At 38.2% G+C, this 141,304-nt stretch overlaps 2 protein-coding genes across 2 annotated transcripts; both read left to right on the plus strand.

Moving 5' to 3' along the window:
- The first annotated feature begins 17,910 nt into the window (after positions 1-17,910).
- On the plus strand, positions 17,911-50,771 carry LOC140238864 (1-deoxyxylulose-5-phosphate synthase YajO-like). Its single transcript, XM_072318760.1, has 8 exons — positions 17,911-18,064; positions 21,609-21,754; positions 26,129-26,282; positions 29,283-29,456; positions 30,664-30,761; positions 32,244-32,419; positions 48,877-49,016; positions 50,540-50,771. Exons 1-8 carry the CDS (start codon positions 17,984-17,986, stop codon positions 50,639-50,641), a joined length of 1,071 nt encoding a protein of 356 aa, XP_072174861.1. The 5' UTR covers positions 17,911-17,983; the 3' UTR covers positions 50,642-50,771.
- Positions 50,772-56,498: 5,727 nt separating this feature from the next.
- LOC140239075 (uncharacterized) lies at positions 56,499-120,075 on the plus strand. Its single transcript, XM_072318972.1, has 18 exons — positions 56,499-56,599; positions 63,872-64,180; positions 65,589-65,659; positions 66,095-66,200; positions 67,209-67,305; positions 71,776-71,880; positions 87,157-87,333; positions 102,829-102,928; positions 104,159-104,257; positions 106,651-106,731; positions 107,246-107,387; positions 108,957-109,049; positions 109,548-109,744; positions 110,907-111,077; positions 112,568-112,873; positions 115,383-117,205; positions 117,646-117,847; positions 118,194-120,075. Exons 2-18 carry the CDS (start codon positions 63,949-63,951, stop codon positions 119,949-119,951), a joined length of 5,760 nt encoding a protein of 1,919 aa, XP_072175073.1. The 5' UTR covers positions 56,499-56,599; positions 63,872-63,948; the 3' UTR covers positions 119,952-120,075.
- The last annotated feature ends 21,229 nt before the right edge of the window (positions 120,076-141,304 follow it).

Here is a 141,304-nt window from a genome sequence, read left to right on the forward strand (position 1 = left end):
CACGTTGCTCACATTGGCGGAATGAGTGTCTCTCGAATGCAACGTTTTTCTTTGGCACAAAATAACCTGTCAAGGCTGACATAGCAGAGTTGTTGTAAGATGTTCCCCCATTCAGCGTGGCAAAAAGCTGCTGCACATCTGGTCCGACGCAGTGAAGAAGAATTGCCCGTTTTGCTGCATCTTCTGTGACTCCCGTAGCGGCAATGTAGTACTCGAATGCCATCTTCCACTTCGACCAAGCATGCGATGCTCTGGCCGAAATATCGAAGGGAGCAGGCGGAGTAAGCATCCTCGTTGCCATCTTTATGTTTTTATGTGTGTGAGGATGAAGTCGGACTCGAAGTCTCAGTGAGAGAATGAAGGAGGCATGACTGCTTTGCTTTGGAGTCAAAACGCAAGTGTGCTTTATTCATTGTTCTACAGTATATCAATCCAGCACATGTACATTTGATGTATCACCGTACACTATATTTACAAAACATGACCCGGTGACTTTCCGGTGTTGTTTACAATATATTGCTGATATGGTGTGATGAGGTGATGATGAATGACGGGGAGAGCGGAAAGGAAGTGGGAACAGAAAGTAGCTGTCGGTGTATCAAAGATCATGATGAGAGAAAGAAACCAGAGAACGATAAGAACTTGACAGTGGAAGGGTGGCGGTGAGATGGCTGACTATGGAATGAATGAAACATGCTGTTTGCTGCTACACCATAGATAGTCACAATATGTCTCGTGCAGACACAATAGTGAATTTTAGAATGATTTTCGAGGCATATTTTTGGTAATTTTGCTCGCCAGGTTTTCGCTAAGATTTCACATTTTATCATTGTCAAATCCTTTAATATGTTATATGTGCATATTTGGACATATTTTCAAATTCAAACTAACTCAATTTTAATCCGAAAATAGGTTTCCTTAAATTGTTATTAGCTTGAGAAGTTGTTTACTTTTTCTCAACTACGCGAGTACATGTTGTTTACTTTATGCAAATGAGGCTCGGCTGCCGATGGATTTCTGCGAGATGATTGGGGTGCTCCACCGCGCCTGGAAGGTGTATTATGATAAGACAAAGATGCCTATGGTTTTTGGCGATGGCGCCCTCGCTTATTCCGTCTTTATACATGAAAAGGTAAATCCAATAGGGTATGCTTCTTGATGCTGTGGGTTCGGGGGATACATGTGCTCGGCTGCGCGACCCGCCGAGCACGAAATTTCTAGTTTAGAATGGGTTTAGAGGTAATGTGAATGTTCCAAAAGTAATTTGAATGAAGAGATCATAAAATTGAAATACCGGACATGTCAGCTAGGCTAAATTTTGCTAAATTGAATGCATCAATAAGGAATTGGATTGAAAGAGGTGCGAAATTGGCCCGGAAAACATATATATTATGCTGTACAGGGCCCTTGACAGGTAGCCCCAAGGTATTCCCACCCCATAGAAATTAAGAATTTTTAGGTGAAAAGAGACATGTATTCCTAATTTCCTTGGCAGTGGAAGTAACAGCTGAGATACCCAAAACACCAAACCCGTGCAATTATCTTTATTCTTTAAGGGGCCCCAGCCAGTAGCTGCAAAGTGCTCCCATGGCTATTATTTCTTTTGCAATGGAATTAGTACTAAACGGGGTACCCAAAACACCAAAACCATTGCAGTTATAGCTGCAAGGGACCGCACACAGTATTCCTAAAGTGCCCCACATGTGATTTTATTTGGCTATTAAACTCCCGTTCCACAATCATGATCTGCACCCGATCTATTTAATCTGTCAGATCGGGAGAGAGCGGCAAATTAGTGTACGGGGATATACCTGGAGCAACCTATAGCAGCAGCGTTTGGGTGACGAGGTTGAATCGGGTAATTTTACAGATCGGGAAGAAATTTTGAGTTTGTTCAAAATTTCTTCCCGATCTTCCCATCAAGACTGACCTTTTTTAATCGTAGTTCAAACGGGGAGAGCGCAGTGACAGTGTAAATGCCTCGTAATTAGACTCAATTCGTCTTCCGCTCTCGCCGCTCTAAAATCGGACGTAGCCGATACGCTGGAAAAATGTCTGCCAGAAGATGATCAAAAATATTGAGAAGCAAAACTGATGATGAGGAGGAGGACATTGTCGTCGCGAAAATGAGACGAAGGAGGGCATAATATTAAAGAAGAAGAAGAAGAAGAGATGAAGACAAAGAAGAGAAGAAAAAGAAGAGAAAGTGACGTGTGACGCTCGTCCGAGTGACGATCGGTGACGAGACAAAATCTCGTTTTTGTGAAAATTTCCAGCACACTTCTGGTCATCTTTAGCCAGTTTACTATGTAAATACACCTTTGAGGAGAGCTACATGGTACTTGGATGGGATATACAGAACATTTTGATTGGAATTCTGAGCCAATGAAGTGTCGCCTGATGACCACCCTACTGACCAAGTCACTGGTTAGTCCCACATATACGTGCTGTGATTTCAAACGCTGCCCTTCAACATACAACAGTGTATGCTCCGAATTTTCCCGTAAGTGAACATTACCTGTCTTGTTCTGAAATGTTTCCTGCATTCATTATCATACAATGAGCAAGTAACTACGATTCTCATCTAATGGAACAGTTTTTGGAATGCATCGGTATCAGTATATCTATTGTGGATTCGACGCTCTCTATGCCTAGATGGCGGACATTGTGTTGTACGTCACCCGGCCTCTAAACCTGAAACATATGATATAGTATCGTCTTCATCACGGGAAATCTCATCAGGGTGGATGTTTACCCTCCGACTACCCTCATCTCTACCCGTGCTAACATACTGCCACCATTCTGATTGAAGATTTCTACTTGTTTCACCATAATCCAAAATGCAAAAATGCAAAAATGCAAAATCCACCAATCAGGATCTTCTCTGGGCGGCGAAACACCACGAAAAAGTCAAAGAAGCGTGGTCGATCGACGGCAGAATCTGTGTATTGCTGCCAGCGTCTGGCGGAAAAACGATCAAACGTATAATCAGAGGTAGAGATGAACTGAATAAACTGTGAACACTTACTGATGTTGCATTCCAATTTGCTGTATACTTTTTTCTGGAATATAAGAGACATATTGCGTTCCTTTTTTTTTTCTTTCTTCATACTTACCGTACTCAACTCAATGCTCATATATATCCTTATTGATATTGCACTTCTTTTGTGTATCAATGATTTTTTCCCCCTCGTGATTTCTAATTGCTTGTATTTCTTTTTATATTCGTGTCAACCCATTTTGTGTCTAACTGTTCGTGGTACTGATTTATGTCATCATACGAGAGATGTATTCTATGTGGAAGGCAAAATAGTTTTACATTAAATGTCAATAATTCTGAGTGCAATGATTGCAGATATGATAATATCGATAATGTGAGGAGTCTTCAGGGTGAATCTGTCAATGAAGCTACATATCTCTTGCCAGATGAATATAATAACATATCTTTCACCACTGGTAAATCATTTACATTGGTTCATTTTAATTGCAGAAGTCTTAAAAAGAATTTTCATAAGTTTGAAACAATAATTTTATCCGCGAAAAATAAATTCTCTGTTATGGCTCTTTCCGAAACGTGGTTAACAGAAGATGAAGTGATGCCTTTGGATGGGTACTCATACGTGGGTAGCGAGAGAAGGGAGAAACGAGGTGGTGGCGTTGGTTTTTATGTAAGTAATGAAGTAAAGTTTGTAATACGTAAAGATCTTGATGTATTTAATGACAGTATTGAATCAAGTTTTATAGAAATCCGTACAAAATATAAAAATGTTATACTTGCCGCTATTTATAGACCACCTTCTCAATCTATTGCTGAATTTTTACGATATCTGGAGAACTCATTAAGCAAAGTAATTGATGAGCAGAGAGAATGTCTTTTATCCGGTGATTTTAATATTGATTTACTGAATGTTACGTTATGCTCAGATGTTGATAAATATGTTGATGTTTTGAAGACGTACTCATTTAGTCCATTGATACTTAAACCAACTAGAGTAACTGAATATTCAAGTTCACTGATTGATAATATTTTTGTAAATAGACCTGAAATAGTCAAAAGGGCAGGGATTATAGTTACAGATGTAAGCGACCATCTGCCTGTATTTTGTCATTATGATTTCGGTAATATTGAAAGTTCTGAAGAGATTTATAAACGCAATATTTGTGATAATAGATGCAATTTTGTGAAAAGTTAAATGAGATTGATTGGAATAATGATGTAATGCAGGGGAATGTTGATGATCAATTTGATAAATTTATGAAAGTGGTAACTCAATTTTATAATCAGTGTTTTCCATATATTGAAAGTAAACGGAATTGTAATCAATATAAAAAACCATGGTTTGATAATACTCTTAGGAAAATGTGTATGTATTGTATTCGAAGTATTTAAAGAACCCAACAGAGTATCGAAAGGCTGTTTATATTGCATGTAGAAATAAAGTTAATGCTGAGTTACGTCAAAAGAAGCGAAATTATTATTATAATAAATTTAAGAATGTTCATAATGATATCAAAGGTACGTGGAAAATTATAAACAGGCTTCTTTGTAATGTGAGGAAAAAAGTGCAATATCGCATTTTGCAACCGAACGGGCAATTTCTGTGTGATCAATATGCCATTGCTGATACATTTAATGTAATTTTTAGTAATATAGGTTCAAAAATTGTAGATACAGTTCCATCTACCTCTTCACATTTTACGAAATTTTTATCAACAAGTAATAATCCTCACTCTATGTTTTTAAGGCCTATACAAGTATGTGATATTCTCGAAATTGTACAAAATTTAAAAACAGGTAAAAGTCCTGGATATGATGATATTGATAGTTATGTTATAAAGAAGAGTATTATTTTATTTGTAAATCCCCTGTGCAATATGTTTAATACATCTTTAAAGGATGGTGTGTTTCCAAAGTGTTTAAAGATAGCAAAACTTATTCCTGTCCACAAAGGAGGTAATAAAGATCTTTTAACAAATTATAGACCTATTTCTCTTGTATCTGTTTTCTCGAAGATATTTGAAAGGTTGATATATAATCAGCTGATGAAATTTTTACTTGAAAGAGATATTTTATATTCAAAACAATTTGGTTTCAGAAAAGGGTATTCTTCATACATGGCTTTAATGGAATTGAATAATATAATAGCACAGTCTTTTGAAAATAAGAAGTTTTTGATTGGATTATTTTTAGATTTGTCTAAAGCTTTTGATTGTATGGATCATAGTATTCTTATCAAAAAGATGGAAATATATGGTATCAGAGGTACTGCATTGAATTTATTTCGGAGTTATGTGATAGAGTACAATATGTGTCCATAAATGGTATATCGTCTACATATCGTTGTGTAAATATTGGTGTTCCTCAGGGATCTGTTTTAGGGCCTTTATTATTCCTTATATATGTTAATGATTTGCATTTTTCAAGTAAGTTACTTCACACTATTGCTTTTGCAGATGACACTAGTTTATTCATGTCTGGTAATGATATGAATGTTCTTTGTTCAACTTTTAATCATGAACTTTGTTTAGTTAATGATTGGTTTCAAGCAAATAGACTTAAATTAAACGTGGATAAAACATGTTGTATGCTTTTTAAGCCTAGAAACAAATATATTGTAAATGAAGTTGATATATGTATTGATAATTGTAAGATTTCTTTTGTTAAGTCAGTGAAATTCTTGGGTGTAGTAATTGATGAAAAATTAATGTGGAAGGAACATATTGATATGGTTTGTGTGAAGATAAGGAAAACAATCGGTGTTATGAATAGGCTAAAACATATTTTACCGTTCAACATACTTATTAGACTTTATCAAACCTTGATCTTGCCGCACCTTACCTACTGCAATATCATTTGGGGGAACAGTACAATATGCCATTTGAATCGAATTTTAGTTCTTCAGAAGCGTGCAATAAGAATCATAACGAACTCGAAACCATATTCGCATTCCAGTCATCTGTTTGAAAAATTAACTTTTCTGAAAATATTTGATATTAATAAGTCCCAAACTGTCTGTTTTATGTATCTGTTTAGAAATAATATGTTGCCATGTTTTTATGATTTTGATTTTGTGAAGAATAATGAAGTAAGTAGATATCGTACAAGACGGGGGGAAGATTATAGATTGCCCAATTTTAAGTATGAGTTCTCACGATCCACAATAATATATATTGGCCCTAAGATGTGGAACAGTCTCCCAAATAATATTAAGCAGTGTGTCTCTATATCTGCATTCAAGAGAAAATATAAAGAATATGTTGTAAATTCATATACGTGCAATAATGCCTTCCTGTAATAATTTCCTTTATGCTAATATATGTACATATCAGTATTTTTCGTTTTGTCTTGTTATGATTTGTTTTGATTTGTTTTGTTCTTTTTTTTTTTTTTTACTGTGTCATAATTGTTGCTGTTTACTAGGGAGAAGCCTTGACAGGTCAATGGCCTTTGCTTCTTCCTCCACACCCTGTATTGCATATTATGATTGACATGTTGTCCTGTATTGTTCATTTTTTTTTTTAAAACCAGTTGTGCAAGTTGTGGAAATAAATGAAATGAAAAATGAAATGAAATGAAAGCAGCAATTAAAGCAGCTACCCACAAGGCGAAGAAAGAGGGACTGCATATGATAGATGGTAACATGAGGAAAAAGAAGGGGGACATGCAAGAATTTTGAAGAATATGAAATCCTCTACAACAGGAAGAAGAGGGACCCAAAAAACAAGGACAGTAAAAAAAAGCCTTTTGGAAAGATCACTATACGTCTTTTATTTGCAGCAGAAGAACCACGAGGCCTGTACATCACGAAGACATAAATGAAATTCACTCCGATACACACAGTAAAATTTGTCTTTGCAGGAAATTGCACACAACTCACTTTGGAAAAAAAAATATTGCATTTAAAAGTTACTTTTCAGTCACATGTAATTCTTGGCCTACTTTCAAGAATCGCCTTCTTTCTACTCTATTCGGAACTCATTCTTAGTATTGTAAAACAAACAAACAAACTTGTTTGTGAATTGTAACTCAATGCTTCAGAAGCTTGACACACTGTATAAAATGTAACACCTCCAGGAACATAACTGCAATCTGTGAACAAATCCATGCCAACCTTGAAGATTGCATCAATTTAAAGTGCTTTGGGATATCCGAACCAGATTATACAATGCACAACCATGGGCGTATTGGTACTTATCACGGAGTGTAGATGATGCACTCCATCACAAACAAACCAAAAAAAAAAAAAAAAAAAAAAAAAATATATATATATATATATATATTTTCACAGCATTTAGCCAGCGGTGAACATCTTCGCTCCCTGATCAGTAATGGAACTTAAATACATGATTTTCGCGGATTGTTCTTTTCACTGCGACGATCACTGGAAGTACATGTTGTAGGCTAACAGTACTGTTTGGATTTTTCACTTTTTGCTATTTTGAGAGAAATAAGAATGTTAGTGGATTTCAAGGGGGTGAGTGAGAGAAAACTTCTACCGTGCTAGAACCTGGGAGAAGGAAATCAAACTCAGTGGGAATACATGAATAGTCTATTAGAGTCTAATCAGTCTCATGATACTCCACATAATCATGGTATATAATCAATGGAGGGCTAATTTCAATGTCGACACAGCTATAGATTTTTGGTAAAGACAAGAGGACATGAACAAAGAAAAAAACGTTCATTGCAACTGGAGGCGGGAGGGTATGCAAGGCTGTCGTGAATATGCAATGTGATCAGCAAGACTCCTCCTTTGTCAATTTGTCAATCAATTGCAAGACTCCTCCCTATTCTCCATACAATCATGTTGTACTACATTTCTGATACCTCTCTCCATGTGACCGACTTCAAGAATGTCTCAGAAAGAAAATAACTACCGAATGCTGCATTTCCTAGCAGGTCTACAAGAAAATTGCAAAGAATTCCAAACAAATACAACTACTGGCCTCTTATGGGCGTCCAATATCTGCTGAATGTATAGGAAGCACCTAAAAAAATGAAATGGCTGAGATTTTTATTTGATTTGCTTGATTTCTACATTCCTTTTTGTACAAGAATATAACAGAAAGCCAATCGAACAAAGTTCTTGAGTAATATTTCAACAGTGAATTACTAGTACATGGACATTGGTTGATAAATAAAATGAAGAGAATAAAACTGTTTTTCTCAATAGTGCAAAACGATTTCGAGCAATTCAGTGTCTTTACATATTACATGAAAATACGATTTTACGTATCAGTTGTTAAAAAGACACATTAAACAAAATCTATGAGCAATAAGAATGCAAGTGACCATTATCGATACGCACATGCTTGATGAGGACAATGGCCTGGCATATTATAAGTAAAATAAAGCGATCTTTGAAGAAAAAGTGGGTCAGACCTTATTAGAATCGCTTTGTTTTGGATATCTCTGTCATTTCAAAACCAATTTTCATCAAATAAGCATTGAATTCCTCTTTGAATTATACACTTTCATATTTCTTTAGAGGTTCGTCATTATGTCATACACGCACACACACATGGAAACCTGAAGCCCCATCGCATACAAAACTCTATCATCCCCAACATGATTTACTTTATTCTAGTATACATGTTTAGATGCACACTGTCAGTAAAGAAAAAAAAAATAGAAAGGTTGCTAAAACAGGTTGGATGCCTCCCAATAGGTCTATATAACCCTTTACAACATGAGAATGTGAGACAACATCACATGGCTAGCGGGAAAAGATTACATGTATTAGCATTCAAAATTATTACCCATCGTTCATTTCCTTCATATGGCATGTATAGCTAACTGTCAATATATATATATCTTGCGATGTCCTTGTAATCCTCAGATGTGTGCAATGTTAGACGGATTGTATAGTAAGCGCATGCATCTTTCATTCTAATCCAGACAGGTTTGGCGTGACCCCTGATCAATATTCTTCCATGACGTAGTACTGAATTTTGGCTGCGTTTCTTCTTTGCAAGGAGTTTCAACATCATTGTACTGGTAATGGTAAAAAGAAATCATTACACAAGAAGGAAAACAAATCAGTTGGCTTTGCAATACTTAACTGCTCCCATAGATGCTGAAAATGAATGAATAGCAAAGAAGTTGACTGAATCCATAAGCAATTTCAAATTATAAGTTGGGAGAAGTTCCTCCCCCCCTCAAAAACAAACAAACAAACCCCCCAACCCCCCCCCCAAAAAAAAAAAACCAGAAGAATTTAAAGCATCTAAAATCTTGCGTTTTATAGAAAATCATTTACATGCCCTGTAAGTGCACTGCTGATTGGACATTACAATTTAAAATTTATTGAGATGAAAAACAATGAATACATAAAAAGAGAACAATGTAGAACCTGCAAACAATCATAATTGCACTATATGCAAGCCTTCAAAGGTTGTGTTGGCCCTTTTTCCCTTCTTAAAAAGTCTACTCCATTTTCCTCGTTTTTATTGATTGCACGAAGTAGGAACTTGATCGCCTAAATATGAAAGTGAACGCTCCAAGCAAGCTCATTGGGACTATCACATGACTATCGCATGAATTTGAATGCACGAGCAGGAAAGTCGGTGCTTGCATTTTGAAATTGAATGCCCAATTGTGAATTTGATTTCACGAACATGAAATAGAAATCCCATAAATGAAATTGATCTCTCGGATTCTGAATTTGAATGCCCGAATATTTTCGCGTGCGTGCGCTGTGTGAATTTGAATGCATATTAATGAATTTGAATGACAAAAGTATGAAATTGACCGGAAAAACCTATATTATTCCACAAAAATATGCACTAAATCCAAATATAAATAACTACAAATGAAACTGAGCCATCACTTAATGTGACCGATACTCCCATCCAATTGTAATCCTGATGATGTTAGCTCCTTCAACAAAACTGGTGATTTAATATATACTTTCTGTAAAGGTGAACACTCTTAATAAAAATTATGTTACATCATTTTTAATTGAACATAATTATGACATTCACAAACTTGGTCTGAAATAGTTGCTTAATAAGACGACCTATGATCTAGAATTTTACAAATGAAAACCTGTAAGCACATGAAGAAATGTGAACTTCAAAATGATCATTGTAGAAGTGACAGCTCCGAACTGGACTAGATTGTTTTTTATATCATCTCAATAACCTTGAAGGTAAATAGGGAAATGGAGTTCTTATGCCCTGGAAAGACCATAAAAAGAAACATCGCGAGCATGAAAGTAATTCAATCTACAAAATTTATAAGCTGGATATTGTCTAAGAAATCAAGAAATTAATCATGACTCCATTTTAAAAACCATGGGGACACTTCTGGGCTACTGATTGGGACCCAGTGCAGGATGAAATAAATGGCTTTGGTGTTTTGGGTATCTTCGTTGTGTTCTACTTCAATTGCAAAAGAAATTAGCCATGACTCTTTGTACAATTCATCTCATGTACGGCAATTCTGGGCTACTGTCTGCGGCCAAATATTGGAAGAAATAACTGGCTTTCATGTTCTGCATATCTCAGTTGTGTACCACTTCCATCACAAAAGAAAATAGTCATGCCATTTTGCTAAAACCATTTGGGGCACTTCTGGGCTACTCTCTCGAGACCAGGACAGGATAAAATACATGTAACTGGCTCTGGTGTTTCGTGTATCTCAGCTGTTGTGTATACTACTTTCATTACAAAAGAAATTAGTCATGATGATGATAATGACGATGATGATGATGATTATTATTATTATAGGTAAATAAAACGAGAAGGAGGGGAACACTTCACTGAGTATGTTGGGGATAGGATTACATAACTGGCTTTGGTGTTCCGGGTATCCCTGTTGAGGACTATTTCCATTGCCAATGATTGCAATAGAATTAGCCTTTTACAGACCTCCCAAAATGCAGCAAAATATTAAATATGAACCTCAGGGGACTTGTTTAGGCCACTGCTTAGAAATTATCTACAATTTGAATAATGCACAAAACTCTTAAAGTTCTGTGTGTCAGCCACACTTAAGCCTTTTTGTTGCAGTCTTCTGTATTTTTGTTTAAATCTATAAACACAAATCTAAAAGTATAAGATCTGATGTAATAACATTTTGTGTGGCAAGGATGTATATAGAAAAATTTTTGATGAACTTTCTTCACAAAAATATGTACATGATGGGCACACATGCAGTGCATGGGTCTGCAAAGGTAGCCTAGTAATGTACTGGAATTTACGGTGAGCCACACCAAAATTAAATTCAAAATCTAACGGTCAATAAAAATGTACTAAATGTTACCTTCCACTTTCAATACTTTATGGGAGTTTCTAAAATGATTCTCTCTTCAACATACCACTGTATTTATACAACTCTTCAAAGGCATGTAAATGGGATTCCCTTTTATACCTTTAAAGATGAATACATACCAGTAAAACCATATGGGTTGAGTACCTTTGGGCAACTGTCTTTGGCCCCGTAGAACGTAAAAATACTGGCTTTAGTTTGTAGGGTATCACTCCTGTTTACAACTTCCATTGCAAAAGAAACTAGCCATGAATCTCCTTAAAAATCATATGGGGGGTACTTCTTGTCTACTGTCTGGGGCCCCGTATGCAGCATCGCACAGGATAAAATGGCTGACTTTGGTACTGTTATACACTGTAAAAACATCGGTGTTAGATTTAACACCATGGGTGTTAAATCTAACACCGATCAATCTTCAATAGAGGACCACACCCACAGGTGTAGAAAATGTATTGTGACGGTGTTAAAAAGTGTTCACCTGGCACTTCGTGGTGTTAATTTGACACTGTAGCTGGTGATTATTTTTGACACTGCGCTAGAGTTAATTCATTAATGACACCGCATGGTGTTGATTTGATATTGGTGGTGTTAATTTCAATGGTATAACACCCGTCCAGCTTCAATAGGAGACCACACCAACTGGTGTTACTGTGGTGTAAATTTGTTTACACATTTAAAAAAAATCAAGTACTTTATCGGAAAATTCTTCATCGTCTTGTTGAAGTTCAGAATTAACAAGAAATTCGGTAACTAAGAAACTATCAAAAAAACAATTTTATATTTTGAAATGACACCCGGAGGTGTTAATCTAACACCATGGATGAGCACCGGAAATTCAACACCAGCTCGGTGTTTCATATTTAACACCGGACTTTTTGCAGTGTAGGCATTTCTGTTGTGTACGTCCTACATAGGGCCCTGTACAGGATAAGATAATTTGCTTTGGTGTTTGGGATATCTCTGTTCAGGATAGGCAGTAATATTTCCATTGCAAAAGAATTTGTCAAGACCATTTTCAGCTGATTAACAGTACACTGTATATGGTGGGGCACTTTGGGGCTACTGTCTGGGGCCCCGCACAGGAAAAAATATCTGGCTTTGGTGTTTTGGATATCTCTGATGGGTACTACTTCCCGTGCAAAGGAAATTAGCCGTGACCCTTTTCAACTGAATAAAATCAATGTGTGTGTGTTTGGGGGGGGGGGGGGGGTCACTTTGGGGCTTCTGTCTGGGCCCCGTATACAGTATAAAATAACTGGCTTTGGTGTTTTGGATATCTCTTATTGGTACTACTTCCCGTGCAAAAGAAATTAGCCGTGACCCTTTTCAGCTGAATAAAATCAATATGTGTGTGTGTGTGTGTGTGTGTGGGGGGGGGGGAACACTTTGTGCATTACACCCACATTCCACAGAGATTTCATCTCATTGGTCACTCATCGGAACCAAAGATTGTTCCTTCCGGCCACCCACCGCACCATATCGGATCGCAGTCTGATGAATCCAACCTGGTTGCTCGACTATTAATAGGTCAATGTCAGACATGTCAGGCGGTGATCTGATTAGGTAAGACTGTGACCCGATGAGGATCACGAGCGACATGTCTTTGTGGCTACTGTCTGGGGCCCCGTACAGGATGAAATAGCTGGCACTGGCGTTTTGGATATCTCCGATAGGTACTACTTCCATTGCAAAAGAAATTAGCCGTGACCCTTTTCAGCTGAATAAAATCAATGTGGGGGGGGGGGGGGGGGGGAGGGGCACTTTGGGGCTACTGTCTGGGGCCCCGTACAGGATAAAATAGCTGGCATTGGTGTTTTGGATATCTCTGATGGGTACTGCATCCATTGCAAAAGAAATCAGCCGTGACCCTTTTCAGCTGAATAACACCATATGGGTGGGGCCCTTTGGGGCTACTGTCTGGGGCCCGTGCAGGATAAAATAGCTGGCATTGCTGTTTTCATGATAGGTAGACCCAAAGGAACAATATCCACCAACTTTTTTCCGTGACCTCCTTCGGCTGAATAAATCAATGCATTTTTCAGGGCCCCTTTTTGTGGCCCCTAGGCTTATGGTACGTACAGGATGTGACTTGCCAGCAATTCATTTTATTGACACTTGGCCACATCCTAATATGATGAGACCATCAAAAAGTATGACCCTTTTTAGCTGAATACTAGTAAATCTTCTGGGCCCCCGGTCTATAGTAATTTCCCAGACCAGGTTTGTGTATGTGTGTGTGTTTTGGGGGCAGTTGTTGTTGTTGTTGTGTTTGTTTGTGTTTGTTTTGTTTTTGTTTCTGTTTTTTATGCCTCCGCCACGAAGTGGTGCCGGAGGCATTATGTTTTCGGGTTGTCCGTCTGTCCGTCCGTCCGTCCGTCCTTCCGTCCGTCCGTCCTTCCGTCCGTCCGTAATGAATTTTGTGGACAAGGTAACTATCAAAACCTGTTGAGGTATCCTAATGAAACTTGGCATGTACAACGTATGTGTATTAGGGGGTGAAGTTGTGCCTATCAACTTTTGGGTGCACATGCTCAAGGTCAAAGGTCAAAAGGTCAAGGTCAAATACATAAAATTTCACTATTTCCACCATATCTATTGAATGCCTGAAGATATTTTCTTGAAACTTAGTGTATACATGTATTACCCAATTAAGATTCTCTGGTGAAAGTTTGCGTCATGAGGTCAAAGGTCAAAGGTCAAAAGGTCAGGGTCAAATACATGAAATTTCACTATTTTCGCCATATCTATTGAATGCCTGAAGATATTTTCTCGAAACTTAGTGTATACATGTATTACCCAATTAAGATTCTCTGGTGAAAGTTTGGGTCATGAGGTCAAAGGTCAAAGGTCAAAAGGTCAAGTAAAAATATCAAAACTTCTTTTTTTTCTCCGTGCCTTTGAAAATTGTTCAAGGTATCTTCATGGAACATAGTATATACATGTACTGACTGGAAGTGATTATCTAGAGAATGTAGGGTTCATGGGGTCAAAGGTCAGGGGTCAAAGGTCAAGTGCAACACTTCAAAATTTTACTATTTCCCTCATATTTATGCAGTGCCAGCAGGGTTATTATTTTTTTTTTACACTTGGTGTATGCATGTGTAACCTAATAGAAATTCTCTGGAAAGTTTTTTTTTCTTCTTTTTTTGCCTCAAAGGTCAAAAGGTCAAAGATCAAGTGAAAGTGCTGAACTAACTTTTTCCTCCATATCTCGAAGTGGCTCAAGTTATCTTGAAACTTAGTACATATTATGCATGTTCTACCTGAAAGTGATTATCTTATGAATTTTAGGGTCAAGGGCCAGATGAAACTGATTTAACTGATGTAACTGATTTTGTTAACACACTTTTTAGTAACTATTGTCTCCCTCTTATAACGAGGCCTACACGCATTACCAATGCCACTACTACTCTGTTGGACAATATTATTACCAATCAGTTCAATAAGCCTATTCAAAGTGGACTGTTGTATTGTGATATTACTGATCATTTACCTGTCTTCCAGCTAACTGATCTAAATCAAATAAAAAGTGACAGACCAAGAAGTGATATTTATGTGAGAACTGTAAACAAAGACAGTATTGACGCTTTCAGGACTGAACTTGGTTCACACTGTTGGGATAATTTGTATACTATGGAAAATGTTAACGAAGCTTATGATTATTTTGAGTCTGTTCTGTCAGGGTTATATAATAAACACTTTCCCCTAAAGAAAAAAAGTCGGTGTGCAAGAAAGCTTAATCCCTGGATGACTGACAGTATTTTACGTTCTATCAAATATAAAAATTTGTTATATAAGAAATATATGCGTAAACCAAGCAACTTTAATGAATTAAAGTATAAACGTTTTAGGAATACTCTGAATGCTACAATAAGAAATGTGAAGAAACAATATTTTGAAAGGAAATTTGTTGCATATAGAAGTGATATTAAAGCAACTTGGAATCTTATAAATACACTTTTGAACAGAGGTGGTAAATGTGTTACTGATATGCAAATGAAATGTAATGGTGAATTAACTACTGACTCTCACAAAATTGCAAATGCTTTTAATTCATATTTTACTCAGGTTGGTCCAAATCTTGATAAGTTGATACCACAAAATAATTCTAACTTTATGAGTTATCTGGTGAACCCTTGTTTGAATACCATTTATTTTCATGCAACATTTGAAGCAGAAATATGTAGCATTGTCAACTCTTTTCGGAATAATACTGCCTCTGGAATTGATGATTTCAGTCCTCGTATAATCAAACATATAATAAAAGAAATCAGCAAACCGTTATGTCATATATTCAATTTATCTTTATCATCAGGGGTCTTTCCAGATAAATTGAAAATTGCTCGTGTAACCCCTGTGTTTAAAAATGGTGACAAATGTGAATTGTCAAATTACAGACCAATTTCAGTGCTTCCTTGTTTTTCGAAAATTTTGGAAAGGATTGTCTACAACCGTGCTGTTAAGTTTCTTGATCAAAATAATATTGTGGGTAGTTATCAGTACGGCTTTCGCAGCAACTATTCAACTTCCATGGCCCTAACTGACATTGCGAATAAGATTGTTGATACGTTTGAGGAAAATTCCTTTCTTATTGGTGTTTTTGTTGACTTGTCAAAGGCCTTTGACACAATTAATCATAATATTATGTTAGCTAAACTTAAGCACTATGGTTTTAGAGGTGTAGCATACAATTGGTTTAAAAGCTACCTCTCCAATCGATACCAATGTACAAAATATAACAGTTGTATATCAGACTTCAAAAAAAAATATTATGTGGAGTTCCACAAGGGTCTTTATTAGGACCACTGTTGTTTATATTATACATAAATGACATTGGAAATGTTTCTAATTCCGATACCTCATCGTACATATTATATGCTGATGACACTAATATATTGTTCAGTGGTAAGGATCTTCCTTCTTTGCAAGATCAAGTAAATAGTAGCCTTTCAAAATTGTGTACATGGTTTCAGGCAAATCGATTATCTGTTAACCCCCGCAAATGTAACTTTATTGTTTTTAGTAATCGTAACAAATCATACGACACTGATTTTGTTAAAGTGGAATTGAATGATGTTCAAATTCCCAGGGTAGAGAAAACTAAATTTCTTGGTATTATTTTAGATTCCAAATTAACATGGAAGCCTCATATACAAGAGACAGAGAAAAAAATATCAAAGAGCATTGGTATTATATCCAGACTAAGCTACATGTTACCTACTGATGTATTACGGATGTTATACTCCACTCTTGTTTTGCCCTATTTGTCTTATTGTAACATGGTGTGGGGAAGTACTTTTCAGTCCAGTCTAAAGAAATTGACTTCAAAGCAAAATAAAATAGTAAGAGTTATACATGGAGCGAACCCGAAATCTAAAGCAGGCCCGTTATACTCAAAACTAAAATTGCTTACTTTGAAAAATATCACCACCTATCAGCAATGTGTTCAGTGTGTCAACAAACTTATGCCTGACCATTTTGTTCAATTGTTTGATATCAATCAGAATGTGCATAATTACAATACACGCTCCTCGTCATTAATGCATTTGCCCAGACCCAGAACCATGTCTTACCAACATAATATTCGTTTTGTGGGCCCCAAGAAATGGAACAATTTATCTAAAGACATAAGAAATGCACCATCTCAAAATTGTTTTAAGATAAGACTCAAGAGAAAGTTGTATTCATCTATATAAGGTAGTTTATAGTGAGGGCTGCTAAATTTCTCTTGATTATACTAAAATGAAATACATGTACATGTACAGTACGTACAATGTTGCCTTGTTTGTTATAGTATTACAAGTGTGTGTTTTAGGTTCTCTTTACCTCTCCTTAATGTATTTTTTTCTTCTCTTTTCTTTTCTTTCTTTTTTTCCTTCTTCCTATGTTTTCCCTCCTGCATCCCTAGCTTTAGTCTCTTGTGTATCTGTACTTCGTCTTGTAAATATGTGTATTTTAAACAAAAATGTATTTTTAGCTATGTTTCAATCAGATTCAACTACATTTTCAAATGTTAAAGGTGCACTCACTTCAAGCTGTGCTTACTGAGTTGTCACCTCCAGTTTGTCATTACTGAATTGTTACTGCTGTTACACGAATTGATCTGGAAATAAATGTTCTATTGAATTGAATTGAATTGAAAATGGTAACAATTTACTATTCAATTCAGAAATTGCACTTTTTCTCCACACGTACCTTGAAAATACTCAATGCCTAAATGTATGAATGGGTCAAAGTCAAGTTAAAGTCCTTAAATCCCTAGATACATGCTCTCCTATTCATCCAATTAAACCTAGGTCAAGGAAGGTGAACATTCAACACATTTGTGACAAACTTGTCATTTCAATATTTTGTCAATTTTGTGAAAATGTAATCACACATTGTCCACATGTACTATCTAGACCTATTGGGAAAATCATGCATTATGGCGGAGGCATACCAGTCGCCAAAGCGACATTTCTAGTTGTTTTTGTTTGTTGTTTTGTGGTCGCTGCGCGTACGCGTGTCCTTCGCGCGCCATCATCATGAATTTCGGCCTATCATACCACCATCGACCACAGGGTCAGGGCCTGGAGACTGATGACTTCAGTTGCGCTTGGCTCCGGCTTCTCATTGATCTCGGTCCAACCGTACGTAACATGGTATACCCACCCAACCCGGACCGGTACCCCCACATGCATTTTTTTTCGTGAAACTCGCAAGGCTGCCGTGATGGAATACAGATACTTAGGAGGTTCTGGTGTAAAAGTGTCAAACATCTGTCTTGGCACCATGACATTTGGGCGAAGTGAGGTATGCACCCAGTACATACGTATGCTAACTTCAAAATAACTTGCCAGCTAGATAGCTGCAATTAAAGCCAAACAAAAGTAAAACTTGACTGTCTCGTGCAGTGTTCTAACTGTACACTGAACAGCGCTGTCGCTGTCGCTGTACAGAAGTCGCACGGCGTTTGGTCGGGCTCTTCTCCCGGCAGCTATAGCTAGCTAGCGCACAAGTGCATGCAGTGCGGGTTTGACCAAAAGATCGGCCTGTGCAGATGCTACGTCTGGCTTCATGGAATCCCACAGACTATTACAGCCCAGTAGAGCCTAGTAATAGTATCTGGTCGGGCTACCCACAGACTAGACAGAAAGATCCGTCTGTCCGGAGGACTCTTTTATATTTTGCCATTGACGCTGTCCTCCGTATACGGAGGGGATCCGTGAAGCCAGACGCAGTCTCCGCGGAACATTCCCCGACGGACAGATACAGACCGAGTCAACCCACAGACTAACTATACACAGCCCAGTCGCTGTACATGGTACGTCGCGACGCACCATGTACAGCGACTGGGCTGTGTATAGTTACCCACAGACGAGATCCGTAAAAGGGCAATTGTGCACGTAAAAGTACCGTACATGTATAATAAAAGAAAATGTGTAGAAGACTCCTCCGGACAGGCAGATTTCTGTCCGAGTGTGAGTGCGACTTTTAACAAGAAGGCCTAGGTCTAGGCCTCGCGCTCCCTTTCCGGGCTCTCATAGAAACCTGTGTTAAATGCAGCATATTCCATGAATCATAAAAAATTAATCGAATCATAGAATTTTTTTAAATTGAAGCAGATGAAGGGAAATTTTCTCTGCTTTCAAGCAAACAACATATTTTGGGATGTTTTCCAGCTCTAAAAAAAAGTTAAGAGCCTCCATACGAGACTAGTCATCCAGTCACTCTAAAAAATGATAAAGAAAAAGAAAAGTCTGCCGCAGATCTCTGGCAGACTTGAGGTAGGTCTGCGGCATACTTTTTAGTCTGCGGCAAGAGTAAGCGGGAGTACGCGGCAGAACCAAGCTTTGCTGCAGACCTCCCGCATACTAACTGTTAGTATGCGGCAGGAACAGTCTGTGGCAGATCCGCGGGAAGGCTGCCACAGAGAGGAACTTGTGGCAGACTTCTCGCATACTGCATACCTGCATGTGTAGAAATCTTGCCGCAGATCTGCCACAACCTCTTCCTGAAATTGTACTTATGAATATTCATCATTAACAGCCTGCTGCAGATCTGCTGCAGATCCGCCACAGATAGTTTAGTAACCGTGCCATAAAACATAACAATTTTTTGTGGGTATATAAATCATGTGATGCATTGCAATTGTATGTAGAACTATAATATCTGAGTCTAAGCATTAGACTGCCGCACACCTGCCGCCCACTTGCAGCAGCCCTGATAATTCGTGCATTATTGACATACTTGCCGATGTAGGTTAAACTAGGTCATACTAGATCTATACATTTTAATAGGCGTCTGCTGCAGACTTGCCGCTGACTTGCCCCAGCCTTACAATGCCGCTTACTTACTGCATATTATACCTGTAGAAATCTTGCCGCAGATCTACCACAAGCTCTTCCTGAAATCGTACTTATATGAATATTCATCATTAACAGTCTGCGGCAGCAGCTAATTTGCATGTGAAAATGATGCCTATCTGTGGCAGATCTGCGGCAAGGCATCCGCAGCAGTATGCGGCAGGCTGATTTCTTTCCTATGGAATTAAAGCAAATTACCTCATACATCAATAAAAACCATTAAAAATACAAAAAACCCTGATTCATTCAACTTCTTCATTACCTGCAGAAGCTCCTGTCCTCAAGCAATGTCAAACACTACCAAAAGTGGCAATTTTTCACTTGACTGATTTTTAATGATTTTTTTGGTAAAAAATCTTGTACTGCATGCCTTCCCGGTAGGCAATGCGTGAGTTGAATTAGGAGCGTGAGGCCTCTAAGACTTGCGTGTGTGTGGGTATAAATGTGTGTGTGTGTGTGTTTGTTCGGGTTTTTTAGCAAAAAAAAAGAAAAAAAAAGAAAAAAAAGGGCTGCTGAAAACTGCTTAGGCCCTACCCAATATTGCCCTATGAAGATCTACCCCTGGTACTAAGTGATGATGAGCCTCCCTGCAGGGGCCCATAGGGGGGTGTTTCACAAAGTCAAACTTATTAAAATTGACTAAAAATTATGGTATGCCACTGGTTTCCCTGTTCAATTTCATCTGCGCACAATCACCACCCACTTCAAATTATTCATAATGCCATAAACTAATTCCATTGTTATATTTATTTTATCTTATTATCAATGATCAATGGCTATACATACACGAAAAAAGTCTCCAAAATCTTCATTTCCTTTAGAAAGTTGAGTATAACATTTAAGACACGCATACAGCTACCATAATTTTTAGTCAATATGAAATTTTTTAAAGTTTGACTTAAATTTGTTAACCACCCCCCCCCCCAGAAGTGGAATCATCATGTTTCTTCTCTGAGCAGATTTTATCACTTTCACCTCTCAAACATTGGATGTATCATTTTTGGCCTTCCCTTGATCAGACATCTTGTGAACATGTGAGAGCTCTGAGGCCATCACCTCAAAAATAGAGTATGTACTGTAAAAGTGAAATTTTCGCGGTGTTGAAATTTTCGTGCATTTCGCGCAACCAGAAACTAGCGCGAAAATAAAAGTCCGCGAATATTTTTGCTTGCCAGGTGTTCCTGTGCGTGATGTCTTGATTCCGTGGAATTAAAAACATGCGAAACTCTTCTGACCCGGCCAATTAGCGCGAAAACTTAGACGCGTGAAAATATCCACTTTTACAGTCACCTATACAAATGTCTCCAGAACTGTGCCCCAACTTACCTTTAGAAACTATAAAATCTCACTTTATCAATGTGAGAGACAATGCAGTCTGTTCAAGACCCAATCCGGCTATGATCTATGGACTCTCACTCGGACAGCTGGCTGCTGTCGCATGCTTTGGTATGGAATCTGCTCTCCCGTAGTAGGAATAGCCATCTCTGGCAGTGTTCCAAAAATCCTAGACGACTTTTCTTTTCAATGATTGATTGATTAATTATGTATATTTTGTATTTTTATTTGTTATTTTTCTTACCCCCTTATTGATATCATTTAGTGAAGAGCACTGATATACATGTTTACTCATTAAGAGCACTATATAAGTACCTATTCTATATTGTATTACATGTCCTTTTCACAGGAGTCTCTGTTGACCGTTCAAGTCTTGTGTTTTTTGAAGGAAAATCGTACAAGAAAACTTTTATTTCGCTTTATATCAGATCATATCACTGAGCAATGATGACTTTTTAGGGGTTCATTAAATAGTGCAATATGATTTTGATTTTACACATGACCATTGATCATACTTGTAGTCACCCGGAACATGGAGTGGTATTAACCTGCATGCTGATTCAAGGTTTAAAATGAGTACTGTCCATATAGAATTCTTTCGTATCTCTCATTATTCTCTTAGGAAGTGTTTTATTTCTTTTCTGAAACCCTTACAGGATGTTCAGAGACCTGGACAATGTGATGAACAGTTAGCACACAAGATTCTTGACCGCTATAAAGAACTTGGAGGAAACTTCATTGACACTGCAAATGTATATGCCATGGGAATGTCAGAGTCCATCATAGGGTCCTGGCTTGCTAAGTAAGAGATAAGATATTCAAACAATAATGCATTTTCATTGTACTTTTTGTGTGTGGTTTTGTTATATTTCAATAAAAGAAACAATCCTCACAAAATCAAATTGAATTGACTGTAAATCAATTAGCATGAGATAATGAGTTTTCTATCAATTCTGCATTATTTTAGATACACAAGTAGCACTGACTTTGTCATGCCATTTGTAGGGGCAGTGATTTTCCGTTTCAAAAAATTGCCTTTTCCGTTTCAGAAAATCATGAATTCCGTTTCAACATGGTGAAAAAACGGAAATTCCGTTTTCCCATATAAATTGTACACACAAAAAATGCAAATTCCGTTTACATGTATTTGCATGCAAAAATGAACAAAAATTAAATGATTGCTATTTGAAGTTTGTGTACCTGTGTAATCGCGTATACATTCATACATGTTATGCATAGTGTATACCTGATGTTTTCCAACCTCTGTACCACACACCCATGAAGACAAATGAAATGAAACATCAGGATTACAATCTATTTATTTCGACTGTCAAAACATGCACAGGGATCTCGCTTAACTTTTTTCCTTGGTTGCCAGCCGGGCAACCTATAGAGTTTTTTAGGTTGCCAAAGGGTGGTTTAGGTTGCCAAATGGCGGTTTAGGCTGCCACAGTGATAATGTTCGAAGAGTATTGCGTAATGTGTAAATCTGCGGGGTTAATTACGGCGATGATAAAGAGGGCTGTTTACACTGCTGTTTACACGACTGTTTACACTGCTGTCTACAAATTAAAAAAACAAATATACAAAGTGAAATAAGTCTCTGAGTCTCAACTAGTGACTTACTAGTCAAGTGTTTTTATTCTTTTAGAAGCTGCAAACAGAATACATGATAATCAGTTTAATAAGCAGTGTTGATAAAAACTTCAGCACTAAAAGAACAATCAATCTATCTAAATCTTTCTTCAGTCAATACATTGTAATCCAGTTAATCATGCAGTGGGACATTACATATTTGTGTATCACTATCAAAGCCTGGCCTGCAGTATCAACAACTATCATTATGTCCTCTTTCTTGACTTGCTAGTCAAGTGACTTATTACTGTCTAGTCAAGTCTTTTTATTCCTTCAGAAGGTCTAAACAAATAAAAAATTTCAGCACTAAAGGAACAATCAATTTATCTTTCTTCAGTCAATAACCCAGACAAGAAACTAGCACTCATTTCACTCTGATCTTTCCTCATTCTGGCCTCCCCTACACCTTCCCGATTTCCGTGTTTCTGTCAGGTGAAACGACATGTTCAAATACAAGAATAAAACAACAGTAGATATTGATTGAAACTCGACACCATTCATGCCAGCCAGGCCAGGCTGCCATGTAACTTCAAAGCACATTCCGACAGCTGGCTGGCAAACCACATGGCAGAGGAATTTGCGCGCGCGTGTAGATTGCTCGACTGGAGGAGGGAGGGCCTGGGAACAGCCCCTTGGTGATTAGTCTGTGAGTTATCAATAGCAGACCTTTTGAACAATTGCAAACGTCATGATACTATTTTGTCTTCCTTTCGGACTGAAAGAAAAACATCAAAAAGACGAGTTGAGTGTCACAAATTTTTACATAGCCATGCAAAAAGATTACTACACTCATGTCATGGCAAGAAATGAATCAATATTCCAAGACAAATACAAAGCAGCCTTGGGTACCTATAGACGGTGACATCGAGACGCCATGCATTCAACCATGCACGTTGTTGGGGAGCAACATGTTGGAGTTGGCAGGGAGAGGTGATCCTTGAGTTTGTGAGAACTTCCCGATACTCAGTGACAACACGATTGTGACAATCTCAAAACAAAGCTGATCCTTGTGGTCTCACGCCCAGCAAATCTGCGTGCTACTTCTCAATTCGAAGGAACTTTATCTCTGATCTGTTGAGTTGTTTTTGCTGATTCTTAGGAACTTTTCATGCCTGAAGTTCAAATGGATGGTTGCCAAAAATTTCATGATTCACAAAGCTTCAGAATTTACTGAAACATTGCCTACTATATTCATATGAAATGTCAAACTTAGAGGGTACAAATCAATGTGGACGATCATCCACATCTCATATTTCAAATGCAATTAGACAATATTTCAGTAATTTATTTTAGACTGTTGATGCTGCAGTAAAGACATCAGAAATTTCATATGAACTTGAAAGTGTTAGGATGAAGACAAAAAAAAATCTCGGCAGAAAACAAATACAAGTCTTTTTTTATTGTCACTGGTAGTCACAATTGTGTTTTACAGATTGATAAATCAATAGGTATTATAGTATTGTATTACACATAGTTACAATCTCATAAAGAATGTGACATTCAAACACCTAAATTAAGCTCATCAAATATCGCAGGTGAGTGAGCTTAAACGAAAGAAATATAAAATCATTACATTTGTAATCCTGGGTCTTCGCCCTGGGGCTTCGACTTGAGCTATCTTTAATTACCGGTAAACATTCTTTCCCTGTTCATCTCCAACACCCCAGACAGTTCATGACCTCCAAGAATGCGCCAATACGCGCGGTTTCTTCTGTTGAATGGTCTCTCTCTCTCCACCCCTCCCCATTCCCCAGTCTGGCACCTTGGCATCGTGGGATTTTTCTTGTTTTTCTGCGTGAAGTTGGTGTTCACATCATGCATTGTGCTCTATACACACGACACATGTGGAGCAGGCAGGCATAGCAAGTCACCACTCGACTCACCTGCTGGCAGCTTACCGCAAGCAGAAAACAGCAGTTTCTTCTGTTGCCGCTACTTTCACTGCCAAAATACTAGCTTTATCATCACACATTATTCGGCGAGACACACATTGTATTTTGGAATATAAATGGACTTTCAGTTGGTGTTGGATTGAGTAAGTGTTCGACAGTTATTGAAACTCAAGTCTCCGCAGTCTGTGAATATCGTGGACATGTAATAATGATTAATTTACAGCTTCTGTTGGATTCATTTTTACTTTTATGTGTTTTATTTTGTTGAAAAGTGATTTTCCGTGATTTTCCGTGTGGATTACTTTTTCCGTTTCAAATGGCCGTTTCCGCGTTTTCCGTCCGTTTTCCGCGATCGCGGAAAATCACTGTCCCTACATTTGTAATGATAAAATCAATAAAAAGACAGAAGTGTTGATTTATTTAATAACATTAATTGCTGTTAATAAATTCATGTGCACAGTATTTTCAATTGATTCAAGTTTCAGATTATTCACAGAGTAAAATTTTTATGATATAAAGCACAAAAAACACAGGTATCGGTACAGCAAAGAGGAAAAAATGGTAGGATGCTGGTGAAGTTTTTGAATTTGACCATGACTTTGACCTTTGACCTCCTGCATGTGCAGCCACAGTACACTGTAAGGCCCAGCTTCATTAACTCATACATACATATATGTGATATACAGACAGACATCCCAGAAAACAATGCCTCTGGTGACACTTCATGGCGGGGACATAAAAAGAAAAGAATTTAGATAGGCACAAATTATTACAGAGGGATGTCTACAGTTCCTGTATGTTCAAGTTTCAGATTACATTTACAGCAGAGTAAAATTTTTATGATAAGCACAAAAAAACAAAACAAAAACCCAACAACAAACAAACTAACACAGGTACAGCAAAGAGAAAATATGGTAGGATGCTGGTGAAATTTTTAATTTGACCTTGACTATGACCTTTGACCTTACTAACTGCATGTGCATGCACAAGTTATACACTGTAAGACAATGATGTACATAGATATGTGAATATACAGACAGACATCCCAGAAAACATTGTAATGCCTCTGGCGACACTTCATGGCGGAGGCATAAAAAGAAAAGAATTTTGATGGGCACAAATAGGGAGGTCTACTATTCCTCGAGACAAAATTTGGAAACGAAGAAAAAGTTTCACTTTTCATCAAGTTACAAGTTGCATGTCGGCTTAAAATTTGAAGTGAAATACTAGAATTTATTGAGAACAGTTTAAGAAACAATTTGAAGTTGTTTCCATCATCATTGTAAGGAGAATGGACTGTGAGGATTGCTGTGACATCTAATATTAAAAATGCTTTCCCTTCCCCTAAATGATGTGCTACAAAATAATACGACTGTCAACAATCGTTTTCTTTTGCAGTGGGGTCATGTAGGGCAAGCCCCTAGAGACAACCGTTCTTGGTGTTGGTGTGTTTGTAATTTTTATGATTTTTGTTATGAAAAGTGTTAGTGTATGGGGGGGGGGAGGGTGAGGGGTGGCTGCAGCATTGACTACATCATTGGCTGCATTCCCAATTGCAGCCTTGGTTCTGTGCAGCCCATGTACGGCATGATTTATATGATACCCCTAGATGTAACATTACAACTCAAAATTGTTTTCCCTTTCCAAAGGCACAAGAGGGAAGATTTTGTTCTTGCCACAAAAGTGAGATTTTCTATGGACCCCAAGAACGAGAATGCAGGAGGCCTAAGCCGCAAAAACATCATGTGGAGCATAGAAGAAAGCCTGAGAAGACTAAAGACAAGTTACATTGACCTATACCAGGTATGATTGCATTGTGTGTCAATGATTCTTTATCAGCTGCACAAGTAATATTTGCAGCATGTATAGAAGAGTCAGTCTACAAACCCTGCCATAACTCATTGTACGCATTGTATTTACATATATTTTGATGGAGTAACTGTACTATCAATATGTAGAAAAAGTATATCTATGAACATGATAGGAACAAAACGCAAAATGTCACGCTTCAGACAAAGAGAAGCATGATGTTATTTGACATTGTTTGACCTCTTCAGCTTCTATTCCCACTATTACCTGGTAAACGTAAGGCATACAAGGTACCTTTAGCTGGTTTGGCAAACACATAAAATGTATTTGTTTGGCGATGACATGCAATCATGTCAGCAAGATTTGAAGTACAACAGAAAACATATCTACTTTAGCCTAGCTAAAGTAGATATATAGTAGGGCCTACTATTTGGTGCATGGTACTACAATCACTGCATACAGAACATGTGCCTAGAATCTTTCATTTAAATGTTCAATAGCAGACAGTGGAATTGGAACAATTTACATTGCAAAATTTGCCTTTCTTTTCCAATTTTTCTCAGAACAGCTTGTCATTATGAAAAGGATTAAATTGAAGATATTTCCTTTTTATTTTCATTTGGTATTTCTTTTTTCATTTGATGCATTTAAAAAAAAAATTCTATGTGAGGAGAGGGGAAAATTGTTCTATTAGTGTAGATGTTTGCTAAATGTGTTTAGGGGTTTGAGCATGACAGGAAATGGACGCAGAAACAATTAAGAAAAAGAAGCCTCTCAGAGAAGGCTGTTTGAAGTCGGTGAGGTGTGGCAACACAAATATGTTTTGAATCAGTAAAAAATGAGAACATACCACAAGGGAAAAAAAATCATCTGCAAATGGTAACCTCCAGGCAAGGCTCAACATTGGCAGTGGCCCACAGCCACAGAAATAGATGTCAGACCACCATAATTCAGGGAATGGTATGTTTTGGTGGACCGATCAAACAAAAATTTGTTTTAGTGTGTTCATTGTTTTTATGTCTTCTTGTCCAGAAAAGGGAAGAATATTAAAACTCATAGCTCAGTAACTGCAAGCATTTCAGCTAGATGCTGTGACAAGTGTTGCCAGATCACCACAATAGTCTTCATGACAACCTCGGCCTATTACTGTATACGTTGAATATTTCATGTAGTTTTTATTTTCGCAAATTTCGCAAGATGGGTGCTACTCACAAATTTAAAAACATGTAAAAATATAAACTCTGATCCTGACATGAACGTGACGTGCATTCATACGATTCTCTGTTCATAAATGTACACCACAATCATGAATTTAACCACTTACGAATTTGTCGGGAAGTCGCAATTTGCAAAAGATTAGACTCGCTGAATATATGGTGTATAGTACTGTATACGGCCAAATTGAGCCAAACTATTTTTCTCACAGCCATATTTCACAACCAAATTCTAGCTATACATCCAAGTATGTATACAACAATGTTAAATGTAATCATTTCATGCATATGAAGTGTTGTTAAAAAAAAAAAGCGTATGCCTCAGTTCATTATTTAATACGTTGGACTTTTTATCACAATGCATAGCCCTCTGTTGTACCTGCCAATTTTAACACAATGATCATAGCTTTTAATGTTTCATTGTTTTATTTCATTGTGTACTGTTTTTCTTCCATTCTTCCTATATTCAGGGTATGTCACATTTGAAGCCCTTTATTATACCTTCCAATTTTCATCTAACTGACATGATTTATAATTGGTTTGTATTTCATCAAACTATTTTGATGTTCAGGTGTGAGTTTCTTCACTTTGTCTCCCTCTGCAAATGAAATTTGTTAGTTTATAGATCAGCAGTTGTGATCTTAACAACTTTCATTTGTAGAGGAAGACAAATTGAAGAAACTCACACCTGAACCTTCACCCCTCTGTATAATATCCTGCTTTCATTTACTTTAATGTTTTCCATTATTTTGTAGAGCCACCAAATTTTATTGTCGGGCCACAAGAAAAAAGAAGAAAAAAAAAAAGACATTGTATGACTTGGATAGTACAATTTGACCTCTCTTATCCGGACATGTCGGACTGGCCCTTATCCAGATAAGGGATTTGGCTGGTTATGGGAGACTCAATGTTTAATACATGCAGCTGCTTACCCAATGGTAGCTACATGGCATGTATCAGTTTTGTGTGAACATGCCACATCCTCATCAGCTGGTGTGCATTCCAAATTCTCTGATAATTTTCTCAATGAACTATAGCCTGTACCGTGCCCTGATTTAATGAAAAGTTTTCTGTCCATGTTCTTGCCATATGATTTTGGGAGTAGTGAATGTCTGAATGCATGTTATTGTAGATTAAAAAAAAATTGATGTGAATGTATGTTGACTATGTTGGGAATTATTTAATTCATGTGAGTTTGTGTAGGAATTTTGTTTGAGTTTGAAATTCTTCTTTTCCCCATAATTATTAGATTAAAAAAATCACAGAGAGATCACATCTGTATTTGTAATAGAGAGATCTTGATGAAGGGAGGTCAGATAAGAGAGGTTGGACTGTAAGATTAATTGAAAGTCCATTAGGTAATTGAAGTATAAGATTATTTGTGGGGGTAAGTTGCTAAGTATGACATCATATTACTTCATATTATATCTCGTAGTCTAGAGACATTTTGGTGTTACCTTTGACATGTTTATGTATTAAGATAATCTGTATATGACAAAATTGTTTAAACTTTTTAAAATACATGTGTGATTTTATCGAGGTCTGTTTTAATGGCCAACACCTTTGCTCCAGCACTTCACCAGTGAGGGGATAAATTGTCCACCATACTTCATATTCAATAGTTTGTTGAATGTACTTTGTGTGTGCTCTTTGTTAAATTGAATGCTTTAGGGGGGAAAAAAAACTCTGACAGTGTGATTCAACCATATGTAACAATGTGTCTTTTTTCTCCCCCTGTTCTACATGTATCTCTTTTCTCTCTCTCTCTCTCTCTCTCTAGATACATGCCTGGGATCCAGCCACACCACTTGAGGAGACCATGCGTGCAATGAATGACTTGGTGAAGGCAGGAAAAGTGTTGTATGTTGGAGCTAGCAACCTGAAGGGGTGGCAGATGCAAAAGATTATGGACTTGTGTGAATATAAGGGATTTAACAGATGGATTTCTTTGCAGGTATTTGTGTTCATCTATTTAGAATATATCTTTCCATTGTCTGTGTAGTCACATATCTTGGTGTAGTAACCTATGGTATGCTTTCTTGGGATTAGTCCTGAATTAAGGACTTTGGTTTTTTGTTTGTTTGTTTGTTTGTTTATTGTTAGATTTGTTTTAAATGAGAGTAATGTTTGGTAATCACTTATTTGTAACTTGTGAAACTCTGGCCAATATAGTAACTTCTTCTAGTTGCATGCTGAAACCTATGATAGCTTCCTGTATACGCAGTTGTAGAGAAATACATGATAAAATTACTCATTCCATTTTATGTCATAAATTAAAAGCACAATGTAATATCTATGGCAATAACTAGATGAAGTCAGTCCTGCCTAGTTGTGCAGATAACATGTTGCCCAAGTCCTGTAGCCTAAACTCATCCATTGCAAGCCTACATTGCGTAGTTAGGTATGGGTCATCACCATGTATTTACGATCAGACAAAGAGCAAATCTTTTGTCAGTGTTTGACAAATTTAGAAATTTTGTTACATTCTTAGTGGAAAGAAGTGGATCTTCAACCTGCAAAATTTGAAGATGTAGTTTGATTGTCATGCAAAGAGTTATTGTATAAAATGAGTTGTCGCAAAGACTTTCATTTCAATTGTTTATTGCAAGCACTGTACAAATCAAAAGACTCAGTGAAAAATTTTGAAGCTATTGCACATAGCAAATATGAATTGCTCATGGCCACTGTGTTGCCAATATAAAACAGTAAGAATGATAGCTGTGAGTTACTGTACGAGCTGAAATTTTCGCATACAGATATTTTGGCGAATTGCTACTTGGAGGACATTTTCGTGTGTTGTTAATTTTGCGGTTGAGAGGGTCGCGCGCGTTTTTGTTTCACGTGTTGTTATTTTCGTGGTTCAAAGGCAATTTGTGAAATTCGCAAAAATAAAACCACCGTGAAAATTTCAGCTTGTACAGTATAGTATTCTTCAAGTGATGTACCAAGAATGGTCAAAGTAGTATTTGTTTGTAAAATTTACCAAATTCATACAAAGGTGGAATTTGACCTGTTCAAAACAATAGAAAATATTATACCAATAGCTACATATGTAGTAAACTGATGAGTTCTGACAGAAAACTGTGTTGAAAGTGAAAATTATAAATTGGCAGGTGTTTATTTGTCAAACCTGCATGTTTATATCCTTCATGTCCCAACAGTCCCAATACAGTCTTCTGAATCGTGAGCTTGAATGGGAGCTGGTTGAGTGCTGCATGAATGAGGGTCTTGGCATACTACCCTGGAGTCCCCTTAAAGGGTGAGTAAATAGGAATAAATTCCTTAGAAGTCAGCCATCCTTGGTTGTCTGAAGCAAAAAGTATACCGAGCTTCTAAGCCCACCTTCTGCATGTTGAGAACTTCACAAAGTGGATTCCCCATTATGTACATACCCGTGGTAGTTTGGGTCATTGTGGAATCCAAAACTTATCAGATGACATCAGATTTTCCTATTTTCAAATTGAACATATTTTCATCTTCTAGTATAATGAAAGAGCATTTGACTTACCTCTTTCAGAAAGCAGGGGGATTGGTATTACCCTCAACATATGTCAGTAACAAGTTGAGGGTATGTTTACTTTTAAAAAGAAAATAAAGTGTTATGGAGTTCTCTTTATATTTCCTTAGTATTGTTCTGCAGTGATGTCATAAACTGTAAGAATCTTCTTATCCAGCAATGGCAGCACTGAAATTTTTAGAATTCTTTTGAAAAAAAGTTCATAAAAAACTTTTGAAAGGATTGTCCTCTTTTCCTAAAACTTTACTGATGTGTTCTAAAGCACTGCATTCACTCAATCAACAAACATATTTAGGTAGCATTGCCCTTTAAAGTGCAAAGAGACCATGGCGGATGGATGTTTGATGAGAGAGTTATCATTTTGTTATAATTGTTCTTTGGGTATTTTGTCACTCTTGCAGTTATTATGGGCTAAACAGACAGTGAGGTAGCAAGATATGAGAAAATGATTCATTCTGTGTTATCAAACTCTGGACTGATTGAATCATCATTTATGACCTGGTATGCATTTTTTTTTTAAAGTTTTGTTCCTAAGTCCTCTGCAGAAGGATGAGTCTATATCCTTCCCTTGATATAAAAAAAATTGGAAGAAGGTTTCAGCAGGAGATAGTTGGTTGTTAAATTGCTCTTCTCTTGTGGGATGTACCTCTATCAGCAAAATGACTACAAGACCACTTCAAGTCACTGTCTAACTTCTTGAAATTTCATGTTACACTCTTTCAGTATTATATTTAGCAACATGAAATAGTTTTAAGTGTCTTCACAGCTACAATCCAGATGCTGTTGGTATGTAAGATAGAAAGCATATTATGATTTAGCTAGTGGCAAAAATGATACACAAGGCAGAATAAGCAAAGTTGTTGGGCTAAGTGTGTTATCATGGATATGATAAGGCAATATCACAATGAATTTGTAACATTCAAGAAGTTCTGTCAAATGATTCTGCACAGCAATGATTCTTAATACTTGAAATGTTTCATAATCATTTCAGAGATGAATAAAGTAAGGATGGAAGCTGGTATCAGTTGTGAATAACATTTATGATATACAAAATTCCACAAATTTCTTGCATGACTTTCAGGAATGTTCCCATTCTTTGGAATTTGAGTATCCCAGTTATTCCACAGGGAAAACATTAAGATTTGAATGTGAGTAGTGTATGTCAAAAACCAAAAATTCATGCAATATATATTCTGTCTTTTACCTCTGTTATCTTTCCTCTAGTGGTTGGCTTACAGGCAAAATCACACGAAACTCTGCACCCCAGGGCAGCAGAGTGGCATATGCACAAGCAAGACCTGAGAATGTGAGTGAGAGTCACCCAAATCACTCAAACTTTGCCAATGAAGAGAAGATCTGGAATCTTTTGGACACTGTGCAAGGAATTGCTCAGACGGAAGGTAGACTCTCATACTCTATAGTGGTAGTTGGTGTTTGAGCTAGTATTAGTAATGGTTTTTGTGTAAGCTTTATGTGAACAAAAAAGTTCAAAGGCTGTTTAGAGTTAAACTACCCAGTATATCTTTTTGTGTTGCTTTTACAGTTGTTCTGTACTTTCTGGTGTATTAGTCACAAAAGAAAAGAAAAAAAAATATATATATGTAAGTAAACATGGCCAAGTTTTGTGGATAAAATGGTCTCTTTTTTATTACTGTCCAAAATTATAACATTTTAGAAGGAAAAAAAAACACAGGGTGTAAAACTAAAAGACAATATTATTGTAATTACATCAAACACTTCATAACTGGATGAATTGGCTTTGGGACCGTTATCGCCAATCGCTAATATTGGCCGCCATGATACATGTAACAGTGTATAACTGTATATATCTTAACCTATTGAAGATGGATCAATTTTCGTTTAACATGCATTTCCCATTTACCTCAGCTCAAGAATACTCGGACTAGGCTTCAACGGGTTAAGAAAGTGAAAAGATGCTACACAATGGTGTACCCTGTGTTATGTCATGTTGAATCAATTATGAACATGACATAGTATATAGTGTTTGTATGCAGACCCATAGTCAAACATGTTCACACTCTTACCTGTGAATGTTGTTTTGTTTGTTTTTTTCTAGCTACTGCAAGTATGAATTTGTAAATTAAGGATAAAAATGCTATTGGTATGACTAAAACCGAAATGAGACAGTGTGTTGAATCATATATGCATATATTATATGTACTGTACTAAGTATATGCTGTTATTTTCCCGTACAAATATTTTTGCGAATGAGGAGATCACGGTCATTTTCACGAAATGTTATTTTCGTGAATTGACACCAAGGCTATAACTATTGTAAGTGCACTATTACCCTAGTGCATGGCATCATATTCTAAGTGCTGTTAAATTCACAGTCCAGCAGAGATTTGCAGAACTCAAGGAAATTAAATCCTCACAAAAAATAACAGCTTATAGTCAGTACTGTATAATGTATACACGTACCACTAGTCAAGTTATGCTCACACTCTTGCCTTGGAAGGTCTTTTTTTAACAACTGCAAGTATGGAATTGTAAGGGACAGATAAAGAATGCCATTTGAATAACTAAAATATTACAGTGCCAACTTTACCTATGTGTATGTAGAAGACTTCATATCAAAGTTATCGTTAAGAAGACAGAGCAAATACATCCCAAGAAATACAATGGCAAATAGTTACAGAAATTGGATTCATTAATTTGTGCTGTCCAAAAACTCAGTGAGGGATTATAAGCAAAAATGCACATCTCAAATAAGACCTTCTACTAGATTGTGTCAGATCTTTGATGAGTGTATATTTATTTTTCCTGCATCTTCCTTCACCTTATACACTTTCTCTTCTTTGTCTATTCACCCCTCTTCTAGTTCTTTACTCTCAGTTTCCTCAACCATACTATGTATTTTGTTTATTTTGACCTTGTACCAAACAATCTGAATTATTCTGACTATTCTGATTATATTTTTATTCATTTAATTGGCAAATCCAGGGAATAGTCACAAAAATACAAGCACACTGTGTGGTTCCAATCGTCCACAAAATGTTTTTTAAAACATAAGATATTTTTCTGGTTCTGAGATAGTATTTAAGAATCTGAGGAATGAGAAAAAAAATTTGATGTACATTTTGGTTATTTTCTAGTAGATTGGGAGACAGAAATTATAGTTGTCATAAAACCCACTGTTATGAGTTGTTTTAGCCATGGAGCTACACTCTTGTATACTGTATTTGTTTGTGAAGTATCACTTTGTACCTTTTCACTCTTGACATCTGTCCATCCTTCCGCCCATCCGTCCATCTGTCCATAACATTTTATATCCCTCAAAAAATGCATCTCGTCCTCTGATTGGTCGAGAGCACTGTAAACAACAAAACATAATTCTACCATACAAGTGCGCGAAAAAGACTATACTCCCTAGGGAAATGGTAAAAACTATACCACGCTGGTGATTTTCGCGCCTTTTTTGCTTCGCGTCGCGACGCGAAATATTTCACGTGTAAATGAATGGGTATCGCAGCACCTTCGCTTCGCGAGAGATTTCATGTACAAATGAATGGGTATCGCGGCGCCTTAGATCACTGCACTTCGCGAGAACCACAAGGCACGCATACACTCAATGCGACACGGGTTACGTTAGAGAACTCTTATAAAGCCCTCATTCTACGTTACAACAGAGTAGGCGATATCGTAGATCTATAATTAGACAACAATAAGCAAGCTAGGGTTCTTCGACGTACCGTAGGCCTTTGGGGAGTTCATGCTTCGCCGTTTGAAAGTTGGTCTCGCAGTTCACTATTTAAACTCGAGCGACCCATCCAAAAGATGTTGACAAACGAAACTGCAGTAGATAGTAGACCTGCTCTAACGTTATATAGCGCTAGTTAAGCCTAACGTAAGTTCTACCTGTCTAACAGTAGGCCCTATTTCCCGTAATCTCATTCCTAATACTAGTAATTATTTTTAGAGTGTCTAACGAGTAAGTTAGAGTCTAACTTGTTCACTGTTTACGTTAGAACACCGTACGAATCACACGAATTTACAGTGGCACTCGATGCTTTAAAATCGCTAGAATTTTTCCAGTGCCTAATCTAACCTTATACGCTGTTACTGAATGCTACCCAAATTTACAATGTATACTTGCATTTTAACAGGAAATGATAGTCCATATTCATGTACAGACATGACAGCTAGGTAGAAAGACGACAGAAAACACAATCAACTGCAGCTCACAGTCACATCGTTGATCAGCTCGAGCACGCACATCATCACCGCACTGGCAACCAACCGAACGTGGTACTTGTTGACAGATCGGATAGGCGTATTGCATGTATGAAGCGCGTAGTGAGTTTGCAGTTTGCGCATGTTTACCAGTACGTTGTACAGCAATGCACCGAGTACACTTCAGCGGCTGAGCGCGCAGTTGTCTCTTCATAGTACGCGTACGCGCTGCCCTCCTGCTGAGCTGCTTTCCCGAGCGTGAATGACTAGTCAATCTTCTTGAAAAGTAAAGCAAGATGCCCTTAAAAAAGAGGTAAATTACATAATACCAGCAGTAGAATACTCTTAAATTCATTGGGAGGGATATAAAACAAATATACCAGGCCAATTTTTCGAGGCACCGGTTGAAACTATGTGCCTTCGGTGACTTCAGTAGCACTATTTTCTTCGGGGCTGCGCCCCTCAGAAAATAGTGCTACTGAAGTCACCTCATGCGCATAGTTTCAACCAGAGCCTCTCAGGCCTGGTATATTTGTATAGTATCCCCCGAACAGAGTTCGGAGGATACTATGGATTTGGCCTCGTCGCGCCGCATCCGCCGCCGCAGAGATTTCCTTGTGAGCGCTCTACCTGCTGCGTTTCTTCTCTGATCATCTTCAAATTTGGCATGAAGGTCCATTATGGTAAAGCGAAGTCGTCTATTGATTTTGGTGTGGGCGGAGACATCGTTGCCATGGTAACAAGAGTTTTTGTGGAAATAGCAGAGATTTCTTTGTGAGCACTCTACCGGCTGCATTTCTTCTCCAATCATCTTCAAATTTGGCATGAAGGTCCATTATGGTAAAGCGAAGCCGTCTTTTGTTTTTGGTGTGGGCGGAGACATCGTTGCCATGGTAACAAGAATTTTTGTGGAAATAGCAGAGATTTCCTTGTGAGCGCTCTACCGGCTGCATTTCTTCTCCAATCATCTTCAAATTTGGCATGAAGGTCCATTATGGTAACACAAAGCCGCCTATTGTTTTTGGTGTGGGCAGAGACATCGTTGCCATGGTAACAAGAATTTTTGTGGAAATAGCAGAGATTTCCTTGTGAGCGCTCTACCGGCTGCATTTCTTCTCCAATCATCTTCAAATTTGGCATGAAGGTCCATTATGGTAACACAAAGCCGCCTATTGTTTTTGGTGTGGGCAGAGACATCGTTGCCATGGTAACAAGAATTTTTGTGGAAATAGCAGAGATTTCCTTGTGAGTGCTCTACCGGCTGCATTTCTTCTCCAGTCATCTTCAAATTTGGCATGAAGGTCCATTATGGTAAAGCGAAGCCGTCTTTTGTTTTTGGTGTAGGCGGAGACATCGTTGCCATGGTAACAAGAATTTTTGTGGAAATAGCAGAGATTTCCTTGTGAGCGCTCTACCGGCTGCATTTCTTCTCCAATCATCTTCAAATTTGGCATGAAGGTCCATTATGGTAACACAAAGCCGCCTATTGTTTTTGGTGTGGGCAGAGACATCGTTGCCATGGTAACAAGAATTTTTGTGGAAATAGCAGAGATTTCCTTGTGAGTGCTCTACCGGCTGCATTTCTTCTCCAGTCATCTTCAAATTTGGCATGAAGGTCCATTATGGTAAAGCGAAGCCGCCTTTAGTTTTTGGTGTGGGCGGAGACATCGTTGCCATGGTAACAAAAATTTCTGTGGAAATAGCAGAGATTTCCTTGTGAGCGCTCTACCAGCTGCGTTTCTTCTCCAATCATCTTCAAATTTGGCATGAAGGTCCATTATGGTAAAACAAAGCCGCCTCTTGTTTTTGGTGTGGGCGGAGACATTGTTGCCATGGTAACAAGAATTTTTGTTGCAATAGCAGAGATTGTCTTGTGTTGTTGCAATAGCAGAGATTGTCTTGTGAGCGCTCTACTGGCTGCATTTCTTCTGATCATCTTCAAATTTGGCATGAAGATCCTTTATGGTAAAGCAAAGCCGGCTATTGTTTTTGGTGTGGGTGGAGACATGGTTACCATGGTAACCATATTTTTGTGGAAAATTTGGTAAAACCTGTAACTTCTGCTGTTTTTACCAGATTGTCATAACAGTTGGCACACAGAAGCAATATTAGAAGGTAAAGTGAAGATGCCTATCATTGTATCCCCCGAACCGAGTTCGGAGGATACTATGGAGTTGGTCTCGTTCCGCCGCGTCCTCCGCAGGTGCCCTCGCTTGTTCCGTCTTTATACATGAAAAGGTAAATTTAACAGGGTCTGCTTGTGTGTGCGACGCTGGCCTTGTTTCTCAACCGATTTTTTTCAAATTTGGTATGTAAATGTATCATAGTCAAATCTATACATCTATACCTATTTATAATGCTGCCCTCACTGTTCCACCTTTTACAGGGTCAAAGGTCACCCTGATCATGTCAAAATTTGGAGAAGTGCTTATTTATGCAATAACTTGATTGTTACTCAATGGATTTTATTCAGACTTGCTAAGGAGATGTATGGGTGGTCATTCTACATGAAGGACACAACAGTTTGTGGTGACGGCGCCCTCAGTCTTCCGACTTAGATGCCAATGGACATTTCTTGTGTGTGCTCTATCAGCCACAATTCTTATCAGATTTTCTTCAAATTTTGCGAAAAGGTGCATTATAGTGAAGTGAAGATGCCTATATTGTTTTTGGTGGTGGCGCCCTCGCTTGTTCCGTCTTCATACCAACGGCGTAAATCCGTACTGAGGAGTGGGGGGATGGTCACCATCACCACGGGGGGGGGGGGGGGGGGGGGGGGGGGGGGGGGGGGGGGGGGGGGGGGGAGGGAGAAGCTTGGTGCCCCCCCCCCCCCCCCCCCAAACGCACACTTCACAGGGATCGGATGTCCCACTCTTTTGCATGAAATATAAAGTGAGAGGAAAGTGGCAGCAAAAATATGAAGACTTTTTGTTCTTGTTGTTGCTTTTTTTTTGCTTGTCAGATGACTTGCGGCGGAAAATCAGACCTTAACCCTAAAAAGACTGGGGGGGGGGCCTAAAAGGCCCCCCCCTCGACATTTCGCGCGATTACTCTGCAACGCGCAATGCTCTCGCCGCGATGCTCTATGACTTTTTTCTTTTGAGTTTCCCGCACATTTTGACACCAAATTTGTGACGCCCGGGGGTACGGTTTTGAAGTTACGTAACTTTTTGTACATGCACGTGAGGCCGAAAATGGCTCAAAAATGTGATTTTGTGTATAAAGTCAATGCAAATTGAGTTTTTTCACATGGCTCATATAAATATGCTTATCTTTACTCTCAATGGCTAAAATTAATTTGTTTTAGCAGTATTATGCTTCAAAAAGTGTCTGCCACAAATTTTGTTAAAAAAAACAACAAAAACAAAAGGTCGAAAAAACAAAGAAATACATAAGAAATTCATAAAACAATAAAATAGATAAGAAATTAATTTTGATACCGAATTTTTTTTCAAGTACATTTGCTAAGAATGCCACTAAGAATATTTAGACCAAAAATGAGCACTTTTGGAGCTTTATTTACTGATTTAGATCAAAGAGTCTGATTTCTCGCATAAATTAGCATAATTAATCAAAATAAAATAAAAGAAGACTATTTTGTAAAATTTGAATATACGATCTTGTAGATTACATCGCACACTACTATTGTGCAAATTTTCGCGGCGATCGCGCGATCCACGGCCGAGATCTTAAGGGGGGGCCCTTTAGGCCCCCCCCGAGTCTTTCGAGCTACCAAAATAGCCCAGTCTTTTTAGGGTTAAAAGTATGAAGACATTTTTTGTTTTTGAAATATCTGTGAGAGAGAGCGGAGCGACCGGATTAACGGGGGGAGGGTGTGTACACGTATGGGGGGGGGGGGGTGTCCCTCTCCCACACGAGGGAGATTTTGCATTTTCAGACCTGAAATTCAGCGATCTGGTGCACACTTTTGGTGAAATTTTTGTTTGTTTTTCTTTAAAAAACCAATAGAAAATGAAATATTCACAATATATTATTGAATGACTAAATCGTGGTTCCTGTGCGACATCACTGCGAAGGCCTACTAAATAGTGGGGCTTATCACCGGCGTAGACAGGATTGGGGGAGCGGTTATGAGATCGTGAGAGAGCGGAGCAAGCGAGGGGGGGGGGGAGGGTATGGTAGGGGGGTTTCTCCCTCCCACGGTGAAATCTTTTTACATTGAAAATTTTGACATTTTACAGTCCAAAAACTGCCGTTTGTAGCTGTATTCTTTGCTTTGGAAATTAAGGGGGGGGGGAGGCACACCGTGCGCAACTGCTGTCAATCACTGGCAGCAACATCAGGAGAATGGCATAGCGATTAAATGCGAGCGAGCGGAGCGAGCGAGCTTGAAAATTTTGACATAGGCCCTAATGCTTTTACATGCTAAAAACTGCCGTTTGTAGCTATACTTCTTCGCTTAATTGGAAACCAAGGGGGGGGGGGGGGCGGCGCACCGGGCGCAACTGTTGTCAATCACTGGCAGTAACATCAGGAGAATGGTATAGCGATTAAATGCGAGCGAGCAAAGCGAGTGAGCTTGAAAATTTTGACATTTTACAGTCCAAAAACTGCCGTTTGTGGCTGTATTTTTTTGCTTTGGAAATTAAGGGGGGCGCACCGGGTGCAACTGCTGGCAATTACTGGCAGCAACATCAGGAGAATGGCATAATGCGAGCGAGTGAAGCGAGCGAGCTTGAAAATTTTGACATTTTACAGTCCCAAAACTGCCGCTTGTGGCTGTATTTCTTCGCTTTGGAAATTAAGGGGGGCGCACCGGGCGCAACTACTGGCAGTTACTGGCAGCAGCATCAGGGGAATGGCGTAACGATTGAATACGAGCGAGCGAAGCGAGTGAGCTTCAAAATTTTGACTTTTTACAGTCCCAAAACTGTCGTTTGTAGCTATATTTTTCGCTTTGGAAATTAAGGGGGGGGGCGCACCGGGCACAACTGCTGATGGCAATTACTGGCAGCATGCAACATCAGGAGAATGGCATAACGATTAAATGAAAGCGAGCGAGTTTGAAAATTTTGACATTTTACAGTCCCCAGTGCATACTGTCGTTTGTGGCTGTATTTTTTCGCTTTGGAAATCAAGGGGGGGGGGGGACACACCGGGCGCAACTGTCGGCAATTACTGGCAGTAGCATCAGGAGAATGGCATAACGATTAAATGCGAGCGAGCGAAGCGAGTGAGCTTGAAAATTGTGATATTTTACAGTCCCCAAAACTGTCCTTTGTGGCTGTATTTTTTTGCTTTAGAAATTAAGGGGGGCGCACCGGGCGAAAATTGCCGGCAGTTACTGGCAGCATCAGGAGAATGGCATAATGATTAAATGCGAGCGAGCGAAGCGAGTGAGCTTGAAAATATTGACATTTTACAGTCCCCCAAACTGTCGTTTGTGGCTGTATTTTGGAAATTAAGGAGGCGCACCGGGCGAAAACTACTGGCAATCACTAGCAGCAACATCAGGAGAATGGCAAAATGATTAAATGCGAGCGAGCGAAGCGAGCGAGCTTCAAAATTTTGACATTTTACAGTCCCCAAACTGCCGTTTGTAGCTATATATTTCGCTTTGGAAATTAAGGGGGGCGCATCGGGCGAAAACTGCTGGCAATTACTAGCTGCAACATCAGGAGAATGGCGTAATGATTAAATGCGAGCGAGCGAAGCGAGCGAGCTTCAAAATTTTGACATTTTACAGTCCAAACACTGCCGTTTGTAGCTATATTTTTCGCTTTTGTTTGTCCCACTTTTATGGGGGAACTATCCCCCCCCACCCCATCGACGCCTCTGCATATGAGGGTGCTTTTGTTAAGTGAAAGATCTGCTGCACACTCTTTGATAAATTAGGGAAATATACGTCAATCTCAAAAGTGTACAAAGTCTATCGAAAGAGATCCTGTATAGCGGAGCTTTTGCATGTTTATGATTGCAATACAACGATCTGGTGCGTAGTTCTGGCGATATTTGGACAATTTTCCATTAAGAAAGTTCGAGATTTGTCCTCATCTCGGGAATTGCTTGGGGGATAAATGATTTGTCTGCCTAAACACTTCCGTAGGGGCGGACAAATGCCCCTTTGCCCCCCCCCCCCCGAGATAGATTCGACGCCCCTGATCTTCCCTGGGTATGCTCATAGATGTATCCTGACTGAGTCACCAGTCACTGTTGTTTCTCAGGAATGATTCAGGAAATGGAGGGGGTTCAATTATGGCAATATAGTTTTTGTTATTGTTTGTTTGTTTGTTTGTTTTCGTACATATCTTGCAGATGGTCCCCAGTTACTCGCGTCATAGCATGTTTACATATAGGCCTATACTATTTGACATTGTCAACGTCTGAGCCATACCTTACAGTGTATGTCGATGTTACTTTCTTCGCGAGCGAGCGAAGCGAGCGAGCGCTTGAGAAAATTATGTACACATTTTCCTACAAGATAGAATACTGTTCAGCTCGTGTTACCTGTCTGAAGGCCGGCGTACAAACGTCATGCAATATGCCAAAATTGATACAATCACATTTCTGCTTCCTCCATTTTTTTTTTCAAAATTCAGGGGGGGATGATTGCACAGGCCATCCACCCCTCCTCCATTTCAGGGGGGGATATATCCCCCCCATCCCCCCCGGGATTTACGCCCATGCTTCATACATGAAAAGGTAAATTTAACAGGGTCTGCTTGTGTGTGCGACGCTGGCCTTGTTTCTTGACCGATTTTTTTTCAAATTTGGTATGTAAATGTATCAAAGTCAAATCTATACACCTACACCTATTGATAATGCTGCCCTCACTGTTCCACCTTATACAGGGTCAAAGGTCACCCAGATCATGTCAAAATTTGCAAAAATGCATGCTTATTGAGGCAATAACTTGATACTGGATTTTACTCAGACTTGCTAAAGAAATGTATGGGTGGTCATTCTTCATGAAGGACACAACAGTCTGTGGTGACAGTGCCTTCAGTGTTCCGACTTCAAGGCCATGTCACATTTCTTGTATATGCTGTATAAGACCCCGTTTACAGTGCGGGGCTCTACCGCGGCCGAGCCCACCTTCATTTCACTGTAAACGCGCAAAAGGCCAAATGCGAGGCCAAAATTGGCCTCGCATTTGGCCACGCTCTGGAGGTGGTCTCAGCCGTGGCCGAGCTCGGCCTTTTCTCAGTGTAAACGCAAACTGGGCCAAATGCGCGGCCAATTTCAGTCTGGCTTCCAAACCCTCTGCCTGTACTATTTCGCTATTCATGATATTAACCCCCTCAACGTCGAAAACTAGTAAAGTTTAAGGTGATTTTGTCCTGTAAAGGATGTTTTCCTTCGGCAAAGGCCTTTGCCCGAATGGCGACTTTGTCGCCACGGAATTCAGTGGGCAAAGGTTCTGAAAACCATACAATACCAAATTGCGTTTGTTTACAAGCAGAGCGCCACTACGACAAAATATTGAAAGGTTTGAATCAAAAGCGCGGCCGAGCCCGGCAGTGTAAACGGACAAAATTACGGGGCCCAGCCTCGCAATTGAGGCTGGGCTCGGCCGCGGCTCGGCCCAGCCCCGTACTGTTAATGGGTCTAAGCCACATTTCTGGTCAGATTTTATTCAAACTTGCTATGGAGGTTTATGAGGAGTTATTCTAGATAACAAAAGTTTTCATTGCCAGCACTCTCATTGTTCAAACTTTTATAGGATGACATGTCATATTCCTTGTATGTGCTATATATACTAGCCTCATTTCTCGTCAGATTTTATTGTATCCTGCGACGGTTTCCATATTGTACAACATTCTGGCCTGAAAAGTAATCTAGATGGGGTATGGGATGGGTTCGGGGGATACATGTGCTCGATTGCGAGTGCTCTAGTTGATTTTGTGGACAGCATAACTTAAAGAACGGTTTGAGGTATCAAAATGAAAACTTGGCATATATATGTATGAGTGGATGAAGTTTTTAAGATGTTACTGTTTTCCCTATAAATGCTGAAATTACACTCTTTCCTCCACACCTTGAAAATTACTCAGTGCATAAACTTGTGTATATATATATATACAGTTAACAACAAAATTATTCATACCCCTGAGAAATTATCAGTTTTGAGCAGATTTCTTATAAGTGAAGGATGGATTGATGGTGCTTGGGTGTCAACTTTATACTTTTAGTTGTCCTCTACTAATTGACATTAATTCCAGTTTCACCTCATTTGCATAACAAGAGAAATGTTGAGATATTTGAATTTGGGCCTTTACAGAATTATTCATACCCCTATGAAAACACTGTCATTGTAATTGATTTCTTTACTAGTGCAACTTTGAAGAGTCCTGTTGCTTTGCCATTGGGTTTGTGCAGGTCTTCAAAAGACATTGGTCCACGTTCTGTCAAAGGGGACCTCCAGTATTCCAGTAACTTAAGGTTTCAGAGTGACCATGCCGACATGAGATCTCTATAGCTACAATGCATATTAGATTCATTCAGTACCTAGGAAATAGTTTGCCTACCCAAAAACATTAACAGTAATGTCCTGAGACCATTACTTGTAAATACCGTACTAGACTATTTTGTGTCTCTGCCAGGGGAGAGGCTCTTTTCTAGTTATTGTCCATGGAATCCTGGACAGTGAAATGCTTCAAGGAGTTTGTCTCAGTATAAGTTGGATCTATTCCTGCCCAAGATGCACTTGGAATATCTATGATTTGATATTCAGGTCATTGTCACTCTTTAGCAATCTCTCCATGGCAAATGAGGTGACACATTTGATGTCCAGACACACCTTGAAGGATTCTGCTCTGTACTGAATAAAACGCACACCTTGGATGTATGCTGTTTAAGATGCTTGTGACTCTTGACCACCTCCGATCACTACATACATGTCTTTAAAGGTCTTTCATCTGTGCTGGGAGATGCAGTGTACTACTGCTAACCAATTAGTATGTTCTCTGAGAAAGGAATGTGGATATTTTTTTTTTTTTTCATAAGTGTCTGTAGTTTCAATATCAACAACTGTTTCAAGAATGGACAGTTTCACATTGTGACAAATCTCTTTGGATGTGTCTGGAGCTCAAGGGAAAGCTATGGCAACATTGGAGCAATGCCATCCCAAAGTTCACAATCAAAGCTATCCAGAACAATCTCAAGGATAATAGGGTCAGACTATTGGGAGAAGACTTCCACAAGCCTGTTACGTAGTATTGCAGCAATGCCTTCAAGGAGAACAGCCAGTTCAGAGTCACTTGGCCTATTAAACCCAGGTGCAAAATTTGTGGGTTTGATGTTGAAAGTAATGTTTTGGGAGTATTTACAGCAAATGTACTCCAATGTAAAGTAATTTCTACATTCTTGAAGCAATCTTTAATCTGAGTTGGGAACATAATAGATATCTCATGTTGCCATGGACACTCTAAAAATCTATAGCTAATGATGGTCCTCTGGCAGAAAGAACAACAAATGCATTGGTGGAGACCTATACAAACTCAGTCAAACTGAGTGACCAAACACAAGAACGCTTCCATGTCTGTCCTCTGAAAAAATTCAATGACATTGACCGACATTGACAGTGTTTTCATAAGGGTATGAATAATTCTGTAAAGGCCCAAATCCAAATATCTCAACATTTCTATTGTTACGCAAATAAGGTGAAACTAGAATTAATGTCAATTCTTAGAGGACAAATAAGAGTAAAAAGTTAACACCCAATCACCATCACTCCATCCCTCATTTGTAAGAAATCTGCTCAAAACTAAAAATTTCCGAGGGGTATGAATAATTTTGTTGTTAACTGATGCATTACTGCACATTGAATCTGTTAGGAATAGGCCATGGGGTCAAAGGTTTAGTGATAATGGTAAAATTACACTATTTTCCCATATTTTGAAAATAGCTTTTGACAAAATTTTGAAAAGTATCATGAAATTTGGATATGACCAGTCAGTGATTATTCGAAGAAAGATGTTAGCCATAGGGTCAAAGGGCAAGGGTCAAATGTCAAGTGAGAATGCTCAAATTCCTGAATTTTTGCTCTCAAAAACAATTTAGCCATTCAAATAAAATCTGGCTGAGGAATGTATAAAAATTCAACACATTTGGGGTTGTACCACAAACTTTCAAACCAATCATGTGAAACTGTCATCTCACACTGTCAAGGTGTACTAAAGCCCTCTCGAGAGAATAGCGCGATATGTCAGTGGCCATAGTAACATACTTTTTTTTGGTTTTCATTTCCTTTACAGCCTAACAATTTTTTAATTAATGCAAGCAAACGAAGATCGAGTGTGAATGATTAATATGTGTGATTCTGTGGTACACTGTGTGAGCCTTTTAGACAGCATAAAACATTCAAAATCATGAGTAAGTTAGCTTTAGAATTTCATATGATGTGTTTTGCCCAATTTTGTCACCATGTTTAATCAATAGTTTATCAGCAGTACTGTCTTAAGCGCGGTTCCCACTATCACGATTAAGACCACAATTGCAATCGTGGTCTAAATCGTGAAGGAATTGTGGTGATCTTATTTGATCATATCAGATTGTATCAGATCTTGAGTTCAGTCATGGCAATCGCGTTAATCGTAGACAATTTTTGGACGGTTCAAAAATTTTCTACGATTAACACGATTAATTTTTGATCGTGATCATCGCATCAGGTTGTCTTGGATCATATCAAAACAGCAAATCTCATCTAATCGTGCTTCTTAATCATGTTGATCGGGACGACTTTTTCACTTCCCTTTTGCTCTCTCTCTCTCTCTCTGTCTCTCTCTCTCTATATATATATTGCACATTTGCCCTTATTTTACTCCCAGATGGTATATATTTTGTATTACGTGAGGTGGTAGCCTGTATCTTTAGATTATCAGTTTCAAATGTTAAATTGTATGATTGTGTAGGCATTTCATTAGCATTATTTGTAAGGTATGTATATTTTTTTTTTGTTTATAATTTTATGAAATGAAAGTTGTATCATAAATTATTAGATATTTTCATCATATCGTTGTTATCATATTACCATTACACAGACACACACACAAAAAAAGGAGTTGCCCGTAATCAATTTGGGTATTTTTTTTTTTTTAACGAAAACAAAAAAATGAGCACAAGTAAAATGGCAATGGTATGTCTGCATGTATTGACTAACGTCAGTACAAAAATTAAGATAATTTCCTGAATCATGCATGAGTGAGCACACATCAAAGGCAAATTTGGTTACTTTTTAAAAGTATACTACAGTATTTTTTTTTTTTTTTTTGGGGGGGGGGGGTGTGAAATATTCTGTTACAGATTCTTGTGTATTGTATTGACCGATTCTGTGACGCGCTATGTGTATTTTTGGCATGGGCGCAGCCATAGTGGGTGTATCAGCCGACCCCCCCTCCGCACTCCCCCACCCCTCTCCCTACATTAGCATGCGCGCAGAATGAAAAACTGCTTTAGCCAATAGGCGTCTCGTACTGAGTGCGCGAATGCTTGCTTAGTGCGCGAACCTTTGTTACAAGTGCGTGTAAACATGTTGCCCCGGGGTGGGGGAGAGCAGGGGGGGTCGGCTGATACACCCACTATGGCTGCGCCCTGTGCCGTAAAATGTCTGCTGCCCTCAACAAACCCGAATCGGTCAATATAATGATTAATTGCTGTTGTTTCATCATCCATCATTTGACCCCTTTACATCTATTGTGACACTTTTCATGTTTTTTTTTTGTGTGTGTTTTTTTAGAGGAAAATAGCTGTGTCAACTCTCATTAAACTGCAAAATCCATTTAGTTTAGGATGGTTTTCAGATAGTGCAGCCAAGATCTAGCAGCCCATGTCGAGTGAGCATAAGAAAGAGTACCGTAGTTGTGTCTTCATTGAGTAAGCATGTACAATTTTAAAGATGGAGCAAAAGCTGCAAAACTCTACTCTTGATATTGAATACTAAGGGAGGGGTGGCACCATGAATCATAAAATAACAACACCACTGAATCATTCACCGGAAGCAGAATGTTTCACATACCTTATAAAAGTAACTTTTGGCAATTGTCACTCGTTCATGACTATAAAGATCACTGTCATTATTTTTTACATTTAGTCAATAAGTGTAGCAATACCCCTGCAAAATGATTTTCCTTCAAACTTTTTTTTTTTTTGTGTTTAAAAAGTGACATTATTTTAGGGGAGTAACTTTACTGTTGTGTATATATCGGTTTTGTTAAACACTGTTAAATTAAACAATAAATCAAGCCAAACCAACCAAACTTTCAATACCCATGAGATAACGACATTTTGAAATAAAAAAGCATATGATACATACTATGTGAATACAGAGACTCCAACTCTCCCGTTTTCGACGGGAGATCTCCCGCCGAAAGCCCATTTTTGCAAAATCTCCCGTTCTCCCGCTTGAGATTTAATTTCTCCCGTCCTGGCGCTGTGTCTCCTGCTTGAAATGATTTTTTACTTAATATCATTATATGTTGAAAAATAAGCCTGAGATAGCACGAGAGAGAATCTAGAACCCTAGAGCTTCCAGGGCCCTTAAGCGGACCCTGGACCCCGGCCGCAAAGAACTTCGCGCTTTGCGCTCGTGATGCGCTTTGCGCACATCAAATTGGAGTCTCCCGTTTACGGGCGGGAGAATCTCCCGATCAGAAGGTGCTTGGGGTTGGAGTCTCTGTGAATATGAAATCAAACACTTAATTAAGCAATACTATCAGTTCGGTCAACTTTCTTATATTGAGCGTATAATTATGACACATATTATGGTAGCATTAAAAAAAATCCAATCTTTTTTTGTTTCCATTTCATCATATTTTCTTCATGTATTTTAAAGGAAGACGAAAACATTTTTCTTGATCTTTTTCTGGGGGAAAGGGGGCAATAATCTGATCTTGTGTATGCGTTTTTGTTTTTGTTTTTGTTTTGTTTTGGGGGGCGGGAGGTGGGGGAGGTGGAGCATGTCGATTCAATAATCTATTAATTTCTTTAGGTTGAATAAGAGGAGGGACTGTCTGAGGTTGTGGCTGGCCTAGGTGCTGCTTTCTCTCTGATGATAACATAATCGTCATTCACAATACTGCAAACGTCACGTTGTCATCATCCTCAACCTGTCAACCCTTGCCATCATCAATGGTTGTGGATAGTAGGCCTAATTACTCTGCAGAAGTTAAAAAACAATGTTTGTGTTTGATCGAAACCACTTGTAGGCTCAATTGGGACAATCCTATCGGGTCGTATTTGAATGGGAGACCAGATCGTGACAGATTTTTAACTTCTGACAGTTTTTTAACTTCTGCAGAGTAATTAGGCCTACTATCCACAACCATTGATGATGGCAAGGGTTGACAGGTTGAGGATGATGACAACGTGACGTTTGCAGTATTGTGAATGACGATTATGTTGTCATCAGAGAGAAAGCAGCACCTAGAATTGTATTGGTTAAAATAGACCAATTGTGACCATAACGCATCCAAGTAAACGAACACGTATTGACTCTCATAACCTCGTATCCAAACGTGAAATTTCAGACGAGTTCAACAAAACTTCCACGATCAGTTACGAATGTCCAATCGTGGCGTTCGCAATGGATCGCACGATAGTGGGAACCCCGCTTTAGTGAAAATATCCTTTCTTTGCTTTACCTAGTATGTTTATTCCCAGTTTGGAGTGATGTGATTAATTGCACTTGATGCATTCCCTGCAGGTAAGACCATGTGCCAGGTAGCTATCCGTTGGTTGCTCCAAAAAGATGGTGTGTGCTCTGTTATCATTGGTGTCAAGACACTGGAACAGCTCAAGGAAAACATGGGTGCTTCGTCTGGATGGAAACTTTCCACTGAACAGGTAAGGTATTATGATACTGGTCGGGCAGTTTTCATGTACTTTGTACTGGCACCCTATTTTGACGAAGTGGATTGAATTGATGATTTTTCATGTGATGAGGTGTTAATATATTCAGTATGTGCTGTGATATCAATGGATTATGAATCTCTGTATTACAGTAGATCACTCTCATGATGTTCCTTTTTCCTTAGCAATGCATTTATTTGATTATATTTCTGACTCTCTGAAATTAAAGTCAAATGGAATATTAACTTAAGCATTGCCAATGCCTTGTCTTCATAGCACCCATATTTTCCAAGATTCCGCCCTTACATTCTTCCTGTCTGCCCCTCAGCTCCAGCCCCCCCCCCCCCCACCCACCCCCACCTTAAAAAATGTTTCGACTGGGTAGGGTCAGTGTAGACTGGATTGAGGCTACTTGCAGACATTTATCTCTTGGTAGTCCCTTCACACTGGGAAATTTTCTGAAAGAATATATGAAAGGTGAACTTGCGATACTCCTGTTAGCGCAAGGCACACTGAGACTTTTGAACATTAGATGATTATGGAATGGTAGCAGTGAAAAGTCACTGAAACTATACTGTTAAAACTATACTTGTCACAGGTCCATTTCGTCATGTTTCCTTGAATATCAATTTAAATTCTGTCAGGAGTGCTATTATGGATGCTGGCTGTCTGGAGACATTATAGGACTGTAGCCTTTAATTGAAATAACCGTGCCACAAAGAATGAAGAGTGCCTGTTTAACCATGCTAATTAACCCGTTGAGGACGGTTTGATTTTGCTACAACACGCATTTCCCATAGACACCTGCCCGAGTATACTCGGGACTCGTCCTCAACGGGTTAATCCAAGTCCCAAGTATGCTCGCGCAAGTGTTTGTGGGAAATATGTGTTGTAGCAAAATTAGTCTGTCCTCAATGGGGTAAAGGAAACCCAAACCCAAATATAAATGTGGATTTTAGGGAAAGCAGCAATATTAGTTAAACTCATCAGTGAAAGTTTGAGGAAAATTGGACATTCCGTTCAAAAGTCATGAATTTTCGGTGCCGTCATCACTGGACAAGGAGACTACTACAGTTCATTACATCATTATGGACAAGAAGAATATATATAATATACATATATATATATTTAGAGACAGAGAGAGAGAAAAAAAAATATAAAGAAAATTCAACATATTTTCACTTTCCTAGCATTATGAAAGAGCACTTTGCTTACCTCTTTCAGAAAGTAGAGGGAATAATATTACCCTTAACATGTGTCAGTAGCATGTTGATGGCATACTTTCCATGAAAACTTGAATTTTGTGGAATTCTCTATATATTTTCTTTATATTGTTGTCCACAATGATATCATGAACTGTATTAGTCTCCTTATCCAGCAGTTACTGCGCTGAAACTTTTAAAAGAAATATGATTCATCTATGCTATGTAATATAGAGCATCCATATATTTTATAGTGTCATACTGTACCAGAAATACCAAGTGATCACAAAAATAAGATTATTAATTTCTCTTTAGATGGCTAAACTGGATGAAGCCAGTGCCGTTGCATTACCTTATCCTTACAACATGCTGAGCCGGGCCAGTGCAAACAGACACAGGGACACCTGGACACGTTAGACAACTTTTATCAAGACGTTGTATCTGCAGCTGATGGTGTAGATACCAGTTCATTGCAAGATTTAATGACTGCGCAAGTTTACCAATTGATCATTGTTTGTGTGTGTGTGTGTGAGAGAGAGAGAGAGAGAGAGGGAGAGAGAGTATGGGTGGGGGGAGGGGGATTAGGTACATGTATGTGTGTTTGCAGTAGATTGTCTTGACAGGTAATGATTTATTCCAGGTGCAAAACGCTTATTCATGTCTTGCATTAAAAAACCAGAGTATTGCAATTCAGGGTATACCGGTGTCAGAGCCAATGAGAATATAACACTAATTCTTTTCTCATTTTCAAGGACTTACATCACATCTAAGAGTTCCTTGAACATAGTACTAAGTTAGCATTGCATATCTAGAGATGACTGAGGATTCACTCTTTGTACCTACAACACTTGGTGGCATCACGGCACACTAGGTCTCTTGGGCTTTGCTTCAGACAATTTTCACTTGGTTCTACATTTATTAAAACCTTATATAGGAGAGTTGCTATCTGTAACAGTAAAAATTATAGTGTATTGATTTACCAGTTTGCAGTTTGATTAACTGACACTCTGATAAGGTGTTTCAAGAATTTTACTCCCTGTTACATTTAAAGGGACTGTACAGTACTGGTTGAGGTGGGGATTCATGTTTTTAACATTCCTAAGTGAGATAATGTGAAACCTCTTATGAAATATGAAAGAGCGTGTAATTTTAAGAAGGATTCAACGTTTATTAGATAAAAATTGGTTTTCAAATGGCTGAGATATCCAAAAAATTGATAATAATAAAAGGCGACAGGCCACGCCTTTTATTAGGATCTCTTTGTTTTACCTTGTTTTTTGACATCTCAGCCATTTCAAAACCAATTTTCACTCAAATAAACTTCTGATACCCCTTAGAATTGCATGCTCTTTGACATCTCATACAGTGATTTCTGAATATCTCACAAAACGTTAAAAGCTAAATCCTCACCTCGACCAGAACTGTACACACCCTTTAATATCAATTGTTTGATAAGCTCAGCTGGATTCAAATGTAATTCTATAAAAGGGCTAAGTGCATTGCTAAATTAGCCAATCTTATCGGCATGAGAGTTATTTCACTGTTATAGAATACAGTTGTATGACATAGTGGCTATTTGTTCATATGCCATAAGGATACCTAGTGAAAAATTCACTTCAATTAAGTGTTCATAAAAGTACTATGTAATACTATATTTCTTTTGATATTAGTTTGGATACACTGATATGCTGATATAGACCATATGTCATCAAGAAAAAATTGCTACTGCGGAATATACTTTCCCTTCAGTAGACATGATGATAGCTGCATTCAAAGCATACAACAATAGAACAATATAGGTAATGCCACTTGTTGTCATAAGCAACAATAGATACTCTACACAAAAGATCAGTTCTTGACCAGTCACCTAACTGCACAATAGTATGTGTGTGATGTTAATGTTAAATTTTTTACATTAGGGTCACCCAATCTCTCTATCACAATATTCACTTCTGAGATGTTTGTTTCTCATGTGCATTATATTGTACATCTCATATGAAAAAGCAAGCATGATTTGCCATTATACAATAAACGTCACATAGCTCAACAAACATGGGACTGGAAAAAATCAGTCACAATAGGCTGATGTTGACCTACATATAAGTCAACAAAAGAAAAGGAAGAAAAACTTTGAGTCTATTTTATTACTTGGACTTATGTTATGTTGCCTCATGTGAGATGTACGGTACTGTATTTACAGCATTGTACTTGTTTAAATGCTTACTTGATCACTCCAAGATGAAGCAATGTACCAGAATATCATTACACTCGTGAATCAAAACTTCTTTTGAAAGCAAATGTCATAATCAGAAAATAGAATAAAATTTCTTAGAAATACATTTCACCAACTAGTGAGTCCATCATTTAATTTTAGATGTGTTTTTTTCTTTCTTTTTGTTGTTGTTTTGTGTGTGTGTGTGTGTTTCATTGCTCAGATCAGTCATACAAGTATGATGACTTACATGCACAATCTTTACAGTGCAATGTTCAAAACAACTTTGAAAAAAAAAATCAAGCATCGTTAAAATCAGTCATGAAATAAACTTTCCAGTTTCACATTTTTACAAAGCAGTGATATGTATTGGTACTGGATCTCAAAATTAGATGAGGTGATGATGTCAGCTGGCATTTCACTTTGCATACAAAGATATAGAAATCATGCTTTTTGGTAATAATGTAGCACTTGCCACCCCTTGACGTTCAAAAGTCACAACAGTGAGATTGTGACAGCAATAGAAAACTCTGATTTATAGGATACCAGCTAATTAATAACTTTATATTCTGGAAAAACAAAACAAAACACCAAGTTCAGTTCAGATTTGTGTAAAGTCAATGGGGAGCTTTGAAGCAGTGACATCATCACATCTTCTACATACAGTATTTGGTTAAAGCTGTCATTACTGTTTCATGAACACATGTGAAACTTAGTGTTAGAAAAAAAATCTATTCAATAATTTTTTTTTTCAGTTTCACTGAAACCTGCACCATTCTGTTTGATTTTCTCTACCTACACAAAACAAAAGACAGTATCCCCCTTAATCAAGTAGCATTACTTTCTAACAAACAAGTTTTTAGTAAAATAATTTGGCAGGGGTATGCCTGCAAATATTGACTAACTTCTGTGTAAAGTGAGCATTATCTCTCGAGTCATGCATGAGTGAACACACATTAAAGACAAAGGGGTCATCTTTGTTTGTTTTTTTTTTTGGGGGGGGGGTGTTCTGTGAAACATTCTGTTTCTGGTGAATATTTACATGTGTAAGTGCTATATTTTTTTCAACCATCATTTGACCCCTTGCACCTATTGTGACACTTTTTATACCCCCGCCACACGTAGTGTGGAGGGGGTCACTGTGATGTTGGTCAGGCGGTCGGGCGGTTGGTCTGTTGCAAATCTTGCGTCGCGAACTCCTACAGTTTTGAAGCAATTTAAATGAAACTTGGGGTAAATGATGATATTGAGGTATAGATGTGCAAGACATGCTTTTTGTGTTTGTCGGACAATGCGTTGCTATGGTAACCATAATTTTACCAAAACCTTGTGGATTGAATAACTTCCATAGTATTTAAGCAATCAATTTCAAAATTGGTATCTATGATACGATCTATAGGTGTAGTTATGCAAGACACTCTTTGTGTTTGTACTTGAAGCATTGCCATGGTAACCGCATGTTTTCTTCGAAATCTTGTGGAGTGAACAACTTCGACAGTTTTGAAGCAATTGAAATCAAATTTGGTAGGCATTATGGCCTTGAGGCATAGATGTGGAACACATAATTTTTGTGTTTGTCGGGTAAAGCGTTGCCATGGTAACCATAATTTTACCAAAACCTTGTGGATTGAATAACTTCCACATCATTCAAGCAATTAAGGTCAAATTTAGTATGTATGATGATCGGGAGGTGTAGTTACGCAAGACACCAATGTGTTAATGTAAGAAAAATGTGTTGCCATGGTAACCACTCATTTTTGTATCAAATTGAATCATTTAATCTATGAAGGTGAAATTTGGTGTGTATGATGCTCTTAAAGTGTAGTTTTGCAAATATAGGACAATGCGTTGCCATGGTAACCACATTTTTAAAAGAATCCTGTGGAGTGCACTTCTTCCACAGTTTTCAAGCAATTGAAACCAAATTTGGTAGGCATTATGGCCCTGAGGTATAGATGTGGAACACATAATTTTTGTGTTTGTCACACAAACCGTTGCCATGGTAACCACAATTTTACCAAAACCTTGCAGATTGAATAACTTTTCCATCATTCAAGCAATTAAAGTCAAATTTAATATGTATCATGATCTAGAAGTGTAGTTTTGCAAGACACCAATGTGTGTTAGTTTGAGGAAAATGTGTTGCCATGGTAACCACTCATTTTTGTATCAAAATAGACCATTCAAGCTATGAAGGTCAAATTTGGTGTGTATGATGGTCTTTAAGTGTAGTTATGCAAAATGTCCCTTGTGTTTGTATCAGACAATGCATTGCCATGGTAACCGCACTTTTTACCCAAACCTTGTGGAACTCGGTGTCAACTCTGTAATTATACAGTAAACTAAAATTATTCTGTTTCCAATTCGACAAGTGCACAAACTTGGTATTAATGTCATTGCCCTCATGACATCACATACTATAAAGCAACACTAGGAGCGGGGGTATTAATCACCTTCAGTAATAATTCTAGTTTATGTTGGGTGCTGCGAGCACAATTTTAAGAAAAATGTCTGTTTAACTCTCCTGAAAACTGCAAAATCCATTCAGATACAGTATCAGATACAGTGGACTCCCGTTATAACGAAGTCCTGGGGACCGGCAGTTTGCTTTCATTATAATGAAATTTTTTATAACCAACCGAATAACAATAAGAATACATATACATGTAGTGGATAACATTACGGCCCGAAATTTTACTTTGTTATAACTGTGTTCGTTATAATGGAAGTCAGAGATTCCAACTCTCCCGCCGAAAACCCATTTTTGCAAAATCTCCCGTTCTCCCGCTTGAGATTTAATTTCTCCCGCCCTGGCTCTGTCTCCCGTTGGAAAGGATTTCTTACTTATTACTATCGTATGTTGAAAAAAAAAAGCCTTAGATAGCACCAGAGAGCATCTAGAACCCTAGGAACTTCGCGCTTCGCACGCATCAACTTAGAGTCTCCCGTTTGCTAGGCGTTTCGGGCGGGAGAATCTCCAGATCAGAAGGTGCTTGGGGTTGGAGTCTCTGGGAAGTGCACTGTTTTGTCATCAAAATGTAACACACATGTCGTGTAAACATTAGAGGGAGTTGTGTAGTGCTATAGAGAGAGAGAAAGCACACTTTAAAGATGGAACAAGAAATGCTAGAATGTACTGTTAATTAAGATTTGTATAACGATGATGAAGCTGATATAAATCAATATGATCCACAGCACTTGTTAGATGCCATATACAGTATAATGATATTGTATAAGGAGTCAAACAATGGATAATAAATCAACAACAGCACATGCAATTTGGTACATTCAATCCACTCTCTCACTTTATACTTTTGCGAAAGTCAGTAAATAGCACTCTTGCAAACAATACCTCCTTGTCATTCAAGCCTGAACCCACCACATACACAAACACTAAAAAAAAAAAAAAATATATATATATATATATATATATAGCAAATGATTCTGGGTAAATCACTCTTTCAAAACAATGCTACAACAGGATAACCTTTTGTTCATAATGATTGTACTTCGGTTTTTTTTTATATAATCTTCCAAGTGTAAACGTTTTTTTACTCACCCTGTAGTACCTCCTCGGTAGTATACAGTGCATGCACTAAGGACACACAAAAGATGTCAGACACACGGAGAGTAGATCGCGTATACACTGATTCTTCTCGATCAGTACAGTAACTGTACGTACATGTACGTACTCGCACACCACACACACAGCACTTATCCTCTTTGCACAGCACACTGCGTTCTTCCTGGCTAAGATAAACGCTCTGTTTTCACATTGTATACCCTGTACATTCGAAGTGATGCGAGAGCCTATCATATCGTACGTGTACGAATGATTGCTTACTAGCAAAGTGAAATTCCAGTCATTCTATGATCTATCCAAGTGTTGGTCATAACCAACAAGTTCATCAAATTAGCCGCTTGAAGACACTATCTTCAACTTGAAGCTGAGATTTTCATCACTTCGACAGATTTGCCGAGCGAGGAAGTGTCGGCGCGCTGCAATCATTGTAAAATTACCGTAGAGTGGTATAGTGTTGTAGCCATGTACCAGTACCAGCAGTAGGCCTACTTGAGTTTCTGTCGCACTCACTCACAATGGCCATGCAATTGATTCGTGATGATCCCACTTCACCAAAAGCAGAACACGGAGAGTTTTAAAGGTAACGTTAGGGCCTATTTACCATTATGTTGTTCATTACATTTTCGATTGCATATTGGGTCATTGCCTAACGTATGAAGAGTGGCAGGTGTTGGAGATCTTGCCTCCTCCACCGCTTACCGGTCATAACGTCCCCACGTCAAAACGTCCCCGAGCCAAAACGTCCTCGGGTACGACCAAAACGTCCCCGGGCCCATTCGCCCAGCTGGCACCATAACGTCCTCGGGTCAAAATGTTCTCTGTCATAGATATTTTTTTAATAAAATCTAAGTATCACTTATCAATTCATAACGGTAAATGTGAAGAAATTTTGTTATTTAGAGCAGCAAATAACAGGTTAGGTGGCTCGCTGCTAGCTAGCTGTGCTGCCGTGCACGCTGTCTGCTCCTATGCAACGCGAATTCGATGCAACGCAGTGATCGCCGAGCGAGTAGTTGCGATCAAGATTCCCATAAGTAGATAAGTGACAAAAAAAAATGGTGAAAATTCCATTTCTACTGGACTCGAATCTCACTCAGATGCAAGTATTTAGGTTACTGGATAACTAGGGTGAGTTTGTGCATGTTTGGAGGTCATTCGACAAACAGGTGCGAAAGTACACTAGCGACAATGCGCCAGAGTGTATTTTCTTTATGAATGTGTGGCACGCATTTGACCCATCTGAGTGCAGAGATAGCGCGTGCGGACAAAAGCGGGGACGTTCTGGTACGCGACCCGGGGACGTTTTGGTTGGAACACGGCGAGGACGTTTTGACCCGGGGACGTTTTGACCGGATTCGCCTCCACCAGTTCATTGAGTTGTAACATTTTGTGAAAAACCAAGCAACACAAACCAAAAAGGCAAAGAAATATGGAACTAACAAGTTAGGCCTAAATTTAAATGGAAGACATGAATAAGATAAGAAGTTAAAGTTAAAGCCAAGGTTCAGCTGTGTCGTTCTGCTGGGTGTAAAAATAATAAAAGAAAGAGATAAAGCACTGCTGTGCTGTGCTGGATATTTGGGACTTTAATCACCAGGGAGATTCCCACCTCCCTGTTGTCAAGTGTTGATACACACTAACCGCAACAGTGGCAGTGGCCCTACCTTAACCCCAGGGCGCTCCTAGTCCTTGTATGGTAGCCCTACTAGATGGTCTACATATCGACCACCCTTTTTGAAACCGACCGCGTAGTTTTGGCACACAGAATGCTAAGTACGCACTGCACTGCGCGCAGAGCTCATAAAAATGTAATTGGCTTTGACCGTTGGCATTGATGAGGATGTGTGGGAAAACGCGAAAATTCACCGTTCATTAATGGTGTTAAGGACAAACTTTCGAATGAAAATTTCAACCGAATCGCCATTTTATGTCAATGCATTTTCTAAAAAGCTTCGTACAACACGGTGTTCAATGCAACTCGGTTTGCGCGCATTGTCAATCCTGAATGCAAAAACAGCACAGCAGTCAATCTCAATAAGGAGTGGCACCGCGGGTAGCTGAAGAGAGGCCACTCAAGTTTGATGGCGATATTTTTGCACTGAAACTTTGAATTGAAAAGGGAACAACAGCATTTGATACTAATGATAGTGCTGGATTTTCTCAATCACGTAGGTCAAGTTTTTACGTGAATTTCAGTGTTAAATATTCTTATCAAGCAAATAAATATTAGGCGGTCGATGAGTAGTAGGTCCAACCATACACATTTATACTGTGGGAGCTTCGCGCTGGGGCTGGTTGCAGTTACAGTGACCCCGACATGCCCCATGTAACGTTAGGCTGGTTACAGCGCCCTGCAACGGGGTTATTGATGCACATATTAGTAATAGACCGGCTCTAAGATCTATGTTAACACGTACACATCTTTGTTATAGACCTATGCAAGATTAACATGCTTTGTCAATTGAGAACAGGTGCATGATTGCTGAGGACAGGCTGTCCATGAAAACAATGAGCTTGCACTACTTCCTTCTGTCGCCGAGAATTCAGCATGTACAATACGAGTCAACAGTCTGAACCCGTGATAGAATCTGCAGTATTTTCTGCCACAGAGAAATGAAATGGAGGTGAAACTGAGGAATTAACGAGGTAGACTTGTATTTAACTCTTTATGTGCCATGTTTGCACGCCCAACTCAGTAGATGGTGTGCCAACTTCGCATACAGTATTCTGCTCATGATTGTACCACCTTCGTGAATATGGACCTTAGAGTCTTCACCACATTATTCATCTTATCATCAATCTTGTTCAGTCACTCTGAATCTTTCACCAGTCTTTTAACTTTGTCATATTGGTCTGGAGTTGGGTTGTTAGTGTCTTGTCCAGTAGGCTGGGAGAGGATTGATTACAGTATAGCGTTAATTGCTTATAAACAGTTTAGTTATTTGTAGGTCAATAAGATTACAATTCCACTGTCCATGTGACCTCCAAGCAGTAATTTTCCATTAGCTGTATTGTTTTAAATTGTATATTTTGTACGTTTGTAGGGCAAAGCTACGAAGGGAGACGGATAGAGAAAAGCAACATTCATTTGTCCCATCTGTTACAAGTATGTCCCATCAGTATGTCCCATCAGTCACAATGGAAAGTGTGTACATAATTCTAATTCATCGTTCATCTGTGTGCTAAATATTTATGATTGTAATTGTTTATTGATTGTTTTGTGCTCATTTGATTACAATTCTTAAAGCCTGTTAACTAATCAAGAAGCTTTAAAGTTGGTTGATGTTTGCTTTACACATGAAGTGCATGAAAAGATGTTTCTGCCTATTGTTGAATTCATTTCTGACACAATGGCATGTATTATTAAAGGTGTCATCTTAGGGAATATTTCTTCATGCTGAAATTTAGTTAAATGACTTAAAAAGTCATTTAGGTGAAAAGAAATATAAATTCCGCGAAATGAGATATTGTCCCATCAGTCACATTCACTAGTCCCATAAGTCACACACGATTGTACACACCTACTGAAACAAATGAAGTGAATCAAGTCCAATTCAAGTACTGTTAGTGAGCCCATTCACTGGTTAATCTTCAAGCCCAAATCTAAAAACTTTGTCATAAAACTGAGATAGTTATATGGCAACTTAAACAAAAGAGCTCGATTTGTGTGGTCCATAGATGTCCCATACATGTAAGTCACAATGACATTTCTGAAGATATAAATAGCACCCTATGCAACCAAGCTGAAAGCATGCATTTTTGTATAGTAAGTATCAACATTCTTCTTACAGTTTAATAAAGTAAAACCATATTTGTGCAGCTACTTTTCCTGATATAAGCACTTCAGTTATATGGAAAGAAGTATCAAATGTCCCATAAGTCACAATGGAATTGACCAGGTTTACTTTTTTGGTTGAGTGTATATTCATGCTGTAGCAGACTTGTGTTGGGAAATAATCCTAACCCTTTCCCACGATTGACTCAAACAGAAAAATACAAATTTATATCTCGAAAGATACTTCAGCATTTTTGCCCAAAACTCATATGAAAGATGATATAGCCATATTAGATTTACAATGTATGTGAAGTTTCAAGGATTTGGTAGTAAAATAAGGGAGATACAAGGAGGTGAACTTTTGAGATTTTTTGTCCTTCACTTCGCATAGTGCTTTGATGACTGTTACAAATTTAGAAGCTTTTGCCTCTTATCGCGGAGTTCATTGCACCGTATCGCTGGCCTGAAAATAATTACTTGTAGCATAATGGGGTGGTGGAAGGATATAACTCCACAATATAATTATTTTGAAATACTACAATGTAGTACACAGTAATGTTACATACATGTAAGGGCCAAGTCCAAGATAACGCGCACGTTACGTATGGGACATTCAGAGACTTTTATGACCTGAAAAATAGTGTTAATGGCCTTTGATCATATTGAACTTTATCATGGTGATTGATATCTAGGAGAAGTACATGTATAATCATGTAAAAGATGGAGAAAAATGACCTTCACAATTATAGTCTAGAAGAGAAAATATGTGCCGTTATGTATGGGACCAGAAAAATTTTGTTTTTTTGAACATTTTTTTCAACCTCAAAACTCTCTGAAAGTATTTCATTCTACAACTTGTAACTCACTGTGATGAAAGTCACAACACTCAAGATTATCAGAGGTAAGTTTCATGTCATGAGGCAAAAAGCTGTAATTACAGGTTCGAATTAAAGACAGACATGACGTGTTACATATGGGACAGTTACATATGGGACACTTTGTCCCCCATTCGTTTAGTGTGTGGAGAACCATGTTTATGGGTATTTTGCATAATTATTGAAGTAAAATCAGTTGAAACTACTCAATACTGATCCAGATTGTCATGGAAACAATATTCCCCAAATATTTACCATCATAATCATATTTTTATATTTTTATGACCAACCTGAGTGTGCATGCCCCTTGTCCCCCATTCGTTTAGTGTGTGGAGAACCATGTTTTTGGGTATTTTGCAAAATAATTTTGTAAAATACCCATAAACAAATTTTTGCTTTGTTATTGAGGTAGAATCAGTTGAAATTACTCAAATACTGATCCAGGTTGTCAAGGGAACAATATGCCCCAAATATTTACCATCATAATCTTTAATCATGTTCTATATTTTTATGACCGACCTGAGTATGTATGCCCCATATTTTTATCAGGATAGTTACTACTAAAAAATCGAAAAGTTAAGTGTTTACTTCCATTGATGAAGGACAGTTTGCCATTCAGTTTCAATAAAAAACAACTGGACACAAGAAATATTAAATTTAATAAATATGCAATACCTGCTGCGTTGAACCCCAGTAATCGAGTGAATATATGTCTGTCTAGCAATCAGGTCATTGATACGAGTCACACCTCGATATGTATATACGTTGTATACCCATGATTTTTGTCATGGCTACTACTGAAAACTTAGTAAGGACAATTTGTTTATCACTTGCAATAAAAAAAAATTATACAAAAAACACTAATTTGAAGTAACATCTTCATTATCATCACATACATGTGTTATACAATGCAGCTACAATGTAGCTAGAGCTCTACATTGTGTGGTGAACAGTACCCAATATACTTGTAGTTGAACTGCAATTTTTCAATATGCTTGTGTATTTGGTTTCAGTACCCTTTAAATCAGAGGTCTCTACTTAAAGGGACTGTACAGTTCTGGTTCAGATGGGAATTCTGATTTCAACTTTTACAAGATAATTAGCACTTCTTTTATGAAATATTCAAATAGCATACAATTCTAAGAGGAATTCAAAGTTAACATGACAAAAATCCGCTTTGAAATGGCTGAGATATCCAGAAACGTGGTATCCTAACAAAAGGTGGGTCACATTTTTTATTAGGACCACTTCATTTTACTTTTTATTTGTTTTTTGTTGTTGTTGATATCTCAGCCATTTCAAATTGGATCTCCATCAAATAAACTTTGAATTCCTCTAGTCTTAGAATTGTAATGCTCTTTAATAATTCATATAATTGGTTTCCAATCATCTCGTAAAATGTTGTAAACTGAATCCCCATTTCTACAAAAACTACACCATCCCTTTAATGCTGATTTTCATTGTGTATTTTGCCATCTCCCCCTCCCCCTTTCTGAAAATTATTCAGTCAAGTACATGTATTATTTCAAGTGTCTATAACTCAAAAGTAGCTGCAAAGTTGGGATGCCCTTGACCTTTTGTGTACTGAGAGACCCTCCCAGCTAGCTACACATCCTCATACAATATGTATGAGGATGTCCCATACGTAACGCATTTGTCCCATACGTAACATTATTTAATTGCCTAATAACAAATATTTCTTTTACTGTTTTTTCTTTTTTCTATGGTATTTAACTTCTCTAAACAATGAATTAGAACTTTCCAAAAGGGCATTCAAATAACCTTAGAAATTTCAGAGAAAACCTAAAAAAATGACCTCAATCTGTTACGTATGGGACATGTAATGATAAGACACAAGCTAATTTGCATAATCATTTGCATAATCCCTAAATTTTCATACCAAGTTAAACTATTTGATGAACTTATGTCCACATATTAATCAAATATCATTTGCTTTCCTTTGAATAAATATGAATTTTTATAAATGTCCCATACGTAACGCTGTACTTGACATTCATGCAAATGAAGCCCTTGAAATTTGCATAAATTTACATAATATAAATTTTTTCCTCCATGGAAATCAAAACTTCAACTCATAAGCTTCAAAATGATACCAAACATGTCAATATTGAGCAAAGATGAAATTTTGCCTTCTGAGGGGACCTTATCTTGGACTTGCCCATAATTATAAACTAAAAGCTACCTGTAACTAGGGGAACAGGTTGATTTTGTAATTTTCATGTTTATCCTTTTCCATACCCATAATTATTGCCCTAACCAGAAGAAGGATCACAGATAAACCCTCTAGAAGGTAAAGTGGGGGAAAGTCTAGTCTGGTAAAAAAAAAAAGTGAAAGAGTCTTGACCTGTTAGAGGGGCATCCACATAATTTTGTTGATCAATCTTCACCTTCAGTATCTTATCTTGACTGCACATCTGACATGGGATCCACTGTCAAAGTTTTTGATCATGAATATATTTTTCAAATGAATTCCCACCAGTAGTAGTAACAGGTAATTATGGTGTGATTTCAAAAATGTAATGCAGTACCAGCTGCCACAAGGGATCTTCACCATCATTGACTATCTGGCGCAAACTCAGCAGTCTAGTACTTAGAAGTTAGGAGAAAGGATCCTTGTCGGGAGGTCATGAAATTGAATCCCACCCAGGTATGCAGTACGTACAATGTATATATATGCCCATGAGTTTTTGTCATGGCTTTTTCTCAAAAAACACGAATAATCAGTGGGTATGAATGTCAATGAAGGGCACTTTTTCAATCAGTTGCAATGAAAACAACTTGACACAAGTACCATTATTTTTAATAACTTTGTCATGTCTGATATGAGACAAATTTTTATCATTCTGATGCTTTTTTATCACTGCCTTTATAAGAAAATGGAAGTTTTGGTCAGTATGAATCTATCTTGAAGATTATAGTCTGAAATGTCACTGCATTTGCAGTAGGCATGCAATTTACATTGTGTCATAATGTTACAGGGCCATAAATTGATCATGTTTTATGGAGAACATAATGAAGGTGTGGAGTTGTGCTCCATGGTGGAATGATGGTGTGGCATAGTGTACAGTATGCTGAAGTATTGTGTACTGCCAGTGCTGTTGTTAGGACTTTGCATGCAATTATGACATGTTAGTGATATTTTATGTAAACTTCTGTTTTGGATGTTTCTATGTATTGCCAGCCAAATCTTCTTGAGCCAGAAGTGGGTTTGGGCTACTCTTCTTAGCACTGGTGTCGACCCTTCATTGCCATCTGGATATGGGAGAAAAGAAGGAGGGAGAGTTGGAGTCCCACTCTAACCAGTCAACTCCAACACCTCGCCGCAAGCGCTCTGTTGACACGGAGAAACATGATGGAATCGAGCGGGAACATGAGACCCGCCGCTCATCCAGCTCTAGAAAGAGTAACCTGGAATCACGAACAAAGAGGAATGCTGATGGAGACATTGTCCAGTACATGGGGAAGGAAAGCACAGTCTATGAAGTTGGAGGTATACAACTTGTCAACAACAAAAATAATAATAAGAAGAATTTTCAAAGAAACTGTGAAACTTAAAACATTTTTTCCTTGATTAATGAAAAAATGATATCCTCTTGGACTTGCAGCTCTGAAATAATTGATGTACAAAATTGGAGGTATTATTTCCTTCTTTTGAATATTGTCGGCTAGCCTATAGGAGACTATACTGGGTGATGACATCATCCTCATCTCATCTATGTGATTGTGATTGATGATGTCAAAGATAGGTGGAAACGGGTACCTTTCACTTCTTATCACTGGCAAAATTTGTTGTGGTCTCGCCTAGATAATTAGATAAAGTTTATTAGATCTTGTCAATGAAAGAGCCCATGTACCAACTACAATTTCTTTTTCTTCTCTTTTTCTGGGAAGGGGTGGGGGGGGGGGTAACTTCTTGAATAATTGATTTTTTTTGGGGGGGGGGATGGGGAGTTGCTTTGTTCTATGAATATGTGAGCTGCAGAAATTTTAACAAGTACAACATTGTTTATAATATCCAAAGTAGCCCTCATTTGTGACTAGTAAAAGGCAGAGTCAAGAAAAATAACCCCCGTCTGTGGGAAAGAAAAAAATCTATGGATTAAACTATGAATGTATCGTGTTTCTTTGTAAAATTGAACTGCCCTGTGTTTTAAGCATGTTCCTCATATGTCTTGAAATGTGCAGATCAAGGGCAAGTAGTGTCACATGGCATGTGACTGGTTGGCTTTTTGAGAGGATCAGGGAGATAGGATCACAAGAATTGTGTAGGGCTCACTAGGACGGTGTGTACATTTTTTTTTTTTCAACCAGTACAATCTAATACCTGCTTTGATAATCCATTTAAGATCTCTGTCAAGGGAAGCCAGTGAATATTACTTTATCTTGCACATTACCTTTTTACATCTGTTAACAAATCTTAACTGTTAAGTTTCATGTCTGAACATTCTGAAACTGATACCTTCTTCTTTTCTCTTTCTCTTTCTTCTCAGCACTTACAGACGTCGATAAGCGCTTTAGAAATATTGTGAATTATTATTATTATTGGTATTATTATTATTATTATTATTATTATTATTATTATTATTATTATTATTATTATTATTATTATAAGTAGTAGTAGTATATTAGTCATATCATTACATTAGAATTTCAAGGAGGATCTTGATCAAATGCCTGAAAAAGAAGGATGGGTTTAACTCATAAGAAGAGTAAAAATTCACTTTATTTCTGATTCTAGTGAAATTGTCATCTGTCTGATTGGTTTTACTGCTGTCATTCAAAATACCTTTATCCTCTGCATAGATTTTTCTGTATCTGGTGCTTTCCATAAAACAATTAGATGTCAATGTTTGTTCTATAGCACTCATAGAACTATTGCTCTTCGTTATTTTGTCCAGATGATGTGTACATGGAGAGCCCTCGAGCTGAACTACCTTATTTCATCTGTTCCATTCAGGAGTTTAAAGTTGTAAGTGCTAGCATTATACATTGTATGTCTGATGAAATGTAGAGGCCTTGTACTTTAATAGCTGTTCTTCCAGCTTCGACTTACACATTTTACGTCATTCCATGTTTCTGTACATGTTACCTACAATATGTACACCATGTACATTGTATGTCCAACACCCTCATGGTTATGAGCCTACTGTATCACGGAATCTTCAGTGAATAGATGTATTCAGAGATGTTTCAAATCAAGTAAACATACATGTACTCTCAAGTAACAGAACTGTTTGCACTATCATAATATTTCTTTGATGACTGTGTTGAATTCTTTGCTTTCATCTCTGGTTTCTTTTCTTCTTTCCAGTTGTCTTTGCTTTCAAAAAAAGACAGAGTTCTAAGATTTCTTTTGTGGTAAACGTTACTTTAATTTCCTGTGAATTTATCATATTTTCTACAGAGTAAGCGGGACAATGTCCATGTCGTAGTAAAATGGTATTACCGGCAGTCAGAGGTTCCAGACTCTGTTTACCAGCTTCTAATGCAGGACAGGCATGTGGAAAATAGTAAGTGAATTGGTTTTTCGATTTGCAGTGTGCGGTTACAAAACTGGACAAAGTCAAGAGTGATATTTTTTAAATGCTGTTTTCTGTGGCTTTAGTGCTAATTGTGTCACTTATGAACAGAAATGGTGTGTCAGAAGCAATAAATATGGTGAAATAGTTTGTGTAAGGGATAATTAAGTGCAACATACATCAGGATTACTTCATCTGTAATTATGTTTTGTGATGATTTTATGGAGAAAAATGAGAAAACTAATGCTGAATTGATATTACAACCGTCTATGTTTCTTTATTGATGGTAAATGTGCTGCTGTGAAACGTGATATACATTCGTGGCATGAAATTTTCACAAACTGGAGCCAACGGCCTTTTTTGCAGCATGAAATTTTCACGAACTGGCACTGGCATTCAATGGATACAGTGTAGACAAGAACTTTCACATCCATTTTAATTTCGCAAATGTTGGCACTCACAAAATTCATGAAATTGAAATGCATGCGAACATTCCTCGTTTTACAGTATTTGAGAGATAATATGATCAACTTGCTGATAAGAACATGAAAAATTCTATTAAATAAATTTTCGTAAGATTATAAGACTGCAGTGAAAAAAAAAAGTGTTTCAAAATCATGTTACTTGCTGCACATTAACCAAGTTGTTCATATTTAGCATCCATGCACAGGAAGTCTTTTCCCTGATGAGACTACACTGTATCATATTTGGGACATAAATATTTCTTTATCATATATTGGTGATATATGTGAAATTCTTGTTTTTTTTGTTTTTGTTTTTGTTTTGCTGCAAGCATCGACATGTATTTGAGTGTAGATTTCCAGTTATTGTTTAGATGAAAATCATAAAATATCTCATGTAAGACATATCCAGTCACGACCTAAGAATGATTCATGAATGTTGACCATTGAAATGTTATGAACAAAGATGAGTGTAATTTTCTGTGTGTTTGTTTGTTTGTTTGTTTGTTTTCAAGTGTGCTGTTCTTTTTCTTTCCAGACTCTGGCCAGGATTTAGTCACAGCAGATCCAATTGCAAAGGGCAGAGAACTGTTCATATCAGATACAATTGAGACATATCCTGTGTCTGCACTCAGGTTTGTGAAATTTCACCATAAAGTTTTTCTTTTGTCACTAAGATACTGTAGTTCTCAATAGAGTGTTTCTTTAGTAAGTCCTTGTGTACCAGCTTGAAAATTATGCTCATCAAATTTTAATGCCCTTGTCGTACCAAAATCAACTAAGACATACGTAGAAAAAGCCTTTGCGCATGCCAAGCCATCCCAGTGGAACCCCCTCCTCAAGACATGCAGAAATGTAAATTATCTGAGTAATTGAAGAATCACTTAAAAACTAATCTGTTCACTTCTCAAGTATTTATGAGTATTTTTATGTTCCTGGTTTGTTCTTTGTTTACTGGACCTTGAACATTCTGTAGAGTGGATTCTGTGCACTTGATTATGATTGTCATTATTTCTACTTTTCTCATGTAATTGTTTCATCAAATATAAGTGACTTAAATCACAGCTAAACCTGTCTTCCATAGGCTTTGTCTTGTCACACACTGTGCTGCTGTTAAACAGAATGTATGGTCACATGTGCAACAAAATATGGTATACAGCTGGTATGTGAATAAGGTTTTTATGCCTCCGCCACGAAGTGGTGCCGTAGGCATTATGTTTTCGGGTTCTCCGTCCTTCCGTCTGTAATGAATTTTGTGGACAGCGTAACTAAAAAACCTTTTGAGGTATCCTAATGAAACTTGGCATGTATGTGTATTAGGGGGTGAAGTCGTGCCTGTCAACATTTGGGTGCACATGCTCAAGGTCAAAGGTCAAAAGGTCAAGGTCAAATGTTTAAAATTTCACTATTTCCCCCATATCTATGCAATGCCTGAAGATATTTTCTTGAAACTTCGTGTATACATAATGTATTACCTAATTAAGATTCTCTGGTGAAAGTTTGGGGTCATGAGGTCAAAGGTCAAAAGGGCAAGTAAAAATTTTCAAATTTCACTTTTTTCTCTGTAACTTGGAAATTGTTCATGGTATCTTCATGGAACATAGCATATATATGCATATACTGACTGGCAGTGATTAACTAGGCAATTTGGGGTTTCACGGGGTCAAAGGTCAAGGGCAACGCTTCAAAATTTTACTATTTCCCTTATATATTTTATGCAATGCCAGCAGGATTTTTTTTGTAAACTTGGTGTATGCATGTATAACCCAATAAAGATGCTCTGGGAAGTTTTTGGTTTTGTTTTTGGTTTTTTGGCCAAAAAAAGGTCAAAGGTCAAAAGGTCAAAGATCAACTGAAAGTGCTGAACTTATTTCTTCCTCCATATCTCAGAAGTGGCTCAAGTTATCTTGAAACTTAGTACATATTTATGCATGTTCTGCCTGACAGTGATTCTCTTATGAATTTTAGGGTCAAAGGCCAGATGAAAATGGTAACAATTTACTATTCAATACAGAAATTGCACTTTTTCTCCATACCTTGAAAATTGCTCAATGCATAAACTTATGAAAGGGTCAAAGTCAAGTTTAAGTCCTTAAATCCCCAAGGAAGCTGTTATTTTCGCGAGGGTTTAATTTTCACGAATTTTGCGAATTGCAGTTGGATCGCAAATTTAACAACACGCGAAACTGTCTCCATGCGCTTTGTTAATAGAGCACTAACGTAAGTGTCGGCGTCGATTCGCGAAAATAACATCTCGCAAAAGTGTCTATGACCTCGTCATTCGCGAAAATATCTGTACGCGAAAATAACGGCGTATACAGTACATGCTCTCCTATTCATCCAGTTAAATCTAGGTCAAGGAAATTGAACATTCAACACATATGTGACAAACATGTCATTTTAATATTTTGCCAATTTTGTAAAAATGTAATCACACATTGTCCACATGTACTATAGACCTATTAGGAGAATCATGCATTATGGCGGAGGCATACCAGTCACCATAGCAACATATCTAGTTTTTTGTTTGTTTTTTTTTCTGGAAGGATGCAAAGAGCTGATATTCATAAGGTTTCCAGGGCCCTTAGGTGGGCCCTGGACCCCAGACGCAAGGGACTTCTCTCTCGTGATGTGCGCTTCTAGTTGGGAGTCTCCAGTATGCTAGGTGTCAGGGGGAACTTACTGCGCTACTTTACTCTTATATGGACCACGTAAATAACACAGCGTGAAGATTTTTTTTTGGATTCAAAATGCACTAAACAAGATTTTAATTCCTCTGCGGGTTCTATGTTTTCTGACAAATGTCATCATAATGCAATGCAACATAAATGAATTTTCTGCTTGGTACTTTAAAAGTCAAAATTTTCACTAAATTCATTAAATTTAATCGAACTCATCAAACTCCCTGTTACAATTATTATACACTTATACTACTGCCTACGGAGCTTCCGTTACTACCAGCTGTCAGGCGTTATCGCTCTGAGTTCGGCGTCCTATGACGTCGCGACTGGAGCTGGAGGAGGGCGTCTTGTAGATCGCCGGGGTGCTGCGTCGGTGTTGACGTCGACCAGTCGGGCCCAGTTCGTTGCCGCGTCAGTGATGACAGCTTCTCTCCGTTGACGGCCGTGACTACAAGTCGCCGGGCAGCGGCTGGTCCCGGACTCGGCTCGTTAGTAATGCGGCTGTCTCAGCTCGTAGCACTGCGGCTGTCTCAGCTCGTAGCAATGCGGCTGTCTCAGCTCGTAGCACTGTGGCTGTCTCAGCTCGTAGCAATGTGGCTGTCTAAGCTCGTAGCACTGCGGCTGTCTCAGCTCATAGCAATATAAGGATGCGGCTGTAAATTTACAATTAGCCATCACTATCACAATGATATTCACTCATCTTAGTGTACTACTCTATCCTCACTTTGATATTCCCCAACTAAACGGCGACTATTCTGTTTCACACTCATAGCATCAATATCAAAATCATCTTACATCATGGCATTCGCGCCCTATATGTCCAATATCTAATACCTACTGCTACTACAATTATTCCTTTAGGTTCACACAAAAACAATAATTCTCTACCTGAGGAATCTCTTCATCATAATTCATAACTTCTGAATGTATGACCAATAATTACAATGTGTGCATAAATAATGACCGGACTTCTGGATTTACAGCTCTAACAATATCGGATATACTCCTGTAAACTTAATGTCTTCCAATCTGACATTCATAATTATGTCCTTTCCTTCTGCACAAAAACACAACCCTACTTTCTTCAACATATCAAATCATTCTCCCCTTAAACATCAAATCATTCTCTTCGTACAACAGCATAATACTTTCAATTGATACCAGGCGCCTCGTTTAAACAGCGCCTCTATTGAGTTCCTTTAAAAAAAACTAACTGGAAAAAAGTTACTGAAATCAGCATATAAATTCCACTTACAGTTATTTCTGCCCTTCACCCGCGCAGAGAGTTGCCGTCCAGTGCCCCATCTGCCAATTCCGCTCAGCAGCAGGAATACTTTAGCCTCGGAGTATCACAGGTTCAATTTCTCTCTCGCTTTCTCCCTCACAGCCTTTTAGCTTGGATCTCAGTGGAGCTCATCCTGGATTCCCTCCTATTTTGACATGGCTGGACCCTTCCCAATGGGCACAAACGGTCTTTCCACTCTCGCGTCAGATTAGCTTCTCATCTTCTATTCCTCCTTCACCGCTATTTAACTTCTCTCACGCTCCCTCTCTCGCCCTTAACCTTGCATACATAATCACTCTCCAATCAGTGTGATTTCCTTAATTTTAACCTTTCACATCTATACCGATACAATACTAATTAGCCCGTGATTTAACTACTCACTTTCACTTGCATTATATTTATTCAAATACCGGGGTGCGGCCCTTGTTGATAACCAAATGAATCACAACAAAATTTGCGGGAAACCCAGCCAAGCATTTCTTACCATCCTGCAAGTAGGGCGCAGCTTGCAAACCCTCGATCTTGCCAGCTGTTGGCCTAAAAATTCTTTGTACCTAGACAGTAGCCCACAGTAAACAAGAGGGTAGGAGAAAAAAAGGGGAAAAAAAACCCTTCCGTGCCGTTTACATCTGACACTAGGAGTTTCATATATTGCACACAATATAGACCATGGTACATGGATCATTCTTTGAATCAACAACAGTTTGGTCAGATGCTAGCTTGGCTGTGTAATTGGGTTCAAAGGTCAAATAAATTGCATTCTGTATCTTGGTTAATACAAACCCTATCATCCCCATATTTTGCACTCATGTAGACTTTGTATTATGGTTTGTTTCATTGAATAACAACTTCTTAATCAGATGCCATCTGGTTGTATGAATTAGGGTCAAATGTGAAAAATGCATTAGTCTTTATCTTTGTTTATGCATTGTCTATTCCCCCCCCCCCCCGATCCTGCATATCACCTATCTTGTCCAAGTGCCGAGATAAAATCTTGTTTTCCTTCATGTTCCCGTGCTGATTCAAGTCGATGATTTGGTATGTGTGAATGGTTAAAGTGTTGTAACCTTGAGGAGCTCTGCGAAAAAAATCTTGCATTTAATGAATGCCAGCAGTGCCTTTCCTTTTTGTTAATGCAGACGGAAATGCCATGTCTACCACTTCAAGGATATTCATGAGGCCAAGGACTTCAATGCCCTAAATGACAAGTTTTTTTACATTCTGAGCTACAATCCAGAAACAAGGTATGATTGAAGTGAATTGCTACTGTAAAAACTTTTGTTTTCGCAAATGAGGTCATGGATATATTGGCGAGATGTCGTTTTTGCGATTTGCAATATTTTTGCATGTTGTTCAATTCACCGCCCAACAGTGATACACGAAATTTGAAAATTGAACCCTCCTGAAAATGATAGCTTTTACAGTAGTGATTTTAAAGTGAAAACATAGTTTTGGTAAGGGTTTGAGAACCTGTCTGGCACCATTTCATATTTGCTTGCAATATATCGAAAGAGTCTACAAAGAAACTTACCTGGCTGACGCGATTTGCCGGGATGATGAGTCGTTTTGGAGTATTTTGAGAAAAATAATAAAAGTCGGAAAACAAGACTTTTATTCCAGAAGGATCCAGACTAACTCGGTCTCAGGGAAAACTCGAAAACCCTATTTCAGACAATTTACACGCAGTTCGTGATCGCCATATTCTACTGTATAATACCAAATGAGGCCTAACTGAACAGACAGGAAAGTGCGTGCTAATCCTGTACAAAACAAATGGACAGCACGCGGTCCTCAAGCCTATATGCACATTACCTCAGTTGCTGAGACGCGCTGTCTTTGAAGTTTCTGTTGTTGTTTATTAAAGGGACATTCCAGACGATTTTCATAATTTCACATCATGTAGTACATAAATCGACAACTCCATGTATAGATTTGTGGAATTTATTGTGGTTCTTGAGCAGAGAAAATATACCTTGAAAAACCATAAACAAATTACACTGAACAAGGATGATGACATAGGAGGTTCACATATTTCAGAAATGTAGCAGTGTAATTCCACTGCAATACCGCTTGCTTGCGAGTTCACCTGTGTATAATCTATGCATGCCTTCTTCTTTTGTTCTGCTTCCTGAAGCCCCAACTCATGCATTCTTATGGTGACTCTGCCATGTCATCATCCTTGTTCAGTGCAATTTGTTCTAAATTTTGAAAATATTCTTATTCTTCATCCCAGTTATCACAAATTCTGAAACTCTGTCCTCAGCATAAATGAGTTATAGTTCTTCAAATGTAAAAATCTGAAAATCATCCGGAGGTCTCCTTTAAAGATAATATAAAGTTTTGGTATTACCTCAAAAGTTTCCCTGAATTTCCTTGTCTTAGTTTGTGTTTCAGGTTAAAGTACCTGTCATATAACTAACACTGTGAGACTTACTCGCCCCAAAGTGCTCTCATGTCTTAGTAATCATGCAATAATGGTTTCGTACCAGAGCCGCCGCCATACGGCGGCGAGGTAGTACATGTATTGTGCGAAACCATTATTGCATGATAACTGCGACCAGCAGCGTGCAGCCCCATACGCATACCGAGTAGCTAACTGCGACCAGCAGCCCCATACGCATAGCGTAATGGGGCTTCGCATTGTAGCTTACAGGATCATGACAGATTTAGTATCGCAGGTAAATATCAACCTAAAATCCAAAAAATTCTTCAATTTGAAGACTTACCAATAAGTTGAAGTCTTGAAAACAGGCTTCACGCAACGTTTGGTTCTGCCAATAGTCCCTTTCTGTTCGAATTGATGACTGAATGTGACTCGGTCGAGTGGACCTTGGGAGAGCTACGCTGAATGCTAACGGCCAGCGCATGCGCACACAAACATCTTATCCGTTCGTGGATTTGAAATTTGTTCGCATGTGATGTGTGCGTATGCGCTGGCCGTAGTAATCAGTGTATGTAGCTCTCCCAAGGTCCTCTCGACAGAGTCACATTCAGTCATCAATTCGAACAGAAAGGGACTATTGGCAGAACCAAACATTGTCCGAAGCCTGTTTTCAAGACTTCAACTGAATTGGTTAGTCTTCAAATTGAAGAATTTTTTGGATTTTAAGTTGATATTTACCCGCGATACTAAATCTGTCATGATCCTGAATGCTACAATGCGAAGCCTCATTACGCTATGCGTATGGGGCTGCTGGTCGCTATGTGTATGGGGCTGCTGGTCGCAGTTAATTGCATGATTACTATAAGAAATGAGAGCACTTTGGGGCGAGTAAGTCTCACAGTGTTAGTTATTTGAAAGGTAATTTAACCTGAAACACGGAAATTCAGGGAAACTTTTGAGGTACCAAAACTTTTTATGCCTCCGCCACGAAGTGGTGCCGGAGGCATTATGTTTTCGGGTTGTCCGTCCGTCCGTCCGTCCGTCCGTAATGAATTTTGTGGACAAGGTAACTATCGAAACCTGTTGAGGTATCCTAATGAAACTTGGCATGTATGTGTATTAGGGGGTGAAGTTGTGCCTATCAACTTTTGGGTGCACATGCTCAAGGTCAAAGGTCAAAAGGTCAAGATCAAATACATAAAATTTCACTATTTCCACCATATCTATTGAATGCCTGAAGAGATTTTCTTGAAACTTAGTGTATACATGTATTACCCAATTAAGATTCTCTGGTGAAAGTTTGGGTCATGAGGTCAAAGGTCAAAGGTCAAAAGGTCAGGGTCAAATACATAAAATTTCACTATTTCCACCATATCTATTGAATGCCTGAAGATATTTTCTTGAAACTTAGTGTATACATGTATTACCCAATTAAGATTTTCTGGTGAAAGTTTGGGTCATGAGGTCAAAGGTCAAAAGGTCAAGTAAAAATATCAAAACTTCTTTTTTTTCTCCATGCCTTGGAAAATTGTTCAAGGTATCTTCATGGAACATAGTATATACATGTACTGACTGGAAGTGATTATCTAGAGAATGTAGGGTTCATGGGATCAAAGGTCAGGGGTCAAAGGTCAAGTGCAAGACTTCAAAATTTTACTATTACCCTCATATTTATGCAATGCCAGCAGGGTTATTTTTTTACACTTGGTGTATGCGTGTGTAACCTAATAGAAATTCTCTGGAAAGTTTTTTTTTTTCTTTTTGCCTCATAGGTCAAAAGGTCAAAGATCAAGTGAAAGTGCTGAACTAACTTTTTCCTCCATATCTCGGAAGTGGCTCAAGTTACCTTGAAACTTAGTACATATTATGCATGTTCTACCTGAAAGTAATTATCCATCGCAAAACACTTTCCATGGGTTGTAAATAATTCAAACAAGATTTGGAACATGATACAGGTCGTACAGAGCAAACAACACCCCCATTGCAAAGCAATTCAAATGAAATGTGGCACATATACTGATCTTGTGCAAGACTCCTCTTTTTTTTTCTATAGTGAAGGGCAAGAAGCGCATTGGTGGAGTGACAACACAAGTATTACATTGTATGACCAAACACTGATATGATATATGATATATGATGAAAGTATAATCAAGTATTTAAAATATCTGAAACTGAGACATAATAGTTTTCATAGAAATGGGGATTCAGTTTTCAACATTTTACAAGATGATTGGAAACCATTTATATGAATTATCAAAGAGCATACAATTCTAAGACTAGAGGAGTTCAAAGTTTATTTGATGAGGATCCAATTTGAAATGGCTGAGATATCAAAAAACGAACAAATACAAAGTAAAATGAAGTGGTCCTAATAAAACAGATGACCCGCCTTTTCAGCATCCTCGCCAAAAAATGAAGTACGCGTGGCGGAAAAGTGCCATCAGGTAGTTTGACATATTTACGCGTGGTGGCTCAAACTGAACACATGGTCGGGTCGTCGGGGGAAGAAACGGTGCTTACACACCGACATGCGCGTGCGCGAGAGAGAAGCATGCAAAAAAAAAAGGGAAATGGACAAAATTGGTGCGACATCGCGCTGTCGCAAAAGTGTCCGAAAACGCAAAAGTGTCCGAAATCATCCCTCCGTTTGTAACAGATCATATGCATTGTTGATACTTATCACATAACTAAAGTGTATGGTTGCATCGCATTATATCCTTTCGTTTATTCATTTATTTTTTTCAAGATCATGCCATTTTGAAGATGTACACAGGGGGAGGAAATGAAGAAGAGAAAGAAGAAAAATAATGAAACTCGCGAAGCGGCATTGCACTATCAATGCTGCATTTGTGAAATGACTTCGGGAGTCAGGAATTATCCTTTCTTTTTTCGACAAAATTATCGATATTTATCACGTTACTAAAGTTTAAGTTTGCCGTTCCATTTAATCCTTTCTTTGCATTTTTGTCTTAATTTCAAGAATCGCGCAATTTACAAAGTTAAAAAAAGAAAATACCGGTGAAACTAATGGCAGCGACATCGCACTATCAACGCTGCGTTTAACTTACTTTGTGCCGCTGAAAGTGTGACTTGAAGTCTCCAAAATTATATTTTCTTTTATGACAATAATTATTTTATTAAGAAATCTGATATATCTTTTAATCATTTTTCCAGCATTGCCAACCCATGAAATGACATGTACAACTCATCAGCTTTCAGAATATGTAAAGAAAACGGGGGTCACTGTCCATCCTGAGGAGTAAAATCGGATTTAAAATTGGCTGTTTTTTGGCATAGCTGCACTGTATATCGCCATTGACACACGCGCACGGAATTTCAACTTTGACGCGCCCGTATGACGTCATATTGAGTTGGATTGACTTGAAACTTGGTAGAAATATTCCTTGACAGTTCAGACATACGATCCAAGTGAAAAAAAGACGGGAAATTTCTATTGCATATGAGCTGTGCGTGCATATGTGCGCGCGCGTACGTGTCCGTCCAATTTTTTCAATTTTTTGAAAAATGCTCCAAATGGGCTGAAACGTGTGCAAAAAAAAAAAAAATTGAGCTCGAATATGAGTAGAAAGAGCTTGACTTGAACTATATGAGACGTACATTTCATTGAAAAATATAGAAATATATAGAAATATGTGGCCAGTAGAGTGCAGACAAATGACCCCCAAAACTAAAAAATTTTGTGGATAAAGATGGAACAAGTGAGGACATTGCCACAGTAAAGATATAGGTGGCTCGATTTTTGAATAACAACTTTCATATCAAATCTAAATAAAATCTGTCAAAAAACAGCCTACTACGTATATGCCATACTCACGACCCAATCCAAAATATTACCTTAGACCTTATAAAAGACAATAATTGAGGCAGCATCACAAAAGTATATAGGGGTTCAGATTTAATTAGATAAACCTCTTTATACAAACTGAATAAAATCATCAAAAAATGTGGCTAGTAGAATGCACATGAGTGTGTATGAAGAGAGAATCACATTTTTTATATATTCATGTATTGTAAATGCCAAATAAATACATAGATACAAAATAAATTAATAAATGAATAAATAAATACATAAATAATAATAATAATAATAATAATAATAATAATAATAATAATATGTGAGGGCACCACAAAATTAATGGCAGCTAGATTTTTAAATGATACATCTTGATACCAAATTTGAATAGAATTCATCAAGAAATGTGGTCAGTACTGGGACGTATGGGACATTCAGAGGCTTTTATGACCTGAAAAATAGCGTAAATGGCCTTTGATCATATTAAACTTTATCATGGTGATTGATATTTAGGAGAAGTATAATCATGTAAAAAATTGAGAAAAATGACCTTGACAATTATATTCTAGAAGAGAAAATATGTGCCGTTACGTATGGGACCACAAAAATTGTGTTTTTTTGAACAATTTTTTCAACCTCAAAACTCTCTGAAAGTATTTCATTCTACAACTTGTAACTCACTGTGATGAAAGTCACAACACTCATGATTATCAGAGGTAAGTTTCAAGTCATGGGGCAAAAAGCACTAATTACAGGTTCTAACAAGGAAAAGTAGAAATTACGCGGTGCATAATATATGTCCCCGCCGGAAGTAGCATTTTGTAGCCAATGTACAATACAGGTCAAAAATCAAGGTCAAAGGTCAAAGAAGTCAAAGGTCAAAATTCTGTGTAGAAGTTTTGAAGCCCTCACCTAGTGCCATCACATAAAGCATACGGAATTGAAATCGGGTTGGAAATGGCAAAGGAGTAGCATTTTGTAGCAAAATGTACAATATAGGTCAAAAATCAAGGTCAAAGGTCAAAATTCTGTGTAGAAGTTTTGAAGCCCTCACCTAGTGCCATCACATAAAGCAAACGGAATCTAAATCAGGTTAGAAATGGCGAAGGAGTAGCATTTTGTAGCCAATGTACAATATACAATTTGTAGGTCAAAAATCAAGGTCAAAGAAGTCAAAGGTCAAAATTCTGCGTGTAAGTTTTGAAGCCCTCACCTAGTGCCATCACATAAAGCAAACAGAATCGAAATCGGGTTAGAAATGGCGAAGGAGTAGCATTTTGAAGCAAAATGTACAATATAGGTCAAAGGTCAAGGTCAAAGGTCACAACTGAAATTCTGTGTAAAAGTATCAAAGCTCCCATGTAGTGCTATCATATAAAGCAAACAGAATCAAAATTGGCTCATAAATGACAGAGAAGTAGCAAATTGAACATTTTAATCACACACGGATGCACACACAGACGGACGGACGGACACACGGACACACACACGTACGGAGCCCGTTTTATAGTCCCCTGCTCGAACTCGTTCGGCGGGGACAATTAAAGACAGATATGACGTGTTACGTATGGGACACTTTTCCCGCATTCGTTTAGTGTGTGGAGAACCATGTTTAAGGATATTTTGCATAATTATTGAAGTAAAATCAGTTGAAACTACTCAAATACTGATCCAGATTGTCAAGGGAACAATATTCCCCATATATTTACCATCATTATCATATTTGATCATATTTTACAATTCTTATGACCGACCTGAGTATGCATGCCCTTTGTCCCCCATTCATTTAGTGTGTGGAAAACCATGTTTATGGGTATTTTGCATAATTATTGAAGTAGAATCAGTTGAAATTACTCAAATACTAATCCAGATTGTCAAGGGAATCAATATTCCCCAAATATTTACCGTCATAATCATATTGAATCATATTCTATATTTTCATGACCAACCTGAGTATGTATACCCTGTATTTTTATCAGGATAGTTACTACTAAAAAAATAAATAGTAAAGTGTTTACTTCCATTGATGAAGGGCAGTTTGCCATTCAGTTTCAATAAAAAACAACTTGACACAAGAATTATTAATTGTAATAAATATGCAATACCTGCTGCGTGGAACCCCAGTGATCGAGTAGATATATGATGTCTGTCTAGCAATCAGGTGGTTGATTCGAGTCACACCTCAGTATGTATACACATGATTTTTGTTGTGGCTACTACCAAAAACTGAATAGCTGAATAACTGAGATATCAAGAAACGTGGTGTCCTAATAAAAGGTGCTACGTCCTCGCCAGGCGTTTTACACGCCCGCCACGCATAAATTGTGGCATCCAATTTTGCGCCACGTGTAAATTGTGGCAACCAATTTTGCCATGCGTAAATTTGGACTGCCACGCGTAATTTTCAGAATTGCCATGCTTTCTTTTGCGCCATGCCCAAGTTTTTTGTTTATCTTTCTTCCCCTTTTTGTCATTTTTCCCTTTTAAAAATATATTTTGCGGTTTCCTTCGAACGCATTCTCGACAGTTACTTGCTCTGCGCTCGCTTCTTGAGGCAAGGTCGTTGATCGTGTGCGACTTACTGCATCCAACGTGGTCCATTATTGATTCCACTTAAGGCTAGCGAACAAATTAAGAAATCCCAACAACCTCCCCGACACCACAGAAACTACAAAAATAACACACAGCACACTGAGGTGGCTGCGATCAAACTTCCTTCGAACATACTGCAGCGAAGCGGTGAAATCGCTGTTACGAAAACGTGAAAAGTGTGAATTACTTTTAGATACCTACGAAATATAAAGAGAACGAATAAAGTAATATCAATCAAAGAAATCCTACCAAATGAGAGGTGTGAAAAACGACAAAAATAAAGCAGTAAACCGAAGTTCGCAGCGCCGAACGCCACGCGAAAATAAATACAGTGAAACTCGGTATGACAAGATCCTTGCAACGAAGACAATTTGTTCTTTTTATTAGTAGTCAATAAACAATACAACACAACGGAAATTAATAAATTGGGACCTGAGAAAGTAGTTTGTTATAATTTATCAAGTATTTTGTTATACAACGGTGTATCAGATCTCCTTAGGCCAAGATCTATAGACCATCTATATTGAGTTTCCACGATACACGGGAAATAAAGTTCAAAAGCCTTTCACCTGCAGTGCACATCGACACGTGAACATAAATCACACAACAATAATAAAGACTTCCTTTATTTTTGCACCAAAGTGTCTTCTTACTTATTTCACTGAATATTTTCCGAATGTCCCATCCAAAATATGCACCAGATCGTTGATGAATTTCTACTTCACAGCGACGCATAATTATGCAGCGCTGATGGTTGCAGATAATAATAATAATAGTGAGACTCGTGTAAAGCGCACATATCTACCTAAAAAAGATACTCAAGGCGCTATAGAACAGAGTACACATTGTGTCACGTTACAACAGTATCACAGAAAATAATAAGACAATAAACCAACAAACAATAGGCCTACATGTATATATGTACACATACTATACAAACAGGTATTCAATATTGTCAATTTAAATTGAAAATATATGTCTTGAGATTCTTTTTGAAACCATCAGTGGAAGATGCTTCTCTAAGAGATTTTGGTAGGCCATTCCATAGTTTTGGGCCCATATATGAAAAAGCCTGATCCCCCCAATAATGCTTGATTTGAGGTACCTATAATTTTAGCGAGTTTGATGAATGGAGATTACATGGTGGTTGGTGAAGATGAAGAGTATTTTGAAAGTAGACAGGGGCAAATTTGTGCAATGTACGGTAAACAAGAAGAAGAATCTTGAAGTTAATACGTTTTTCTACAGGAAGCCAGCGTAGGGACCGAAGTATTGGGGTAGCATGCACAGTTTTCTTCTTGAAAGTAAGTAATCTAGCGGCACAATTCTGAAGACGTTGCAGTTTACTGAGTTCTTTTTGTGGAAGGCTGCAAAACAGAGAATTGCAGAAATCTAGACGAGACGAAATAAAAGCATGCATCAGTTTTTCTGCTGCTGATCTAGTTAAATATCTCCGAATTGAGCCAGGTTACGCAAATGAAATCTTACAGATTGGGATACATATGAAATGTGGTCTTTGAACGTCAGATTTGCATCATAAACAACACCAAGATTACGAACTTTGTTCGAAGGCTTGATATTACTATTGCCAATTCTAACATAACATGTATCAGAATTCACTTTAGACAACATCTGTTTGGATCCTATCAGAATATATTCTGACTTACTGTCATTAAATTTAAGACCATTTCTTTCCATCCATGCCTCAACATCATCAATACATAATTCCAATCGTTTTACAGATTCAGAGAGTTCAGTCCTGGTTGGTGAAAAAGATACAAATATTTGTATATCATCTGCATAACAGTGATACTGAATGTCGTGTCTTTCAAAAGTGTGTCTAATCCTGGAAAGATATAGTGAGGATAGAAGTGGTCCACCTACAGACCCTTGCGGGACACCGCAAGTAAGTGCAGCCGGATCAGAGTTACTGTCATTGATCTTAACATATTGTGAACGGCTGGTAAGGTAAGATTGAAACCGCTCTAATGCAAGTCCTGTGACACCAACAGATCTGAGAGTCTGGGTGAGAATGGAATGGTCAACAGTATCAAAAGCTGCCGACATATCAAGTAAAACAACTGCAGTGATATTCCCAGCATCCATCTGTCTCAAACATTGATCAGTTAGGTCAGTAAGTAATGTCTCTACACTATGATCAGGGCGATATGCTGATTGGTGGCTATCAAGAAAATCATTCTCCTGCAAGTAGTCTCGTAGGCGTGAAAAGGAAACACGTTCCATAACTTTGCTAACAAATGGCAGGTTTGAAATTGGTCGATAATTGTTTAACATGTTCTTATCTCAATGAGGTCTTTTGAGGGTTGGAAATATCACCGCTGTTTTCAATTCATTTGGCACAACACCTGCTGCAAAACTGCCATTTATTATGCTCGTAATGGCAGGGGCAGTCACTGATACACATTTTTTTATCAGATCCGTACAAAAAGGGTCTAATTCACATGACTTATTTGGAGACTTCATAATCATATTCTTAACCTCAGTTACAGAGATTGGATTTAGTGAGTCTAATTTTGAAGTACTTGCAACTTCAGCTTCACTTTTAACCACACGGACAAATGGTAAAAATAAGCGTATATTCGCTATCTTATTGACGAAAAGCCAATTAAATTGGTTAGCCAATTCTTTGTCAGAATCATGCTCAGGTAGAGGCAGAGCTACCAAGTCTCACGCATTCTGAGTGAGACTCAAGCATTTAGGGGCTGTCTCACGATCTCACGCATGGCACCCATTTTTCTCACGCATCGGGCGAAGTCTGCAATTTGGGCCTATAATAAGGAGCATAGCTCAAAGGATTAAAGTGATAGTTACAATTGAAGGTATATTTTCCTTTTGTCTTTCAAAATAAGTAAAAAATAGTCACTTAAGTAAGCACCTGATCGCACCATTAGAGCTAAAAATTGAAAAAGCTCCCTACCGTGAGAGGCCACAGGGGGAAAAAACCCTCCCACACCCTCACTCACGTGCACATTCGCTCGCCGAGATGCCGAGTCACGAAAATCTCACTCACAAAAATGTTTTGAACTTGGCATCCCTGTAGAGGGGATTTCTGTTTTCTGCCAAGAAGCTTGTTTACAACCTGAAAGAGTTTCTTTGTGTCTTTTCCACAGTCATTAACTTGTTTAGAGTGATAGTCAGTTTTCGCTTTCCTGAGTAGTGATGGGACATACTGACGTTGTTTACAATAAAACTGCCTATCAATCTCTAACAACAATTTCCTCCCTTTTCTTTCTAATTGCCTTCGACGCAGTTTCGCACTTGCAATTTCATCATTGTACCATTGAGTGTTTGGGCGAAGGGCAATACAGCGCTTCTGGATAGGGGCGTACTTGTCCAGAACCGTCGACAAAGTAGAGTTATAATTGCTGATAGCTTTTTCAACATTTTCAGCACTTGAGCAAATAAAAGGAAGGGATTCCATCATCGGATCTTCACGCAGCATACCAATGTTGATTGATCGCACTTTCCGGGTTGATATCATTTTCTTGTACGAGATTTTGACAGGAGTGTTGATTTCACACATTTTGGCAGCGTGGTCAGAGATGCCCTCACAGACCCTGATATTTTGCACAGTTGTCACATCATCTTGCCTTGTCATGAGCAAATCAAGTATATGCCCTCAGGAATGGGTGGCTTCTTGTATATGCTGCTGAAGATTATGACTAGCCATCACATCTGTGAACTTCTTGGTATTAGGCGAAGGCAGATCCATCTGAATGCTGAAATCACCTGATACTATGAGGTCACTTGTCTCTGACTCTGCGATCAATTCGTTCCACTCATACTTTCTTCTTTTTAATCACTTTCTTGCTTTTACTTTTCTGCTAAATTTCGCGATTCTTGAATTATAAAATAAAATGAACTCTAAGTCACATTCTCAGCGACACAAGGAAGCTAAAACGCAGCTTTCATAACGGGATACTGGGCTTCTATTATCTTGTTGCACCAATATTTTCTTCTTTTTTCCTTTTTCTTAAAATCAGTGTAATCCTTGAAATTAAAAAAAAAAGAAACGCAAAAGAAATTATGAAAGCGATGCAAACCCTCACTTTATTAAATGATAAGTATCCACAATATTGTCATAAAAGAATAGATAATTTCGGATATATCTTTATAGTCACATTTAGTGCGATGCCGCTGACTCTGCGCTCAGTTCGTTCCACTAATACTTTCTTCTTTAAATCTTTTTCTTGCTGTTGTTTTTTCTTCTGAATTGTGCAACTCTTAACATAGAAAAAAAAAAAACGCAAAAGAAATTATATCAATGCGATTGAAATATATGCTTTAGTTATGTGATGAATATCAACAATCATGTCATGAAAGAAAAGAATTTCGGACACTTGAGTCACTTCACAGAGACTAAATGCAGCGTTGATAGAGCATGGATGCCACTTCATTACGATAGTTGCACTATTTTTTTCTTCTTCATCTCCGTTTTCTTTCCACATTCTTCTAAATAGCTTGATTTTTGAAGAAGAGAAAAAAAATGAGAAAGGAAATAGTGCAACGATGCAAAACTTCACTTTAGTTACATGAACAACAATTATGTCATTGTATGATGAAAGAAATTATAATATCAGACACTGGAAATCACATTTTCACTACCGCAAAGTAAAGCTATAAATGCAGCTTTGATACTGCGATGCCGTTCTGTTATAGTTGGATCAATACTTTCTTCTTTTTCTTTTCTTTTTCAAAACTTTTTCCTTTGCTTATTTTTTTCTTCTTAATCGTGTGAGACTTGAAATAGAAAAAGAAAAGCAAATTTTTTTCTTCTTAATCGTGTGAGACTTGAAATAGAAAAAGAAACGCAAAAAAAATAAAGGATGAAAGCGATGCAAACTTTCACTTCATTATGTGACAAGTATCAACAATATTGCATTAAAGAAAAGATAATTACGAAGACTTTTAGTCACATTTTCAGCAACGCAAAGTTAAACGCAGCTTTTATGGCGGGTTGATGCTTCATTATAGTTGCACCAACTATAACTCCACTATTGTCATAAAAGAAAAGATGATTTCGCAGACTATAAGTCACATTTTCAGCGACGCAGAGCTAAGCTAAACGCAGCGGTGTAGTGCGATAGCGCTCCATTAGTTCTACCAATATTTCCTTCCTTTTTTCTTTGCTTATTTGTTTTCAAAATAATGTGATTCTCAAAATAAAAAAGACACAAAAGAAAGTATAAAAAGCAATGCAGACCCACACTTTATTAAAAGTATTCACTTATAAGTAAGTAAATTTTCAAAATGACGTCATCAAATTTCAAGTTCACTCGAGCGTATCTCACTTATCCTTTGCCGATTTTCACCCAGATTTCAGTATGTTGTAGCTTATTAAATGCTCTTTTACAAGTGTAATATCAAAATTTTGATTTGATGACGGCATCAAATCGTAAAAATGAATTGAAAGTAACCTTGTCAAATTTGACCAGTTTACGTGTTATCTCTATGGGAGTGCAGTTTTTCTGGAAATGAAAATTGACATGACTATTCTTATCGAGCTCTAGCTCACTTATCCTTTGGTGAATTTTTCCCAGATTTTAATATGTTGTAGCTGAGACTTTGGGCTGTTGTGAGTGTGCCTTCTGTTTTTTCATACAACGTCAAGATCACGTCGAAAAACTTGGTTGAAATTGGCACTTGGCTTCGACGTAGCGTCATTTTGCTTAATACACAGAGCCTATGGGGGATGAAATAGGTCATTGCATAGCGCATCGGACTTGTAATCTAAAGGTCCCAGGTTCGAGGCTCACCCCTGGCAATTCTTTTGCTTTTTTTTAAAACACTTTTTTCTTCTTTTTCTTTAGTTAGTCTTATTCTCCCTTCCTAACTTTATCTTTTTCTGATTTTTTTATGCTTCTCCTTCAAATTTCTGTACAATACCTTAACTTTTTCTTTATTTTTCTTTCTTTCTTCCACTTTCTGTGCAATAGATCAAGAACAACAAGTCATATCAACCCCATATTTTGCACATGTTTAGTTCATGTCACGAACATCATTTCATAAAATAACTACTCCCTCCGACACCATCTTGGGTAGGTAAATTAGGGTTAAAGGTCAAAAGTGTTTAATCCTGTATCTTGGTAAATACACGTCCTATCTTTCCTGCATTTGCACACGTAAGGGACATGTTGCAAGAATCATTTCACAAAATAGCAACTTTTTGCTCAGATGCCATCTTGGCTGTGTAAAGTGGGGTCAAAGGTCAAATATACTTCATTCTGTAATCTCATTAGTGTATTTGGTATCACCGTCATATTTTGCACACACGTGGACCTCGATAGATGAATCATTTTGTAAAATAATGATGCTTTGGTCGGACACCATTTTGGCTGTGCAACTGAGGTATTATCTCTATGGGAGTACATTTTTTCTGGAAATGAAAAATGACATTACTGGCTTTATCAAGCACTAGCTAATTAATCCTTCAGTGAATTTCTCACAGATTTTAATGTGTAGTAGATGAAACTTTGGGCTATCTTTCATGTGATCCATATTCTTACTGGAAGTCGGGATTATGTCCAAAGACCTGGTTGAAATTGATGCTTAACTTCAATGTCGGGAGATATGTCTTTCTTTCGGTGACTTTCTTTGCAATAGCTCAAGAAAAACATGAACTTTCACCCCCCCCCCCACATTTTGCACATGCTTAGTCCATGTCATGCACATCATTTCATAAAATAAGAATTACTTCATCAGACACCGTCTTTTGTAGGTACATTAGGGTCAAAGGTCATAAATGTTTCTTCGTCCTGTATCTTGGCAACTACTTGTCCTATCTTTGCCATGTTTTGCACACGTATAGATGGTGTCGCAAGAATCATTTCACAAAATAACCACTTTTTGCTCAGATGCCATCTTGGGTGTGCAAAGTGGTGTCAAAGGTCAAATATACTTCATTCTGTATCTTCGTTAATAGTGTATACAGATTTTGGTACCAAAGATGGCAGATCTGACTCCATTTTCTAAATGAGAATCCAAACATCACACGGCCAATGTCCCTAAACACAGATGAAACCTGCATGGTCATGCCTATTGGGATCAGGACTCAAATCATTGATTTCCGAATAGATCGGATCACCCAATTTGTCAGTGTTGACAAATTCCAAGTCTAGTTTGTTTTTTTTTTGTTTTTTTTTTGTGTGTGTGTGTGTAATGCTGTATCTTTATGTTGTAAGCATTATTATTCATTGCTTTTGTTTCATATAGTAGAATCTCTTTTTCTCTTTCACTTGAGCACAGAAGAATATCCATATATGTTTTGCACTTTATGAGTTGATATATTATCATTTTTTATTATTAGTCTGGTCATAGACCTTTGTTATCTTGATTGCAGAATCATTAGAAGCCTCAAAATGATAATTGATCCTTCTTTGGCAACAGAATCTAGATTATTAAAGAAATGTTTCTTGTAACATTTTCCTAAGGTAACATTTTCTTAATTTTGTACAGAGTTAATGAACTTTACCAACTTCATCCTGTCTTTCTGCAAGATTGGATAGGCAGTAAAGTTCAGAGGTACCAATTTAATGAAAAAATGAGTATACACACTTTTTGCCGCAAGATTCCCTGAGGACTTGATGGGTTAAATGTTTGTATGTGGCTAACTTGTGACAGATCCAACAGGATGACAGCCGTTTAAGGAGTAGTATGAATCTCATCAATACACTCCATACATGCTTGTTCCTTTTCTGCTGCTTTATTCAGACGTTTAGCAGGCACCCAGGGGGAAATCAGGGTAGGGCCAAGTCATCAAGCGGTACTTCCAGACATCAGGCCCAAGCAACCACCAGGCAAAGGGACTAACATGGAATTTGAGGAACTGAGCTGGAAGCCAGAGATTCTGAATGATGTAGATCTCAAGATGTACCTTCAGGCTGCAAGGTAAGCTTTGCCTATCATAAGTTAGAGTGGTCCTGTGGTATGAAGGATTGAGTTTTTCTCTAGAACTCATAAAATATTACAGGGATGCTTTACATACCTGACTAAAGTATGTATATAAAAGCAAAAGGCAATCTTCAAGGTATGGAGAAAAAGTGTATTGTCAGCTTGGAACAGTAATTTACATTTTAACCTGACCCTTGACCTTTGACCTCCTGGCCCTAAAATTCCCAAGATAATCCGTGTAAGACAGTAAATGGATATGTAGGCCCTTTTAAGATTCATGATGATACCTTGAGCCATTTCCAAGATATAGAGAAAATGGTACAATTTTTGCATTTTACTTGACCTATGACCCCATGACCCAAAACTTTCCCAAAGAATCTCTATCTCATAATGGTCACACACGTGTATACCTTCAAACATTGCATAGATATGGGGGAAATATTAAAGAGATCTTGACTGTATGACCTTTAACCTTTGACTTTGACTGTATGACCATTACCCAAAAAAGTCCCAAGAGAATCACTGTCAGGCAGTGTATACATGGATGTGTACTGAATTTCATGAAGATACTTTCAGCCTTTTCTGAGATACATGGAGGAAAAAATGAAATTTTAGCATTTTCACTTGACCTTTGACCTTTAACCCCATGACTCAAATCTTTCTCTCCAGAATCTTTATCTGGTAATACATGTATACACTAAGTTTCAAGAAGATACCTTCAGACATTGCATGGATATGGGGGGAATAGTGAAAATTTCAATAATTTGAACTTGACCTTTTACCTTGAAGATGTGCGCCCAAAAGTTGATAGGCACAACTCTGTCCACTCATACATGTATGTCCCAAGTTTCATTAGGATACCTCAAATACGTAAAGGTGAAAAATAGTAGTTTCACTTACAATGCCAGTAGTGGCCCATTTTTGCAGTGGGTTTGTAAGAACAAAAAAGTGGAGGAGCTCCATAGGTCAAAATTAAAGATTTTAATCTCTTGTGCATTTTACACAATCAGATTTTCACCAGCCTTAGCAACAATCAGGGTACCAGGGACAGATTTCTGTAAAATTTTGAAGATACTCTTTGACCAGATCAAAAAGTATACTCCCACAAGTTGTACTGTATGTAGAATTAGTTTGAAGTAGAATATGTTTTGTTTTTGTTTTGTTTTTTCATAGTAGCGGCAGCAGTGATGGCTTAATCTGGCTCCCAGGCAGTAACATGATGGGGAGAGTGCAAATTGATTTCTTCAAACTACATTAGATCAGATTGGCAGAAATTATCTTTAGGGCAAGGTACAGACTTTCCAAAAGGTTCACATAGTCCCCATGGAGGCCATAGGACAGGACTACTGAGACGTGAAACATAGCAAGTGTAATTCATCACCTCTCTATCTAGCAGAACAAATTGCATAGTGTGTATGTACAGTTATTGGTAAATGTTATGACAATTTAACTATTTGTTAGGCTTTGGAAGAGGTAGCTACAGTGTATTTAACCCTAATCCCACCTGGTTTTTATGCCTCCGCCACAAAGTGGTGCCGGAGGCATTATGTTTTCGGGTTGTCCGTCCGTCCGTCCGTCCGTCCGTCCTTCCGTCCGTCCGTCCGTCCGTCCTTCTGTCCGTCCGTAATGAATTTTGTGGACAAGGTAACTATCGAAACCTGTTGAGGTATCCTAATGAAACTTGGCATGTATGTGTATTAGGGGGTGAAATTGTGCCTATCAACTTTTGGGTGCACATGCTCAAGGTCAAAGGTCAAAAGGTCAAGGTCAAATACATAAAATTTCACTATTTCCACCATATCTATTGAATGCCTGAAGATATTTTCTTGAAACTTAGTGTATACATGTATTACCCGATTAAGATTCTCTGGTGAAAGTTTGGGTCATGAGGTCAAAGGTCAAAGGTCAAAAGGTCAGGGTCAAATACATAAAATTCCACTATTTCCACCATATCTATTGAATGCCTGAAGAGATTTTCTTGAAACTTAGTGTATACATGTATTACCCAATTAAGATTCTCTGGTGACAGTTTGGGTCATGAGGTCAAAGGTCAAAGGTCAAAAGGTCAAGTAAAAATATTAAAACTTCTTTTTTTTTCTCCATACCTTGGAAAATTTTTCAAGGTATCTTCATGGAACATAGTATATACATGTACTGACTGGAAGTGATTATCTAGAGAATGTAGGGTTCATGGGGTCAAAGGTTAAGGGTCAAAGGTCAAGTGCAAGACTTCAAAATGTTACTATTACCCTCATATTTATGCAATGCCAGCAGGGTTATTTTTTTACACTTGGTGTATGCGTGTGTAACCTAATAGAAATTCTCTGGAAAGTTTTTTTTTCTCTTTTTGCCTCAAAGGTCAAAAGGTCAAAGATCAAGTGAAAGTGCTGAACTAACTTTTTCCTCCATATCTTGGAAGTGGCTCAAGTTACCTTGAAACTTAGTACATATTATGCATGTTCTACCTGAAAGTAATTATCTTATGAATTTTAGGGTCAAGGGCCAGATGAAAATGGTAACAATTTACTATTCAATTCAGAAATTGCACTTTTTCTCCACACCTGTACCTTGAAAATTACTCAATGCCTAAATGTATGAATGGGTCAAAGTCGAGTTAAAGTCCTTAAATCCCTAGATACATGCTCTCCTATTCATCCAATTAAACCTACGTCAAGGAAGGTGAACATTCAACACATTTGTGACAAACTTGTCATTCCAATATTTTGCCAGTTTTGTGAAAATGTAATCACACAGTGTCCACATCTACTATCTAGACCTATTGGGAAAATCATGCATTATGGCGGAGGCATACCAGTCGCCAAAGCGACATTTCTAGTTTATATATTGCGTGCGCCTCACAGGCAGCCCTCCAAGTCTGCTCCAGTAGTTGTGTCTCTTTACTTGGGTAATTTTACTGATTACGTTCTACTGGATCCACCATTGTATCTGTGACATTACTTGGATTTGACTGGATCCATTTTGGCGAACATCTTAATGTGGTTTGCTAGCATTTCCAGAATCAAGTTTTGGCTCTACATGACATGGAATGGTGCATAGTGGTGTACGAGCTGACATCTTGCCCGTGGGTAGAGACCATGTTTCTTTCATGTCCACCCAACCTTGAATTCCATTGACTTCCATGTCCTGTGCTTCGTGAATCTTCAGTGGAACAATGGATCTTCTCAAGCACATCACTCTAGTTCTTATTGTCCTGTACTCTACACACAATAGCGGTGGAATCTGCAGTAACCTAGATGGCTATCACGGTATGCCCAATCCCATACTACAGTACACAACTTTCTGCATTCAAGTCGCAAGTTCTGTGGATCTCGTATTCTGTACTACGCTAACGCAGAATCAACGTTTCAACTTATCTTACAATGTGGTGACATTGAGCAAAACCCGGGTCCTGTCGACTTAACTGAGAAACGCGACATCAAAAGGAATGCTTTGCTGGTCAATACATGTGGACATAGCATCTGTTCATGTACGTCTCTGCGTCCATATGGGCCACTACCTGAAAAGACATGGAATGTTATATGTGAATTGGGGATAAATGCAAATAAACGCACACATCGAGGTAAGCGAGCAGGTAAGAGGAAGCAAAGGAAGATAAGTGTCATCATTACCCCTGAACATGATAGAAAGTTACACTTTGGCAGACAGGGAGTCAATATGCATAATTTACGTCAACCTAAACCAACAACGATACAGGCACCGGCGTCGCCATCGCTGATTGTCTTCAATGCCAGGTCCCTCAATAACAAGATCGATGACCTTGAAGCCACGTTGCGATCTCAGCACAAGGATGTTCCGTTAATAGCTGTTACTGAGACATGGTTTTCCGTTGACAAATCTGCATCTGCATGTGAACTCCCTGGATACAACCTGTTTCATTGAGATCGCCCCGATCGTCCTGGTGGGGGAGTTTGTTTATATGTTCGCAATGATCTATCTGCAACAGAAGTTTTCATTGATTGCGTCCCTACCTACCTTGAAGTACTATGGATCAAACTAATATCCTCCAGTCAGTTCCGGTTGCGCAATCACATCTACGTTGCTGTTGTGTGCTCACCGCCGCGATCGGAACATCGAGAGGAACTTTGCAACCACCTGATTGATATGGTTGATTCTATCAGAGCAATGTCAGACAGTGCTTCGTTACTCATTACCGGTGATTTCAACGATTTCGATGCATCACTCTTTGAGCAACATACCGCACTGGTCCAAATTGTCACGAACCCAACAAGGGGAACTGCAATACTGGACAAGATCTTCACTGACATTGCCTGTGAGTACCATGAACCAATTGTATGTGCTCCTATTGCCAACAGTGACCACTTACTAATTTCTCTCAAATGTATTCATGATCATGCCTGCCGCCAATCTGTTCAATTTACCTATCGACCTTACCAAGATTCTGCTGTCAGATCCTTCGGACAGTGGATAACTGAGGTGGACTGGTCTGTTATCAATATCCTACCTGATGTCGACGCCAAAGTTGACTTTTTTCCAACAACTTCTCTGTGACCAGTATAGATCCCATTTCCACAGAGTGACGGTCAAACGTAGAGTAGCTGATAAAGCATGGATGACCAACACCATTCGGTCCCTCATTTCAGCTCGTAATTCTGCCTTCAAGAGTGGGGACACTTCAGTCTACAAGAACTTAAGAAATGATGTCCAAAGGAAAATCAAAGAAGCTAAATGGCTTTTCTACTGCAAAAAAAGTTGAACATCTCAAAGAGACCGAGCCAGGGAAATGGCATAAACAGATCAGAAGTCTTTCTGGCCTTAAAAAGCGACCTCAGTTTGAGATAGATCCTGACACCTCTCCTCTTATAACTGCCAATCGTTTGAACACTTACTTTGCCGACATCTGCAGACAGCTTCCCAGTTGTGACCCCTCGGAGCTACCGGCTTATCTTCCAGCTTGGCCTCCACCAACCATAGAGCGACGAGATGTTTACAACCGACTTCGGCGTCTGAATGCATCCAAGGCTGGCCATCCATCTGACTTGCCCATACGCCTGCTGAAGGAATTCGCCTACGAATTATCAATTCCTTTGACCAATCTGTTCAACGAATGTCTTACTTCTGGGTATTTTCCTGATACCTGGAAAACAGCATCCGTGTGTCCGGTGCCTAAGACAACCCCAGTTGTTGAGTTCAGTCAACTTCGTCCTATCTCGATCACTCCGATAATAGCACGCATCTTCGAGGGTTTCCTCGCGCAATGGGTTATGTCTGACATCAAGCAAGTAATCGATCCTCGTCAGTTTGGAAACATGAAGGGCAGTTCAGTATGCCATTACCTGATAAGCATGCTTGATACAATCTACAAAGACCTCGACAAACCAGGTAACTACGCCGATCTTTGTGCCATTGATTTTACAAAAGCATTCGACTTAATTGACCATACGACAGCTGTTAGAAAGATGATCGATCTTGAAGTGAACCCATCGATTATTCCTACAATCTGCAGCTTCCTGCCTAATCGCTCGCAGACGGTACATTACAAAGGTACGACGTCATCTTCGGAGTTACTGACGTGCGGGGTCCCCCAAGGGACAAAACTCGGCGCGATTATCTTCCTGATCATGGTCAATGATCTTGCACTGACAACGGACATTAGATGGAAGTACGTCGACGTCCTGAGCATAGTCGAGATCTCTCACAAAGCCGGCCACAACAATTTGCAATCTCATGTTGAGTCTGTTTGTGAATGGAGCAATGCTAATTATATGAAACCCAAGCCTGAAAAATGCAAATTGATGCACTTCACCTTCTTGCGTAACGATGTCCCCCCTCCGGTCATTACTATTGGAAACAACCCGATCGAAGTCGTATCTTCCATGCGCATTCTTGGCGTTACTCTCTGATCAGACCTGAGATGGGATAGTCAAGTACGAGAAATGATCTCGCGCGCCTCTCGGAGACTTCACATTTTGTGCTCGCTCAGGAGAACCGGAGTTACTTTTGATGATCTATTGTTTGTTTACACTGTGTACATCCGCCCCCTTCTTGAATTTGCTGCACCAGTGTGGTGTTCCAATCTGACTCATGAGCAGTCACAAGTGCTGGAAAAGGTGCAGAGGAGAGCTCTCCGCCTCATCACTTACCCCTTACGTGTCCACTATGAAGATGCTCTTCGTGATATGAACATCAAATCATTAGCTGAAAGGAGGAATTCCCTTCTCACCAGTTCTGGGAAATCCCTCCTTCGCTCTAACCGCCACCGTGACATGCAGCTTCCGCCTCAGCGCTCTCAACGAACAACTCGTAGCCTAAGGAACTCGTCAAACATAGACATCCCCCGAACCAGAACACAACGTTTCAGAAACTCGACAATCCCTTGCTTAGTGAGACTACTTAATGGTCTGTAGGCTTTTGTTTTCAACAATGTGCAATTTTCCCAACCTTTTGTAAAGTATTCTCTTTTTATAAAGTATTCTCTTTTTATTTTTATGCCTCCGCCACGAAGTGGTGCCGGAGGCATTATGTTTTCGGGTTGTCCGTCCGTCCGTCCGTCCGTCCTTCCGTCCGTCCGTCCGTCCGTCCGTCCGTCCTTCCGTCCGTCCGTAATGAATTTTGTGGACAAGGTAACTATCAAAACCTGTTGAGGTATCCTAATGAAACTTGGCATGTATGTGTATTAGGGGGTGAAGTTGTGCCTATCAACTTTTGGGTGCACATGCTCAAGGTCAAAGGTCAAAAGGTCAAGGTCAAATACATAAAATTTCACTATTTCCACCATATTTATTGAATGCCTGAAGATATTTTCTTGAAACTTAGTGTATACATGTATTACCCAATTAAGACTCTCTGGTGAAAGTTTGGGTCATGAGGTCAAAGGTCAAAGGTCAAAAGGTCAGGGTCAAATACATAAAATTTCACTATTTCCACCATATCTATTGAATGCCTGAAGATATTTTCTTGAAACTTAGTGTATACATGTATTACCCAATTAAGATTCTCTGGTGAAAGTTTGGGTCATGAGGTCAAAGGTCAAAAGGTCAAGTAAAGATATTAAAACTTCTTTTTTTTTCTCCATACCTTGGAAAATTGTTCAAGGTATCTTCGTGGAACATAGTATATACATATACTGACTGGAAGTGATTATCTAGAAAATGTAGGCTTCATGGGGTCAAAGGTCAGGGGTCAAAGGTCAAGTGCAACACTTCAAATTTTTACTTTTTCCCTCCTATCATGCAATGCCAGCAGGGTTATTTTTTTTTTTACACTTGGTGTATGCATACATGTGTAACCTAATAGAAATTCTCTGGAAAGTTTTTTTTTTTTTCTTCTTTTTTTGCCTCAAAGGTCAAAAGGTCAAAGATCAAGTGAAAGTACTGAACTAACTTTTTCCTCCATATCTCGGAAGTGGCTCAAGTTATCTTGAAACTTAGTACATATTATGCATGTTCCACCTGAAAGTGATTATCTTATGAATTTTAGGGTCAAGGGCCAGATGAAAATGTTAACAATTTACTATTCAATTCAGAAATTGCACTTTTTCTCCACACCTGTACCTTGAAAATTACTCAATGCCTAAATGTATGAATGGGTCAAAGTCGAGTTAAAGTCCTTAAATCCCTAGATACATGCTCTCCTATTCATCCAATTAAACCTAGGTCAAGGAAGGTGAACATTCAACACATTTGTGACAAACTTGTCATTTCAATATTTTGCCAATTTTGTGAAAATGTAATCACACATTGTCCACATGTACTATCTAGACCTATTGGGAAAATCATGCATTATGGCGGAGGCATACCAGTCGCCAAAGCGACATTTCTAGTTTATTATTATTATTATATTCTTTTTTTTATTTATCTTTATGCCTCCGCCACGAAGTGGTGCCGGAGGCATTATGTTTTCGGGTTGTCCGTCCGTCCGTCCGTCCGTCCGTCCGTCCTTCCGTCCGTCCGTCCGTCCGTCCGTCCTTCCGTCCGTCCGTAATGAATTTTGTGGACAAGGTAACTATCGAAACCTGTTGAGGTATCCTAATGAAACTTGGCATGTATGTGTATTAGGGGGTGAAGTTGTGCCTATCAACTTTTGGGTGCACATGCTCAAGGTCAAAGGTCAAAAGGTCAAGGTCAAATACATAAAATTTCACTATTTCCACCATATCTATTGAATGCCTGAAGATATTTTCTTGAAACTTAGTGTATACATGTATTACCCAATTAAGATTCTCTGGTGAAAGTTTTGGTCATGAGGTCAAAGGTCAAAGGTCAAAAGGTCAGGGTCAAATACATAAAATTTCACTATTTCCACCATATCTGTTGAATGCCTGAAGAAATTTTCTTGAAACTTAGTGTATACATGTATTACCCAATTAAGATTCTCTGGTGAAAGTTTGGGTCATGAGGTCAAAGGTCAAAAGGTCAGGGTCAAATACATAAAATTTCACTATTTCCACCATACAAATCTATTGAATGCCTGAAGATATTTTCTTGAAACTTAGTGTATACATGTATTACCCAATTAAGATTCTCTGGTGAAAGTTTGGGTCATGAGGTCAAAGGTCAAAGGTCAAAAGGTCAAGTAAAAATATTAAAACTTCTTTTTTTTCTCCGTACCTTGGAAAATTGTTCAAGGTATCTTCATGGAACATAGGAAATACATGTACTGACTGGAAGTGATTATCTAGAGAATGTAGGGTTCATGGGGTCAAAGGTCAGGGGTCAAAGGTCAAGTGCAAGACTTCAAAATTTTACTATTACCCTCATATTTATGCAATGCCAGCAGGGTTATTTTTTTACACTTGGTGTATGCGTGTGTAACCTAATAGAAATTCTCTGGAAAGTTTTTTTTTTTTTCTCTTTTTGCCTGAAAGGTCAAAAGGTCAAAGATCAAGTGAAAGTGCTGAACTAACTTTTTCCTCCATATCTCGGAAGTGGCTCAAGTTACCTTGAAATGTAGTACATATTATGCATGTTCTACCTGAAAGTAATTATCTTATGAATTTTAGGGTCAAGGGCCAGATGAAAATGGTAACAATTTACTATTCAATCCAGAAATTGCACTTTTTCTCCACACCTGTACCTTGAAAATTACTCAATGCCTAAATGTATGAATGGGTCAAAGTCAAGTTAAAGTCCTTAAATCCCTAGATACATGCTCTCTTATTCATCCAATTAAACCTACGTCAAGGAAGGTGAACATTCAACACATTTGTGACAAACTTGTCATTCCAATATTTTGCCAATTTTGTGGAAATGTAATCACACAGTGTCCACATGTACTATCTAGACCTATTGGGAAAATCATGCATTATGGCGGAGGCATACCAGTCGCCAAAGCGACATTTCTAGTTTTTTTATAGTAAATTTCATGTGTATTTTGTTGATGTCCCAAAAAAGTCAAATGTCAATTTAAAGTACATTTCTGTGCATGTTGATGTACTGCCCATCAGTGATTCTCTTGAGAATTTTGAGGTCGTGGGATCAAAGGTCAATCGTCAGGGACAGGTTGGATGCTGAGGATTTGTTGCTGACCTTGTATGTTTTTTTTTTATGTTTTGATGTATGAATTGTCATAGATTAGGCGTACTTTAAAAATTTTGGGATTTTTAGATATCCGTTTTTTTCTTTTCTTTTTAATAATGTGGATGTTTTTTTAATTGGGCCGGGTTGGGGGGGGGGGGGGGGGTGAGCATTCAACGCCTTTGTGATAAATACAACGCTTTTTTATGTTTTGTCAATTGTGTTGGAATATTGCTACATATTGTTGAGATGTGCTGTAGATTTGTTGGGAGAGCCACATTTTGTGCAATAGCGACACTTTTTTCTGACCACGTCTTCAGCCGCCATTTTGAATTTCAAAATGGCCGCCCTTGCAGACTGTATTTTGACCCATATTTCATAGAGTGAGCATTGTAGAAGCTTAAGATTTGGTGCAAAATGCATGGGTGTGATGTCAGACACTCTGATAAATCTCTGTCTGATATTGTGGATTGTTATGATACATTTTGTAGGCTGCCATTTTGAATTTCAAAATGGCTGCCACAGCAAGCTGTATTTTTACCCATATCTCATAAAGTGAGCATTGTAGAAACCTCAAACTTGGTGCAAAATACATCGTTATAATGTCAAGTGCTCTGATATATCATTTTCTGATATTGTGGATTGCTTTGTAGAGTTTGTAGGCCGCCATCTTGAAATTCAAAATGGCCGCCATAGCGTTTTTACCCATATCTGTTTGCAATTATTGTAGAAGTATCAATTTTTTGAAGAATGCACATGCTTGTGGTATTCAATGGTCCAGCACAGCTGTTTCCTAATTGTGGATCATTAGATAGACCACCATGTTGAAATTCAAGATGGCCGCCATAGAAAACATAGCTATGATACTGTGGTAAGCGCCTTAGATGAATGTGCCAAAATTGTCCTAGTTAGACTGAATTTATTTCCAGTTCACGCAGAATGACAGCCATCTCTCTATTCGAAATGGCCGCCATAAATTCAGAATGTAAGGATGAGGTTCTAATTACGTCATCAAGAGATGCTGAGGGGCAAGAACTGCGTAAGGGGGGAGGGGGCATACCACTGTCCGATAGTGTGGGCAAGCGTGTAAGCGTTACATCCCATATAGCCAGGCGGGTATGCGGTTTGCAAACTGCGCGCTAAAACGATTCGTTTTTGCCTCTCAGGGAACACGTTATTTTGCGTTGTGGAACCTCGTTAATGATTACATTTAATCCCAATCAATGAATATTTGTATAAAAGCAAGCATTGATGCAATTGAAGGTGATCTTAAAAAACTTGATGCTGCCTCAAGAGAATGAAGACAAACGAGGAAAAGTCTCGCAATGGCAAGAAATGCTATGGTCACCCTACCAGGCATCCCATTCACAAGCTTGTTTGTTGGCCATAAACTGAAACACTTAAGGTTTGATAGATATAATTATTTCTGGAATAACACAGAATGAAGAAGGAATAAGTAGGCTTTTCCTGATTGCCCTTGAGTGGGTCATCTTCAATTATCAAGACTTCCAAGATGCTTATTGCTGTACAGCCAATTATTCTAAAACTACAAAGGAGTAATGATAGCTCAGTTCTGTGGCGCTTGCATCCATCAGAATTCCTCCACAACTTAGAAGATCATCACACGAGGGTAATGTAAGAAATTGACACTGCCTTGAAGCTGATAAATGTGGTGTTTGGCAGTCAGGTATCAGAAACATTCAAGGGAGATACTCTAGAAAGAGATGAAAAGGGCAGTTTTAATGTTTTGTACTAAGAATTTGTATCTGCGAAAATTAGAATATATTAATCTCTGGAATATTGTGAGAAAGGCCAGACATTCAGCTCGTGCGAAAAAAAAAAAAACACCACGTATGATTGGATCCAAAGTCATTAAGCTTAAGGAATCGCAAATTCTTCATAACATTTCTACTGGTTCTACAGCCTGATACATGTAGACCTGTCATTATCCGGTCATTGCTGAACGATACAATTATTGAAAGGTATAGGTTCTAAGCAATTCCACAATCACTCTTCATCTCATTGTTTTATGGCCTTCTCCTCATTCTCCCTATTAAAGGTTCATTTTTCCTACCCATGAATGCCTTAGAAACTCACAAAACTGAGCCAAATAATAAGCCTGAAAGTTGAAATACTGAGCAGTCAATTCCATCTGACACAGAGACCATGGAAAGAAAAAAAAAAGAGTTCATCAAAGATGCCATGGGAGTTACTGTCACCCGTCACTCACAAGAGATAGCCTCATTCCATTGTATGTATTACTATTAGAGCAACGAGAAAATCAGAGATATTGATGATTATTACGTAGACTTTAACATTTCAATTATCCTGATGGATCTTGTAGGTTTGCTTCACTTACTGCATTGCATGTTGTCTGCTCCATCACTGGAAAAGGAAATGATAAAGGTACAATTGACAATTTTGAGAGATTATGCTCTGCAGTTTGTTGCGAAAAAACAGGAACAGGTAAAGGTCTGCTTTTTAATGCCTTTCATGGTGCTGGCTGAAGTTGAAAATTTGAGGATGTCTCTAAGAGCAGATGGACCAAGAAGTATCTAAACCTTGAATCATGCAGAATGTGCTATGACACAGTCCGTGCCTTCCAGAAGTTTGGCGTGGATGACTTCAACCAGGACAATTTCCGGCTTTACCCTCGTAGAGACTTGACGATATAACCAGAGAACGAACCTCGTAAACTCTCACAACCTAATTTGTGCCTCTAATACATATAAATATGATATATTAGATTGTAGATATTTCGAAAGGGTATGCATAAATTGTTCAATTATTATAAAATGCTTCGAACTTCCTACATCAACGGTAGCCACAGAATTCATTATCATGCTGAAAAGCAAGAAATGCAAAAGTCATTATTTCTGGAAGAATTTAGAACTAATTCTCCCCTGTGTACAGCTTTAGAGTGCTGTTTTTAAACATGTGCAGTGAATGAGCCTAGAAAACATTTAATTATCTAAGTGACTATCCCATGAATTGTTAGAGTATATAGGGCTGATATTGTAAGTTCTTACAACCAAATCGTCTAAATGGGGCATTATTTAGTCAGTCAGAAACAGTTATTGAGAGTTTTTTTTTTTAAAAGTCATTTGTTTTTAACATCAAAATCACATGATTTCCCATTCACAAATTTTACCCAAATGCTATGCTTTTAAAGGAATGTTTCACATGGCAGCATTTTTGCATTTCAACACAACAGTGTACCTACAGGACAGGAAACACTTGAAGTGATTGACTTATACATGAGTGTTTCACCATGCTTGGGTTTGCAGTTTAAAGATCTTACAGCACCATGGTCGAAATACATCTTGAATTTTAAGAGTGGCGACCAATACAAATAATCCATTATTACAGAATGTATAGGCCCTATGTGTGTGTGTGTGTGTTTAAAGAATGTACACTGTAAGCCACCATAAACATTGATATGTCTAAAAGTTGCGTGTAACTAGAGATATTAGCTGAAAAGCAGCCATTTTGAATTCTAAGAAGGCAGCCTTGAAAGTTAGGCCTATCTGCATTTTTAGGGAGGGGAAAAGTGCAACTGAATGTTCAACATTATGAGCTCGGTTTACGCCCGAAATGTGAACTGTCTGTATTGCGTACAACATGAGATATGGGTCAAAATATACATTCTGGTATGGCGGCCATTTTAAATTCAAGATGGCCACCTTTAATATCAAAATGAACCATCGTTCACCCAGAAAAAGATGTTTCAGAATATCTGACAACATACGCATACTCTCTGCCCCAAATTAGAACGTTACACAATGCATACGATATGAGATACCGGTCCAATTACATTTGTTATGGTAGCCATTTTGAATTTCAAGATGGCCGCTAAGGAAAATGATCCATCATTAAATAAATAAATGTACATATTAGCATGACTGACATCATAAGCATGCTTTTTGCCCCAAATTTATACTCTACATAGTGCTTACAACCTGAGATATGGGTAACAATATGTTTAGCTATGGCGGCCATTTTGAATTTTAAGATGGCTGCCTAAAAAATGTATCAAAGCTATCTACAATATTAGAAAATGGTGTATCAGAATGTCTGACATCACAAACATGCTTTTTGCATCAAATCTGAAGCTTCTATGATGCTCACATTATGCAAATTGGGTCAAAATACAGTTTGCTACGGCGGCCATTTTGAAATTCAAAATGGCGACTGAAGACGTGGTCGGAAAAAATGGAACCAAAGTTTTTTGGATTCAGCACCCCCAAATTGACCAGGTTAGCTAAAAAAATCAGTTTTGGCACGAAAATCTCACGGGACCCAATATTTTGACATAGTAGACTGTACTACAGTATATCTGTAAAGCACTATTGATAATTTTGATACATGCATTTTTATTGAGGGTTAAGAAGAGGTCAATGGTTGTAACTAATGAAAAAAAAAAAAAATTTTTTATGCATGTACTTTTTGTTGATGATTTTCTTGGTAATCTCTGGGTCTTGGATCCAAGGTCAAGGATTTGAGACCGGGTTGAAATATTAAGGTTTCATCTGTTTGTACAGGCCCGGAACAGTGTTTCCGTTATATTCATACAGTATTCATTTTGATACCCAATTTCAACTACATTTGTATATATACACTGTATATATATTTTTTTTTTGGACAATGTCGTATATGTGTTTTAATTGTGAAATGAACAATTTCAGCTATTGAGCTGCATGTTCTTTTTATTGTCAATAAACCTATATTGAATTGAACTGAATTGAATTGAGGGACTTGAAACCACGGGGGGGGGGCCTTTTTGGCCCCCCCTTCAGATCTCAGTCTTGGATCACACGATCCTCACAAAAATTTGCACTGAGGTAGAGGCCAATGTAATCTACAATTTATAATAATTTTTTATTATTTATAATTTATGCATTGCCTATAAATCAAAAAAATAAAGCTCCAGGGGGGTGTTTCATCAACGTTTGTCGGCGCTGACAACTTCAGTCACCATAGTAACAGTCAGTGACCAGAGCATCCCAGCCAATCAAAACCAAGGATTTTGCTGAAATTGGTCAGCGCCGACAAGCGTTGATGAAACACCCCCCTGGACTTCTAATTTTTGGTGAACATAATCTTCTCAATATCCTCAACAATGATCTTGAAGCAAAAATTTGGCTTCATGATTATTTCTTATGTATTTTATCGTTTATCGAATGTCTTATGTATTTCTTTGTTTTTTACTTTTTGGTTTTGTTGTTTTTTTCGTCAAAATTTGTCACAGACATTTTTTAGAGCATAATCAGGCTAAAATAAATCATTATCAGCCATTGAAAGTAAAGATAATTATTTTTATATGAATTAATTGTAAAAACACAATTTACATTGGATTTGTACACAAAATCATGTTTTTGGGCAATTTTTGGGTCGACAAATTTTTTTTCAAAGGGGTGTGGCTTCAAAACGGTATGCCCCGGAGCGACAAATTTGGTCTCAAAAGTTGCGCGATACTTGAAAGAAAAAGTCATAAAATGTCGCGGCGAGAGCATCACGCATTGTGGAATAATCACGCGAAACGTCGAGGGGGGGGGGGGGGCCAAAATGCCCACCCTAAAGGGGCACAACTGAGGAAGTTGCACAGGGATAGATATGAGGCATTTGTTTGCAGTTGATAGAGATCAAATGTCTAGGGAGAGCATTTACCAGAACTTACATGCTTAATGGAAATAGCAGAAGATGATAAGGTCAAAACGAAAGGCCACTGCGCACTATACGATTTTGGATGCACGACTGACCGACTGTGGATCTGAAATAAATCACAATAGCCTCAGAATAAACACGCTTGTTTATTTCAGGTCCAAAGTAGGTCAGTCGTGCAACCGAATGTGGTATAATGCGCGGTGGCCTTAACTGAACTATTATGTGTTGAGCCATATTTGCTGACATTGTGTACATAAACACACTTGATTTGTTACTCTGGTGTAAAGGACATTTTGTTAGCTGTGGCACATCTTTGTGTTTCTTCAATGCCCAGGAGCATGGCAGCATTTGTTGGGATGTGTGATGGAGGATCACCAGAGGAAGGATGTGAAGTAGCATCAAAAGATGAGACCACCATTAATGCTCTTACAGTGGTAAGTATGAATGAAGCAACCAGCTGAGATATGTATTGCTAGAATTGTTATAATTGCGTTTTGAAGGACATCCATGTATGATATGGATACTTGAAACAAAATGTTTCCTGAGGATTCTACCATACTTCAGGAAAAAACAAAAAAAAATCACTCTTATGTGCTTGGCTGAGGCCTAAGGGTTAAAGTTGAAAGTTTCATCTTCTACTTTTTGTTGCATGATTGGATTTTACTTAAGAAGGCACAAAATTATTCTTTGGGTAGGGCACAAAAGATTATTCAAGTGGTTTATGTGACCCCCTCATGTAAAGGCCCAAGTGTATCTGCAAAGCTGCCAAAATTGTTAACTGGAGTAAAAAGGGGCCTGGGCTTTCAATCATAACATAATCTTCATCAGAGGCAAACTGACAAACATGTGAGGAAAGCAATCATGATGGACTACATTACACACAACAAGCACAGTCTGAGAAGGGGTTGTGTATTATTCACAAATAATGTTTTCACCAAACTTTGGAAATCGTTCCAAGGAGCAGTTTGATACAGAGTTGTTCAAACTGCACAGGAGATCCCTTTGGTGACCCAGGAGCAGAGCCCCAGAACCAAACATGTTTGAGCTTCACATTTCATCTATACGTGGATCCAGAAGTAGTATACCGAAGCCATACTATATTTTTGTACATCTCCCAAAGTTGTACTTCTCCCAATACCTCATTAGAACACACAATTTCAGTACTAATCAGGTACATATGACAGTTAACCTCTTTTAAAAGATAAGTACATTCTCGGTTGAGATGGGGCTTCTGGTTTCCAAAGTTTTTTAAATGTTTTTATAGATGATGAGAAACCTCTTAAAAATATTAAATATGGAAAAGTATGTAATTCTAAGAGGAATTCAGAATTATTTTTGATGAGAATTTGGTTTGAATTTGCTGAGATATCCAAAACAAAGCAATCCTTGTAAAAGATGGGACCCTCCTTTTATTAAGATCGCTTTGTTTTACTTTTGGGAGGTGGGGGATATCTCAGCCATTTCAAAACCGATTTTCATCAAATAAACTTGGAATTCCTATTAGAATTGTATGCTCTTTAACATCTCATAAAGTGGTTTCTAGGTGTCTTGCAAAAAAGTTTAAAGCTGAATCCTCACCTCCACCAATACTATACCATCCCTGTTTGTGGTCAAGTTTAGTCCAGTCAAAGTGAGAATTTTACTGTCACTCTTTATTCCTGCAGCTTCATGAAAATCACTACAACTGTGGAAAGGCTCTCCAAGAACTAGTCAAATGTCCAGTACCCAGATCTATTGACAGAAAGTGGACAGAAGAAGAAACGGTATGTTCCCTTTGTCATAGCAGACACCTACATTTTGTATGTGGTCATCAAAAAGAAGTAGCCATCCCTTGCATGCCTTCCAGTTTTCCATTAACTTTCAGTTGAAGATTGCATGTCATGTCAAAAAACATGTATTACATCACCAAAAATAGACAAAGTTTTGGATAGGGAGATAAATGAAATAATCTTTGAGCTTCTGTTGACATTTATAAGTGCACAGGACATCTTCCAGTTACCTTCCATTCGTATGTATATGTTTCATTCAAAAATTCACATAGAGTTAATGTTCAGTGTATTTACCACTTGAGACACCATTGGCTCACTTCGGTTTTTTGGCTCAGTTGAGCTAGTGCAATCGTTTTCCGCCATCATCTTTTGGCCATAAACTTTTTAACATTTACATCTTCATTTTTAAAACCAATGGTCCTATTCAAACAGACTAAAGGATAGGGTCATGCTGCTCAACTAGTGGGCCGCTGCCCAATCCCAGTGGGATTGCAAAGCTCTCAGGTGGGCTGCAATGTCTTCCCAAAATAAAATTACAAAGATTTCTGTTTGATCTAACTGGGCCTCAAAAAACAAACTTCATAGGAGCCAAAGTGGCCCTGGGGTTAAAAAATGGTTGGGAATTGCAGGGACAGGGAATACAAAGTTGTTCAAATAGTTCAGGTATGCTCCCCATAGGGGCCCAGGGTGAGACCCAAACGGCCCCAAAAAGAGCACATCTGTTGTATCATCTGCAAAATATGTTGTGCAATCATGTTGTATTGTATACTCCTTGAGGTAAAGATTGTAATTTGCATGTTTTGTAAGTGCATAACATTGCCAGAGGTGGCTCATTTGGACACTTATGGGTTGTGACAAATTTAAGTAGGGCCCAGGAATAGACTTTATCTTCTCCTTATACCAAATTTAGTATATTATTATTCTCTTAGGGTTAGGGGATACGAACTTGTTTCATTGCTTTGGTTAGCCCATGAGGGCCCAAGGAACAGGGCCCACAATTCCCTTAAATGTTTGAAGGTCCACAGAAATCAAGAACATCTCATTTCTTTATCACTAATTTTGATTTTGCTGAACAATAAGCACATACAGACATACAGGCATATCAGTCGCCATAGCAAAATTTCTAGTTTGTATAGGCAGTTCTTCTTGATAAGTACAGTTCGTCATCAGGTGTACAGTCACACTATATGGCAGGTCTGGTGTGGTGTATGTACAGTGACTTTTCTTTTTATTCCTACATCATACTATATGTAGCTAATAACAATGCTCCTATATTAGCAACAATGATGATGGAAGAGGAGATTCTCCCACAGATTCTGAAATTGAGTATTGTCAGAAGATACAACAGAAGAGGAAATCTATCTATTACCAGCAGGAGAATGTGAGATAGGGCCTTAACACTTTTAGCCAGAAGCTGATGCAGCTGCCGAAAACATGGAAGACGATGGTCCTCACTTTATCAACAATCACAAAGACATGAGAAGAAGGCTTTGCAACGGAGATTGGATAAGAAAACTGCTTTTTGTCTATCATAATCAAAAGAGGACAATTAGTATTTGAACAGGTAGGAATAGCATGTTGGGGAGAGGGTAAATTACTAATCTGACAATTTCATTTTGAAGAAAAATATCTTCCTGAAAATATTGTAAGTGTTCATTGCATGAAAGCATTGTGGTATGAAAACACTCTCCAGATAAGCGAGGACACTCCTGTGGTATTGTGCACAGTTACCGACACGGGGGATAGATGACAGTTTTCACTCAAAATTGGCCTCATATTTGCACTATTTGTTTATGCGAAGAAACACCATATCACCCTGAAGGTCCCACAAAGCTTCCCAAATTTGTGAACTCACAATACTCAGATGAGCACTAGACATGCTGGGTCTTTTGTTAATGCTCCTGCCCATCAGAATGCCTGTGGGATTGAGTTTCTTGGTGTACATCACACTTGCTGTCTTTCACATCCGTGAGCTGACAAGTGGTTTATAGTAGATGCTGAGGTCAAAAATTCCGTGCAAAAGTAGTGATGTTTGATGGAGGGATCATGATAGTCTGCATCCACACTGCCTGTGCAATAAATCATCAAAAATTTTATTTTATTGATTTCACCTTGGTGTGTACCAAGGTACATGTATGTTGATCATACAAAAGCAGTACCTCCATCATCATCTGGTCATTTGTTAAATGCAGTAAAGTCAGCACTTTTTTGTCACCAACTAGTTGCTTAATCTTAACTCAGGCACATAATCCATTGTTCTTGGTCCAGATATTTATGTGTGTGGATTTTTCATAGACTGACCTTTCTTTCATGAAATATATAAATCATTCAGATGTTTGATATTAAATATCTGAAATGTTTGAAATGATTATTGTTTCATTTTCCAGAAGTTATTCATCAGAGGTTTGAGACAGTTTGGCAAGAACTTCTTCAGAATAAGAAAGGACTTTTTACAGCACAAAGAAACGGTAAGCTGTTGACCAATTGCTTCTGTTTAGATGGTGACATGAAGCTCTTTCTCATTCCTGTCCCTCCCCCCCCCCCCCAAAAAAAAAAAAAGGAAGAGAGAGAGAAAAAAATGATAATAATGGGAATGAATGGATGATAAAGGTATCATATCAAATGTTATTCTTTTGTGATAATTTTTTCTTCTTGAGAGCTGTGTGTTAATTTGTTTTGTATCATTCTACTGTATAATATAAAAAATTATAAGGATTTGGAGCCTCTTCTTCCACTTCCTTCTTCACAAGGCTCCTCTTCTTTTTTTTTTTTAATTTACATAATTTGAACCATGCTCATTTCTCATGCATATCCATTGAAACATTCAGCCCCCATTTCCAGGATTTTTGTGTTTGTTTTTAGATCAAAAATATACAAATATATTCATATATTTTCTAACTTCTTGTATCCAACTCTTATGATAATGCTTTTGTCAGATGTAGTGGCTGGACTTTTAGTGAATATTTATTTTGGTGATAACAGGGAGAACTGATCGAATTCTACTACTACTGGAAGAAAACACCAGAAGCTAACCATCACCGGATTTATCGCAGACATCGAAGACAGAGTGTGCTCAGTCGCAGGAACTTTGGCCGCAATAATCGCCCTCCTTCCAGCGAATTCTGTAAGAGAATATGATACCAGTGTTGTAGACAAATGACAACTGTCGATGTTTGCAGAGTATTGCTTCCTTTTCTTTTCTCTTGGAGTGATCAAAAAAAAAATATGTTTTTTGTCTTTTTGGGCCAGGCTTTAGAGTACTGCTGCAAAGCTTGTATCTTTCTGACTGGTGAAAACATGAGCAGTACATGCATAAAATGGCATGGTTTCATGAATTATACTGTGTGCTTAAAGACATTACTGCTGACAGAAAGATCCTTTATCGACAATATAGCTACACTAGATGTGTAGAGCTTGTGGAAAAAGGAGCACATTTATGATCCTGACTAAATGAAAACACATTTCTGCTCCATAAATTGACTGTACATGTTTGAAGCAGATGTATGTTATCTAAGTTTGTTTAAAGTGAGATGGATAACACTACTCTCTAGAATACCTCCCATTTGAAATAATATCCCTTTACAAAGACTAAGGAATGTATTATATTTTAGACAAATCATCAAAACCTATCAATAATTACAACAACAGTGCAGTGATTCAATACTGAAATTGAAAATAGAATGGTATTGGAAAAGCCCTATCCAGGACCTCAGGTGAATCACATTGGGTAAACTCACACAGCTGATTCTAAAATGTACATACATGTATCTACACACACATTTAGATTATATTACCACAGTACATAAAGGCATGTGTATGTTAGTATGTAAACAGAATGGACACCTAATGAACACCTAATGAACCAGAATGGTTCTGTTATAGTTGTTATGAATGAATGTTCGTTGACTTATGAAAGTTGTTTGAAAATGTAAGAAATAACTATAAGATTTCATACACCAATATGTTTTCTGGCAATTCTCAAAGGTACTTTTTCAAACCCAAGATACTCTTAAATGTGGTGTGTAGTATACTGTGAAATTATTACTTCCGCCAAGAGAGGAGGTTATGTTTTTGTTACCCTTGGTTTGTTGGTTTGTTTGTTAGTTTGCTTGTTTGTCTGTGTGCAAAATAACTCAAAAAGTAGTTAACGGATTTGGATGAAACTTACAGGAAAGGTTGAGAATGACACAAGTAACAAATGATTAAATTTTGGTAGTGATCCGAGAATGTTTGGGGAATTTATGAAGGACTTTTGATATTTTGACAGGTAGGGTCAATGAACTTGGGAGTTCAAGCTGCACGTTTGAGGTTTTCAAACGCCCACTTAAGTTCGTGCTCTAGTTTCTGCTAGAGCGAGGCGCGCCGTGCAGCTGAGCGTTTATGACGTAACAAAGGCTTCTATATTGGGAAATCAGGCAATTTTTCAGCATGTATACCTATGGGTGGAAATCACTGATCTCTATGGAAGAGCCCAAAGAGCTTTTCCCCAGTAGTGGAGAGGAGAAAAATCTCTTTGGGAAGAGCGAGATCATCGGTGGAAAGTAGCTGCTTGGCGGAGGTCTGCGCTCTCAGAGTGCTTTTCTAGTTGAAAGATGGCACTAAATGATACAGGAAAGGAAAGTGAACATTCTATGTACTTGTGTTGTGAAATATGCAAATTGAAATAATCATCATTTGTCTTTGTCTTGTACAGTGGATCTCAGCTCTGCCAGTGAGTGTGATTTGGACAGTGATGACAGTGAAAAAGATTTCAGTGGCTATGCTTGTAGACACTGCTTCACGACTAGTAAGTAGATAGAAACTGTATCAGCTCCCTGTGCCTTATGCTCATGCCATGAGAATACCTTTGTGTTTTATTTTAGGTGTTTTGTTGATCTGATTGATTTGTTTTTAGCTTCTATGACTCAACAAAAAATGAAACTTTTAAAATGATTTTTTTTTTTACAGAGTTACCAAAATGCCAGGTAGAAATTGACTGCACTGTCTTTTCAGAGCTCACAGACTAAAAAAAAAAAATGTATTTGTTCAAGTTATAAATTGAAGGATGTCTCTACTGAAATTTTAGCCCTTACTACTAGAGATTGAGCTGTTTTACTGGTTAATACAAAAAAAAAAAGTTATAAAAACAGTTATAAACCACTGTTTGACCACTGTGTCTATTCTACAGCATGTCTTTGTTCATAATAGTGCCGATGTGTGTGACACAATAAGTCAAGAGATATAATGAGTGATAATGACATCTATGTTTTGTAGGAGCTCTGAATAGCAGTATGTACATTTTCAGCTTCCAGGGATTGGCACCACGGAGGCAGAGACCGCCTGCTCTTGTGCACTGACTGTCGGGTTTATTTCAAGAAGTATGGCAACCTGCGGCCTATCCAGAATCCACGATCACCACCTGCCTTTATGTTTAAGCCAGTCAAAGAGGGAGATTCCTTTGATGTCAAGAAGAATCTACGCACAAGGCGCCATAGGGATCAGGTAAGCATGGTTAAAGTTAGATGACGAACTGCCGCAAGAAGCAGCTGGAAGGAGGAATTATATACTCTTTCCAGCCTTTAAAAACTAGTTTGAAGACTTTGAAAAATATTCCTTATCATGGTACTGTGACAGTGATGTAATGCCTGAGGTTTCTGTAGCTCATTATCATGACTTTAATTTGAAAACAATTCCTCATTTCCTTGGTACCTTGCCCTTGTATGCTACATGAGGTGTGGATCCACTGGCGAGATTATAGGCACAATCCCTGTAGGTAAAAAAAATCATTGAACTTTGTCTAGAAATAACATTTGCATCAATAACTTCATAAAGGATTTTTTTCCTATGGTAATATAATTTGTTGGGCGGAAATAAATAGGCAGGTATTTCCATGAAGTGTGAGTGAGTCAAGGTCAGAGGTCCCTGTACTTTATCACCACGAAAGGAAAAAGGTCATTTCCAGTCATTTCTTTGGCTTTGAATGTCCAGTGCTGGTAGAAGATGATGAACAGGGTGAAAGTACATTGAGGATTATTTGTCTAACCATAATAGCAGTAGTAGGTCAAAGGTCAAGGACAACAAGGGTGAAAATTGTATTTTCTAGCGGTACCTTCAGCTAGGAAGAAAGATGCTGTAGAAATGAATTTAAATTAATTTTGTTTAATGACAAGGTGGAAGGTCGAGACAAAATTTGAGCAAAATATCATGTTTTCATCATAAATTCACCTTTGCATTTATAGATAAAAAAAATATTAATATTTGTGTGTGTGTGTATGTGTGTGTGTAATGGATAGAAATAGATTAGAATACATACCTAACCACAATGAACTTACATCAAATTGTCAAAGAAGGACTGTATACTTGCAGATATAGTGATTGCCTGAGAAGTGTAGGCACACAAATTGACTGTTTCACTCATGTGAAATGCTTTTCCTTTTATTATTTGTTTGAAGGAAACATATTCATCAGTTCAAATCTTAGTCAAGAAATATGTTTATTCCATAGGGCATAATACAGCATCTTCAGATAACATGGAGTTTGTGGTTTTAGCTTAAGGAATGTAAACATCAGCAGAGTCCAATGTGTCTGCAACTGGCTATTTTAACGTTGATGATTTACATGGTCTTGACGTGTTCTGCTTTTCCCATTTAAATCTTTGCTTTAGGCAAATGGTGCATCACGAAATGGACGCAATAAACATCGTGATGGTGTTGCCAGTGAACCAAGCAGCCCACTTCTCCATGCTAATCGTCGGCGCAGTAACACCTTTAGCCACAACTCACCCAGTGGGCTTAGCACCTCCAGCGAGGGTAGCACCAAGTCCAAGAAAATCAAGGTACTGAAGATGGTGTGTGTGTTTTTTGTTTTTTTTTTTCTTTTGTTGTTGTTGTTGTTGTTGTTGTTTTTTTTTTTTTGCTTTGTCTAATGTCATTGTTGATTACAGTGTGAACCAGAGTGTTGGGTTATAATTGTATCCCTCAGCACATGTACAGGATTCTTTGGATTCAACGTTGTTACTCCACCGCCATGTCACATTTGTGCACACAATACTGGCCATGTTTTTTGACAGATTTACTTGCAAATTTAGTGTGAAGGTTTATCATTAAAAAAATCAAGCCACCTAAAGCTTTGTGCTAGCACCCTTGCCTTTTCCAGCTTAATAAAGAAAACGGTTGATTTACTAGGATCTTCCTGTCTGCACTGTATTTGCCACATTTTTTCAAAGGATTTTGTTCAAGTTTTATACAGAGATGTATCATCATTAAATGTTGACCTGTAAGGGTTTGGGTTATGCTGGCCCCAATGTTCCGCCTTTAAATTGGGTCAAAGGCTGCCACCATAGTATACATGTATTTCTTGTGTGGCCTCTAGCTTTCATATTTTGTAATGGATTTTTTTTTTTTTCATTAATTACTCATATGGCCCTTTATCATGGTGAAATTAATACCCCTGTCAAACTTGGCAAATTTCATGCTGCTGCACTAGGTTTAACCCAGGAGATGTTGTAATATGAAAGGGCTCACAGGTGAAATCCCCCGTAAAATGCCGGACAACTTTTCAGAAGTTTTACCCTGGTAAACTCCCAGGTGCCTCTGGGAACTCTGAGGTGCCTCAGAGAACCCTCCAGGTGATGGTGTAGTGTAAAAGACATTGCGGGTAAACTCCTTGGTGTATAGTGAAGGCCAGTTTGCCAACAACGTCTTGATAGAAAATTCCCTTTGTTTAACCCAAACCATTGTGGGTGGCGCCCACATGCCTGACAGTGCACTATCTTTTGTGTATTGCAATGGGGATTGCCGTGCTGAAGCTGCTTGAGATGCAGGAGGATTCTCCATACCCTATGACACAGCCCTGAAGAAACAAGGGGAGGTTTTGAGTGAATGGCAGCTGCCTTATGTAGATGATGACCTCGTAGATGCTGTGATATTGTGTTTCGTTATTGTACTCTATTTCCGTTACCAGCTGACCTATAAGTGTGTTCTTTCTTTATGTCAAATTTATCATTACTTTGCACTTTACAACATGTTCACCAGCTGATTTATAATTCGGAAATATTTTAGTAGATTGTAAAGTTAACTGTTTTGAAAGTCTAAAATGTTAAAACAATGAAATAGAAACTGTCAAGAGTTAAAGTGTCAAACATCTTATGATATTCATCATACAAATTGACACATTCATTTTAAAAGGGAACTCCATACAATAAGATATTATGAAACAAGACATTTAAAAGCACAACAAACCCAGTGTCCACAACACATTCTGCATTGAATATTCACTATGCATTGCCTCTTACTGAGCTTTTGTCTTTATTGTTTGAATGTGCAGATGGAGAGTGACAATGGTCCAGACAGCCCTGCCAGCTTACCACCAAGGATCAAACAGGAGCCAGAAGAGGATCCAGAGGAAGAAGAGGAAGAAGAGGAAATGGAAGCAGAGGAGGATGAGGAGGAGGTAGAACAGGAGCAGGAGGCAGAGGCTGAAGATGAGGAGGAAGAAGATGATGAGGAGGAAGAAGAAGAGGAAGAACGGGACGGTGATGAAGAGGAGGAAGAGGAGGAGGAAGAGGAAGATAATAAGATTGTCTCTGGGGTCGTGGAAATGAACTTTCAGGAAGTGGAAGCAGATGTCCAGGTGAATTATAGTCTCATATAATTACACTTCAGTTGACATGTTTATATCACCTGAACGCACACTTGAAAATCTCAAATAATAGCCTTGTTAAACTTTTCAAGGTGGTAACATGACTGGCTGGGAACCATGATTAGAGGCACAGTTGATAACATTTCTTGATTTTTATGCCTCCGCAACGAAGTGGCTGGAGGCATTATGTTTTCGGGTCGTCCGTCCGTCCGTACGTCCGTCCCGTTTTGTTTTTGTCGATATTTCAAGAACCGTGTGGTGGTTTTACATCAAACTTGGTATGAGGGTATATCCTTGGGGGATAATACTTTGTGTGGATTTTAGGGTCACAGGGTCAAAGGTCACAGGTTATTTTGTGAAAAAATTGAAATTTCATGTTTTTCTCCATATCTTGCAAATGGTTCAAGGTATCTTCATGGAACTTAGTATATATGCTTGTACCGATGGGCAGTGATTATCTAGGGAAGTTGGGGTCATGGGTCAAAGGTCAGGGGGTCAAAGGTCAAGTTCAACTCCTCAAAATATCACTACTTTCCTTAAAATGCAATATGCCTGAAGGTTTTTGTTTTTGTTTTAACTTGATGTATGCATGTATTACCCAATATATATTCTGTGGGAAGTTTCTTGCCAAAAGGTCAAAGGTCAAAAGGTCAAAGGTCAAGTGAAAGTGCTGAATTGCACTTTTTCCTCCATATCTCAAAAGTAACTCAAGGTATCATCATGAAACTTACATATTTATGCATGTTCAACCTAACAGTGATTCTCTTTGGAACTGTGAGGTCAAAGGTCAAAGGCCAGGTTTAGATAATGCTATTTTCCCATTTGATACTGAAATTATACTTTTTCTCAATACCTTGAAAATTACTCAATGCATAAACTTATAAAAGGGTCAAAAGTCAAGTAAAAATCATCAGTTCCCCAAATACCTGCACTCTGACATCTTAATCATTCATCCAATTGAACCTAGTTCTAGGAAAGTGAACATTCTGCACATTTGTGGCAAACCTGTCATTTTAATATTTTGCCAATTGTGTGAAACTGTCATCACACATTGTCAAGACATTGTACTATAGACCTATTAGGAGAACCATGCATTATGGCGGAGGCATATCAGTCGCCGTAGCGATATATCTAGTTTAAACATGTTTTGCACTACATTCAGAACTAACTTCTTCTTGTAGCCTCCCCCACAAAGTGTAACCACAGTCATGTTGTCGGGTTGTCCGTCCTTCCATCCTTCTAGCCATATTCTATTTTGTGGATGATGTTGGATTGAAAACTGTTTGAGGTATCCAATGAAACTTGGCATAAGTATGTATGAGTTGACTAAGCTGCACCCTCCAACTCTTGGGTGTAAGTGCTCAAGGTCATGGGTCAAGGTCAAATATGAAAATGTCACTATTTCCCCCATATCTCTGCAATGTTTAAAGATATTTTAATGAAATTTAGTGTATACATGTATTACCAGATAAATATTCTCTCATGAAAGTGTTGGGCCATAGGGTCAAAGGTCAAGTGGAAATGCTAAAATTTCATTTTTTCCCATATCACCAAAAAAAAAAAAGAAAAAAAAAATGGCTCATGGTATGTTAATGAAACTTAGTGCATATAAACATGTATCACCTGACAATGATTCTTATGGGGAGTGTTAGGTTTGGGGGTCAAAAGTAAGTGGTCTAAGGTCAGGTGAAAATGCTTAGCTTACACTATTTGATGCTGAAACTACACTCTTTTCTCCATACCTTAGAAACTGCTTAATGTATACTCTTAATGGAATTTGGTATGTCAGTATGCATTACCCCACAATGATTCAATTGGAGAAGTTCAAGTTCAAGTTCACATATCAATTGAAGATGATAAAATTTCACCATATTTTCCGTATTATGAAAATGTGAAGGGTCAAAGGTCTGTCCAATCCTGTAAAACTGTTATGTCACATTGTCAGGATTATTTAGGAGAATGATGCAATATAGCAGAGGCTTATCAGTCACCATAGATTTTTTTTTTATTTTCTTATTCTTTTTTTTTGTGGGGGGGGGGTATTTTCTTCTTCCGTGATGGACACAGAATCAGAATTGTTTTTGTATCATCCTAGGGTTGTCCATTCTAGAGGAATTTAAAAAAAAAATGTGGGAGGCAGGACTAATGAGAACATTTCCCTTTATAAATTCTTTGAGAATGCATTGATATACAGTATTTTGCCTACTTAGTATCACATTCAACTTCCATAATGCATAAAAAGGAAAGCAATAGGAACATCTCTGCATTTGAGCGTCTTGAATATGCAGCAGTATATATTAGCCAATCATGACAGGGATCATTTGTGGAATCGTGGGATTTCATAGCACTACCATGGCTGCAGAGGCCCACAGTATGTTCCTTAGCATCACAGAATGTTAAGTCATTCTCAAAATCTGAAAGAGCCAACAAGCTATTGTATTTGTTTTTAGCAATATGCCTGTGACTATCTTTGTACATTTATTTATCTATTTATATTTAGAGAGGTGAACAATTTGATTCACCGCAGCCATGCTTACTGAAGGATGAAGCAAGAAACAGTGAAGACAAACCTGCAGCAACAGAAAGTGAAAGTGACAAAGGCCATGAGCTTCTTATTCAGAAAGAACCAGAGAAGTCTGAAAGCCATGGCAGTCCAATCAAGGATGTACTGTCCAATCAGTCTCAGGTGACACAAAGAGATGAGATATCAACACCAGTTATGCCAACCAGTGCAACCACAGAAGGGACCTCTGCACAGCCAATTCCAGGAATGCACCAGGTGTCTTCAGCAAGTACCCCTCATGGACCTGCATTGCTTTTGCCACCATTCACATCAGCAAGTGCACTCCTGCCTGCCTTCACTTCTTCTAGCAGACTTCTTGAGTCAGGAGATAGGACATCCCGAAGAGAGAGGACTTTTGAGACCAGTTTTGTAGATCACATGATTCGAACAGAGCTAGAGGCAAAAGATCCTTCACCAAAAAGAGAGGCAGAGGATGAAAAGAGGAGCAGTCCAGAGAGGAAGGAAACACCCCTTGCTCCTCCCCCTCCCATGTATCCCATTGGTTTTCCAGGAGGTCCACCTTTGCCAGGTATGTTGGGTATTCCAGGCTTGCCACTCATGCCAAATATGGCCATGCCACATATTCAGGGAATGGCATCACACTTGCACAGTAATTATAATGAGAAACCAAGAGAACAAGGACAGCCCATAGAGAGCTTACCTAAAGCTGAGGAAGACAGGGAAAGATTTGAGAGCATCAGAAATCGTACACCAGAAGAAGCTAAGGATATCAACCAAGGGCAACCCATTAATGACAAGGAGAAGAAAAAGAATCAGACAGGTGAGATGGTTGACAAAGACCATGAATGGAGTCATGCCAGTGAGTGCCGTAAAGAAACAGACAGTTCTCGTCATGTTTACCCTAGTGGAGTTCCTCGCTTTCCTGCACCAACCCTTGGAATGCCTCAGATGTATTCAAAAGGAGTGTCTTCACACATCCCTTATGATAAAGAGAGTCATCTCAGGTTAGGAGAGAAGGCACTTGCAAAGACTACTCATGAACCTGTAGAAAACATTAAGAATTTGGAAAAACTCACTCATCCAAGGACACCAGTCATCAGCCAAGAAAGCCAGCGACCAACCTCGCCAAAGAAAAAGGGTGATGTAAGGGAAACAAAACACAGATCAGGAGAAGGGGCACTCCTTTATCCTCCATCTTCAGTGCCTCACCAGGAACCAATTATTGTTGGCAATGTACGTATCAAGCAGGAAATTCCTGCTTATAGCTATCATCCCTACGTGTCTTATGATAGGAGACAGGAGCAGACAGAGATTCCACAGGATAGCCATCCATATCCTCTGCCCCACAAACCTGTACAAGCAAACCAGTCCTCATCCCAGGCAAATGACAAAGGAACTTTTGACATTTCCAAAGTCAAGGCTGAATTTGAAGCTGCTCACCGCTCAATAATGGGGGATCAGAAACCTACCCAGCAGACTTCTGTCATCACAGAGATTCAGCACATGACAGCGGCCACAAATTCTTCCTCCTTGCCATCACTGCCACAACCTAAACTGCGGTACCCAGAGGGTACCATCAAAAAGGAGCCAATGCAGGAAGAGTCAGTTGAAATGAAGTTAATATCTGTTAAACAAGAGAGGAGAGGGCATGAAGGCGGAATGCCAGGAGGTCAAGAGGAGAAACCTGAGGTTGGAGAAGAGGATGAAGAGGATGATGACTATCAGGATGCTGGCAACAGGTCACCATCACCTGAACCTGTTCTTGTTGACCGCCTTCTTCACACCAGCTTTTCTGCCAAGTATGTGTTGACTTTCATATTAACAAATTAATGCAGTGTTCCTTGTGTTTGCATTGTGTCATAGATGATAGATCTCATAGATGCCAATGTTTCCTCCTTTGGCAGTAGAGGTTAATTTCCTCCTCAAAACGAAACAAAACGAAACAAATGTACATTGCAACAACAAGAAGAAATTGTATGTTCATGCATCTCTGACCCATATAAAAATGCAGAAAATAGTGTAAGGTTATCCTTCCTCCTGTTTATTTTATAAGGAATTCAAGTCACTCATTATAGGCACCTTGATACAGACACTTTGGAACACAAGGTAATATGACTGGTATCACTCAAATGCTGAGAAATATCTTTTCCCTGTCTCAGTTTGCTACAATCTTCACTGACCGAGTATCTGTGGCATTATATATTAAATGTTTATGTGTTTTATATTATTTTGTCGACAGGTTTATCCGCCACTGGTCTAGACGTAACAATTCATGCAGTCGTACAGACTTACTTTTCTCACCCAAAGAGGATTCCAAATGGATGCGAAGATGTGCAGAACGCAAACGACGTGCGGGCAGTAGCCATGATCGTGACAAAGAGAAAAATTCTCATCGCCAAGAAGAAGAGAGGAAATGCAGTGACACAAAAGAAAGACTTGCAGTAAGTTTTAACTATAGCCTGATTGGCTTAATGTTCGTTCAAGCCACTGTCACTTATTACACAGAAGAATCCTAGTTTAAATGCTTTATGAAGAAGGATTATTTTTCATATTTAAGTGAGCAATTGTATGTAATTAAGTAATCCTGCTTTGCAAGTTTGTAATACATTCCTAACTTTCAGTATTTCTTGATGTGGAAAATGGTGCAAATTACATAGGATTTTTTAATGATAGAAAAACAAATACATATACTTTGTTGTCATGTTATCTTTTTGGAAAATAAACATGTACTCTGGTCTCACTGTGAGATAAGCATTTACATTACCATACTGCTGTTCACATTAACAGAGACGGCCAGACACACCACCTGAAAACACCAGTGCTGATGCACAAGTGATGAGCTCTCTTACCACAACTCCAGTCCCTGGCACACCTAACTATCCTGGAGGTGTTCGGGTTGCCTATCCTGGTCCTGAAACCCCTGCCTTACGAACATTGAGTGAGTATGCACGACCTCACTCTCATGTAGCTCCAGGGATGCTGCCTAACCTCATTGGTCCTGATCCTATTCTGCGCTACCAGCTGGAGTCGGCATACGTTATGGGCAATCGGGATGCTCAGATTGACCTGGTGGAACGTGAAATGAGGGAGCGTGATCTCCGCGAGAGGGAGCTTAGAGAATTGCGGGAACGAGAATATCTGGGAATGAGAGAAATGGAGATGCGTGACTTGGAGCTCAGGCAGAAGATGGGATATGAGCAGCAGTATGCATCACGCCCTGATGGCACTGTCGTGAATGCACTGATGGCTGCAGAGGCTCAGGCAGCCCAGGTGTCCGCTGTCCAACAGGCCCAAGCAGCTCAAGCAGCCCATGCTGCACAGGTGGCACATGCCCAAGCAACCCACGCACAAGCTGCCCACGTACAAGCAGCGCGGGAGGCACAGTCAGCCCACGTCTCGGCTGCCCATGTTCAGGCAGCCAGAGAAGCCCAAGTACAGGCAGCACATGCACAGGCAGCACTTGCACAGGCCACCAGAGAGGTTCATGCAGCAAGAGAGGCTCAAGCTGTCAGAGAGGCTGTAGTGGCAAGGGAAATACAGGCAGCTCGTGAGGCCCAAGCCACAAGGGCAGCTCAGGCTGCACGTGAAGCACAAGCAGCAAGGGAAGCACAGGCAGCAAGAGAAGCTCAAGCAGCAAGAGAAGCTCAGGCAGCAAGGGAAGCTCAAGCAGCAAGGGAAGCTCAGGCAGCAAGGGAAGCTCAAGCAGCAAGAGAAGCTCAAGCAGCAAGAGAAGCTCAAGCAGCAAGGGAAGCTCAAGCAGCAAGAGAAGCTCAAGCAGCAAGGGAAGCTCAAGCAGCAAGGGAAGCCCAAGCAGCAAGAGAAGCTCAAGCAGCAAGGGAAGCACAGGCAGCAAGGGAAGCTCGAGAGAGAGAAGCTAGAGAAGCTAGAGAAGCCCGGGAGCGGGAGTCGCGCTCTGTCCACTCTGCAGAGTTGACAAGGCAATCTCCAATGCATCCCTCTCTCCATCCTTCAGCATTTCTTCATGGGGTTGAACATGAACGCCATCTCATGGCTCCACCATCGTCAAGTGCAGAACGACTAAATACAGAACGCCTACACTCTGAACGAATGGCTATGATGGCAGACCCCAGGGTAGACCCGTGTGTTGACCCTAGAATTGACCCGTGTGTAGAGCACATTGTTGACCCAAGGTTTGACCCAAGGGTCAATCCAGGTATCCCAACACCTGTTAGCCGAATTCCTACCCCCCACCACCACTCACATTCACATTCACACACCCATGTCCACTTCCATCCCCAAGAGCACATCCACCATACCTACATCCCGCCTGCCCTCATTCCTCCAACTGATGCTGCTGCTATAGTTCCATCTCACATTCCTTTTGGCCCAACTCCAGTCCCCTTAACCCAGCACCCTCTTGTTAGCCCAGCCTCAGTATCTGGACCCCCACCTCCAGGAGCAGTGCCCCATCCACGCATGTTTGCCCCACCCCATGGTATCATGAGAGATCCAGTGGCTGAGCAGCTACATCATGAACAAATACAACGACAACTGATGGGTGATAGACCACCACCACACCTGTAAGTTTCATTCTTAAGAGCTTACAAGATAGTTTTCTGAAAGATGCACGAATCAAAATGTCTGTTGAAGCCGCAGAAGACTGATATACATAGACTCCCAAACTGTATATTTATTTGACTGCTTGATTGCTCATGGATTAAAGTTCATATATATATATATTTATATATATATATATATATATATATATATATATATATATATATATATATATATATATAATGGTATTATTATCCGCGTGTTGGAATAAGAGCATGAAGACGATGAAGACAAACAAGTTGACATAATGCATTAGAATCAAACTTCATTTATTTGTAAACCAAATTTTCGACCCTTGTACTGTTACCCTGAGGAAGATCCGTGCAAGGGTCGAAAATTTGGTTTACAAATAAATGAAGTTGGATTCTAATGCATTATGTCAACTTGTTTGTCTTCATTGTATATATATATATATATATATATATATATATGTTTAATTCAAAGAACAATGATTAATCTGTTGGGATTTGCAGTGCTGACAAGACTTCATGATTGTTACACATTGTGTAACATTGTAAGATAGAGTGATACGTAACAGAAATTTCCAACCATTGTCCTTCATTCTGTATTTGTGTAATATTGCCCGATAACTGGTCAGCATACAAGGATTTCATTGTGCTCACTGTCTTTATGTTTTATATGAAATTATACATGGATATTGAGAAAAAAAATGGCATCATTTGTGCACATTGCAGCAATCAGTGGTATCTAATGGGTGTAGATTGTTGTTGACATCCATACTTCAATTAGAAACTAAGTAATGTAAATATATTCCATGATATACATGGCTGGACACCTTAGTTTAGAACTGAAATGTCTGTGCAAGTCTTGTCATAACATTCATTGTCGTATATATATACTCTCATTAGCAAGTAAAGAGATCTTTTCTTTCTTTTTGAAGAAGAAGAAGAAGAGAAGAAATGAGCAGTAATATGTTTATGTAATTCAGCTGTTGGGACTTAACTGTCAAATCAGGATGAGATCTTGGGGAAAAAAATATCCAGAGATTTTCTGTGCTATGTTGTCTTGTGCTTTCAAGACTTTCACAAAAAGATAAAAAATGTGCCAAATGAGTGATCCTGATAATCTAGCATAATCATTGTTCTTTCTAGCGCTGATTTTTCTATCAGTGTTATTGTTGTAATATAATGTCTTTAAAGGACTTTCTCACACTATTACCGGTAAGTTGAAAATTGCATTCTTGTTTGTCACGTTATGAACTATTGGTGGTAAGTCTGTGTAGATTTACAGTATTTCCCAGATCATGAAATGTAATTTTCAATTGTCTCTAAGTAAAATTTCATCCAGACATTATGTTGCTTTGTATGAAAACAAAACGAAACAAAGAATCAAAAGTAGATCGGTGATTTTTAGCTCACTTGAGCTGAAGGCTCAAGTGAGCTATTGAGATTATTCTTGGTCCCGAATGATGAACTTTCACAAGACTTGGCAGGTTTCATCCCTAGGGGAATTTAATAGGTTGAAATGGGCACCAGGCCCCACCTGGGGACCCCCAGGGGGCCCCAACCTCCCAAGATAAGGGAATCTTTTAAAAATCTTCTCTAGAATCAGAAGTGATAGACCTAAGTTGATACTATGGGTAAGTACATCGATTACTGTAGTTTCAAGTTTGTTCATGGCTGATCCAGGGTGCCCCCCTTGGAGCCGGGGGGAGGGGGGGGGGGGTCCAAATGGGGGCCTAAATTGTATATTTCCAGAGTCCATGATAAATTCTCAACAAACTTGGCTGGGGGGCCAAACTCCACAACATTAAGGGATCTTCAAAATCTTCTCAAGAACCAGAAGTGATGGAGCTAAGTTAATAGTATATAGGCCTATTGTTTGTTGGTTTATTGTCTTATTATTTTTTGTGATACTGTTGTAATGTGACACATTATGTACTCTGTTCTATAGTGCCTTGAGTATCTTTTTTAGGTAGAAATGTGCGCTTTATAAGAGTCTCACTATTATTATTATTATTATTATTATTATTATACTATGGGTAAGTGCATTGATGACTGTAGTTTTAAGTTTGTTCGTGGAAGATCCAGGGGTACCCCCCCTCCTTGGAGGAGGAAGGGGTCCAAATGGGGGCCTAAATTGTACATTTCCATCTTGAAAACCCCATGATGAATTTTCACCAAACTAGGGGGATGGAATCTCAGTTTGTTGAAATGGGCACCATCCTCCCCTGGGGCCCCTAGATGAGCCCAAACCCCTCAAAATTAAGTAATCCTTGAATTCTTCTTCTCTAGAACTGGAAGTGATAGTGCCAAGTTGATACGATATACCGAGTGTGTAAGTTGATACTGTATACTGAGTCTGTAAGATTACGTGGAAGGTGAACTTGCAATAAGCAGGGTTTTGGCAGGTGGGGAATCAAACACATATCAAAGCTATGAATTTTAAAAGATAAGACAGAGAGAAAATTTTTCAACTCTTTGATCTAGGTTTTGAGCAGCTCTTCAGTTATTTTGCACACAAAATTTCACTAATTCTTATTTTCTCAAATATTTTGACACAGATGGAACATTTCCCATGAGAAAACAAATAACATGTACTCCTATCATACGCCAATAACAGGTCTGAAGAAATTTTTTTTTTTTCAGGAGAAAATTTAAAACTGTTGAAAACTTTGCACGAACTGAATGGTCAGCTGTTCAACACCTACATTACACAGAGTTGTAATTTGTCTTACCCTCTAAATTTTTACAATTCATAACTTTTTTGCGTGTAGCCGATCTTTTCCTGAATTTCATTGATCTGGTTCTGTGATTTGACTGTTTTCATACAAAGCAACATAATATCAGAATGGAATTTCCCTGAGGTCTGTTGCCTTTGACTGACAGTGGACTGATATGTGTATGAGTGTGATACCTGTAAATGTGTAAATAGTGCAAGAGGGAGTTTTTATTAGCATTTGTCAGACATGTGCTTTACCTTCATCCTTACTTCTTTTTATGCCTCCGCCACGAAGTGGTGCCGGAGGCATTATGTTTTCGGGTTGTCCGTCCGTCCGTCCGTCCGTAATGAATTTTGTGGACAAGGTAACTATCAAAACCTGTTGAGGTATCCTAATGAAACTTGGCATGTATGTGTATTAGGGGGTGAAGTTGTGCCTATCAACTTTTGGGTGCACATGCTCAAGGTCAAAGGTCAAAAGGTGAAGGTCAAATACATAAAATTTCACTTTTTCCACCATATCTATTGAATGCCTGAAGATATTTTCTTGAAACTTAATGTATACATGTATTACCCAATTAAGATTCTCTGGTGAAAGTTTGCGTCATGAGGTCAAAGGTCAAAGGTCAAAAGGTCAGGGTCAAATACATGAAATTTCACTATTTTCGCCATATCTATTGAATGCCTGAAGATATTTTCTTGAAACTTAGTGTATACATGTATTACCCAATTAAGATTCTCTGGTGAAAGTTTGGGTCATGAGGTCAAAGGTCAAAGGTCAAAAGGTCAAGTAAAAATATCAAAACTTCTTTTTTTTTTTCTCCGTGCCTTGGAAAATTGTTCAAGGTATCTTCATGGAACATAGTATATACATGTACTGACTGGAAGTGATTATCTAGAGAATGTAGGGTTCATGGGGTCAAAGGTCAGGGGTCAAAGGTCAAGTGCAACACTTCACAATTTTACTATTTCCCTCATATTTATGCAATGCCAGCAGGGTTATTAGTTTTTTACACTTGGTGTATGCATGTGTAACCTAATAGAATTTCTCTGGAAAGTTTTTTTTTTCTTCTTTTTTTGCCTCAAAGGTCAAAAGGTCAAAGATCAAGTGAAAGTGCTGAACTAACTTTTTCCTCCATATCTCGAAGTGGCTCAAATTATCTTGAAACTTAGTACATATTATGCATGTTCTACCTGAAAGTGATTATCTTATGAATTTTAGGGTCAAGGGCCAGATGAAAATGGTAACAATTTACTATTCAATTCAGAAATTGCACTTTTTCTCCACACCTGTACCTTGAAAATTACTCAATGCCTAAATGTATGAATGGGTCAAAGTCGAGTTAAAGTCCTTAAATCCCTAGATACATGCTCTCCTATTCATCCAATTAAACCTAGGTCAAGGAAGGTGAACATTCAACACATTTGTGACAAACTTGTCATTTCAATATTTTGCCAATTTTGTGAAAATGTAATCACACATTGTCCACATGTACTATCTAGACCTATTGGGAAAATCATGCATTATGGCGGAGGCATACCAGTCGCCAAAGCGACATTTCTAGTTTTTTTTTTTGGGGGGGTGGGGTGGGGGTAAACAAGTAATCTATCGCCACACACTGGAATTGACAGCAAGTGTGGTGTATAATGAGATGGATGAATAAGATCAGGGAATAAGAAGTACATGTAGTTGTCTTCTTTTCTGTACTTGTACAGAGACTCCAACCCCAAGCACCTTCTGATCTGGAGATTCTCCCGCCTAAAACCCCTAGCAAACGGGATACGCCAACTTGATATGCGCAAAGTTCCTTGTGGCCGGCCGGGTCCAGCTCTAACGTTAGGGTTCTAGATGTTATCTCATGCTATCTGAGGCTTATTTTTCAACATATGATGACACTGAGTAAGAAATCATTTCAAGTGGGAGAAATTAAATATCAAGCGGGAGAACAGGAGATTTTGCAAAAATGGGCTGTTGGCGGGAGATCTCCCGTCGAAAGCGGGAGGGTTGGAGTCTCTGCTTGTAGCATAGAATTATGACACATTTCATTAAACCTGCATTGCATTCAGCATTATGTCATTGTACAGAGTACAATCATACAAAGCTTGAGGATGGTAAAGCCTATTATAGGAAAGTCAGTGCTATTCAGCTGATGGTTTTATTTCTTGTGTAAAATAGGAACTCAAATTAGGCAAAACATGACTGTATATTCCATATGTGACCCTGCACCACAAAACAAACAAAAAGTCGCCAGACATGAATTTTTAGTTAAGGGCAGATTCTGAAAGAGCAGATTCTAAGCTGTAAAATGATGTATAACTCAATTCAAATGGATTCTCCTTACCTATATGAATACTGGAAAGAAAGCACATACACTGGAAAGTGTGAACTGAGGATAGAGGCTCTGAAGTTCAGGGTCTATTCAAGTGCTTAATCTTTACTAAGCCGCGCTACCTGTGCCATGAATGGGACAAAAACATGATGTTAATCACTGTAGCACCTACAATTTAAGGGATTATCAGATTAAGCTGAAATTGAGCATGGTCTATTGCCACATTCTGACATGATAAATATCTAACTTTCAGAGCATTAGCATTATCCTTTAAAAAGTTATTAGACTTGAAAGTGAAGAGGGTGCAAAGGATTTTCAAGAAATGAAAGGGGCCTCTAACAAAAACCTGATCACCATTCTCTACCAAAAGAGGGGTTGTAGAAAAATACTCTACCAAAAAAGGGGTTGTAGAAAAACTGCTGAAAATCCACTTTCCCATTGAATTCATGATCCCAAACTCAAGAATAATGTAGAAGAAGAGTAGCTCTTTCAGAAAATGTGGAAAACTCAAAATCCATTCGGTTCACCCATTTCACCTTTCTTGAGTCCTCACGTGAAATCAAGGGGTGTGACTTTTTGTTTGTTTTGTGATGCACGGTCACATATATAAAGTAAGCCTGATTTTTTATGCATCAGGACTTCCAACAATTTCGCGAGTGAATAAATTTGCAATCATTAGTACAGCAAGGGATGGAGAAGTCAGTAATTGCATGCATCCATTCAAGCAGTTGCTGCCCCAGGACTTAGTCCTACTAAACTGTATTATTACACACCTTATTCATGTCCTGTGCACTGTGTAGCAGTACTTGTATGCATACATGTCACATTCATGTCAGGATCAGAGTTTATATTTTCGCTAATTTGCAAATAATACCCAAGTTGCCAAATTCTTGAAAATGACAATTCTCCAAACCATGTGGCATATACAATATGATACATGTATAAGATTTGTTAGGTGCTAAAAGTTACTTGACAGAAAGGCTCAAGTCACAACTAAAAATGAGATTGAAGTAGATATAAGATGAAATCACATACATAAGATATTCAAATGTGCAACAAGATAGGACATGAGATATAACAGATAGGTAATTATTTGCCACATTTTATGACAATAACATTTCAGCTGAACTGCCACTTTTAGTTTCCACAAAGAAGGCCCAGCATGAGACAGGGCTTTCTCGCTCTCCTTTGTAGTAAGCTTGAGAAAGACAAGGGGCCGAATGCTTAAAACAAGCAATTGCTTGTAAGCAATTGCTTCAAGCAAAAGCACAAGCTCGTCTAGCAAAAGGTCTAGCTCAAGCAATTGCTTAAATCTATATGCATAAACTTTTGCTTATGCTATTACCTTTTGCTTGTCCCGCACAAGCAATTGCTTGCGTTTTCAACAAAAGGGACTTCACGCCTGTGCGAACACAGAACAAAGACGAGTGTGACAGCATGTATTTGAAAGGGCATGTGTGTGAGGAAACATTTCCTGACATAGCAGAAGAGCTATGAAATGCACATACAAACACATACACACACATCTATACACACACACGTATTACTGGCTGATTCCCATCACTGCGGCTTATAGTAGCCCGGATCTGCCAGATCGCACGCGGAGAGAGGTCTCCTTGCTCTCCACCGAAGTCAGACATCCTGATTTTCATCACATTTTGCGTGCTAACCACTGGACATTCCCGGTATGAAAAAGTGTCTTACACTACTCAAGAGTAATTTCTTGTAGATTTATACCACTCCTTCACAAGTGTGGTCTTTCTTTCATGAATATGAAAATGATTAAAAAAGGGAACGTTCCGGTTAAGCAAAAGCTCAAGCTCATTTTACAGAGCTTGGAAAATCGTAAGCAATTGCTAGCAAGAACTAGCAAAAGGTACGTTTTATGCATACGTTTTTAAGCAAATGCTTGTTCTCTAAGCAATTGCTTGAGGGCAGCAAGCAATTGCTTGTGCTTGCTAGCAAAAGCTTCTGCTCGCAAGCAATTGCTTGTTTTTATGCATACGGATTCGAGTAAAAGGCTAGCTCAGGCAATTGCTAGCGTTTATGCATTCGGCCCAAGTAATCTAACGTTTGAGAGCGTAACAACCTGGATAGAATGTGATGAATTATCAAACCATTGCACTGAGGAGTAAAATCATGTGCACAGTTGTAATAGCAGTATGATTTTGGGATCAATTTGTTCTTTCAGGCAAGCAATAGGAGTGATTTTAGAATTTGTTTAAGGAGATTGTCTATTGGAGTGGCCTTGTTCTGTAATGTTTGTAGCTTTGCAAGCAGGTTGTGTGGCAGAGTAAGAAGTAGAGTATACCCAATATCAAAACAAGCATGGATGATCATGATTAGAAATCATTCCTGTAGAGATAGCAGTTTGTCTATGGTACTACTGTACTTTTTCATCATAAATATCTCAACTTGTGAAAGGAAACTGTTGTAATATTGGTGCTGCCCCTTCTCAAAATATGTAAAGTGACAGTCAAGTGTTATGTTTTGAAATTAATGGGCTTAGCAAGGAATGCCTCCATGAAATATCTATGTACTGTAAAGGTGGATATTTTTGCATTGAGTAATTTTCACACTTGGCTGAGTAAGTGGACTTTGCATGTCTTTAATTCCACGGAATCAAGACATTACATATTGGAACATACAAAAATATTCACATGCTTTTATTTTCACGCTAGTTTCTGGTCGCATGAAATGCACAGAAATTTCCACATTTACAGTATGCAGCTCATTTACATCTTTTATTGAAAACATTGCTGTTCTACTGTATTATGACAGTTTATGAATCAACATCTGTGTAGTAGGTATGTTAAAAAAAAACAATTGACAGTAACACTCTAGGGAAAACTGCAAAGTTCTTTAGAGCTTCATGTGTATAGCTCTATTATCATACAGTTTATCACAGGGAGGTAGAAAAGATCTCTGCCCCCACCCTGGCTTATCTAATGCTTCATGAAGCAGAATCAATACATGTATCACTTTGGGAAAATACAGTTGTGGAAAAAGACTAAAATGTCACCCTACATGTTGTATTTCACAGGTTGGCAACAATGAGATGTACAAGTTGTTGCAGTAAGTGAAAAATAAGATTTCTTTTTTCATTTTCTGCAGCTTCACCACGAAGTGTTCTATAATCACCCCTCCAGCTCTTGATACAATATATCATATTGACGTATGGGATTGTCACTGTGGTCGATAAGATAGATTATTGGTTTGTTTGTACTTTACAATTTCATATATGACAACTCTTTATTTGTAATATATACCCTAATTAGGAATGTATCAAGTAACATGATGATGCTAGAGATACTGTATATTGATTGTAAACAGAACATTTTGTGAAGTCAGTATGTCATTGCAGAAGTTTCTAATTGAGAAAAGTTTGTGTCAAGAAAATATCAAGGAACTGGATACTTCTTTTGTACATACATGCCTTGTGACAGAATAGGACAGACTTTTTTTCATGATCAAAATAAAGTCAAAGGAATATTATTGAGGCCCACCCCTTGATCCTTATTCCAATGCATAGTTTGTGCCTCAAATGCCGCAATTAAGTGTTCTTATGTACAATAAAGACAGATGCTGAAATATGCAGTGGTAGGGTCAGTGCCATATGCTTTGAATGGTGTGGCAACAGATGAACGTTACGTTTTGTGTTTACAGAATGTTTTATAAAAAAAGGCAAAAGAAATAGGCTAGCATATTTTATGTGTATAGGCCTCATTTATACCCCCGCCAAACGAAGTTTGAAGGGGGTATATAGGAATCAGCGGACGGTCGGGCGGTCGGTCGGACGGTTGGTCCGTTGCAAATCTTGCGTCGCGAACTACTTCCTCAGTTTTCAACCGATTCCCATAAAACTTGGCACAGATGTGTGCCTTGGGTTGTAGATGTGCAAGACGTATTTTTTGACAGTACCCAAAAGTACGTTGCCATGGTAACGGCATATTATGGGCAAAAATGGGTACAAATCTTGCGTCGCGAACTCCTCTCACAGTTTTTGATCAGTTTTTATGAAATTAGGTACAGATGTGCATCTGAATATGTTAATGTGCAAGACACATATTTCCGCAGTGGCAAAAAGTGCGTTGCCATGGTAACGGCATGTTATTGGTAAAATATAGGGCAAAATGCTTCATGGCAAAACTGCTTCATCAGTGTTCTTCCAATTCTCATGGAATTCATATTGAATGTTTGTCTTAGGATATAGGTCTGCATGACACATTTCTTGACAGTGACAAAAAGTATGTTGCCATGGTAACAGCTCACATATTATGAGCCAAAATGATGGAAAATTTTGTGTTGCAAACTACTTCCTCAGTTTTTGCCCAATTTCCATGAAACTTGGTACAGATGTGTGCCTTTGGTTGTAGATGTGCAAGACGCATTTTTTGACAGTACCCGAAAGTACGTTGCCATGGTAACGGCATATTAATGGCAGAAGATCAAGGAAAGATCTTGCGGATCTAACTACTTCCTCAGTTTTTTGACCAAAGCTTATGAAATGTGGCACACACCTTGATCTTGGTGGGAAGATGTGGAAGACATATTTTTCGGACGTGTCGGAAGCTGCGTTGCCATGGTAACGGCATATGAATGGCAGAAGATCAAGGAAAGATCTTGCGGATTGAACTACTTCCTCTGTATTTGACTGAAGCTCATGAAATGTGGCACACACATTGGTCTTGGTGGGAAGATGTGCAAGACATATTTTTTGGACGTGTCGGAAGCTGCGTTGCCATGGTAACGGCATATTAATGGCGGAAGATCAAGGAAAAATCTTGTGGATTGAACTACTTCCTCAGTTTTTGACAAAAGCTTATGAAATGTGGCACACACAATAGTCTTGGTGGGATGATGTGCAAGACATATTTTTCGGACGTGTCGGAAGCTGCATTGCCATGGTAACGGCATTTGAATGGCAGAAGATCAAGGAAAGATCATTCCTTGGGTAAGACTGTCGTCACGGGGCGGGGGTATTAATCACCTTAAGTGATATTTCTAGTTTTGACTATTATAAGCTACCTCGATTCCTTATTAAGATAACATGGAAAAAAGGTCTCAGGATGATGTGTGTGTAAAGGGTGTCTTGCACCAAATGGAATTTGATTTTTCAGATCTTCAGTTACATAAGTGCATGATTTTTCCGTTATTTGGATATGATTTGGCATGAATAATAGAATCATCAAAAGCAAAAGTATAATTGAATTGAATGTTAAGGCAATGCACCGAGTGAGAAAATGGAATTTCCATAAACATTGCAAAGCAGATACAAAAGAGCTGTGATGATTTCAGCAATCAGACCATAATGAAATAAGACACAAGGCATCTTCAAAATTTTATTCATGTGTGCTGTATCACTTACAGTCTTCATAAACTCTGTGGCATATGTACATATATATGTATGTATATATATATATAGGCCGTGACGCGAGAAAAGGGCCCTTAGGCATTATTATACCGAAAATTAGTTTTCACCTCCATATTGTAGAAGAAACTCTGACATATTTGGATATGCAAACCTTTGTCTGAAATTCCACTCCTAAATGCTCCAATTACGACATTCAAAACAGCATGTTTTGTCCAAATCCTGTCACTTTTTGATGCGTCTATGCATTTCTGCGTAGTTAGCTAGTTGATCTTTTTTGCGCGTATTGCTTTGTTAAACTTCCGCGCTGTTTTGTGGCGTTTGCGCGCAGCGGCGCTAAGGGCCCTTTTCTCGCGTCACGGCCCATATATATATATATATATATATGTGTGTGAGATATGAGGAAGGAGAAATCGGTGCGTAGCTTTGACATCATTATTCCTCGTACTGTTCCTCCTTTTCGGAAAAGCGCAAGAGTTGAAAAATTGGTCTCCACCAGGAATCCAACCCGGGTCTTTGGCATGGAACGCCAACGCCTGCTCGGCCACGGAGACGTCATAGCTTTCAGGCTGTGTATATATATATACATATATATATATATATATATATATATATATATACATATATATATATATATAGACACACACAGCAAAAAATACCAACAAAAACGAAAGTAAGCATTTTTCAAGTTCATATTCTTGTAGATTTTTATGAAAGTCATTGTATCATATAGGCCCTACCATATTAAAGGTAATTGAATTGGCTATCAAACTAGTAGGTAAATATAAAGGGAAGCTTTGCACATAAGTGAAAACATTCGTTTTTGTCCTCCCAAGGTACAAAAGTAAAAATTGCAAAAATTGATAAGTTGTCTTTCATTTGGAAATGCCCTTCAAGACAGCAAAAAAAAAAAAAAAAAAAAAAAAGTAAGCATTTTTTCGAGTTCATATTCTTGTAGATTTTTATGGAAGTCATTGTATCATATAGGCCCTACCATATTAAAGGTAATTGAATTGGCTATCAAACTAGTAGGTAAATATAAAGGGAAGCTTTGCACATAAGTGAAAACATTCGTTTTTGTCCTCCCAAGGTACAAAAGTAAAAATTGCTAAAATTGATAAGTTTTCTTTCATTTGGAAATGCCCTTCAAGATAACAATAACAAAAGACATGAATAGCAAAAATAAGTTTTTGTTCTCTTTATCTCTCTATAACAAACAAAATCAATGTGGAAAACTAAAGGGGGAAATATGAATTTTCTGTCAACTCAAACTTCAGCTGATATAGGGAGTAAGGGCAAAAAGAATTAAATGAACAGAATATTTTTATTTCATTCTTTTGATTTAGTAATTTAAGAAGTCATTTCCTCAAGGCATATACAATTTTCACGAACTCTCCTGCAAATATGTACACATACTCTTTATAATAAGACATATATGTATGTATATAATATATATATATATATATATATATATATATATATATATATATATATATATATATATATATATATATTTACACACACACACACGCACACACACACATTATTATATACCAATTTGTAGTTCACATGTTGGTTAAATGATATCAGTAGTATTGATGTTATTTATGAAGAGTTTTCCAAAAACCGAGAAGTCCATTTTTTTTTTTTTTTTTTTTCAAATCACTGTTGTTGTTTTTTATACATGTACTCTGTTGGCGTGGAATGCGAATGATGTAGAGATCATAATGAATGTCCTTTACCTATGTAATGACAGTTATGATAATAGTGGCTACTTGTATAGCGCACATGTCCACCTTTCGGTACTCGCGGTGCTTCAAAAAAGAAATGAAAATATGGATATGTTCAAACATGACAACAGATACGAAAATGGCAAACAACAAACAAACACATACCAGATTAAAAAAAAAGAAATGTTCCGAACACTATAGATTGCAACATAATAGAAGGTTTAATTTTCAGAAATCTACACAAAGAGGAAAAATGTGGAATTTTGAACTTTTCAATGTGTTTTGCAGCAAAAATCGATGGGTCCACGTCTCGTTCTGTTTCAAAAGCTGATAAGTCCACCGCGCGCGATATAAAATCATTTTGCATTGCAAATCTTGCGAATCGAATTATTACTCAAGGTTTAAGCAATACTCATGAAATTTAGCACACACACACTGGTTTTGGGATGAAGATGTTCAAGACTTTTTTTCTCGAATGTATTGGAAACTGCGTTGCCATGGTGATGGCATATTATGGCCATGAATCAGGGCATAGTTTTCTGTGATCGAGATACTTTCGCATTTTACGAGCAATGATCATGAAATCTGGCGCACACATTGGCCTTGATGAAGATGTGCAAGTCATATTAATTACTCAGTAATGACTACAAAACTGCATAGCCATGGTAACAACATACTACGGCGATTGATCAGGAAATATTAGGGATCGAAAAAGTTTCTCATTTTCAAGCAAAATGTTCACGAAGCGTGACACACACATTAGTGTCGGGATGAAGATGTGCAAGAATTTTTTTAAATGTGTTGGAAACTGCATTTCCATGCTAGCAACACATGATAATTATGTAAATGGCATATCACGGCTGTAAATTTGGAAAATAATGCGGATCACAGAATTTCCTCTCATTTTTTCAAGCAAAATGCTCACTAACCGTGGTACATGTACACACACATTCGTGTCTAGGTGAGGAAATCTTTGAATGTATTGGAAACTGCATTGCTATAGTAATCACATGTCATGAAAATATATCGGTACAAAATATTTGGATCAACTACCTTCATTTTTAGAGCAATGCTCATGCTATTCATATCGCTCTTTGGAACAAGGGGAGCAGGAGACGTTTCGAATGTGTGGGAAAGTGCGTTGCTATAGTAACGACGTTTTCTTTTTCTTGCGCTCCCGTCTTTTAGTCACAGGTTGTACGAAAGCTGGGCAGCCTCTAGAAGCTTCTATCATATTCCTCCATACGATTTATATTTAGATCAGCATGCAGTAGCCGAGACGTTGGCGCTGCAGCCTGCATGCTTGTTGCGAAGTCTGTATCATGTGTGCATGTACATACTGCAGCAGCATACATAACACACCGTAAATGGAGGCAGACATCTTGAAATAATGTGATCACCTCACACATACGACGTGCTGATTGGTTAATGTGGACTTAACTGCTTTTGCAAACAAAGAGGATGGCGTTTATCAGTTTCTGCAACAAAACAGTGATTTTAAATTTTAGACTGAAATAATCTGAGTTAAAAAAGCCTTTCGTTGCAAACTGATTTTATCCTCAGATTGGTCCCACAATTCCGTAGAGCACAGTAGTCCCTATAAGGATTATATAATAATAATAATAATAATAATAATAATAATAATAATAATAATGATAATAATAATAATAATAATAATTATAATAATAATGGCTACTTGTATAGCGCACAGGTCCACTTTTCAGTGTTCATGGCGCTTCAAAAATGAAAAGATATATACATGCATATATATGTTCAAACATGTCAACAAAGAAGAAAATGGCAAACAAAAAACAAATATTATTACCAAATAAAGAATACATTTACCAATCAAAAATACAATATTGTTCTGAACATTAATGACATACAGCAATTACAGTCCTCAGTGTGAGAGGAACAGATAAGTTTGGGTTTGAATGTCTCTGTAGATGACAGGTAACTGATTCCACAAGAGCCAGAGTGCTCAATTTTAAACATCTCCAGCCAGCATAACAGGTACAGCTCTATATTGCATTTTGTGTTGACATTCGATAAGTGAAGAATAAAAATTCATACATTATAATGACTTGTGAGGCCTCTAAGGAGGTATGGACAGAGCAGTTGATGAGGGTTACAGTTCCTTATTCCGAAGGTTCTTCACTCCGAATGTTCGTTATTCCGGAGATTTGTTATTCCGAAGGTTCGTTGATCCGAAAATGTGATAAGGTTTGTTATTCCGAAGTTTCATTAATCCGAAAATGTAATCAGGTTCGTAATCCGAAAATGAAACAAAGCTCGTTATTCCGAAGGTTCGTTACGGACCCTATTTCATTTTCGGATCAACGAACCTTCGGAATAACGAACCCTGTTTCATTTTCGGATAAACGAACCTTTGGAATAGCGAACCCTATTTCATTTTCGGATTAACGAACCTTTGGAATAACGAACCATCGGATAACACCACAAATGGTCGGATTAACAAACCTTCGGAATAACAAACCTTCGGAATAACGCCACAAATGTTCGGATTAACGAACCCTTTTTCATCTTCGGATTAACGAACCCTTTTTCATTTTCGGATTAACGAACCCTTTTTCATTTTCGGATTAACGAACCTCTACGTACAGGGAATATGTGTGTTTCGGATTAACGAACCTTCGGAATAACGAATCTTCGGAATAACGAACAGCACCCGTTGATGAGATACTCTCACGGGGCAGTACAGGAAAATTGTGTCAAAGTTTAGTTTGTCTCGGAGCTAAGGCTGGGGGAGCTATAGTCTAGCGGGGGCGACGTATTTTTAGCCTAAATCAGTCGTTGATTGCCAGTCAATAGAGGGCGCGACAGTGTGGAAGTCAAGTTGACTAAAAATACGTCTATATAGTAAGAAACCTCCGAATAGAGGCGTGGAACCGGGTGTGGCAAGACAGTTGCCAGTCTTCAATATCGAAGTTTCATTAGCTGAACACTAATGTCAATCAAAAGACGTACAGAGCCCAACGGAATTTTAGTCTACTGTCCTAGGTGTAATGCAGATTGTCTTTCAGTGAAAACAGATTTTCGCTGTCTCTTTCACACTATTATTGTATTTTGCCATTCTTTCCCATTCATTTTGAGGTATATAACATCTTACCTTATTTCAAATAAAAGAATGATAGCAGTCAGTGCAACTGGATGCATTTAAAAAGTCATGAGGGTTCTGCACGTGGAAACTACTCCAAAATTACTGCCGAATGCAAACCTTTCACTGTTGTTGTAAAGTCTACAAGATATTCACTGTGATTGTCGGTTTTGAAAGTGTAATTCATGAATTTTTACCATTGGTATTTTTTTCACTTTGAAATACTCTATATTTTCATATCAAATCTATTGAGATTTTGCTAAACATCAATAAAATCTTCCGTCAAGATAACAATCTCTATTGCCAAGCACCATTAACATTAAACAGGCATTTCGTGGGTGATCACACTGTCATATGAAAACCCGTCCTGCATTTCCTGTGAAAGGGAAAAGAGAGGATCTGCGACACAAAAGGATTCCTGCGAAGCCAAAGGCCCTGGGAAAACATGGTGCATTCTTTGCAATCACGAAATTACGAGACGCCAGTCTTACAGAAGGCTTAATGATGGCGGTACGGGAATATTAGTAAAGGGAAGTCGATGCTGATTAACATGTTCTACACAAACAATAATGTATAAGAGGATATCTCTTCTGTCCAATTCGGAATGCATGCCTATGCAGAAAAATGTGAAGCTAGAGTGAATAACACCAACAAGTATGTGGATGATGCACACACACACACACAAAAAAAAAAACCCCACACATGTTAAGAAAGTGGGGCGCAACAAAATCTATAACTGAGTCCAAAGCGCCAGTCAACATCCGTGTCAGTGGCTCAGCTGAAGCGTCTGGCACCGTTTTCACCAGAAATATCTCGTTTAGAGGAAAGCTGTTGTTGATTACGTAGATACTTATTTGCTTTAACAGATCTGTAAGAAGTAAACTCTTCCCATCTGTCTTGACAGGATTTTATTGATACTGTCTTCTTTCATTTTCTTTGTCGAAGGTATTTGAAGGACCGTTAATTCGAAAACGAAATAAAGTTCAAGTTCCGAAAATAAAATGAACTTCTTTTAGAGACCAAAGACTGTAATATTTGGTTATTGTTACTCCAAGGTTCCACAATTATGTTTTTCTCAATTTACTTTGTTTTGATTATGCAACCTTATTCTCCGTTACCAAAGAAAGTGAAATTTTTATATTCTTTTCGAAAAATGAGAAAAAATTGAATTGAATATAATAAAACGTATGATATTACGCATTGAAAATTGAACGAGAATAGGCATATACACCAGTGATGTGAAAAATACACAAACACCCCGATACACTCACTGGCGAACTGGAATACAATTGTACAATTTGCAAATTGCATTGTTAATGTAAACATGAACAATAAGGTCCCTCTCCGCCGTATGCTCCCATAGTCATCTATAACATCATTATGATGAGCCATGCATGACATATAAATAGTAACAATTGTTAAGAAGAGGCTACCTAGGGGCTCCCCCCCCCCAAAAAAAAAAAAAAAAAAAAGTCACGCATGTATTGATGATATCCTCTGAAAGACTTCTGTGTACAATTCTGATCATTATCAGCCCCCCTCCCACCCTCGTGGGATTGACGAGGCTTAATTCATGTTGTGATGGCATTAACAAACCTTTTTACATTTTTAGACTAAAGAATCACTGGAAAACAGGACCTTGTTTCTGTTTCATTTTCAGATTAACAGACCTTCGAAAAAAACGAACGCAATTTCATTTTCAGGCCATCACAGCTTCGGAATAACAATCCATATATCATTTTATTTTAACAAACTGTAGGAATTATGAGCCTTGTTTCATTTTCGGAATGTTGAAAGGGTCTACTTTTGAGATCTTTTTATGTGCGTATATCACATAACCCTGTTTGAGCTCAAATCCTTCACAAAAGCGTGACGAAATCAGTTTCATCCAGAATATTGCTATGATACACTTTTGTCAGAATTGCACCAATCGCAATGAGCGATGGTAACAAATAACCTCTAATTGGCATGATATAAGTTTTATGTTTCTGTTCTGAAGCAAAGCTGAAACATTGATGTGTTGTTGTAGCTTCATGGTTATACGACTCTTTATTCGCAGTACCTAGAGATAACCTCCATTTGACAAATTCTTTGATTGATGTGCTGAATAGGCATTTCAGATGGGTAACTTAAATTATAACTTCAGACTTCCGAGAGCACTGGAGAGCAGGCGACAACGTGGAGTTGTTGGTTGACTGTTGACCACTGTTGACAGTAAAATACACGCTTGTGACAAATGTGGTGTAGTTGGATTTTTTCCCTATCAGGGAAAGAATTTGACTAGGATTTTCATGATGGAATTATGAGTTATCACTTCAATGTCCTAGTCAAACCAGAGAACAAGAAATAATAACTAACAAATAACCTCCGAATGATATGATATTTATGTTAAAGTCCTGAATGTGCATTTTAAATACTAACATGATACAGTCAGAGCAGTTGTAAATAATGGATGACGAAAAACGGCTGCGAAATCATTCCGCCCAGGATATGCCTATAGGCGATATTATACATAAAATTGAAGGGGTCGGTACAGTATAGTGCTAACCCACACGATAGTCATTTTGAGATAATCGATGTTGAATGTTTGGAAAGTCCATACATCGTACATTAATAAAACATGAATGAATGCATTTTTTACCTTCTTGTTGGTTGAATTCATATATGATACTTTCATGGAGGTTAGAGTAAAGGATAAGGATTATGAAAATGCATGTAACTCAATTTTGACAAAAGTGTGGGTTAGCACTATATTGCACCGACCCCTTCAATTGTTAGACCACCTTGCTTAGAATTTCATTTCTCAATGTGCTATATCAAGAAGTCTTCCGTGCGACAGGTGCTTTCGATAAGGGCCATCAAATGACACAGTTGTAATTAAGGGTGACGAAATGGAGGGCAACGGTGACAAAATCGATTAAGCGTCGATTAAACTTCTTGATAAATAAAGTAAAGTGGTATTACGACTTGATGAATTACCCAAGCATGCTGTTAGATGAATCGATTTCGTCACCGTTGTAGATTTTTCGTTACCTTAAGAGACATGGGCCTTCGATTCGAGGCTCAAATACACGAGGCAGCTGTAAATAAAACGTGAAAAAAAAAAGACGATAACAGCGGTGACGAAATCATTCCGGCCTAAGTATGATTGGGAGATGCAAGAACTCATGCCACTTTGCCAAGAATTGCATGCTTGTTAGAGGTCCTGTTTACCTTTGGGAGCAGTGATTTCAAAAGTGTTCACGATATCACATTCGATGCATATGTGTAGGTTTGTTGTTTCACAAAACATCCTAGTGTATAAATTTTTCACAATAAAGGGGATATCAGTGTTTTTCTCAATAAACCTTATGTAGACGGTTTAGTCTGGAAACATCTTGATTATAGCTGTTGTTCACATTTCTTGTAATTAACAACACTATAACATCGATTATACGGATACAATTTTTTTTTACAGTTGTTGTTTCTATCCCTGGCTCACATTTTAGAACTATTTCATAGCACTCTGCTGGGTTTTTGTTTCATCTGCAAATGGTAAATTTTGCCTGTAATGTGCGATATCAAGCAGTTTCCTCCATGAGACATGTCCTTCGGTCTAGAGCCTTAAGTACGTGAGAGAGTTGTAAATAAGGGTATCAAAAAGGGCGAAAACGGTGACAAAATGAATTTCCCCAAGAATATGCTTATGTAATGTATTAACTCTTTATATCACTTTGTGCAATATCAAGAGGTTTAATCTAGGAGAAATGTGCGTTGGATTAGAAGGCTGAAATACATGAGAAGATTGTGAATAAAAGGTGACAACCATTACGAAATTGATTTGGTCCAGAATATGCTCAAGTGACTGTAACTTAAGTCATACCAGGTACTCTGTAATTGCAAGTTTCTCAATCTGTGATATCAAGAAGTTTCCACCAAGAGACATGTGTTATGGGTTAGAGGAAATACATGAGACACGGAAAAGGTGAAAACGGTGACGTCAGAACGGTAACATAAATCTCATGTTAATTTGAGGTTATTTGTTACCATCGCCCATTATAGGAAGAATGCAAGTCTGATATAAATGTTAATGTACCAATATCGAGGGCAAAACTGCTTTCGTCATCTTTGTCGCCTGCTCTCGCAAGTCTATTAAGCTGTCCTTCCTGCTACCCAATGGGAAATGCCAATCTCTTGTTAATTCCCATTCAAAACCGTACATCCTTGGAGCTATGACAATTTAATATTTTACTTCTGGGAAACTTATTTCGTTGGAAAATTTATATCATAAATTCTAACCCAACTACATTGATTATTTCTTTGATGAAATTCAACATATCGCACATTGAGAAACGTAATAAAATGACTTACAGTGCAAGTCATTTACAAAGCATATTTTATTTACAACTTTTTTTTTTTTGGTATTTTGAATGCATGTTCAGAACCGCCACATAAAATCACAAAGATATCATGTCAAGTAGACAACAAAATGGTAGAGTTTATCACTACAATGTATCGCATATTGAGATTGGTGCAATTCTGACAAAAGTGTCAATATTCTGGACGAAACTGATTTCGTCACCCTATGTGATGGAATTTGGTTCAAAAGGGTTGTGTCTCGGTGATGGTGATTTTTTCCTTTCATACCTCCGCCACGAAGTGTCGCCGGAGGCATTGTGTTTTTCGGGTTGTCCGTCCGTCTGTAATCAACTTTGTGAACAGCGGAACTAAAAAAAAAAAAACGGTTTTGAGTTATCTTAATGAAACTTTGCATGTAGATGTATGAGTTGGTAAAGTTATGCCTATCAACGTTTGGGCACACATGCTAAGGTCAAAGGTCAAAAGGCCGTCAAAAGGCCAAGGTCAAATGCACAAAATTTCACTATTTCCCCCATATGTACGCAATGCCTGAAGGTATTTTCTTGAAACTTGGTGTATACATGAACTACAAAATGAAGATTCTCCAGAGAGAGTTTTGTGCCGCGAGGTCACAAGTAAAAATGTTAAATTTCACTTTTTTCTCCATATCTAACAAATGGTTCAAGATATCTTCACGAAACTTAGTACGTATGCATGCACTGACTGGCAGTGATTATGTAATGAATGTAGGGGTCATAGGTCAAGGGTCGAAGGTTAAGGTCAACTCCTCCAATTTCACCATTTTCCTCTTATCTATGCGATGCTTCCTGGATTTTTCTTGAAACTTAGTGTATGCAAGTATTACTCAGTGAGATTCTTTTGGAAGTACCTTGTCATTAGGTCAAAGGTCAAAAGGTCAAAGGTCAAGTGAAAGTGCTGAATTTAAATGATCAAAAGGTGAGTACAAATCCTCGATTCCCCAAATACCCCAATTCCCCAATTACGAACCCTATTTCGTCTTCGGATTTAACAATCCTTCGAACAACTTCGGAAAGGACATGATGGAACACAATTCTTATGAAACCTTGTCATAAAAGGCAGTGTTTATTTCTGATAGATCTAAACAACTTTGTATACATATATATATGTATATATATATATATATATATATATATATATATATATATATATATAATCAACCATTCATGACTTTCCTCTAAACGAGATGTTTCTCGTGAAAATGGACGCTTTATTTGAGCCACATTGGTCTTTTCTGGCGCTTTTGACGTGGTCATAGATTTTGTGCGTTGTGCTATAGTTGCGTAACATGTCGTGTTTTTGTTCATTGTGTGTGTGTGTACACCATCCACATAATTCAGCTTCACATTTTCTACATAGGTATGCATTTTGAATGGCCAGAAGAGATGTCTTTATCTACATTTGAGTTGAAATTGTTGATCAGTACCTATGTAATTCAGCCTTCTGTGAGACTGGCGTCTCGGAATATGCATGATTGAAAGGAATGCACCATATTCCCCTGGCACTTTGGCTTTGCAGGAATCCTTTTGTGTCGCAGATCCTCTCTTTCCCATTTACAGGAAATGCACCATGGACGGGTTTTCCTATGACAGTGTGATCACCCACGAAATGCCTGTTTAATGTTAATGGTGCTTGGCAATAGAGATTGTTATCTTGACGGCAGATTTAATTGATGTTTTGCAAAGATTTAATATGAAAGTATAGAGTATTTC

The sequence above is a fragment of the Diadema setosum genome, chromosome 15 (genome assembly GCF_964275005.1).
Source record: "Diadema setosum chromosome 15, eeDiaSeto1, whole genome shotgun sequence".
Lineage (NCBI taxonomy): Eukaryota > Metazoa > Echinodermata > Echinoidea > Diadematoida > Diadematidae > Diadema > Diadema setosum.

Coding starts and splice junctions, on each gene's coding strand:
- LOC140238864 (XM_072318760.1), top strand. CDS start 17,984: ATGGAATACAGATACTTAGGAGGTTCTGGTGTAAAAGTGTCAAACATC. Junction 18,065..21,608: donor TGACATTTGGGCGAAGTGAG/GTATGCACCCAG, acceptor AAACCCTTACAG/GATGTTCAGAGACCTGGACA. Junction 21,755..26,128: donor ATAGGGTCCTGGCTTGCTAA/GTAAGAGATAAG, acceptor CCCTTTCCAAAG/GCACAAGAGGGAAGATTTTG.
- LOC140239075 (XM_072318972.1), top strand. CDS start 63,949: ATGGGAGAAAAGAAGGAGGGAGAGTTGGAGTCCCACTCTAACCAGTCA. Junction 102,929..104,158: donor CCATTAATGCTCTTACAGTG/GTAAGTATGAAT, acceptor TTATTCCTGCAG/CTTCATGAAAATCACTACAA. Junction 117,848..118,193: donor ACACAAAAGAAAGACTTGCA/GTAAGTTTTAAC, acceptor TCACATTAACAG/AGACGGCCAGACACACCACC.